Source organism: Rhinichthys klamathensis, unplaced genomic scaffold, assembly GCF_029890125.1.
Source record: "Rhinichthys klamathensis goyatoka isolate OS25496 unplaced genomic scaffold, OSU_Roscu_1.1 h1tg000407l_1, whole genome shotgun sequence".
NCBI lineage: Eukaryota > Metazoa > Chordata > Actinopteri > Cypriniformes > Leuciscidae > Rhinichthys > Rhinichthys klamathensis.
Window position 1 is genome coordinate 912319 of NW_026606908.1, and position 116758 is coordinate 1029076.

Below are 116758 nucleotides of genomic sequence, written 5' to 3' on the forward strand. Positions count from 1 at the left end.
TGTCACCCCCAACCAGTCAGAGAAGCATCCATTGTCACCACCATTCTCCTTGCTTGTAGGAACCCCTTGGTTCAATCTCCCTTTGTTTATCCACTGACGCAGAGCCTGAACACATTTCCATGTGACCTTCAACTTCACTCACCTGTGTAATTTGGGGTGGAGTGGAAATTTGTTGATCCACCACTGCAGTGGTTGTGCATTGAGCAGTACCAGAAGTACTACCTTTATTGCTGCCGATATCATCCCCACAAATTTTTGGAACTGCACCAACACGTGCCTAAGCAGTAAGATTGCGCCAGGGTAGATAACCGTGTTACCCTTCATGGTGCACAGATCAACCAATTGTCCAGATATAGAAGGATCTTTGTACCCACAGCCTGAAGATGGCTGACACTCTTTGAAAAGCAAAAAGATGAACATTTTTGTGATGCCAGAATGGCATCATTGAAGGTAAGACCGTGTGATGACGGTCGAAAAAGATCAGGATGAGAGAATGATTGATCAGAACATAATTTTTTTAATTTAAATAAACTCTTTTTTTGTGATGCTTCCTATTAACAATATATAATTTACGGCCACGTTCACAATAGCAGCTTGTAATGCCGTCCACTGAAGAAGTGCTTTTCTATGGCGAGGAACTTCTATGTCAGGTTTGTTCAGACAGTCCGAAGTCAACGGTCTGAAGAACAAAAAGTCAGTGGAATTGGGTTTATAAAGGCAGAGTATACCAACCGTTATTCACGCACTTTAACGCCATTGAAACAGCTGTTTTCTGTTCTTCTGCTGATCTCCCACACCCTTAACAACCCCACAAGTTACCATTGACTTCCATCGTTTAGAGAAAAACATTAAGACATTTAATACTCAAAATATCTTCTTGTATGTTCCACTGAACAGGTTTGGAACGACAAGAGGAAGAGTAAATAATGACAGAATTTTCATTTTTATGTGAACTAATCTTTTAAAAACCATTATGCAAGTGAATTTATACAATAATAAGCTGCACATTTCTGCTATTAAATCCTTAGAAAATGCTAAATGAATCTAAAAATGTCTGTAACTATGCCATACATGCTCTTCATTGAGCTTAACTTCTATTGAAACCGGAATATTCCAGTTCCGTTTAACACACAAATGTATAAATACTGCCAAGGATTTGTCAGAAGGTGGTGCTGTATATTAAAACTTCTGTCGTGTCTTGTCTCAAACTGGATGTCACATGAAAAACCTATTGTGATATTACTTTTACATACCCATCAAACTGGTTAAACAACCTAGAACGACATATTCAGCTGTCAAGACACTGTTTAAGATTAGATTACAATGACTAGGCAAACATTTTAAATCAGAGTAACCATCCATTTACTGGAAGAATACATAAAAGGGAGTGTCTAACCAAACTCAGCCTTTATTTTTACATTAAGCATCACAATATTTCAGAATAAAACCCAAAACTTATAACAAATGACACTGAAGAGCAACCCTTTGAACTTCATAACTGCTCCACTGAAGCCCCTGATGGGTTAAGCTCGTTGTAAGGACTATATAACAATAGTAACTGGGGTAACAGGGTGAGGATAATTAGGAGTGACAGTAAGAGGGTCAGAGCTTTCCCATTGGTCGATACAAGCGGGCATGTATGCATGAGCCTGAGGGAGGGTCATAATGACACTGTAACGGGGGCAAAAAATAAAGAAGAAATAAAGAAATTTTAAAAGGACAAACACACCCAAGAAAGCAAAGGAACCTGACTGTATAAAAAAGGAAAGGAAAAAAAAATGATCAAAGAAAATGTCATAACTTAATTGTGAATAAAGTGGACAACAAAATCAATTGATATAGCAGATATGCAGCTGAAAGTGTCATCCCATATTTCTTATAAACCAAAACAGACCAGGAATATGACAGAACGCATGATGGTATCCGACCCGTCGAACTTCAAACCCAGGTTTGTTGTGTGCATGGTTGAGAAAGTGTGTGTCTGTCATTTGAGAGGTGCTTGTGGAATGTTGGAGATCAACCCAAGCAAGATGTTCAGCTTTAGCTAATCTTCCTATTCAATTCTCCAGCGGATACTGACATAGTATTGTTTTCCGTCTCCTTAACACACACGTACTCAATCCACTTGGTTTTCCTTCACTCCACCTTTACTTTTGGCTGTTCAGCTACTGGCGCTTCAACTTTTTTTTCCTCAGGCATGGGTTTGTCTGCTGCCGGTTCCTTTGCCTCAGACTTTTTGGGCTCTTCAATTATGTTACACAGTTTCCTTGGAGAAGTAAAGGAGTATTGTTAAGCAACGTTAATGGAATGCTCTTTATCGATTTTCTATTTCAATTACATAAAAAAAAAGAAAGAATCTTTCAATTTTAAGTTTAAATATGTAACAATGTGAAATCCCCATTAAGGCTTCAGGTTAATATGTACATTCTGAACAGAGCACACAATGGCTGTCAATGACCAAACAAGTTCTACACATATTTAACCACAACTAACTTCATGTTTTCTGATAGTTAAATGAGATTGGAGATCCATAACAAATGATTCTGTCATACAAATCCACTCACCTTCCCTCCTCAGAGGTCTTGTCGATGTACTTGCAGAGTGCGCTCTCCTGCTCCAGTTGTTTTTTTAGAGAAGCATCCTCCGTTACCCAATGAGACTTATCCTTGACAAACTCATCTAGGAACAGAAAACAGAAAAATGTCTGAGAGGATATTTTCAATAGCAGGTCAAAGCAAAACAAACAATGACAAAACGAACAATTACGTAGGCTATTGTCAACATCTTTAAAACACAAATAAATCAATTGCACAATTTCAAAACTCAAAGACTGACAATATACATCATTATTTATTTAGCTGGCATTTATCCAGGCACGACTGACTTGCAATTGTTGCCGCCGGGGGGCAGTATTGAGTATTGTCATAGGAATTGACAATCAATGACAAATAGTTAATCTGATATACAATGCAGGGTGAACATAAATAGCTGTTTTTCTACTCCATACTACTTTTGGTCAATATTTTCGACATTTCCATAGCCTACAGTTTTCTTTTAAAACTGAAAATAAACTCACCCTGGATTTGTTTCTTCTCTGACTCTGAAGCAGCAATTTCATCTGTGAGTCGTTTCTGGAGAAGAAAAAATTAAAGAGGTTATTATAATAAACCACAAGTGTCATTAGGCCTACAATTGAGACATTGTATTTGAAGGTATACAGGCAGTTATAATAGTAATACAATGAAGCATTTAAATAAGGTCTAAGATGAATATGAATTGTTGAGCGAATATAAAAATGAAACATTACAAAAATCCCTCCATATTCCACTCACCTGGTCTCCTTTACAGTTATCAGCGTCACTCTTTTTCTGAGCCACTAAGGTCTTAACTTGGGACACGTCTTTGGTTAGAGCATCCACCTCTGTCTTAATCTTTTCAATTTCTGTGTTGGACAGGATCAACTGATCTTCGTATTCCCCCAGAACATCCCTGGTCACTCTGAATTTAATATCTAGAAATGAAGCCTGTTTATTCAGATGCAGTTCCTGCTTCCGTCTGTTATGGATGTAGCCAGCGATGCCCAGACAGCACACCAAGACAAAACCCAACAGCAATGCTGGAAACTTCATGATGGAGGACTCAAGAGGAAGCTGGACCTGTTTCAGATCCTGTCTCTCGCGTGCAGGTGTACAGAGGATCAGAGTTACCTGGCTGGCGCAGATACTAACACCTCCCAGAACACGACGGCTGTTGCATTATTTTGAAGAGCTGACGCTGTGTATTCTCGGTGATATTAACCGAGATAGATAATAAAATATGCAAGTGAAAGATAAATAAATGCTCAAATAGCCTCCTTCCTGGTTAAACGTTTTATTTTAACGCTTGGTATCTGAGCGGTGCTTGAAAGGAGTGGAGCCGACGATACAGGTAACACAGCCCACCTGTTTAAAACCACGCCCACCCCCCGACCGCATTGGTGTACGTTTACAGTGATGTCGAGCAAATAAGACGTAGGACGTTACGCTTGATGGAAAGTCCGACTCATCTCCCCGAATCGGTTCTTTCGAACAGTTCGTTTCAAGGACCGGTTAAACTGATTCAGGAAATAATGTAGCCTACATCATGACCACAGAAGACAAATGAATGATTTCAGGCTCATTGCATGAGAAATAAAAAACAAATTTTGAGAAAATGGCCTGTATTTTGAATGTTTTCCTTCCATCTGACAGAAGAAAAGTTATGTAAATAACCTAAAATCTCCAATTGACCAGTGTATAAAAAAACTTCACTGTAGCCTACTAGGACCTATGTGTTTATAAATCTCTCATTAAAGTCGTATAATTTCCAATAGCCTACACAATACGTTTATTTAACATTCTGCTAAGTAGGCCTAACTTCAGTCAAGTCATCTGTTCACTCACTGGCTCATCAGTTCGCAGCTTATTATGAATTGGACATATTCGTGTCCGACAGAAATGATTCTCCGTTCAATGAGTCGGTTCAGCGAGTCGTGGACGCGAGGACGCTTGTTCCGACGGGTTCTGGTACGACCACGTCGCACGTCCAAGTCGCTTATGAAATAAATAAGTAGGCTATTATCACACATCGAAGAAATTCTATTTAATCACGCCTGAAACTTGCCACTTGAATTGAAATCCAAGTAGGCTACAATGATGGACAAAATAATTTTTACTTCAGTCGAGCCAAACCTTCACAGTAGAGTATTGAAACCCCAACGAACCAGGTGAGCACCTTAAACCTCGCTGGGGGAAAAAAGGGTTTCGAGACACAGAGGACAGTTTGACATGTTGGTTAAGTCATGCAAATAAGACTATCCCGGTTCATCCTGTTTAACCATGTAATGATTTACCAAATTTATAGTGAGTTAATGCCACACCTCAGTTGGGTTGATGTGTGAGATAAGGGCGAACCGTAAATGCGTGTGTGTGTAGGCTATATATATATATATATATATATATATATATATATATATATATATATATATATATATATATATATATATTATTTGATGGGAACAAGAAAACAAAAGTCCTGATAGTTTATGCTATATTGTTTTCCTATTTTTCTTTGATGACACGAAGGTGGGTGGAGAATATGGAAAAGTTGGTCTGGGATCACAGCAACAGCATCAAGGAAGTGTTGAGGTTTTCTCTCTCTCTCTCTCTCTCTCTCTCTCTCTCTCTCTCTCTCTCTCTCTCTCTCTCTCTCTCTCTCTCTCTCTCTCTCTCTCTCTCTCTCTCTCTCTCTCTCTCTCTCTCTCCCACTCTCTCTCTCTCTCTCCCCCACTCTCTCTCTCTCTCTCCCACGCCCACACACACACATTTGTTTATTTAAACCCGGACATCCAGTTGTACAGGTATGACAGGCTTACCTGTCTACGGCTCAGATTGAACTTTTCATGAAGACAAGACAGGTAGTTGTGTCAGTTTCGTTCGACGGCATAGGTGCTGCTGCCATGAGAACCAAGTGACTGTGTCTACAGAGAGAAAGAGAGAGAAAACAAAATCAACGGTCCCCTGAGGAACTCACTTGGTCTTCTCTTCCTCTCTCTTCCTACCTTTATTTCCTCAGGATGAGAGGCATGTCGGTAATGGTTTTCCTGGCCTTATGTGCCCTGCTGATTATAGCCTACCAGGCCGTACAGCAGGAGCTCAACATCCGCAACCTGCAAACACGCATCGTTGTTTCCAGTGAACAGGTGAAGTTTAAGGAGGATGGAATCATGTCAGCCAAGACGAAAGTGGACGAGATCACTAAAAAGCTTAGTGCTCTGACAACACAGAGAGATCAGCTCAAAAAACAGAGGGATGACTTTAAGAAAGACACTGCTGCATCTGAAAAGGAACTCGGCACCTGCAATACAGACAAGGTATTGTAAATAATCTTGAAGCAGTTGAGCTTTACAGTGATTTTCTGATTTAAGGCAAGAGTTGATGGAATTTGATTCATTCACTTTAGATCAATCACAAATTTGGATTAATTCATTTGTGCTGAATTTCTCTCTGCCTTTGCACACAGCAACTCCTTATTGCTCTTTTGTCTGTGATATGAGGCTAGGTGACATTAAATCCTTTTGAGAAGTTGACGTCCTGCGGCGTGGAATGCTATATACATTACTGTTTAATAGTTAGGGGTCGGTAAGATTTTTTTTTTCCTCGCCAATGTTGCATTTATTTGATCAAGAATAACAGGAAACACTGTAATATTCTGAAATGTTATTGCAGTTTAAAAATTCCTGTTTTCTATTTTAATGTTTTAAAATGTAATTTATTCCAGTGATTCAAAGCTGAATTTTCAGCATTATTAACTTCAGTCTTTAGTGTAACACGATCCTTCAGAAATCATTCTAATATTATATATATGCTGATTTGTAGCTCAAGAAACATTTCGTAGTATACTCAATGTTGAAAACCATTGTGCTGCTTGTAATATTTTGTAAACCGTGATACTTTTTTTCAGTATTCTTTGATGAATAGAAAGTTCAAAAGAAGAGCACTCATTTGAAACTGAAATCGTTTGTAACATTATACATGCCTTTAGTGTCACTTTTGATCAATTTTATGAATACAAGTCAGTGTTGGGGGAAAGTTTTAAAAGTATTGTATTATGCTTTACTCACTAAAAAAGTAACTATTTGCATTTCTTACTCACTAATGCTTTACGTTACTTTTGTGTTACTTTTTCCTCACCTGGTCTGGGATTGCTTGTTTGTTTTTTAATATAAAAAAACCCTTATATTTTTGGCAAATGTAAAGGTCCTTTCACACCAAAAGTGAAATGAATAAGCCTCAGGCTGAAATGCACATTCACACCTGTACAGTGAAGGGCGCAGCTCAAACAAACCTTTCAAAGCTGTCATTCTGGATCGCAGAAGAAAATATGGTTGAATTGGATCGGCAATTTTGTAATTTAGGACAGTTAATGCAGGTTTGCATAATATTCTAAGTTTGCATTTCACCGTTTTTATTCATTTTGATGAATACTGAATCTGTTTTTGTGCAAGTGAGATTAGTAAATGCCTGCTCACATTTAGGCCTTGTCCACACGGACACGGGTATTTTTATAACCAGAGTTTTTCCTCCTGCATTTAAAAAAAAAATCCCGTCCACACATATGCTCGGTTTAAAAAAAATCTCTATCTACATGAAAACGCAAAAACACGCTATCAAGAGCCTTCCACACCAGTAGGCGGCGATATAACCCTAACCGTAAAGCCATGTTGGCCAATCAGAAGCCTAACAAAAAGTTATTTTCGGTTCCGGTAGGCAGATAATGGCCATAGACAGTAAAAGAAATGGACACAGCGACCCCATTGATTTCAACGAAGAAGACTTGAAGCCCGATTATTGCACTTCCTGTCTGATGTCTGAGCGACTGCGCAGGCTCAAACTGAGCGTGACGACAGTCTGACAGTTGTACATCTTCTAGTAGCTGTGGCAAAACAAATCTGAATCACCTAATTCCTCAAAAACGTTGTTGAAATATTTTGTCCCGTTGTTTTTATGGACTCTCTATCTATGGGTTTCTCCCTTGACTTTATGCCTCTATGTCCCCCCGATTGCCTCATAGACAGTAAAAGATTGCCTGCGAGCTTCTCCTCCTGTCTATACGGTAATGTCTCTATTGTGCGACATAAAGTCGCGTGGTTATGACGCAATCGTTAGCCTGTTTTTAACTAAAACGGCTTCTACGGGGCCATAACGTAAGGTACAAAGTAGTGTTTATTTAGAAATAAATAATGGACAAATGAAGTCTTTGGACACCTCAGATATAAAGTTATTCGCTGTCAAAGTGTCGCCAAAATGAATGGGAGTCAATGGAATGCTAACAGCAAGTGAAGTTCTGCTACAATGGCGGCTCCCGCAAGGGTTCAAAATCCGGCTGATGGATTACCCCCTTGATAACGGCGCACAATCTGACGTCAAACACAGCGGATAACGGCGCACACTCTGATGTCAGCAAAAAAAGGCAAAACCCCCGGTTTTACTGTATACACGACAACACTGTAACCGGCGTATCTGAAAATCCTCACCCTGGCAGGGGTTTTCAAAAATGTTCAGTTTCAGTGACCTGATACTGCGTTTCCGTGTGGACGATCGGCCGAACCGCGTAAAAAAAAGTTGCGGTTATAAAAATAGGCCTTAGTCTAGAACTACAATAACCATCATGTTCACACACAACGCCTCTGCACTTCACTATCAATTTCTCTCAACATGTGGACAGGAGAGGTGTCAGTCAATACATGGGAAAACAAAGTAAATTGCATTACTTATTTGACAAAGTAACAATATTTAGGTGTACATTTAGAAGTAATGTGTTACTTTACTAGTTACTTGGAAAAGTAATCTGATTACTTATCTTGTGTTACTTGTAAAGCATTACCCCCAACACTGGTACACATATTAATTTATTTTTTCTTTTTTTTACTCTTTCTGACATTACACTTGAATAGTGTAGCTATTCAAAAATATTTGCACTTTAAAATAATTTTTTAGATAAAATGGTGAAAAACTGGATTCATTCTTTTTTTCATACATGTATATACACATTATATGCTTCAAATATTAATCAACGCAAAAGCATAAGCTCTAAATTGTAATGTAGACACATGCATTTTCTGTAAAGCTGCTTTGAAACTAAATGTATTTTGAAAAGCGTTATACAAATAAATATGAATTGAATAAGTAATTAACAGTGAATTATAGAAACACAGGACTTTCCCAAAAGATTTACAGGGGCACAGAATGATTACATTTCCACATTATATGATCATATTTAATATTATGAAACAGTATCCAGGTTTGAGATGTGACTCCTGCCAATAGGGCAAAACAAATGTTTGTATTGTTACTTGTTGAATTGTACATTTGCAAGCTATTTTGGTGTGGTTAAATAAACCACCAGAAGTGATAATGAAGTTTAAATTGGCAAACATTCAATTCAGTTGGAACTCACTGTTTATAGATGGAATGAAAACTATCCAGTTTTGCAACTGTTCAAGATAAGTAAAACAAAGAACCAATAGACAGCTTGCCATTTCTGAATCAAATACATTACTTCTATAATAATGATAATAATATAAACGCAAAGTACGAGGGGAAATTTCAATATGTTAGTTTGATCACACACACATGCACTATAATAGCTGTCAAAAGGTTGGGGTCAGATATATATATTTTTAATTACTTGTATTTAGCAAGAATGTATTAAATTCTATTCTTGCTATTTATCAAAGAAAACACTGTATCACAGTTTCCACACAAAAACAAACTGTTCTTAACATTGATAATAATAATAATACAAAAATTGTAAGCATCAAATCAGCATATTAGAATGATTTCTGAAGGATCGTGTGACACTGAAGACTGTAATGACCCAGTAATGATGCTGAAAATTCAGCTTTGCATCACAGGAATAAATTACATTTTAAAATATATTAAAATAGAAAACAGTCATTTTAAATTGCACAAATATTTCACAATATTAAGGTTTTTACTGTATTTTTGGACAAATAAATGCAGCCTTGGTGAGCATAAGATACTTCTTACAAAAGATCTTACAAACCTGCACAGTATAGTGTTGTCTTTTAGGCGTCTATATTTGCTCTAATTTGAATGGTTCCTAAAATATGAGTCTCTTGAAAGTTGGAATGTGCTTATGTTTTCGGATTCTTTACAGTATTGTATTACATTGCATGGATGTTTTACAGCATTTATGCAAATCAAGTTTGTCGACGGGTCTGTTCTTCTGTTAAACTGAGCCCTGTGTTCCTGTTTTGTCTGACCATAAACCATAAGCTTATACGTGCTCTCACAGTCTTTCTCTGTCTGTCTCTCTCCGTTTCAGGGTACATTAGAGAAGAAGAGCAATGAAGCAAAAGAAGCACTTAACAAACTAAAGGGTAATTATGAGTTACTCTTATTTCTGGGGTTTATTATAGAACTAAAGAACTATAGTGTCAGAAGGTATGTGGATAATATAATGCTCATTGTCAATGTTTCATCTCACATGTTACTCTGCAGGAGACCAAGAAGCTGAAAAAAAGAAAGCTGAGGAAGAGATTCAGGGTCTAAAAAAGAGCATTCTAGAGAGAGATCTAAAGATCTGCAAATTTGTGGATGTTACAATGGAAGAGACAAAGTAAGAGTTGTTGATTTCAATTCATTCCATTGATTATGAACTGTAATGGTTGAATTACAGAATCACCTGAATGTTTTTAACACTGGTCCTTTTGCTTGTCTGTTCATAGGAAGTTGTGCGCAATTGCACTGTGAAGGGATTTCAGAAGTCAGTGTCCAGGGAGTGCTCAGGAAAAAAGTTCTGGATGGGGATTGTGTATATTTTCTTTCTTCTTCACACCTTTTTTAAACTTTGTTTAATATGTTATTTCATAAAATAAGGTATGGATGTGCTTCTTTATGAACAATGCACTAAATAAATGTGTTATAAAGACTGATGTGGGAAAAAAGACTCATTGGTTTTTGTAAAAACTTGGCAGTTGCAAATTTTTTTATTTTTTTTTTAAATGTCAAGCTTTGCACATTTCCTTTTTACGTTAATTATTTATTTTCAGTGTTGGGGAAAGTTACTTTTAAAAGTAATGCCTTACAATATTACGGTACTCCTTAAAAAAAGTATACTAATGGTGTTACTTTATAAAGTAAGTAATGCATGAAGGTGCCTGCGATTTCAAACGAGTGGGACAAGGAACAGGTGAGGGGGGCCCACAGCAACAACCTGCACCGGGACCCCGGATCCCCTGCCTACGGCCCTGAAAGTGAGATAAATACATAAAGTACATTTGCATTATTTAACATATTTAATTATTGCAGGTTTGTGTAATATTCTGAGTTTGCATTTCACTGTTTTTAAGCATTTTGATGAATACTGAATCTTTTTTTGTGCAAGTGAGATTAGTAAATGCCTGCTTACAGTTAGTCTAGAACTACAATAACCATCATGTTCACACACAACGCCTCTGCACTTCATTTTCGATTTCTCTCAACATGTGGGCAGGAGAGGTGTCAGTCAATACATGGGAAAACAAAGTAAATTGCATTACTTATTTGACAAAGTAACTCCGATATTTAGTTGTAAATTTAAAAGTAATGTGTTACTTTACTAGTTACTTGGAAAAGTAATCTGATTACTGATCTCGTGTTACTTGTAATGCGTTTTCCCTGTGGGATTACAAATTTAAGAATCTGTTTATGATCTGCTGATCCTACGTCTTGACCTAACATCAAATGAAAAACTAAAGTGAAGTACATTGAACTAAGCATTAAGTTTATGATGATGATATCAGATGAATAATTCTGTTATTCATCTGCAAGAGATTCCTGCCAGTCCTTTTCTCTTTATTGTAAAAAATAAAACAGGTTGTATTGTATTGTGTCAAATAAAACAGGTTACTGAGACTGGATTAGGACTTGTGAAACCTTAGAAGCTGGGTTGGGTTCCTATACTCGAATACTTCGTTTGCATGCTTTTTAAGGTCGTCGCCTAAGTGCTTTGTCTTAACTTGTAAGGACTGTCCCCTAAAATGTGTATAGAACTACAGTGTATAGCTTCCACAGTTAGAATTGATGCCAACAGCACATGTTCTCAATAAAGAATCCTGCTGAAGATACATCCATGTCTCCTAGTCTTCGCTTCTGAAATTTCTAACACACCCAACATTGCTTCATTTTGCCCCTCCAGTGTATGCTTAAACAAACACTATATTACTCTCTGGTATTGTCTGTTTGCTCATCATACAGTAACTCAACCGCAAGAAGTCTTTTTTTGCATTGCATCATTTCACTTGAGCAATCAGCAGCGGCTTAAACCAAAGATTCTTAGGAAAATTAGGTGTGTAATCTTGGATCCGTGAGGGTTGGAGGATGGGGTGTGTCTGTTCAGGCCATCAAAAAAATATGTGGGAGGATGGACAAGTTTTATTGTCATGTAATATTTTAAAAGCATACAATGCTATTTATGAAGTTTTGCAATCTGATTTAATAAATCTGAAGGGTTTTCTGTACAATGACACTAGCTTTTTAAATTTCCTACACTGTATGTGTCTAGGGTAAATATTTAAACTTGGGTGTGTTAAATTCAGGCGGAATTCCAAAATATGCCTTAGAGTGGAAGAGGTTAATACTGTGCATCGTTACCTGGATGATCCACGACTGTTTTGTGATGGTTGTTCTTGTTTGTCCTGCCCAATGTTCTTCAGAAAAATCCTTCAGGTCCTGCAAATTCTTCAGTTTTACAGCATCTTTTGCATATTTTAACCTATTCCAGCAGGTAATCTTTTCACACTGAGGACAATTGAGGGATTCAAACGGACTATTAACTATTAAAAAAAGGTTTAAACATTCACTGATGTCGAGGTAAATTCAATTGTACTTGATTTGTCTTCCGGGAAACATGTAAGTATCTTCTGTTGCTTCCAAAGGGCAGTAGGCCTATTAAATGAAAAAAAAAAAAAAAAAGATAAAAAAAAAAGATAAAAATAAGAAAAATTTGGACGTCTTCATCCTGTTCAAAGTCCCCCCCCCCCCCCCCCCCCCCCCCCCCCCCGGCTCGAAAATGCATCTTGTTTCCTTCCGGAGCATCAGCGAATGTTTGTACCATTTTTAATACAAGATAATATTTTTTTTTTTAACACAATATGAATCAAGGCGATGTAAACTTTTGAGCACAACTGTACAAATATATAAAAAAGATAGCCTATAGTCTTAGAAACGTTCTAATTTATTTTAACGGTTTAAACGGTTTTAATTTATTCATGAGCAGTGACTTGCATTGTGAGCTTTATCATATGATACAAATGAGTATTAGACAATAGTCCCATTCTTCCAGTTCTGTTAACCTGTTTTTCCACATTCATGGCATTTTACTCAGTCTCTAGTAAGTGTTCGAGTCACTCTTTAAGGTTTTTGAAATTCACCTTTTACTATTATTGGAGAAGTTGCTTAATGCAGGATCTTCAGGGTGGGAACGTACATATTTACCAACGCTATTATTTTTCTTCATGGTAGCTAATTTAAATGCGTGTTGTTAGAAAAGGACACACAGACCTGTGTTTACCCTCCCTTTCTTTCAAAAGAATAGATCTTCCAACAGTAATAACAGGAACCTGTAATTCCTGAACATCAAAAACAGGACTATTTTCAGATTACCATATTTATTCTATATTTATATTTTTAAGTTCATTTTAAGTTTAAGTTAAGTTGTTTGCTCACAACTATCCATAGTTCCAATTTTTTTAGTTTTTTTTTCCATAGTGAATGTTTTCACTTAATAATGGCGTGAATAAATCAGCTCGTAAATCAGCATAATAGAATAATTTCTGAAGGATAATAAAACGTGTAAGTTACTCCAAAGAGTATGTAATTACTGGCTACTAATTACATCTTCAACAGTGTTATTAGATTACTGTAATTACTCCCTCTAAAAAAGTATTACTTATTACTTTCTAAATCCCATATCAACCTCAGTTAAACGATACTGTCATGATTCCTGTCTTGTGTTCTCCTTGTGCCATGTTTTGTAGTCCTTTTGTAGTTTTTCTTGTTTATTAGTCTCTCCAGGTGTTTCTAATTAGCCCCGCCCCCTTGTTATCTTGTTTAGCTTGTTTGCCTAACCTCTGTGCTTCAGTTGTTGTTTGTCGGTCGTTGTTTGCTTGTAGTGGTTTCCTGTTCCTGTCCTGAGTGCCGTTGTTTGCCCTGGATTACCTGTTTGTTTTATTAAAGTAGTGCTTGCATGTGGATTCTCTCTCCGCTTCGTCCTTGCTTCAATGTTACAGATACAAGGAAAGACGTGAAACTGCTCTTTTAATTCTTTCCAATAAATAATATAAAAATGAACACATTATTCTTAAACTGACAAGGGACACATTTTAACATTAGAGGTTACATTTGGAAGTTAAATACACTATTGTTTTATATAGAATAGTTCTATAGTTTATACAGTATTTAATACAAATACATCAGAAGTAACTGTAATTAAATTACAGAGAAATTAAAAGTAATCTGTTACTTAAATTTTTCCAAGGAATAATATGGCAGTAATTAATTAGTAATGCACACTCAACAATGGGATACTATTACTGTTTTACTATATTTTTGTCTATCAAGCCTGTATTTTTTTTCAAATAAATGCAGCCATTGTGAAAATAAAAGACTTATAAAAACATGATATACGGTAATCTTACTGTCCAGACCAAAATGAGCTTGATATAAGATTTTAAGTGATCACAGGAGTGGTTCAATTTAAAGGGAACTTTCATTTGAAGAAAAACTCATTTGAACTGTCATATACAAACATGTATATTAGAAAGCTGTGAATTTGAAGGCTGAACTTGGGCATATGTTTTTAATGGTTTATGGTTTATGTTCTTTGTTGATAAATGGCCAGGTCAATCTTGCTCAGCTCTCTTATGTGCATCTGTCTCTCCTGTTCCAGCAAACTGCGTAACGCTTCTCTCCTTACCTGTAGAAACACATGCTATAATAACCCTTTCCTGCTGCCGTCAATATCAACAACATTTACAAGTCAAAGCTATATTTGCATCTTCCTTTAATGCAAATACCACAAATTGAAACAATGCTGAAAAGGTGGGGTATAATAGAGCTGATTCACAAACATCCCAACAACTGTTAACATTTCCGACATTCTCAAGTTGGCTGTTGGGCAACACCGAAAAAAAAAAATCCTTTATATTATACAATAGACAAATTATTTTAAATTGATTTTATATGCCAAGCATATTATTTAATACAATTATAGTTGCCATAGTAGTATTGTAATACACATAGTATTTCTTAAATAGATGCTATAAATTGCTGTCACTGTTTTTAATATGTAACTATCAATAATTAGTTCTTTTAAAATCCATAGCATGTTTTAAATTGTACTTTTAAATAGTCTAATGTTGATTGTTTATGTTGTTGTACGTTGTTCATGTTGTTCATATTTGTTATTGTGCGCTGTCAATTCAGTCATTTTGGCCAGGTCTCTCTTGGAAAAGAGGTTTTAAATCTCAATGAGATAACCTGGTTAAATAAAGGTTAATAAATAAATAAATTAAAACATGTATTTATTAGAACTATACATCACATGTAGCCTATTCAGTTCAATGTAATGGAAATTTGTCATACATTTGAAATGCACAGGCCTAAATCTTAGACTGAATTTTTTTTTTTTTTTTAACAAACAATGAAATTTGGCACAATTCCAGTTCCTTGGTATTGGTTCATTTGTTCCAACACTTGTCTACTTATACTTGTCAGTTTGCTGTCATATAGGACCGACCAAGATGGGCACAATAAGGATGAGCACTCAAGATAACTGTGTTTGTCCAGTCTGTTACAGGATTAAAAGTGGATAAACAAAGTAAAGTAAAACTAATCATTTGAATCGTTTCCATTTGACACCTGCTGTTTGTCGAATACAACTGTTGACAGAACTCACCGTTTTCGGTGTATGCGTAGCGTAGTCTAGCTGTTATTATGTCTTTCTCAGTAGCTGGGACAAATAAACCTACTAACTGAAAATTGACCAGAGAAACCTTAAGCTGAACAATGTTTGACTAACTTTAGCTTCCGTAAGAAGACCACATTGAATCTCAAATATCTAGGCCTAATGTATTTCCTGATTCAATCTGACTTCGCTCGTGTCTTTATACCACCCCCTACTGATGATATACTGTTATTGCAACTACTCTTTGAAAGGGTTAGTTTTCCCAAACATGATAATATTGTCATCAATTACTCACTCTCACAGTAGATTTTTTCAAGAAAGTCACAGATATCTCTACTGACCAGAGTGAGAGAGGTATTCCACAACTCCGTCTCTCTCTGTGTGGTCCTCTCTATGCGTTTCAGGGCTTTTTCATAAACAGCAAGGCCGAGACACTCAAATTCAGCTTTCAACATCACACTCTTGATTCTGGAACAAGTACATAGTATATCAGTATATATTTACTGATGTATTCAACTCTTAATGTAAGACAGAGTCATTTAAATGATCCATACTGGATTAGAGACATAAAAATAGCCTACTGCAGTATTTCTTATTCATTTTATGTCATAATGTTTCTTTCTTTTAAATTTCTAAAAGACTAAATCTTAAAACGTCACGATTTTTAAATCAACTTAAACACACGTATCCAGCTCAGCAGTCCTGTCCGAGATCTCTTCAGCTTTCTGTAAAAAAGAAAGAAAGCTGTTAAACATAAGCATAAAACTACATGTACTGAGGGTTTGAGAAGATATAAAACACACGACATGTTCAAACATTTAATTAATAATCGGCTAAATTTGAAATTGAAATATTGTTACAATTTAAAATGCATGTTTTCTATTTTAATATATTTTAAAATGTAATTTATTCCTGTGATGGCAAAGCTGAATTTTCAGCACCATCTGGACAGTGTCACATGATCCTTCAGAAATCATTCTAATATGCTGATTTGATACTCAAGAAACATTTCTTGTCTTTATCACAGTTGAAAACAGTTGTGCTGTTTAATATTTTTGTGGAAAAATTCTTTGATGAACAGAAAGTTCAAAAGTACAGCATTATAATTGTCTTTACTGGCACTTTTGATCAGTTTAACGCATCCTTGATGAATAAAAGTATTAGTAGTATTGACACCAAACTTTTGAACGATAGTGTATGTTAATAATTTTATAATATAGTAATTTTAGTTCATGTCATTTAAGTTATTATTATTAATCTTTTCTTATTCTGGGGACCCTGCGACTGTAAAGTTATAAAAGACAAACAGCATTTCTGTAGCCTACCCTTATTCTGTCCCTCTCTCTCTGCACACACTTGTTTGTTGAACGCGCCTCTCGACCAAACATTGTGCATCAGATGCAGGTAAACTAAATGTAAAATGATAAAAACAGTAGATTCCAGCAGTGCGCTGAAAGTACGGGAATCACGGATTGTTGTGGCAACAGACACACAGGATGTTGTAACACTTCAGCCCACCAATCAGACGTATGAATTACTGTCACGTGGTTACAATGACACGCGTTTTCACTCCGCGTGCGTGTATTAGCCAATCACCGATGACGTCCGTGAATGTGAAAGTCACACAGTTCACCGGCAGGTATTTCCCATCCACGTTAAAGTTGGCTGTCGTTTTTATACAATGTTATATCGCTAACTAATTGATAAAGGCTTTCTTTCGTTTTCCAGTTTATTGCTTAAAAAGGACTAAGCGGCTATCGCTTGTTTGCGGGTTCTGTTGACAGAGCGTGTGTGGAAATGCCTTCAGTTAATTAACGTTACATCATGTAAAAGAAAGTCACATTCATTTGAATATTAGATATTTAGGCGTTTATCCTGTCTAGAAGAATAACACATCTGCTGTGTTTGTTCTGGATTGACGGCCACCACATTCCTCTGAAAACAGACTGCTTTACAGTCAGCATGTTGGGGCAGATAGCGAGAAGAAGACTTGGCCTCCTCCTCCACGGACAGCAGCGGATCTCTAATGGACTGAACGGAGTCTCGTTTAATCAGCTGCTCTCTAAAGAGACACACAGGCACACACAGTCCTCATTCAACACCAGCAGTCCTATCTCGGTAAAGTTTTCATTTTCCCATTTGTTTTAAACTGCTGATAATTCATTTTTATTCTGTAGTCATGTTTATGGGCGGGTCTAGTGTTTGTTGTGCTGCCATCAATGGATGGCTACATTTTATACACACACACACACACACACACACACACACACACATACACACACATATACACACACACACACACACACACACATACACACACACACACACACACACACACACACACACACACACACACACACACACACACACACACACACACACACACACACACACACACATATACACACACACACATACACACACATATACACACACACACACACACACACACACACACACACACACACACACACACACACAGTATCGGTCAAAAGTCTCTTATGCTCTTCAAACCTGATCAAAAATACAGAACATTTTATTTTGATCAAAAATACAGGAAAAAAGCAATAATGGTTTCTATCTGAATATACATTAAGATATAATTTATTGAATTTTCATCAGCCATCACTCCAGTCTTCAGTGTCACACGTGAAACAGTTGTGCTACTTAATTTTTTTATGACCTGTTATACTTTTTTCAGGATTCTTTTGATTAATATGCATTTAAAAAAAAGAACAGGATTGATTTAAAATAGAAAGCTTTTGTAACAATATTGTGAAATAATTCAATTTAAAATAATGGTTTTCTATTTTAATATACTTTAAAATACAAGTTATTCCTGTGATGCAAAGCTGAATTTATTATTAGTTATTACCGTGTTGGTGTATGTGGATATATTATATACTCACACAAATTTGTCATCCATTGATGGCAGCACACCAAACACTACAAGACCTGCCCATAAACATGACTACAGAATGAACACTGCTCTGATTTACTTTATTGAAAACTAACTTTAATGTCACTCTTTGTCCTCCAGACGATGTCGCTGTGGCCGTTCTCATTTCAGCCGCGGGACTTCAGCCTGCCCAACTCGTCATGGAGTCCAGAGATGTGCAAGGCTTTCGATCACTATAATGCACTGTGTGACAATGACACTGAAAATGGCGAGGAGAAAAAAAGGGCTCCTTGGAAGAAGTTGCCCAGCTACAACCGCTCCATTAAATATGCTACTGGTAAGTGATTAATATGTATTTGCATGGTTACTTCTAGTCACTGTAATCAGTCAAATAAAATGACATGGTAATGCTATTGAGTGTAAGAGCAAATGTCACATTGTTTCTGTCTGGTAGGCGGCATCCACCTCAGCAAACTCATCCAGGCCAAAGCTCGACTTTTCACAAGAAATGTTAAAGAGCAAGGAGCAACGTTTGAATATGTGGTGTTTGTCAATAAGGAGGAGAAGAGCTGCGTTTGTGTGTTTCAGGCAGGACGTTTACTAGAGGGTGCACCGGGGTAAGGAAGAGCTCTCTTCTACGCTTATTGCCCAAAATTGAATCCCACCCTTTTATTTGTGTGAATGGGAGAACAGGAAATGATGTTACACCTTTTTCCTGTGTCTCAGGCATGTCCATGGTGGAGCCATAGCCACCATGATTGACACAGTGACAGGTTCTCTTGCTGGTTACCTGTCAGGACCCATTATGACTGCCAATCTCAACATTGACTACCGCAGGTGAGCTAATGTTTCAGTACTTCAGTCTTTAAGTTGTAGTTGTAGGCTTATTTTTTCCAGTTTACACTGGCTTTAGGGATTGATTATGTGTGATCTCACCTGTTGAACTCTGTTCTCCTGTACAGTCCAATGCCTCTGGGCAGTGTGGTTTTAATCCACTGCGCTCTGGATCGAATAGAGGGGAGGAAAACATTCATCACTTGCAAAGTGACCAACACTGATGAGTCCAAACTCTACACTGAGGCCACAGGTAGAGTGCAAACACACAAACTTATGCACTTTATGTATGTAAGATAACAAGCTGATTTCAATGTAGCCTGACTACGTCAGACTTCGTACTTCCGCTCAATTTCAGTTCGCTTCTGTACTCAGTCTGAGATAGCGACCTATCTCTCAGTTTTCCTCTGGCCTGAAAACAGCCGGCCAATCAACAAACAGAGGGCGGGCTGAGAGCTGTGACGTAGACGCTAAGCGCCGAGTTTAAGATTGAATTTTAGGTTAGGGAAAAAGAAAACGACCGCGGATATGGAGATACGGGATGCAATTCGCTCCGTTGTGGAGAATATTCCCGTCATTTGCAAACTGAAGCCCGAACAAGAAGAGTGTTTGTTAAACATTTTGAATGGAGGTGATGTTTAAGTTGGAGAGAGAGGTGATTGCGTTATGTGATTGGCTTACGGGTAACCAATGATTTTATACTTCAGACAAGCCCCATCCCCCAACGCGAGAAAGAAAACACTTTTCAATTATGCCATATGCCATCCACACGAAGCAAAGCAAAGTAGCAGAGTTTGGTATTACCAGGCTAATTTCAATGAGCCATCAACTGTGAAACTATGCATAAACACTGATCAAATCTTTAAACCACATCAAAAGCACATCCTTGTAGACTGACTTCACACATTTTACCTACCTTAAGCATGGCAATAACACACAGCTGATATACTAGTTAGACATTGTTTCATGTGTCTGCAGTCACACAATCGTTCCCTTATCACATGTCACAGTCTATTATGGGAAGCAAAGCATTTGCATCTGACATTCCCAGATAATGCACCTAACCTCTTGAAAGCAGATATTTGGACACATTTAGTTTTTCGTGGAAAGAACATGCATGAATGAGAAAATAAAGTGCGGCACATGCTTGATGTTAAAAAGAGTTAAGCGCAATAAGCCACAGAAAAGATCTCGATGCATTACTTGCTCTGACTGACACACCCGAAGCGCACACAGAAAGAGGCCTCTCTACACAATGTGATCCCGAATTCAATTCTTTTTCGCAGCGTATTGCGCTTGAACAGTCAGATACTTATTTCAAAATATCTGCCTTGGTGAGTATTCACGAAAGCATAGTCGGTTATGTCTTAAGTCAGGGCTGCCCAATCCTGTTCCTGGAGCTCTACCTTCCTGCAAAGTTCAGCTCCAACCCTGATCAAACACAACTGAAGCAGCTTATTAAGATCTTCAGGAGCACTTGATAATTAGGTGTGTTGGATCTGAACTTTGCAGGTAGGTAGGGAGGGTAGGGTAGGGAGACCCCTGTCTGATGTCAACGTAAACTGTTGGGGAGAAAATGGATGTGTAACATTAACCCAAACTGAGGTATGAGTACCCTGGGGATACGTGTGGTTACAGAAGGGGGTACATAAAAAAAATGCTGATGTTTGCTGTTCATTCTGAAGAATGTTAAATTCCTCAGGGGATACGCCACTCTAAAAAGTTTAATAATAATCAGTTTATTTGTAGTGAATACATTAATGTCTATGCAATGATTATTTTTTACATTTGATTCAATTTCTTTATTTTTTACTTGAATGCTTCTGTTAAATAGATGTTAATGGGATAGTTCACTCAAAAATAAAAATTCTGTCATCATTTACTCACCCTCATGTCTTTCCAAAACCATAAGACTTTCGTTCATCTTCAGGACACAAATAAAGATCTTTTTGATGGTATCTGAGAGCTTTCGGATCCTTTATTGACAGCTAAACAACTACCACTTTGACGCTTCAAAAAGTTCACAAAGAGATCGTAAAAATAATCCATATGAATTGACTGGTTTAGTCCAAATTTTCTGAAGAGACTCAATCACTTTAAATGATGAACAGATTGAATTTAGGCTTTTATTCATATATAAACATTGATCAGTGAACTTCAACAGAAGCTCATTTGAACCTGCTTGAATCGCCAAAAAAAAACTCTTGCTGAAGCTCAAACGTTCTGCGTAACACAAGAATGAACCTCATTGGTTCATCCTGAAGCTCAAACATGCTGCGTAACGCACGACAATTAACCTCATTGTTTCTTGCACGTCAAGCAAACATGCTTGAGCTTCCATTTACCACAACTGATGTGCGAGTTGATGAATGTAATGTCTAATCTAGTCAGTGACAATTCCATCAACTGTCCCAAGCGTCTTTCACGCTGGCCCTGAGACGGTCCTTTCTGTCAAGCCCTGCAAACTTATATTATGTGCTATCTCTAACCCTTTGTTTTTTAACATTCTCTTTTTCCCCTTCTTTCTTGCCTCACAGCTCTATTTGTTTCAATAAGTGTGGGCCATTTATTTGGAACACGAAATTGACAGCAGCCTGGAATCCAGAGCCACGCACATCTGTGTGCATATCTGTATGCAAATGTGTATGGAAATGTGTGTGTGTGTGCACAATGAACAACTAATCAAGTTGATGTTTTACTTCAGTTTTCAGAATGAGGTATTCAGAAGGGTATGCATGTAACTGTTACATGTGGCTACCTCATTTTTATTGTAAAAACTAAATACTATTAACCATGTTTATTTATTGATATGATATTTAAAAAAAAAAAATGTTTGCATAACAAAAGTTTTGTTACTAACTTTTTATTCATCATGGTGACAATTAGGTTCTTTAGCATCAGAAGTATTTAAAATGAAAAACTCTGTAATATATATTTTAGCAGTGCTATATTTATATTGTGTTAAATAGAATTTACATTTTGTTATAAATCGAAAGATGTGCATTTAAATGATCCTTTTTGTTATTGGTAAGGAATAACACATTCATAACTGCCTTTATTAATCCCATTAAAGCACTATTCAAAAATGTCTGGTTGTGTTTTGAAATTTCCTTTGAAAATGTGCAAAATTGAAACAACCCTTTTTGGATAATTTGAGGTTCCAACCACAGCTGCCTAAAGAATGCCTGTGAGTGGACCAAGAAAGGGATTTCTGGGACTGAAGTGGCCATGACACCAGCCCTGCCTGGACTGAGGCATTTTTGGCTGCTGACTTTGAGCTATGACAGTGACCGGGACCGGAAAGGTCATGAGGTTCACTGACTTTGATTAGGTCCATGAGGAACCTCTGGGCAGTGACAGGAACATCACAGGGCAAGAAGCTCTGCAACCGGTGCAGCTTGAGAAAGGGAGCTCTGAAATTGAGCCATTCTTGGTTACTGGCAGCTCTAAAAGGCAGAGAAAGTACACTGGGGGACCAAGCCATCAATCAATCAGTGTGGAAATTGTTATAAATGGAAATGTGTGCAGTTACCTTATTAGTATTGCTAGGGAAGTTATAACATGCCTTCATTACTACATTATGTTAGACAAAAAAAAAAAGACAAAAAAAAGAGGTCCACCCTATTTCACCACTCACTTGGAGTTCCCTTTCGACTCGGTCTCTCAACACTGCGTCATCGAGGATGGCGTTTCTCCTTCCTGTGCGCTGAGGCGGTGACTAATCTGAAACCAGACTTCATTCACCCCAATGGAAAGCAAATTTATACTGCCTGAAACTATAGATAACGGTAAGGCTATTCATACTAAAAGCCAAAAAACTTCCTGAGGGGGTCTTCCTGCTGCATTTTGTACCAACTCTCCAACAAGAGCTCAATCTCCACAACCTGAACTTTCAGAAAGAGCAGAAAAGGTGATGCTTGAAGTTTTATAAGAGAAAGACAAGGATTCATTCCGTTCATTCCTTCTCTGTTTGGATTAATAAATACTTCGTCATTTATGGTCATCATTAAGACACAAGAATAGACCAAAACGATCTTTAGACCACACCTATAGCACTAATGTCTGTATTGTGTAAATGTGAGTGATGTAGGCTAACCCACACAATGAACATGTATGCTGATTAAAAATGCCTGACTTTCATTCAGTCCTTCAAGGGGTTATGAAGAATCAAATATAATAAAAGGTCATTGTACAATAGAAAATATGTTGTTTCAGATCTAAAAAAAATAATAATAAATAAAAATCGACCTCAGCAAAACTGCAAAAAGTGCATTTGAAGAAACCAAGCTTTCAAACTGACTGTTATGTCACACTGTTGTAGCGTAAATTTTTGCATCTGACCACCTCAAACACACTGAGTGTTTCTAATTTCTGAAAGAGGGTCCTTCAAATGCATTTAAACATTAAAGGGATATATTGTTAACCCAAAAATTAATATTTTTTTGTCATCATTTACTCACCCTCAGGTTGTTCCAAACCTGTAGGCCTATGAGTTTGACCACAAAAGAAGATATATTTTGAAGAATGTTGGTAACCACTGACCAGACAGTTAACGGTAGCCATTGGCTTACCTACTATTTTTTCTCCATATTATGGAAGTCAACGGCGTCCTACCGTCAACTGTTTGGTTACCAACATTCTTTAAAATACCTTCTTTTGTGTTCAGAAGAAAGAAACTCATACAGGTTTGGAACAAACTGAGGATGAGTAGCCTAAATGATGACAGAATTGAATTTTTTGGTGAACTAATTAAGGGAACCTATCTTCAATGTCGCTTTCTATCCAGAAGATGTCGCTGTTTCCGTTCCCAATTAAGCCGCGTGACCTCAGCTGTGAAGTCTGTAGGGATGACGTATTTTTGTAGGCCAAAAACCTGGAAACGAGTTAGCATATTAGCACTTGGTTTTTGGTTAAATGCCAGCTGGTCTGTGGTAAACACAAGCGCAATATATTTTCATCTTTTATTTTACGACATTAAATACATCAGTAATTCCCCATTGTGATTTTTTTAAAAGGTTTTACTTGTCTTAAAAATCAAACAATAAAGACTTGAATATTTTACAATAAAGACTGCAAGGAGCTGTCCTAAACTCTAAGGTAGGCCTAAAGTGATGTTGAAGTCATGCAACTGTGGTGTAGTTTGTTTAGTCTACATTTAGCTTTTTGCTTCTGGCGATTGTATTATAGGTTTCAAAATTCATAAAAGTTCTTATTGAAATTACCATGATGAACAAGGCCTAATAATAATAAACTTCTTGTTGGTCACAGGGCTTATTTTTTTTCATTAATCCAAAAGCCAAAGGAAAAATCTTATTAGATTTTGTTGAGGAAACCAGGGTGATGATGCTAACTTCCGAGGTGGCCTAAAAACTGTCTGCAGCTCTCTAACTTACTCTGTATGACCACTTGTACCGTCTGAGAGTGACAACGGAAATGGCAAGAAAATGAGAGGGGCCATCTGTAACTTTCAGCCAGGCAGCCAAAAAAGCTTTACACACTTAATATTAGAATTAAAGTAAAATAAAAAATCACGATTGTGTCAATCAAAATGTTTGAAATGTTTGGTTGAGGACTTTCCATCAAAGCTAGTGCTTTGAATGCCACCGTTTAAAGGCACAGTGAACTCCATCTAATTTGTAGAAGGACGGGGGAGTCCCTTGTTATGTCTTAAAACAGGAAGTGATGTCAGACAATCTTCCTGTGTGGCAATTATTTACAGGGAGGAATTCTGCACTTAGTATTAGGATAGAAAAACCTTTATCACTTGTAAATGATGAGTCCAAACTCTACACTGAGGTAGTAGGTAGACATGTAAAAAAAAAATTATTTTTCAGTTCATATTTTGTATCTGAAAGAAAACGAGCTGATGTCATTGATGCAATCAGTGTGATAATATGCATACATACGTAACCAAATCATTATGTAATCATTATGTAACCAAACTACCTGAAACCACTTTATACACACCCATGTAGACTCACCACACACCTATTCCCGTGACAGATTTCTGCCAAACAAACACTAATCTTTGTCCTGTGCTCGTCAGTCTGAACATATGCTTGTTATTCTAGACACGTTCACAGTCACACCATACACCCCATTAGCGGATGCATTGCAAAGTTTACCTAGTAAACTGAACTTGTACTTTATCTAGCTACCTATCTCTCTTTTTTTTCTCACACTCTTTACCCCTGTTTCGCTCCTGGCAGATTCTATTTGTGTCAATAAAACTGGGTTATTTATTTGGAGCACGAAGCTGAAAGCAGCCCAAAATCCACCACAGGGCCATGTGCATGTGTGCACATCTCTATACACGTGAGTGAGATTGCAGGTGTGTGTCTGAGGTGTGTGTCTGTGTGTTTGTTTGCGTGTGTGTGTGTGTGTGTGTGTGTGTGTGCGTGTTCATGTTCATGTGCACGCAATGACCAACTGATCTTGTTGATATTCAACCTATGCACATGTAAGCACTAAATCCTCTCTGTCCCATCACTCACTTATATTACGAATAACTGGCTGTGTTTATATATAGACAGCCAGTTATATATATATATATATATATATATATATATATATATAGTATATATTGAAAAGAGAGCGAATAGATGTAATTAAATAAAAATAATTATTACAAATGCAGCTGAAAATAAACATTGCAAAGACTTATTTGTAATACTGTTAATAGTACATAAACCTTTTCCATTTTAACCCCAGAAACCTTTAATGTTTTATAAAAAAAATTATATTAATATAAAATAGGTATAAATAAATAAATATTTGCTAAATACAACCACTTTTCAAAACTCTATGAGGTTTCTGAGGTTAAAAATGGAAAATGGTTTCTGTACTATTAACAATATAAAAAAAATAAAAGTTTTTGCATTATATTTAAATATAATATATATAATATAATATTTAAAGCTGCAGTCCGTAGTTTTTCCTCTCTGTTCGAAATCTGCGGAATTATTAGTTATATGCGGAATTATCAACTTTACGTGGGTTGTGCCTCGGCACGGCACAGCGTGGATGAATCCAATGTTTTGAGGAGAATGTGCGGCTGTCAGTCACCGCGCCGGTGTGGATACTGTCATTCGGAATCACAGATTCTACTTTTTGGAAGTATGACCAACATAAGAATTTTCACTGGAAAATGTCCTCTGAACAAGTAAGAAACATCCACTTTTGTTCTGACCAACTAAGGGAAAAAAGCATTGCAGTAAATCGCGCTGATTAAATCTAACGATAGCTTATCATGTCACGTCAAACCGTGCAAATTATACTTTGTTCTCAAATTGTTAACGTTACAACATCAGCATCGCGTGACTACATTTAATGCCCTTTCGATATTTATCCTTGTTTTCGCATGGAAAGTCTCTTTTTTTCTGTAGCCACTGCAAAGTCTTTTGCATTTTACAGCGGGTGAATCTTTAGTTGTCACTGGTGATTGTCTTTGGAACCTTTCTGGATCCGCTATCGCAAAGACATGCTCGAATCTCCCGCGGAAATCCACCAGTACCACTGGAATTAAAAACATTATTACAAGCTTACTGTTTTGAATCGAGCTAATGCAAGCAGATAGTTTTGAACACTGGTTGGTTATGTACTTGCTCAATTTATTTTGGATAATTTTTAACCCAAAAAAGTTACAGACGGCAGCTTTAAATATAATGCAAAAACGTATTTATTCACTCTCCAATTCTTTTTTTTCAATCAATCAATCAATCACAATTAGCCTCAATATTTTAAATGCATTTGCAATGAAAACAAGTGTTAACATTTAAAAATGAAGCAATTTAATCCTGCTAAGTTTGGGATTGCACCAGTAATCTCTATATGCAATGAATCTTGTTTTTCCTGTTGCAGGAAAGGAGGGAGGATGTATCCACCATATCCATATTGCATGTGCATGAAATCCATTTGATCTAAGTTCCACATTGCTGCATATATTCCAGTAAAGAGAACTGACTGACACCGCAGTGTTACGGTAATGAATGACACATTGTCCACATCAGAGGAGTGTACATTCATATGTGTAGATTTTAAACTCATCTGTGTTAATACTGTTATGCGGTGTAGTGTGACTTCATATGTTGACTACCTCTCATGTAAAGCTGGAGCTTTACACAGACACCTTCCTAGCCTTAGCCTAATGTGCATCACACTTAAAGTGATAGAAAGAAATATTTAAAGCTGCATCTCTGTGGTGGGCCCTGTAGTCTCCCACAGGCCCCTCGCATATGATGTATGTAGGACGCAGTCTGAGGTGGGTTTCTATCTATGGAGAGGTGTCGAGTGTTTGGTCAAGTTGGCTTTGCGTGATGGTTTTTGTGGGAACACTGCAGCGAAACTCTCGGGGAGACATTTTCCATCCATGGTGTTAACAGTCAAACCTGGGTCTGACCAAAATACCATTTCCATCATCCATTTTAGATCCATTTTACAGGCAGTTCATAATTTTAGTCAAAAACGAACCTTTTCATTGATTTTGTCGAGGCATGTTGGCTTTTTATACTGTTAATAATTATAAAAGTAATATAGCAGTAATTATTATTTATTTATTTTTATTATCATTGCAGAAATACATACAAAAACTCTACAAAATACACACATCGACCAAAAAACAACAATAAAAGAACAGATGAGGAGAGCGAGAAGAAGAGAAAAGAAAAGAAAGACCTTATAATTTAAAATATATATATCCTTTGGGGGTGTTGAGTGTTTTAAGGTATTTAACATCTTTTACCCTTTCTCTCGTCCCCCCGCTCTCCTCTCCTCCCAATCCTAATATAGCAGTAATTAATGAATTAACTGAAAGGAAAGTACAACTTATATCAGTAGCAATTTGTTTATAAAAAATTATGAGGGCTGTATCATTCTTTTGCACACATGTTTTTGAATGTCCCCCAACCCCATGAAAAGCCAGTCATTGCAATTGGGATCCACTCGAAAGATTTCCCCATGCGGAATTTCACATCGGGTTCAAGTTGGACACACAAATTCGCTGTGTTGACCAACAGAAAGCTTTTAAAGTGATTTCTGTGTGAGCTGTGCATGCTTCATAAATCACTACACTATTGATAATAGACAACTAAGCTTTTTTTATTTCAAGGAGGTCCAATGCAATAGTCTGGACCCAGAAAATGTAGCGACGCCACTTACTGGGGGCCCTAGTGGTCAACTTTCACTGTTTGCACTGAGGATTCGTATGGTAATCTCAACATTGGAGAACCCTGACAGTCTGAGTCTAGACTTAATATATAATACCATATGTGAGCTCTACATTTTTCTAATGTCTGCTACAGACTGTGCGATTTTGGCAATCGTATAAGATCATTACAAATCACACTGTACGACATGGATCTGATAAACTTGGGTACGACATGCATAGATTGTACGATAATGGCTACGACGCAAGTTAGTATAGAAGAAGAAAACATCATCAGTAAGCTAGGGGTAAACAAATAGAGTAAGATGAATCGCAATGTGGCATTTTTTGTGCTGAAACAAAGAGGAGCTAGGAAAAAGAGGCCAACTTGGCATGCCAATTTTGTAAATGGAGCTTGAGGTGAGTATAGTTGTAACTTTAAGCGCCATGCTGCGTTGATCAATACGCCATTTCATGCTGCATTTTTATTGGCTAGTCAGCAGACGTAGGTCGTAGCAGCAAACACACTTTGAGATGATCATGCTAAATCTCTGACACTGTCAGAAAATTATTACAGGTGATCTTTGGTCCCAATTTAAGACCGTGACAACGGCCGTCTTTGAACCAGGCTACAGCAGGAACACCATTGATTTAGGAGCCACGACCTCAGAAATCACCACGATTGGCCATCTTTCATCAGGGACAGCCTAAAATTGTACTATGTGTAGCCTACCGGGCATAAGACCTAAGATGATAAAATAAGGTTTAGGGATTGTGGAAAAGGATTGGGATGTATATGAAAGTTACTAATAATTATTTCTTGATTAACAGTTGAATAAATGAGTGTATTAACATAGTCGCCTCATGTTATCCAGTGACAGTTCAGTGCTGAATTCACATTACACAACACATCACATCACTGAAGGATTATTGACCATGTGCCCAGAACAAATGAAACTGCTCTCTTTATAAAAATAAATAAAATTGAAACGTCCGAGAGAGATATTGAAAAATTATTAAAATATTTAAACAAAATTATTTAATCCAGTTTATGTAGCCTAGTTTGGTATAGCTATAAATTAAATAGAACAGAATTTCTGTAAGTAAAAAAAAGTGTCTTGTAGTGTGGTGTGATGTTATTATAGCATACAATAAAAAACACAATTATAGTGGACCGGACAAAAATGCTCATAAACTACCCTTCAGTCTCCCGTTAAAAGCAATACTCTCGCGCTTCCAGCGCCTATTACATAATGATTGATGACATAACACCGTACTGGCTCGGGACAGCTCGAGCGCTGCGCGAGCCTGGACAGACAGAGTCATTGCGCGCGCCAGAGGCCACTCGGTCGATTATTTATCCAACAAGTGCCCGTCCGTTTCTCTTCCCCTCTTTCTCTCTCTCTCTCTCCGGGGCTGGTCAACTATTTTTCTTTCCTTTTGAAATGTCTACGCATGTTAGTTATATTCAAACAACTACGAAGCGAAGCGGAGGAGCATTTTGACTTAAACATTGTTTGTTTATTGACCAGACGAGCCAACTTTTAAGGGATTATTGAAAATGGCGATGTGCTTGTTAAAACGTTTGCGGCGTCCCGGTCGTTAAAGTGTCCGCAGTTGTCTTCTCTTCCTTTAAGTGGATTTTTAGTTTATTAAATTAGTTTAGTAATAATAATACACACTAATCACAACTAAACTATAAGGTGTTGGCACGGAGAGTTTTGATAGGAAAGTAATGGAAAATGATGAGCCCGCATCGCCGGACCCGAACCACGACAACACTCAGAGAGGTAAGCGTGTATTTCATTAAACCATAACATACCTGCTGCATTGGTAGGAAATGATCTCAGTTTGCACGTGTGTGTGTATGAGTGTCAAACACTTGTGAAACGTGGAACAAACTCGCACACACATGCAGTGTTAGATATGAGACCAGTGGCACTAAAAATACACACCCCTTATGTGACAGAAGTGCCTGTCTTGTGTGCCAGCAGCAGTCCTACACTAACCCACAGCGCTTGTGCCAAGCGAGCCAGCTACACCACAACTCTCTGACTTCTGTCACTTCTCCCTCTGATCCAGTGTGTATTCAAAATAGTGTTGTGCTGCCTTATCTATTCTTGTTAAACGTGCAGTGTCAATTTGACTGATTTTTGGTCATTCATAGTGCAGGGTGCGTTGCGTTTTCACTTTTGTTGTCATGTTTCTTTTAAAGATCCCCTGTGGTGAAAATCAAGTTTTTAATGTTGTTTAAATGTCTATGTGTTGTTTTTATTATGCTTTAAGACAAAAACCAGGTGCAACCCATTTTCTCCTTAAAAACTGTAAAAACGCTGTTTGAAATCGCTGGTGTTTCTGACGTCACAAAACACCTTGTAACCAATCACGTCAACGTGTGAGCGGGCTTTAGCATATCGTTTACTATGCTGCGAAGCAGGGCAGTCTCAAGAGAAGCCAGGTTATCCCGGTATATTTTTTATGTTGTTATGAAAAGTCGTGTTGGCCCACATTTAGCAATGTGTCTGGTGAATTATGTAGGCTGTATATTACGATGAACTATATGCCTTTCTCCACTGATGTTCAGGGTTGTTCAAAGCGTTTATGGATGCTGACTGTTAGAAGGCAGCTGTCTGACTCTTGAGATGGTGAACGGGAACATAGTTTGTGTAACATTAGCAACAAATTATTAGCTGTTTGATAACGCAGTCAAGCAAAAGGCTTATATTAATCACCGTCATGTGTCCGACGTTGTAAAGAGCACTACATAAAGCACATTACCATTCTGACACGTCGACTTGTAGATGAGCCTGTATAATCATCTGAAATCAGTTTCTGGTTCAAACATATATGGCTGAATTAAACCAGTATTTCCACTTGCAATTTGGCAGCGTTTATTACAGTAGACTATAGTTGATCAAGTGGATCTCATGGGCTGGTGTGGAGGCGGCGGGGCTAATTTGCATATTCATGAATCTACGTAATGAAGAAAGGGTCTAGTAGTTATATTCAAGCGATTTTAAAGGGGTCATCGGATGCAAAATTAACTTTTATATGGTGTTTGCATATAAAAGTGTCTTTGCAGTGTGTGGACAACCACCATCAGTGGCGTCATGCCCATTCAAAGTGAGGGGGCACGTGCCCCCTCAGATTTTTCCTCCCTGATAATTTATTTAAATTACTTGTTATAATCAGATTCAGCACGTTGTTCATCTTCAATCCGCAGCGGCGCCGAGCAGAGCGCACGTCAGAAACAGAGGACACAGGACAGGGTGTGTGTGTGTGTGTGCGCGCGCGTGTGTGTTCATCTGAGCCTCATTGGTCTGTCACTGCTCGTCAATGTCAGAATATTTGAGATGGCCAATGAAATCAAAGGAGGCGGGCTTTATGCTCACAGAAGCTGAGCGCGAATTTTAGACTCACTCGACGCTTCAGTGTACAGTCAATTGCGAGATGTAAGTTGCTAAACTAAACATTTCATATTTGACAGTTTTTTTAGTTCATAAATGTTAAACGAATGACAAAAATAATCAGGCACACGAATATACTTTTGTCTAATTTCGCCATTTTGAACTGAAAATAGGCCTATGTAACGTGACTCGTAATGGCTAATAATTAGTTTACTGTCATTGTGAGGGGAAAAGCCGTTTTCCTTGTCAGGCACAAGATTAATAATGAATGTATACATATTGAGAATTAATATAGTACAATTTGTAGCCTTAAGTAAATTAAAAAAGCTCAGCTTTAGGAGGGGAAGGCAAGATCAGGAGACTGAGAGAAAAAGAAAGAGTGATGGATAAGAAGTGAGAGCAGGTATTGACAAATAATCTACTGTCCACTGACATGGTTTTAAGGCTATTTCTTATCCTTTTTTTGGCCTTCAAACGTCTTGAAATGCACATATCAGAGAAATAAAAATTTGAACACCCTACCCACCTCAAATTTAGAACCTCTTTGATTATAAAGCCCTGTCTACGGCCCTGTATTAGGTATAAGATCAATAATGAATATGTACTGTGAATGAATTTAATAAACTTAGTTAGGCTACCTAGCTTTCCTAGTAGCTTTCAGTAACTCGTCTGAGAAAATGATTCATAAATCAACCTATCAGTTGACCCTATATTTACTTTCTTCACTGACAGACAAAAATGAAAAGCCTATCAGTCAAAGTTCAACTTTAGGAGGGGAAGAGACAGGGCAAGAGAAAAACAAAGAGAAAAAGTGTGATGGAGATGAGGAGAGAAAAATAATCAGCTGCGTGACATGGTTTTAAAGCTGTTTGTATCCAGTTTTTTTGGCCTTCAAAACATCTTATAATGCACAGATACACATACTTTAACTTAGTCCTCAGATAGAGGAGGGTTGCTGCTATAGCTCCGTTAAGGTATTTCTGTCCCTCCCAAACTGCATTGAAATAGTATGTTTCGCAGCCAGAATTAAAAAAATTTCAGGGGGAGAAACCCCCCTGACCCCTCCTAACATGATCCATATCACCCGTCAGAAAACAATTGCAACGTCTCAGATTGTGATCCCCCAGAATTTTGGCTTGCATGACGCCCCTGACCACCATACAATGAAAAATCCATTCACTCCTTTTTTTTTATCCTCTAAACTCTTTCAATAAATAAGCCGTTTGGATTTTCTGAGCAATATGATATCATATTGCTCATGCTCCGCCCACGACCACTGACGGACTGTCTCGTATTAGCATATTTACGCCCTCAGCATTTGTATACTGTCCGCCAAGGCAGCACTTTTGTGTCTTGTGTGACCACCCGTGGAAGAGAGGGGTGGGGTGAGCAGTTGCTCATTATCATTTAAAGAGACATGCACTGAAACGGGTCGCTGTGAACAGAGTTGTTTTTGAGGAGGTAAAAAGAGTGTTGTTTTACACAACCATTGATGAATTTTTACCAAAGTATCTTACAAACTTTACATGAAGACCCTAAAGAATCATATCAACTTGTGGAAAATGGGCATCTGATGACCCCTTTAAAGGGATAGTTCACCCAAAAATGAAAATTCTGTCAGTAATTACTCACCCTCATGTTGTTCCAACCCCGTAAGACTTTCGTTCATCTTCGGAACACAAATTAAGATATTTTTGATTAAATCTGAGAGCTGGATCACTCCTCCATAGGCTTCTTAAAGGTGAACTAAGTAACTTTTTTTACCTTAACCGAACAGCTTTGGAGTCATTGTAATGTTTATATTACTGATTTCGTGTTGAATGGTGGTCGTCTCGCACCCCCCTGGTGCCTGTGAGCCGCAAAACCACCCTTGCAACTTTGGGCCGCCGGGCTGAGTGTTAGGAAGTATCGTGTGATATCAGGTCTCGCGAGGTAACAAATTGCTTTACGGCAAAAAACAGATCTGATAAAATTCTGAAAAAATGAGCATCAAACAGAAATATCCCGGCGCCATATACATGTGGTAGGGCGCGCGCAGCTCTTAAAGGGGCCATACCTTATTTCCACTCGTTACAGCGTCCATTAGGGGTGGAACGGTACACAGAAGTCACGGTTCGGTTCATACCTCGGTTCAGACGTCACGGTTCGGTACGATTTCGGTACAATGGAGTGAATAGCAAAACAAAAATGCAGAAGGCTTTTTTATAAATGTCTTAAGCCTTGTATTTTTTAAAATAAGTTTTATTAATAAAGGCAGAGAACCAGTTTATTTGTAGTGCACTGACAGTAGTTTTATATCATTAGTTTATTAATTAAATTATTAAAAAGACGAAAAGACCTTGAGATATGTTTGGTAATTGTACCTGAATGAATTTAAAATTAATTTGCTATTTCAGATCAATATATTTGTTTTCCATCATTTTAATTAACCCTAACTTTATTCTCATCTGAACTATAAATAATTGATTTCCGTATAAAATAATACTACCATTAAAAACTTTTGTTAACAGTTGTAGGTTACAGTTTGACAAAAGCACAATGTTGTGTTTTATTGTGAGTGTACACAAATAAAAGTAAACAATTTGCCGTTTTAATGATGTCCTCTATGAAAAAAATGACGGAGTATGTTTTTATGTTTCCACTGTTCGATCGCTCTTGCCTCTCTCTCTCTCACACACACACACACACACTGTTCGATCGCGCGATTCGCGGCGCGCCCCTCTCTCTCTCGCACGCGCGCGCACACACACACACACACACACACACACTGTTCGATCGCGCGATTCGCGCCCGCGCCTCTCTCTCTCTCGCACACACACTGTTCATCGCGCCTCTCTCTCTCTCTCGCACACACACGTTCATCGCGCCTCTCTCTCTCTCGCACACACACACACACACACACACACACACACACACACTGTTCATCGCGACTCTCTCTCTCTCGCACACACACACACACTGTTCATCGCGCCTCTCTCTCTCTCGCGCGCACACACACACTCCAGCATTGCAATCTTGATCGCAGCCTGTTCATTGCTGCGTTCACAGTCACACCAAAAGCGAATAGAGCGAAATTTATCGCTAAAGAGGTTTTTTTTTTATTTGTACCGTGTATTCTCCGTGCAAATTCGTGCACCGAACCGTGACGCCCGTACCGTTTCGGTTCAATACGAATACATGTACCGTTCCACCCCTAGCGTCCATCCTACTGAACAGGTACCGGTGTACAGGGGGAGGGGATCCGCCCGTGAGTGCGAGCCATCTCTGCGTGAGTGCTATTCACGACAGTACAAGTACTCCACAGCGACTCTAGGGGTCGCTGTTTGACAAAAATGGAATTCCTACTTAGTGCTGCTTTAAGGGATCGAAACTGGCCGGAGTGACTACAGTGGCACAATCTTAAAGGTTCTCTAAGCGATCCTGGGTGACGTCACTTCTTGTTGACGTTCGAACTATTGTCAAACAAAACGGTGGCTAGCTAGACCCTCCCTCCTCCTCATCCGCACACTAACCCCCAAACCCCGCCCCCAAACCCTTCTTGTCGGTCATTGGCTGGAACAGTTTGTTATGTTTTGGGGAGCGGGTCGCCGCAGTTTGCTTTTGTTGCTGTTTGTGGAGCCTGGGCTGTCTACAGAGATCGCCTATCTTTACAGTGTGTTCAGGGGACAGGCAGCCAACGGTTAGTGAGGAGATGGTGTGATTTGGCCTAAAAAATGCGTGACATCGCTTAGAGCACCTTTAAGTTTATCAAGCGACAAGAATAATTTTTGTGCGCAAAAAAACAAACAAAAATAACGACTTTATTCAACTATTCATTTCCTTCCCTGTGGGCCTCGAGTGAGTTCACGTAGTGTCTACGCAAAGCTTCTAGGTTGTACATCACACGCATCACACACATGACCAGCGCCGGCCAATAGTGAGCCTGGGTGTAACGTGCAACACAGAAGCTTTGCGCAATATCACTACGTGAACTCACTCAAGGCCCACAGGGAAGGAAATGAATAGTTGAATAAAGTCGTTATTTTTGTTTGTTTTTTGCGCACAAAATGTATGCTCGTCGCTTGATAAACTTAAGATTGTGCCACTGTAGTCACTTGGACTATTTTAACGATGTCTTTCATAACTTTTGGGCCGGCCAGTTTCGATCCCTTAAGAAGCCTATGGAGGAGTGATCCAGCTCTCAGATTTAATCAAAAATATCTTAATTTGTGTTCCGAAGATAAACGAAAGTCTTACGGGGTTGGAACAACATGAGGGGGAGTAATTACTGACAGAATTTTCATTTTTGGGTGAACTAACCCTTTAAGGCAAGAAGAATTTTTTTCACAGGAAAAAAACTTTTAAATATATAATTTTGGTGATAAAAGATGAGTTTTAAGGGATAAAATTATTGACTACAGGGGGAGTTTAACTTTGGGAGTTAAACCATGGGTTTGACAAATTAACTGTTGAAAGTATACAAAAATTCTATATACATTCTTAAAAATAAAGGTTCTATAGTGTCAATAGAAATTTTCCGTTGCCCAAAAGGAATTCCAAAATAGCCTAGTTATTTGGCATCGCTGCAAAACCCCCATTTTGGAACCATTTTGTGTAGCCTTTCTGATTGAGTAAAAGAATAATAAAAAAAAGTTTGAAATATTTTTAGATGGAATATAGCTGCTGTCACTGCTTGACATGTCAAATAACAGTGAAAGTGAGAATATTTCACAATTGTAAAGAAAGCAATAACCAATTGGTTGTAGATTTAATTTGTGGAGAGCCTGAAATTCAAACACATATGTACAAAGTGTAAAAAGGGTTTGAATATATAAAAGTGAGCACATTTTTGTAATGATGTCAAATATATGACAGATATTATCAGTTGTGTGATACCAGTACCAGATTCACTTGTTTTTCCAGAGAACAGAGGGATGAAACAAAAAGTCAGGGAAATAAAAGAGGAATAATGGAAAGGAAAGTGATACCTATTGACCAAGTAGCACAGAGATAAGACTATACTTTAGTTACTGAAATGAAATTCCCTCAAGGGTGTCTTACTTGGAACTTGCAACCCAATAGGTCTCTTTAGGGTCTTATTCAACTGAAAGAGTATTGCTTTAATTGGAAACTGGTGTATTGGGTTATCTGAAGTTGAACTACTGGCTATGTCACTCTTACGACATTCTTTTGCCGAGATCAGTTTGTTCAGTGACCTTATTCTGTTTAAACTGGAAGTTAACACAGCAGTGTGGTGTGTTAACCATTAAACCATTTCATGCAATACGAGTTCAGGCAAAACATTACGTGGGAGGTGGATTATTTCATTCAATTTAATTGAAATTTTTATCAAATAATCAATTTGGGACAGTTTCAGTTGTTTGTGTATTATAAATGGTATGAAAGGTTTTTGCACACCTTTAATATATAATGCAATATAGGTTTGCCCAGCATTGTGTTTCATATGACAATATTTTTCTTTTCTTTTTTTAAATCTTCTTAAATTATTTTTAGAAATTTTGAATGTTTTGACAATTGGCTTTGACAGTATTTGTAATATTTTTTCATCACTGATGATGACTTCTCGGACATTGCTTATACATGAATAGGACTTGTTGTACATTTTATAACAAACAAAAATATATATATTCCATATTTTGAGAATACATAAACCCTGTGTCATGCCTCTGTTCTTGTCCTGTCAGCATCCCTCTCTCTATAGCGCTATCTAAAACATGCTATTCATCCACATGTTCTCACACTTCCCTTATCTGACACTCCTTTTCTGCTCCTCTCACTGTATCATCTCTGTTTTGAACTCCTCCACATTTACTTTCTATTCTGTTCTGTCTGCTTCTCTTCTTTGATGAGCTCCCACTTGCTCCGGTGTACTTGCACCTCATATCTCTCTCGTACATCATATAAGCCGAACTTTCCTATTCTGAGTCAACATCTCATCCATATGTTCACCTGTGCACACTCTAGTGGTTCTCAACTTCTTTACATTTTCAGTCAAAAACCTTTACACTCTTAAAGTTCCCCTGTTTTGCTTTTTCGAATATACCTTTCATACAGTAATATAGCTGTTTCTGAATGTAAAAGTTCTGCAAAGTTTTAAAGATCAAAGTGCATGACAAATAAAGTTGTCTCCTAAAAGAAAGAATCGATTCTGAACTGCTGAAATGAGTCTTCAGTAATTCTAGTCTCACTTTGTCTAGTCTCACTCCATAACATATCTATGTAGGTTTGTAACATACAGTATGCATAATGCCAGCCTGTGGCCTGTGCTGCCCGTGAGCAACGTCTATTTTGACCCGCCCTCAAACGCTGTAGTTGTAGCTGAAAGGATCATGTTGTACTGAATCATATATCAAGTTTTTTCAGACACTGTGAGAAAAGATCTGATGTGCAATGTATATTATAAAAAGAACCTTGACCTTGGATATGTATGTAGGAGACCTCCAAAACAAAATTAGGAACATTTTAAAAAAGCATAATAGGGCACTTTAAAAAATAAAAGGCATTTTCAGACCAACCAATCTATAGATATTGTCCATTAACAGGGAATAAGTTAAGATCTGCGTCTGTGGTTAAGACAATATTTTAAACTCTTCCCTCAGTTGGAATAACCCTTGTAATGCTCTTACAATGGAAGTATATTGGGGAGTTTTTTGGATTAACATTAATACACGTTGATTCAAAGGTTTTAACATGAGACTATTATGATAGAATCACTTATCCACCTTTTTTGTGCTGAATTATACCCAATTTTTAAACTCCTGCTATTTAAAGCAGTAAGCACAATAACTAAAATTTATTGTTGAAATTATTGTCTGTGGTAACTTCATATCACAGACATTCCTTTAAAAAACCCAAGAGGGTTTAACTTTTCCCCTGTTAATGGATGATACATAGAATCAATAAATTGGTCTGAAGATGCTACAAAGTCAAGAATTTAGGCTACGTCTACATTAATAGATGAAGACACTGAGTTGGATAATAACTCTTGCATAATCCAACGTTTTTCTCTGGGTAAAATAATTAAATACGTGCTAAAACAAAATCTGAACAAAATACAGCAGGGCTTGACAATAAGGACACTGCCCTGCGTGGCCGCGTGAATGACACCAGGCCTGGGACATAATGTTGATTTTTTTTCCTTATATGCCTCCGAAGCTTATATTTAGACAGCTTTTGAACCCTGTTTTGTTTTTAGGCAGTTGAATATAAAAAGTCCAGCACAAACATTACTGCCGCTCGTCAACGGCAGTTGTCACAGTTGCTTGGCGACAAGAACAGTCCTGTAGGCCAGACTGTCCCATCTAACAACTCTCAGTCAAAGGCTTGGCCATTGTACCCTGAGTCTGTCGAAGAATGCAGCCTTTGAATTAAGACTCAGCTTGCTTTAGATCCGTGCAGCTATTAAAGTGACAGCAGCCTAATATTCCTGCTGCTTTACCCTCTGTCTTTTAATTTTAATCAAACAACAAAAAACAACAGAATCACTCATTACTCTTGACTAAATAACTGGTGGTTTTCAGCCTCTGCAGTCTCACTATATAAGAACATTGTAACGGGGTTCAGATGTTATGGGAAGAAGGAGGCGGGAACCGGCCAACGTTCAACAATATTTAATAACATAAAATAAAATAAATACAAAACGAAAGTAAAAGACAGCAGCCCCTCACGGACGACTGCTGTCACATATAATAAAACAAAACACAGCACAAAATCAGGCCTGTTCCTCTCTCGATCTTCACTGCCGTCGCTCCTCCTTCATGCTTCCGCTCCTCCGTGAGAGATGCGAGACCGGTGCGTCTCACAGGTGTCATTCATTATCACTCACGCCACCGGCCTCACGGCGTTCCCTCACGTCCCTCGGCCTCGTCCTGCTCGCCACAAACATGAATGCATTTCCAGAGCCGCTCTGAGAGTCACTGAAGTTCATCAGCATTTTACAGTTTCATTTAAGAAAAACTATTGTTATATAACAATTATATAATTAACACACGGAAACTCAAAGGTCTTCACCACAACCCGTTAAAATAAAAGTTTGGTTTAACTTGATAATACAGTATATTACTGCTGTACAGTTGAATTTAGATATCTAAATGTAATAACTATCACTAATAATAATAAATTATCAAAACTTAAATTTTTTAAGGAATAATAACACTTTTTCTTCTATGTTGTAATTTTAACAGTATAAAGCTCAGTTGTGCCGCATGTTGTTTGACAAAGTTTCATTTCATATAAAAGATCAATTAAATGAATTTGATAACTAGAAAATTCACAACACAGAATTTGTGGAAAACAAAACATTTCATAGAAATTATTTTTTTTTATTACTAAAATGGTTGTTTTTTATTAATATTCAAGTATCACAGACAATGGCAGACAGTGACCAAGGCAGCTCTGGCATAATGTTAATAACACCTCTACAAATGACTTGGTTTCTTTACAGTTATTGAGGTAAACATGCTTAAATTACCAAAAAAAGGTACTGTTGGGTACCGGCACCGAATTTCAGGTAGCGGTTAAAATGTGAACGGTACCCAACCTTTACCTGAAAAGCACTGTTTATTTCATATGCACCTTTGTTCTGTTGTATTGTTGTATTTATGTTGGCCTGTTGAATGTTAAATGGATTCAATCCTTGTTCAATAGAAATTATTTTATGATGCAGCAATAAACTAGCTAGTATTACTTAAATGCATGCGTTTTTGAACTTTGCTGATTTAAAACATGGTCAAAACACCGAGTAAAGAAGAATAATTGATGACGCTCCGTTGAATTATTAGAAAATAATCATTTCATTTTTGCTTTGCGTTGTGGCCGCATTACAACCTTGGGTCAATTATTCCGCTTATACTACGGTTACCACACCTCAAGACATTGTTCAGATGTATTTCAATGCATTTGTCAGGTTTTTGTCCTTAAAACTTGTGTCTAGGACTAATTTCTTATGTATCTAATCTCAAGCCTCCATCGCTAATTCCAAAACGTTATTTTAGAACTATTAATGGAGGCTTTAGCCACTGATAGCAGACTAATGCAGTTATTAGAGAGAGAGAGAGAGAGAGAGAGATTAAGAGTGTGTGAATTACCTGAATTTGTGCATCTCTCAACAGTTTTTGGCAGCAGCATCTCTATTACCGAATCTCTAAGTTTATCTTTTTCAAGACCAGCGGCATTATTACATCGCTAGTGAGAATTGTCATGTAGCTTTTATGTTGCTAAACATTTTTACTGAAAAAATCGTCAGAGCAGCACTGACAACATGTTTCTGTGCGTGTGTGTGTCCATACTGTATGTGTGTGTGTTCATCAACCAATCAGATTCAAGCATTCAAAAGCCCTGTAGTGTAATCTATTTTAATGACAAAAGCTCAAATAAGAGAGCAAGTGACAAATATCGAAATTGGCCAATAGTTGTTCATTAAAATCGGTATTGGTATCGACCAAAAAAAACGGTGCATCCCTACTCCAAACATTCCTTTAGTTCTCAACATGTACATGATTTTATAAAGAACAAGTGAATAAATAGTTCTAAATGGCTTTTAAACGTTCTAAAGCACAGATGTAAATGGTTTTTGGTTCTAATTGAAATTTTTATATATTTAAGATTGTAGACCCTACTGATAACTTTTTTTGTATCTCGTTGCCTTCATGATTTTTGAATCTACCCTCTATACACAGTAGAGTCTTCAAATAAATTTTTTTTGATCCTCTGACATTTTCTTTGTGAATGTTTTAATAACTGCCAAGTCTGATGAGAAAGCAAAGCACTCCGCTTTCATCAGAAGAATTAGGCCATGTGTGTAAACGTTATTACTGAGGGTTTAACCACCCAGAGTCCTCATCTTAATTTGAATGTTCATGTCCACAATTTTCCGCTCCTGATTGCAAAAATCTCATTCAAACTCTTCTGATGTTTAGATGGCTTTGATGGCTCTGTGATACTAACGCTAAGACTCATTTCTCATTCAATGTTTTTTCAGTTTATCTCTTTCAGTCCCTCTTTTTGACTGTCTCTTTTTCTCTAACTTTCCCTCACATAACCTTGCCAGAAATACTGTAAATACCTCTGTGTGTGGTAAGAATGGACATAATCTGGATTAAAGGAAAGATTAGTGTTTAATGAGTGTCTTTGGATTCCTGATCTATTTCCAGAAGCCGATTGGCTAATTTGAGATCCAGAAGCTTACATCCACTACCCCACTACACAGATTACCTGCTTTCACATACATTGCAACACTCTTTCGCAGTTTCTTCCCAAGCAAATATTTGAATACGACGATTACGTAGGCAGAGTGTGACATTTGACTAAACATAGGGGAGATTTTATACAGGTGGGAGGGAGAAAGAACTTTAAAGACTGAACAGAGGAAGAGATGGGTGCGAGACAAAAGGAAACCACAAAGTAATGACACTCAACGACAATATGGCATGTGTTACCTTATAGCGGTTTATGAATTTACAGATGAGGCAAATCTTGAGACTCATGATAATGTCAATGGTTGTGAACTGAAAACTGAAATAACTTTGATGGCCTGTGATGTTTCTTTACAGTTATCCATACATTAATTTTCATTCGCAGCCAGTTGAGTTCAAAGAACTTTTTAGAAGCAAGTTTCTCAGGAAGGGTTAGTTTTTCCTTTTTATAGGATGTTGTTGTTTGTTGATTTCTCTTGTATAGCAGCAGGTTAGAGGTGTTAGAGAAGTCATCAGGTGCCCTGTGGCCTGCGTGGGTCCTAATGCCCCAGTATAGTAATGGGGACACTGTGGCTGTTCCTGAACTCTATGGGTGCCATTACATCATCCAGGTGGTTGAAGAGATTCCCACAACTTGTGCTTTGAGTGGAAGTAGAAGAAAAGCTAATTATAAATGCATAGACATACATCACATGCTCAATGTAGCCAAGAGTGATTGACCATTTACTGTATTTCTTTGTTTCCAGCCCATGACTCTAGGCAAGTCTTGAGAGGCTCACACTGGATGCTGACACAGAAATTTCTTAGCCATTTTAAAGTTGGATGGGGAGCTTTTGCCTGGGCTAGTGTTGTTAAAAGTACCGGTACTTCGGCACCAAATCGATACTGAACAAAATACCAAAAGTGCAGTTCGGTACCCGCTGATAGGTGCTGCTTTCAAATGCTCCTGTGCGTATTGTCATCATGCGCTCTGTGAAGAGCGGCAAAAGTATATTTACAACATGCTTTGGTAATAGCCAATCACAGACATGTCTGTTGGCTGCATGAACACAATGGCCAATCATACACGTTTAAGTCAGAATCCATCCATACGATGCAGGTGTTTTTGTTCAGCGTGTCTTCATAGCTTTTTTGGTGAAATCACGTGAAAAATGCTGGACTACAATGATAAAATGTGACATGAGGATAGTTGGTCCAAGCAAGGGTTTGCGAAAAACCAATGTTTTAAAAAAATGAAATACAGTTGACGAGTGAACAAACATCTCGGTTAAATTCATTTTTGTTCCATTTTGTAGCCCCATTAATTGTGTTTGAAGAGGAGATACTTATACTATAGCTGTCACCTGACAAGTGTTGTTCAGTGCAAGCATGACTGGTGTGATGAGACGTTTATATCAGGCACTAATAACAGAGGCCCAAATGTCAGTTTTCTCTATCTGTATGCTTTTCAGTTTGTCCAGACTTGTTATTTTTTGTTATAATGATTTGTTTAATTGACATTTGATAATTTGTAGATACACGTGCATACATTTTAAAATGCTATTTTAATGATCATGGTAATAGGTGATAGTTCTGAATAAGTGTGATTTTAAACAATTGTTTTTAATTCATTTTAACTGTGGCAAACAGTCTCAAAGGACATTACCTCAAGCCGTCAAAATCTCTCTCTTTCTTTCTCTCTCTGGTCCTGGAATAGGGGTGTGATCAAGTAACTAGTTGCTAGTTGGCCAGAATTGAGCGGTAAGCAGTGTAATCAGGACTTGGCTGTGTTATCCAACTGCATTTAGATCTGTTACCTTGGTGCCTTATATCACACTGTTGGTACAGAGAATCCTTTAATCTGTGATCAAACGATAAACTTGCTGCTACACACTTGAAAACACATACATTCTTGTTGAATTTGAGAAAATCAGCAGAATTGAGCACCCTATATTGACCAAAAACTCAGACCGAAAACAGCACTGGTCATTTTTTTGCTATTAGGCAAACCGTGAGACGGAGTTGTGAAATATCTGTTTTGAGAGTCTTTGTTTCCGAGTACGTCTGCAAGTCGCCACGCACCTATTTGTGTGTGTTCCGCTACATAAGCAAAAGTGACTTTTTCAAAAAGCCACAAAGCCCTTCAAAGAGGGAGAGAGAGTGAGAGAGACAGTCGGAGTAAGAGACAGACAGAGAGAGAGAGGCCAAGTGTTCTTCCCTGCGATGCTTATCGTACCTGCCCTGTGTCTTCAGACAGACACACTGCTAAAAATACCCATCGGAAACGGCCAACACAGCATCAAATCTGAACTTTCTCAAAGTGTGGTCAAACGTCAGACAACGGAGATTGCTGTTTGTGCTCGTGTGTGGGCAGGGATGGGGGTTGAGTGGGCTTTTCATGTGAATGATTAACGTGTGCTTGTGCTTTTTATTCCAATAAAAGCATACATTTGTGTTTGTGTGCATGTGTTAGTGTACACACACACACACACACACACACACACGTGTTTTAGTTGTTTAGTGTGTGTAGGTGTGGGAATAACACTGCATTTTTCATGAATAGGGTCCTCAACAAATGTTTAGTGAAAAGAGGTGCTTAAAATGGTGATTAACTTCTTTAACTTTAAGCTAAAAATTAATTAAACTAAATACATCTGTTTTATTTTCTATTCATTTTTCAATCGGGTTTTCATTTATTGCAATCCCGTTAACAGTTTAAAACCCTGATTTGTGTTATTTGTTATTTTCTAGCAATAAACATTAAATAAACAAAAACATGACAATTTATGCTAAATAGATTATACTAAATTAAATTAAAAGGAAAAAAACAGAATGGGTATTTTTACAGTAATTAAGCTGTCACTCAGTCTAGCTAGTTTGTGATTAAATGTAGGTTCATAGTTATTGATAAACTTTTATTTAGTTTAAATTAAAGAAAAATATTTGCTTGATAATTTTTCTTTCAATAACTTTAACAGAGTTGAAGGCTGATCTTGACAAATGCAACAACTTAAAAAATAAGGACACGGGTCAATATATATATATATATTTTTAATTAATTGAATTTACAACAAATCAATTAAACAGGTGGTCAAAATGTTTACATTGTGGTATAATTTCAATTTGTCTGAGGGAGCACAGACATTTGATGTTTACAACTAGTTACTTTTCATGCAACTTTACTATTATGTTGGATTTTATATTTAACATATTTACAACAACATACATATTTATTTCCTCTGTTTAAAAAAGTGTGCCCTGTTTGTGGAAAGTGACCACTAACTAGCTATTTTTTGTGTCACCTCTTTAGGAAATCCAGTGCACAAGAAATCCCATCTGAGTAAGTACAAGAATCTCAAGCATTCATCAGTTATACACTTGTCTGTTCACTCTTTATGTATGTTCACTCTGCTAGTATGTTGTTTAGTACAACACAATAGTAGTTTCTTTTCATGTGTGTGTGCGTCAGTGCGTGCTTTGAGAAGTGGCATGTTTCACCCCCTGTGCATGTTGTTTTTTGCATATCAGAGAACCCCTCGATTGTGGTGTTATAGGGAGGGGGCCATGTATCAGTGTAGCAAAGCGGTGCATAATTACACCTGTTAAAAACACAAACACACACACACACACACACACACACACACACACACACACACACACACACACACAATGCACCTGTATCCACATATATTTTTACTTCAGCCACAAAAGCTGTATGTTTAAATATGAGCAAAGCTACCGTAGACAAGCACAGGTGTGTGTGGCGCAGCTATGGGCGTGTGCACCATCTGAATCGAGATAAGATCTCAGAGTATTTTAGTGAATAGATGCTGTTTAAAACTCTTCCCGCCTTTGTGTTTGATTACAAGCATTGTGTAAGTATCTCATCTTTTTGTCTTTCGCTCTTTTTTTTTTTCCTTCCCTCTGTCCTTGAAAGTTTTGTTTTTACATTCAAATATGACCTTTATGGAATCCACTGAACTTCCATAACATTTTATCAAAGTCTTTTTAGTTAATTTGACTGTATAAAAATGTTTGAAAACCCTAAAAGGAAAAACTGAGTGTTTCATATCATATTAGTGTTCTGGGATTATAAGAGCGTGACTGTAGGAAGATTAGAAAACACTCATAGCATGATTCATAATGACAAGCAATAACAACACTCTGTCGTACGCTGCGGCAACAATATCACATGACGATCTTAACCAGGTTGTTTACACAATACCATCTACCACCTATCAAACCAGCCTCACATCCTCTCTGAACAGTTCCTCATCAAATATAATAGCAAAAGAAAAGTCAACACTTTGCAATTCAAATTCTGCGTGTGCATTTTAACACTCTCTTTCAAAAGATACTAATATGCAACTTTAAGGGGCAAATAAGGGACCGAAGTGTACGTTTTGAAAGGGTATCCCAGTGGAAGCTTTTGTACCTTTTTTCTAAAGAATGAAACACAAACCAAAATAAAAAAGGAAATTTATTCAGGACAGTTTGAAAACTGGGAGTTTGTAGTTGTGTGTCTACAAAAATATTTTTTAATTTTAGTAAACTAAACTTAATTTACTGTATTTGTCCAGTTGATTTTTCCAGTGTATTTGAGTTGACAAAATTAAAGTCGGCATGAAACGGAAGTTGTGATAGTCTTTTCCTCCCTATTGTGATGTATATCCTAGTGAAACTGTCTGGAAACAAGAAAAACTATAGAGCAGGACTTGATTTTGTCCGTCGGGAATTGATTGGATGGTTGTGGTTTGCTATTGGTGGATCACTGAGAGAAGGATTAGGAGGGGACTTGAATTAAAAAAAATTGTGCACCGATAAATCATTTATAACAAATACTGCAATATAAAAAAAAAATCCATTTTGATTTCATGGTCACTAAAAACAAAAGTTATCTCAACTTTTGGGAAATAAGTAAAACTAAAAAAACAATGCAAAAAAGAAGCAAAATATAATGAGTTGAGTGTTTTTACAGTGGCGTGGAAGATGAGAGGGATAGGGTGAGGAATTCATGATTTCAGGAAGAATGATGCTCTGCAGAAAAGCTTAGAGATGTGAACTGCTCAACACTGAATTAGAAAGAGAAAGAGAAAGTAGAGTCCACCTATAGACGGACAGAGAAACAGCACATAAAGTTCTTAAGTAGACACATCATACGCGATCGAGAGAGAGAGAGAGAGAGAGAGAGAGAGAGAGAGGTGTACCTATCTACGGTTTGAAAGGGACAGGCCCTCTCCCTCTTTGTCACTCTCAGATAGAAACACACACAAATGATCTCCCTCTCTGTCAACTACCGACAGAAAACCACCTAATCTCTCTGTCATCTCCCACAGCGCGACAGAATCACCTGTTCAGAAGTTTGATTAACAGTGTCAGACAGAGCTGTCAACCATATTGAGTGATTTAGACGCATCTTCACGAGAAAAAGACAGCAGTTCACACATGCTGTGAAGATGATGCGAGGTAGGCATTTGTGTTTTGTGTCTGGCCTAGTAAGTATGTATTTTTGCTAATGTTTGTGTGGGTGTGTGACAATTGCTTGTTTACATCACATTCGACTTATCCTCATGTCTTTGTGCGCAAAGGTTTTCATTTTTGTTTGTGCAGCTTATATCGCTTCGAGCTTTGCGTTCATATTGCTCTTTCGTTTCGCTCATCATACCCTAGTTTAGGGCAAAGTGATTATATATATCCTTTGCTTTCAGCTGAGATTGACCTTTTTAGGAGTTTCGCTCTGTTGTTTGTAGTTGTATGAGACTCGCTCCGCCATATTAGCAGGTAGATGAAAAGTCCAAGACTTTGGTTTGCTCTTGAACCACTTGAGTCGGAGATGGATGGTCCATCTTGAAGGATGGAGTGGGATGATATGCAGGATTTTGCTGGAATACAGAAAGCAGTGTAGGTCTGATGTGCTTTGATTTTGAGACCAGGATTTTGATTTGTAATTCAAAATGTCTTTAGTGTTGAAGTAGGACCTGATAAAAATTAAAGATATATAATCAGTGTTTTTTTTTAAGTGTGTGTGCCTAAAATGTGTTTAAAGTAATCTGATTGACCTGATATAATGCGTGTGCAGGAAAACTTGTCAGAAAGTTTCATTCACCTTTTACTAATTAATAGAAATTTGCCATGCAGCCTCTTTCGTTCTTGAAAGTTGCTTTTTGTTTGCTTTATCTTATGTAATTTATTAATGGCTTTAACAGTACCTTGTAGACTGTGTGTGTGTGTGTGTGTGTGTGTGTGTGTGTGTGTGTGTGTGTGTGTGTGTGTGTGTGTGTGTGTGTGTGTGTGTGTGTGTGTGTGTGTGTGTGTGTGTGTGTGCGTGTGTGTGCGTGTGTGTGTGTGTGAAGTAGTCCAGCGTGGGTGTGTGACTCTACACTTTCTCACTGATTTTAGTAATAGGGATTTTCACACCTTCAACATCAAGTATGCCACACCATTTCCACAAAGCACAACATTTTAGTCTAAATTCAGTTTATTCTTAATTCTGGTTTGACACGAAAACTGAATTACAATATTGGAAATTGATGTAGTACCCTTTTTAAAACAGATTTAATTCTGTGTTGTAATGTGAACGAAGTCCTAAATGATTGTGGCGTTTGAAGTAACAGAACCTTTCTATGTACTCGTGCTCAAGCATATGAAACCGAATGATGTTCGTAACTCTTGCAGTTCGCTGAATTGAGAGAAACTGTCCTGAATTAATCATGAATTTATCAATTCTTTTGTACAGTGCTTTTGAACAAAGATACAAATTCCTTTTAAATTATTTTGGACAAATATGAACTTTAATATTTATGTAGATAGATCCAAGAAATTGATGATAGTGGCAGTTACTTATTCTTGATGGGTAATAATCAGTTAGTCAAGGACCTAGCTGAAGAAACCACAATATAGATTAATGGCCAGATCATATGATTATTAGTTTATCTTGTGCTTTGTGGCTGTTATGATTAGAACCACAGCTGTAGATACAGCCTAGCCTACAGATAAAGGGTTTAATGTGCAGATTATCCCCTTAATGAAATGAACACTGCAAGATAAGATCTGGCTTTCAGAAACTGTCTGAATACAACATCCTCTCTCAGTCGTCTTTGTTACAAGCCCCTCAAAATAAACGAGAAGTAACAGCTTAAAGAATAAAGACGATTGTTAATTCTGCCTCTATTTTTGTTTACTTTATCCTGAAACCCAAAGGGACAAAATGGAGGACCCCAAAAGTGTCAGATGACGTTCGTTTGCGAGGCTTGTGGTTGTGGACATCGTTCAGAAATGACTCTCAAGCAAGCATTTTTGTACAGTCCCCTAAAACTGAATTTTCCGTAGCAGCTCACATCACGTATGTGGTTAAATTTCTCCTCTTAAAAATTGCTACAATTCAAATGGCACATGCTGAAGTCAGCTGCGCTGTATCTTATCAACTTGCATTATCTGACGCAGGACTGCACGAAGCTCTCGCTGTTGTCCAGAACCCTGCTGAAAGCTGTTTTTGTGTGATTGACAATGTTGTGAAGACACCGTAAAAGAATTCAAGATTCCAACCACAACTGAGAGTGGTTTATAACTCACCTCTTACATTGATTTATTTCAAAATTAATTGATGGACAAATACACTCAAGAAAAAAAGCTACAAAAGCTGTCACTGGGCCGGTGCCCTTTCTAAAGATACTATGTACCATACAGGTACTATGTCTCTTTAAGGTACTAATATTTACTTTTTAGGGGTAAATAAGATCCAAAGGTGTACCTTTTGAAACGGTACTGCCCCAGTGACAGCTGTTGGTTGCACTTTAATAACAGTACGTGCACTTGCATGTACTTACAGTGCACTTAGCTTAGAAACTACTGGTTAATAAAAGGTAACATGGGTTAAGGTTAGGTTTAAGGGAAGGTTCAGGGTTAGTAGTTATTACATGGGGAACAAGACTGAAAAATAAAGTGCTACCCAGCTTTTTTTCTGAGAGTCTATAGACAGATTAAAATGCTTATCAATTTCTTTAAAATAGGATTTTCTCATTTTAATAGCAGAACAAATACTGTTGTAAAAAAAAACATCCCAGGATGCACCTCATAAAGTTAGCGCAAAAAAACAGTGCGAAGCTAATCTAGGCATGAAACTCAAATAAAATATAGTTTTGTTTTGCTTAATATTTTAGTCACTGCATAATTTCCATATATTTGATCAGAATTTTAAGGACTTTACTATTATTTTAAAATGTGCAAAGTAGTAACTCTAAGAAATAAGTGTGCTTGTCCAAACTGCTAGCGCATGTGTTTTTTCTTTTGTTTGTTTTTGTGTAGCAAAAATTTCCTTCCGATACAGTAAAACATCTTAAAGGTCAGTTAAAACTGCACTGAGCGACGGCAGACACTTCATAGGGTTTTGTCGGATCAGTGTGTCACCCCTGTCGTTGTCTGTTGGCGTCTGTCGGAGCTTGTTTTTGCAGATTGAATTGTTGAATTGCCGCATGTCGGGTCAGGGAATGTCTGAGAAGTGACGTACTGTTAACTGGTGATTGTCTGCATTGGTCGGTCATCAATTACTGACCCTCAAGTTGTTCCAAACCTGTGTGAATTTCTTTCTTCTGCTGAACACAAAAGAAGATATTTTGAAGAATATTGGTTACCAAACTTTGACTTTATAACTTCCATAGTGTGAAAAAAAAATCAATGGGGTCCATCAAATGTTTGGTTACCCATATTCTTTAAAATATCCTTTTTTGTCTTGTGAAGACTGTCCTTAGTAGTAATTTTTATCCATTTATTTTATTTTATTAAAAACTAATGTTAAACGATTTTAAAGTCATTCAAATTGGCATTATTTAAGAACGGAATCAGAGGTTATCTGTACTTAATGCGGACAGTTTACTGTTGTTCTGCTGCATTAAAAGGCCTAAAAGTTCCTGGTTTTTATTCCGTATTAGACAGAGAGAGGCAGCGCTTCAGTCACATTGAGTCAGAAAGGAAGCTAGAAAGACCTTCAGGGATAGCTGTTCTGCACTACATCCGATATACGGAACCGGAAAGAAAATTTGTGGATTTTATCGAATGCACTTTATGGTTTTATACACACATTAGGAAAACATGCACTGTGAGGCATTTTGCAACATTGCACTAGATTTTCACTGCATACACGCGCACTTTTTGAATATACTGCCAATGAACGCTTCACCAGCTGCAAGACTTTTCTGCGCTGTGGTCACCCGTTCAGTCCCTGTGTGTGTGTGTGTGTATCGGCACACACATTGGTGTGTGTGTGTGTGCACAGGTGTGCGTGCAGAGCTTTTGTTTGAATGCTATTTTCCATCACCTACATTTTGTGTTGTTTTCCCCCTTTGTTACCAAGTAAAACGGTGCATCAGTCAAATCAATAAAGAAATTTAAGAGTTGACTTGTTTCTGTTTTAGAAATCATAAATTAAAAATAAAAATCTGTTCTGATCTGTTTTCATATAGACCAAACGCTTATGAAACTGAATGTTATAAAACGAAAGTTGATATATGAGCACATCCGCACATTGATATACGAAAAATTTACCGTTTTTAATGTGTCTGTGTGTGTGGGGGGAGTTTCACACCTTTTTTCACTCTTGTTCTTAAATGTCTTTAAATCTTCAAAGACACTGAAATCATGACTTGTACATTCAGGTACCAAAAACTTGAAAATCAAAGAGATATTCTCTCCCCCTGAATTCACAAAGCTTTTCCATTCAGACTGATTTAAAAAAATAATCCAGTGCCTTTGGGTCCTAAGATCTATAGAGAAGACTTATTATTAATTTATAGAATGAAACGAAAATATAAATATGTGTGAGGATGTGTGTGCGCGTGAGTGTGCGTGCGCGTGTGTGTGCGTGACTAAATCACAATGATAAGTGCAAAAGTGTCTTATCTAACTCTGCTTATAGCATCTTATCTTTTGCCACTTTCCTGTGACAGAAAGAATATGTGTTTGTTGCTGTGCTGCTTTGTGAATTTGTTTTATACAGCTAATCCTTTCATTACTAATTAATTTTATTTTAGAAACAAAAACGATATTTATTTTATATTACCTTAATTGTTGACATCTTTTATTATAATTCATTTATAGTGGAAAACTACTAATCCAAATAAAAAAAAAACGTCAGTGATTATTTAAACAATTTTTTGTTTGTCACATCACTCTGTTAGCAAGCACTAACATTAGATATGATTCAATTAGCTATTCAAAACTCCTCAGTTTGTCTCATGCATGTCTGTATATTGTGTTTCTTTGAAAGCTATTGGCTCTTGATGTTTCCAGGTTCTCTCTTTCATTCTCTTTCTTTCTCTTGGTGACTCTTTTTTTTTTTTTTTGTCCTGTCACAGCACTCTTGTGTTCAACTCGAGGATTTCCGTTAGTGGAACCTTGAGGTTTTTCACTAGTTTACAGTGCAGAATGCTGTGATGGAGGTTTCAAGAGAAGCACAGACAGAACCGCTACATAAACTAGGGGGACTTAAATTGACCGAATATCTTTAAGATGGGTTTTTGGGGATACGTTTCTTCTCCTCATTAATTATTTCGTTAAACTTTTGTTTGCATACAGCTATTGCATTTATTAAAACAGTAAAATAACATGTGCAATCATCATTTGTTGGCTATAAAATGGAGCATCCAGTTTCCTTCATACACAGAGCGGTCACCGACAGGTGGGAAAAAAGGCGCCTTTGGGGCGTTATAGTGTTTTCCTGACAACTACAGACAGTTTGGAAGAATAAGTCCAAATACACTTGATTTCAAATCTGCAATTCTGTTGTGGTGCAAATATATAAATGTTACAGCGCAAAATGGTGCACACTAATAAAAAATAGTTTTAGCTGTTCATACAGACATCCGACTGGTTAGGATTTGTGTTTTCAGCAATAGTGTGCACCATTACTTTACAGAGAAAAGAAAGACGGAAAAATCTCCATAAGTGCCTTTTGTGCATTTGCAACTATGTTTTATAGTTACTTTGCACTTTTCTTTTTTTTTAGAAAATGTTTATTTTCCTATTGATTTAAGTTTTTTTATTTAGGATATTGAATTTTTTGACACTTCATTTCCATGATCTAAAGAATTAAAAGGTTGTTGTCATTTGAAAGTGTGTAGGCCTACTTGCATTATTATGCTTTTTTATTATGATTATATATTCAGTGGCATAAAATAGTCTTAAAATGGCAATAATATCGTTTATCGCAATTATTTCTGGGACAATATATATATCGCACAATAAAAAGTAGTTATCGTGACAGACCTAAATTATAAACAGAACTTTCATTTTCTTTCTATATTTGCACATCCTTTTTTTGCTTGATCTTGAGATTATTCTGTGAAAAAAAAAGTTAAATAGATCTTTCTCTCTTCTCTTGCTCTTTCTCTAGTTTATCCTTCTCACTGTCAAAAAAGAGATCTCATATACCTCGTTTCCACCAAAAAAGAACTGGTTCGGAACTGGTGCTGGTTCAAAGTTGGTTAAACTTGCGAACCTTCTCAGAACCTGTTTGTTTTTCCACTGACTAGAGAGCCCAGCGAACGACGTCGTTACGTCACTGTGTATGTCGCCATACGTCTTAGCTTTCCCATTCCGGTCGTGTTGTTGTTCACAGTAACACGACGTAAGCATGACGTGGTAAAAGAACGGTTCTAGTCCAGCAAAGAGTTGGTGCCGCTTTGGAACCAATTTTCCTGGCCGAGAACCAGAGATTCCAAAACGTGCATGTTAAAAAATATAGAGAAATTATTATGTTTATGTATTTAGTGTACGTTGTCATTTTTTAAATGAGCAATTTTGCATGGAACTTTTTAATATATATTTTTTTTTTACTCACTACAACATTTTTCAAAGTAAAAAAAAAAAAAAAATCATATAACTGCAGTAGACCTGCACCATTTCCAGTGGCATTTCAGACCTAAATACTGAAGTTGCGGTATAGTTTTATGTAATGTTCCTCTATCAGTGGTACATCAAAGATAATCATTTACGACATATCACAGCTTACATCTTGCTTACAGTCATATATATATAGGTGAGATAGTATCTTCATTTTTGGAAAGATGTATGATCGGAGAGATGCAATCACAAGTGCAAGTCTCTCACAGGCATTGTGTAATAGGTACATTTCAACAGGTAAATTTACTTTGTTCAGTTTTAGTTCTGCTGTTTTGAAATTAGTTGAATATGTATGGATAAGGCAATGCTTTATGCTGATCTTCAGCTGTGGTAAGTACCAGTGGGGTTTATGACTGCTAATAGTTTGTAATGTGTGCTAATTCTTATTTTAATTCACTTTAAGAAATATATGATTTCTATCTAAAATGTGTAAGTGTTTTTAGAGTCTTAATAATGTTCAACTCTTTAGATTGGGAGTTCGATTTTACTATATTTGTCATCAGTTTCTCTGAGCAGAGATGAGAAACATGAAGGCTTTTTTTTTGTTTGTATCAGCATGTGGTTTAGGTGAACAGATAGCGCAGAAGAGAAAAGGAGAAAATTTTTCTCTTTATCAGCATGTGGTTTGTTTCAGAGAGATATAATGAGAATGAGAAGCTTTTTGTCTATATGGAGATATTTCTCTTTATTTGGATATTGTGTGTGCAAGTGAACATATAGGTATTGGAGTAATTTTAAACACAAAAGGATAGAAAACATGCAAGGAACCCAGAAAAATGTTTTTTTTTTAGATTACAGGCCTTGAGTTTGAGAATGCGATGTGCAATTCAAAATACAGTTAAAACACCTGTGAAAAAACTTCATATTAACAGTACATTGTTCCCATTTTTATGGACTTAAGAAAGAAAGAAAGAAAACAGGGCAGGAGATATAAGTCTATTGTTATTGGCTTTATTTCAATACGTAATAACAGGAAATTCACTTAGTCCATTAATACCAAATTAACGGCCCGCCAGCATCTAATCTTTTTCCAACAATGGCTTTTTAAAAGTAGCTTTATATTCTAACATTATTTGCAAGAAACATACAATTAAGTAACATTGTAAGCACGGAATTATAGTTAATCAAAACTAAAACCATAAAAAAAACATTTGTCACTTGAAATAAAATAAATTTGAACTGAAATAAAATAAAATGTAAAAAAATGTTTTTATATTTCAACTTGCCAAGGCAACGTTTCTCATTTTTATTTAGAGTTGATGTACAAAAATAACTAAATCTAAATACAAATTTATACAAATATAGACATAAAAAAACTAATAACAATTACAAAAACACAAAGAAATCAACCATTTACCAATAACCAAGCATAAACCATTTCAAGATATTAATAAAAAAAATTATAGTATCTAAATGATACTAAAATAGTAAGTCTTTATATTTTATAAAGTGTCTGTTTTTAGGGCTTATAAAAGCCTGAAGTGCACTATTGGAACATTGGAAATCCAATATTGTCTGCTTCCTTTCACCTCACAGCTCAGGTTAATCAATAGTGAAAAGGACTTTGCATGCGAGTTTCTGTGGTGCCATCAGCCAATCAGCATTGCGATTATGTCATTAAATGGCTTCAGATTTATTAGGCAGATGGCATTTAAGTTAAAGTGAGTGGCTCAAAAACCTGGCTATTTTAAAATTGCATCCAGGAACGTTGCAATGCACAGGACGTCAACCTACATTCACACCTTCCCTCATAGACACACACTCTGGCACGAGACCCACACTCTTGCAAAAACAGTTGCAAGGAGTTTCCTTCTGTGCCCCAAATCATGACATACCTTGACACAGTGACATAAACACACACTGACACAGAAACATGCACATGCTAATTACTGTATGCACACACATTCTTGATTATCCATACATCATTCGAAAATCATGTTAAAATGTAACTATCAAATATGATACATCGGGCTTTTGAGGAAGGTTTATTTGCATCTCTCAATCATCATTGTATTGCATATTGCATTATACAGTTGTGGTCAGAATTAATGGCACCCTTGGTAAATATGATCAAAAATGGCTGTAAAAAATAAATCTGCATTGTTTATCTTTTTGATCTTTAATTGAAAAAATTCTGAAAAATCGAACCTTTCTTTGAAGTAAAAGAATTGAAAGTGGGGGGTAAATCACATTATGAAATAAATGCTTTTCTCCAAAACACGCTGGCCATAATTATTGGCTCCCTGTTATTAAATACTTTTTGCAACCTCCTTTTGCCAAGATAACAGCTCTGAGTTTTCTCCTATAATGCCTGGTGAGTTTGGAGAACAACTGACAAGAGATCAGAGACCATTCCTCCATGCAGAATCTCTCCAGATCCTTCAGATTCACAAGTTCATGTTGGTGCTTCTTCTCTTCAGTTCATCCCACTCATTTTCGGGTTCAGTTTAGGGGACTGGGACGGTCATGGCAGAAGCTTCATTTTGTGCTCAGTTACCCATTTTTGTGTTGATTTTAATGTTTGTTTTGGATCATTGTCCGCCTGGAAGATCCAACCACGGCCCATTATAAGATTTCTAGCCGAGGCAGTCAGGTTTTGATTTTTTTATCTGTTGGTATGTGCTAGAAACCATAATACCATGTATCTGAACAAGATGTCCAGGACCTCCAGCAAAAAAAAATAGGCCCACAACATATAAGATCCAGGATCCATGGATATTTAACCGTGGGCATGGGGTACTTTTTATCCCTGTTCGCACCAAACACATCTGGTGGGTTTGCTACCAAAAAGCCTTTTTTTTGTTTCATCTGACCATACAATCCGGTCCCTTTTGAAGATCCAGTCGTGTCTGACAACTGGATTTGCTGGAGTTTATTTTTGGAGGAGCGTGGAGGATTTTTCTTGAAACCCTCCTAAACAACATGTGGGGATGTAGGGGTTGTTTGAAATTTTTTTTTTAGGCTTTCTGACCCCCCGAGACTCAAGTAATCTCTGCAGTTCTCCATCTGTGATCCTTGGAGACTCTTTGGCCACTCAAACTTTCCTCCTCTCCGTGCATTAAGACAATATAGACACGTCCTCTTCCTGCAGATTCGTAACATCTTTAGTTGATTGGAACTTCCTAATTATTGCCCTGATGGTCAAAATGAGGATTTTCAATTCTTTAGCTATTTTCTTACAGCAACTTTCTATTTTGTGATGCTCAACAATCTTTTGATGCACATCAGAACTATATTCTTTGGTTTAACTCATTGTGATTGATGATTAAGGGAATTTGGCCTTTGTGTTTCCTCATTTTTAAACTCCTGTGAAACAAAAAGTCATAGCTAGACAATTTCATGTTCCTAGTCACCCTGGTGTGCTAAAAAAAGGTAAATATTATTGGGAATATACTTCAGAGATATTTTACTCGTAAAAAATTCTAGGGGTGCCAATAATTGTGGCCAACGTGTTTTGGAGAAAACATTTATTTCATAATGTAATTTTCCCCCTCACTTTCAATTCTTTTACTTCAATGATTTGTTTACTTCAAATTTGTTTAATGAAAGATCAAAAGGATAAACAATGCAGATTTAGTTTTTCCAGCCGTTTTTGATCATATTTACAGGGTGCCATTAATTCTGACCACAACTGTATGTTTTGCTCCCACAATAAAAACCACAGAGTTTTGATCATAAATCTAATCATTTAAATATCTTAAGACATATTATTACAAAATATAGAGTTACAACTGATATTTATGTGTTTTATGGAAGTAGTGTGCTATACTGTTATAAAGATCTTAATGATTTACATTACAACCTATCAGAAATTCATCTTACATTTTGGCCATATAAAAATCAGCAACTGCAGCAAATTGCATTTTCTTGCTCAGCTTGGGCCTCTGAATAAAATTTAGCATTTTTTCCTCTGAGTATAAGTGCCATAATATCACTTTATCATACTATATGAGTCTTAAAAGCCTGATGTATCAAATATGATACCCCCCAAAAAAATCAATAAACTTTTAAACAGGATTAATTAAATCTAGTTGCATGACATTGCATGACAAATGTTGCATTCAGTTGCACTCTTACAATGCACCAATAAGACAATAAATATGAGATGTTTTGATCTCTGATATAGTTTTTTTAAGAGTGTTGTATCAGATTAATATTTCCACCAAAGTTTCTTTGGGAGATGGTAGGATTGGGAGAAGAGAGGATGAGAACAAAAGGGGCGGGGGGGGGGGAAGGGGGGACATTCCTGGCAGTAAAAACACAGATGAAAGAGTGTATTACTGGCAGTCACATCCTTTGTGAGCGAGACAGAGAGAGGGAAATAAAGAGCAAGATAATGCATGAAAGAGGGAAAGTCAGAGCGAAAGAGAAGCCAGTAAACCACTTAAAAAGACTCTGAGGTTGACACCTTCACGTCCACCTCTTCACACTCAATATACCCCCAGTCTCAGTCAGTCTCGGTGAATCTCCCTGTTTATTCATGACGTGTTATTTGATTTTTTTGTTTTTGTGAAAAAATGCCCTTCTTTGATTCACCCACTGTAAGAGCTTTGATGGACCAGGTGGGAAAACTCGTCAAATGAAGCTTAAATTTCTGACATGAAAAGGTCAGACTGACATGACACACTCAGATTCCACTTTACCTCGAATCACCTTTTTTATGAATTTAAATATGATCATTCTAGCATTATAAGTCATTAGCATTAGATGTCATTCACTACCCTCCTCCTCATCCAAGTTAGACATCAACCTTCTTAGTATTCCTCAATCAATTTATTATAAACACTATAACAAGAAAAAAATTTTTTATAAAAGAATTCCTGTTTTCCCTTTCTATTTTTAAAAAAATTGTATAGGGTCGCTAACAACCCGAGGTGTGTAACCGTGTAAGTATATATTTTTTCTGCAAAACAAAAATTAAAATCTGATGACTGAATGACTTTATTCCTTATTTTATATTATTGCGACTAGGGGTGTGTAACAATATATCGCAATACAAAAATACATCAATATGTTTCGTGGATAGTGACAATATGTATCGTGGATAGTGACAATATGTATCGTGAATAGTTCACCCAAAATAAAAATGACTGTGTGAGGAAAAAATAGTTTTCAGAGTTTTAGTGTACTACATTAAACTACCTCATAAATTGTTGAATATAATGTATAATAATGCAATGGGGGAATATTTGTGGGTCCTGATAAAGCCAAATGTCTTATGTTACCAGTGAAAAGTGGCCTATATTATTTTAAATATATCTAGTGAGTGACCGAGTGCAAGCATATTCGTCTAAAATAAATCTGTATTTTCAACTTCAGAACCATGAATATTTTTATTCTGGTGTCTCTATTGTCCGGTGCATTGGGTTATCAGCACCAAGTCCAAGCCTATTCATTTACACCCACAATGTAATATCAAATTTAGCATTTTAATCAACAGTACATTTTTTGTTAACCTTTTACCATATGTCGCAATAATATCGTATTGTGAGTTCAGTGTCGTGATATGTATGTATAGATGATATGTTAGAAATAGATCCGGGTTGCTAAAGACCAGAATATGTAATAATGATTGCCGAAACATTAATGCAGCATTTAATGGTTAAATAATTTTAAGTCATCTTGAGGCCCCTTTAGAATATTGCTGAGGTCCCCTAGCGGGGCCCATTGGTTGAGAACCACTGATTTGCACTGTTCCTGGCACTGAAAGTGAACTTTGGTCTCCTTTAGGTCAACTTCCATTATGGTTTCAGTGAACTTTCCATTCACACTTTTGTTTTTTGGGCTGACGTTGTTTTTTCGGAGCTGCACCAAATGTTGATGAGTACTGACAATTCACTTGACACCTATAACCACAATGTTGTCGTGCTACATTGACAACTATTTAAAATTGCGCAATATCAAAGTGAATCTAGAAGAATTTGTGTTCATAATTACATTATAAGCAGTGCACAAAATACACAGTGAACCAGAATCAATTCACATTAGAGAGAATTGTTGCTGTTTTAAGACACCGCTGACACAACGAATGTGCACGTGAACGGCAGAGCACAATCTGACCTGCACTGGCATGTTCCTTTCATCAAGATGTTAATGTATTGAAGTGTGTTGTTGCTTCTATATCTTGCCAAATGTAGTTCGATATACAGGTTGCTCACCAGAGTGGTTGGTATTTGTGCAAAATGAAATTACCCACTGCTGCACAAAATTTACTCGCAGCTTTACATTAAGCTAGGATTAAAAATGACCCTTGGTTAACAATGTCAAGTATAAGCCCATTAGTTAAAACCTTTTTACAACTTTTTTATTATTTGTTTTTTAATGTTTTAATATGCCTCAGTGGAGTGTATCCGCTATGAACTATAACCTTGTATCATTCTCCCACTCACTTCCTCCTGTACACCTGTGTGTGTGTGTGTGTGTGTGTGTGTGTGTGTGTGTGTGTGTGTGTGTGTGTGTGTGTGTGTGTGTGTGTGTGTGTGTGTGTGTGTGTGTGTGTGTGTGTGTGTGTGTGTGTGTGTGCATGCTTTTTGATGGAGGGGACTCATGTTCCTTGGTACTGGACGATGTGACCACATTACTTAGCCACACACACATTGCTGGATTCCAAGAAATAAGTGGTTAGATTTACTGTCATTTTGACTGAAAACACACACACACACACACGCGTACATAAACCTTTTTTACTTACAGCTTAAAGACCTGCAAACATGCAACAAAATCTGTCTTCTGAGACAAAACTCCAGAGCAGAACAGTAAAGATGGCATGAAATAAAAATAAGAACATCTGAAAGAAATCTATTTTCTACATGAATATTATTGATCTTATTGTGAACGATTCATCAATGCATATGTTGTTATTAAATCTTGGGGAAAGAAAATATCATTAGCTTAGTATGCTAACTAAAGACGCCATTATACACCATTTCCCAACATTAAACAAATGTGTAGGCTACATGTGCATGTGTGTGTACCACTCTTAAAAATAAAGGTTCTTTATTGACATCAAGAAGAACTTTTAAGCTTCATGGAACCTTTCCATTCCACAAAAAGAAGAAAATGGTTACATTCTTTAAAAGAAGAACTTTTAAGAACTGTTCACTGAAAGGTTATTTTGGGAACCCAGAAAAGTTCTTCTATGGCATCACTGCAAAATCACCCTTTTTGGATTCTTTATTTTTAAGAGAGTACATTGTACACTCTCTCTCTCTCTCTCTCTCTCTCTCTCTCTCTCTCTCTCTCTCTCTCTCTCTCTCTCTCTCTCTCTCTCTCTCTCTCTCTCTCTCTCTCTCTCTCTCTCTCTCTCTCTCTCTCTCTCTCTCTCTCTCTCTCTCTCTCTGTTCATTAGATTAGGATTTCTTAATGTGGCTTTCAGGGATTATCTTTAGTCTGTTACAAAACCAGTGTGTATTTGTGTTTCAGGAGGTTTGTGTATTTATACCCGTGTATGTGAATGTATACATTTAACTGCAAATACACTTAAGGGCATCTACTACAAAAGAACCAATCATCCACTGTTTCATTAGTTCATTTTAATCAGTCTATCCATTCATCACAGAATACCAATTCAGAAATTGTACCAATGTATTTTGTATTTTCTGGCCGTTTTAACATCTGAAAGCATCAACGCACGTCTTCAACCACTCACAAAAGTGTGTGTGTGGTCCTGGTAAACCCTATGTTATGGGGGCAAAATGTCGAAATCCTTGTGGGGACATTTTTTGGTCCCCATGAGGAAAACTGCTTATAAATCATAAATCAGTGATATTTTTTGAAAATGTAAGAATGCAGAAAGTTTTCTGTGATGGGTAGAGGATAGAATATACAGTTTGTACAGTATAAAAATCTCTTGTACCACAGTAGCAATTCATTCATACTTCTCCCTTTATAAACTTTATTTTATTTTAATATACTGTAACATGTAATTTATTCCTGTGATGGCAAAGCTGAATTTTTTGTATCATTACTCCATACCGGTATGCTGATTTGGTGCTCAAGAAACACTTTTTATTGTGTTGATGTTAATGTTGAAAACAGTCTACATTTTTAAAAACCATGATACCATTTTTTTTTTTTTTTGGATTCTTTAATGAATATATAGAGCAGCATGTATTTTAAATATAAATATTTTGCAACATTATACACTACCGTTCAAAAGTTTGGGGTCGGTACGATTTTAAATACTTTTAAAAGAATTCTCTTCTGCTAACCATGGCTGCGCTTATTTGATTAAAAATACAACAAAAATCAGTTATAGTATTAAATATTATTCCAGTGTAAATCAGCTGTTTTCTGTGTGAATATATATAGTAAAGTGTAATTTATTCCTGTGATCAAAGCTGAATTTTCAGCATCACCAGTGTCAGTGTCTTCAGTGTCAAATGATCCTTCACAAATCAGTATAATATGAGGATTTGATGCTCAAGAAACATTTATTATTATTATCAATGTTGAAACAGTTGTTGGTCTGTCAGTTGTACAGTTTTTTTTTTTTTTTTTTTTAGGATTCTTTGATGAATAGGAAGTTCAAAAGGCTTTTGTAACATTATAAATGTCTTTACTGTCACTTTCGATCAAATTAATTATTCCTTGATAAATAAAAGTATTGATTTCTTTCCTCCAAAAAATAAAAATAAAATTCTCACTGACCCCAAACTTTTGAACGGTAGTGTACATGTCTTTACTGTCATTGTTGATCAATTTAATGCATCCTTGCTGAATAAAAAGTATTAATTAAAAAAAAAAAAGTTAAAAAAAAAAAAATCTTACCCCAAACTGGAACTTTTGAACAGATTTTTTTTAGTGGGCTGTATATCTTCTGGCTAGGATTGTAATCTAATGAATAGCATCAGGAATGATTTAAATCAACTGTGACAGTTCTACATATTTGTGTTAAAGCACATGATCACGGCTTTAATCTCAGTTTTGATGTTGTGTTGTTTGTGTCTTTAGCTCAGATTGAGGTGATCCCATGTAAGATCTGTGGAGACAAGTCTTCAGGGGTTCATTATGGAGTGATCACTTGTGAGGGCTGCAAGGTAAGAAAAAGAAAATTACTAATGTCAAATATTTCTTTAGCACATTCCGCCTAATTGTTCCACACCTCACCCACCTCTTTCTCTCTCTCTCTCTCTCTCTCTCTCTCTCTCTCTCTCTCTCTCTCTCTCTCTCTCTCTCTCTCTCTCTCTCTCTCTCTCTCTCTCTGCCTCTACAGGGCTTCTTCCGCAGAAGTCAGTCCTCCAGCGTGCAGTACTCGTGCTCCAGGCAGAGCAACTGCCCCATCGACCGCGCCAGCCGTAACCGCTGCCAGAGCTGCCGCCTCAAAAAATGTGTCGCTCAGGGGATGAGCCGCGATGGTCAGAAAGGATGGATGGATGGATGGATGGAAGAATGGATGGATGGATGAATTCAGTTTTGATACTCATTTTATGCATGAATGCAATAATTAATTGTAGTGATGTTTTCTCGTCTCCCTCAGCGGTGAAGTTTGGCCGCATGTCCAAGCGTCAGAGAGACTCGCTGTTTGCAGAAGTCGAGAGACATCGACAACAGCAGCGTCTTCAGGCCAACTCAGTCCAAGAGCCTCAGTCTCTCCCAGCCTACCGATCCGGCAAAGAGCCCAGAGAACAGACATCACATCTCATCCCGCCTCTACCTCAAGCCTACCCTTATTCTGTTGAGCCTGAACTGCCAGGCTGCCCACCAGAGGTACATCCATACCTGGAGTGTCGCATAGGCGAGGCCCAGGCTCAGAGTCTGGCCTACAGGGTTTCCCACAGGAGAGGTGAGAGCAACAGCTTGTCAGCAGGTAGAGGTGAGAAATTCTCCAAAAATAATTGTATTTAACACTGATGGAATTACTTTTTCGGTCACACTTTATATTAGGTGGCCTTAACTACTATGTACTTAACCATTTGATACAATATACTTAAATATGAACGATATGATGTCGTTGCATCGTAATTACATTTAAAGTACTTGCATTTAATTAACATTTGTTAATTTTACCCTAACTGTAACCCAAACCCTTACTCCAAAATCTAACTCTAAAGGCCAATTCACACTACACCGGCAGACGCAGACCAACGATGACAGTCAACAGATTACAGTATGTCACTTCACAGACAAGAGCTGACAAACGGCAACAGACACCAACAGGGGTAACACAATGATCCGACAAAACCAAACGAAGTGTCTGTTCCCATTGGTTTTTGTTTGTTGGTGCAGTGTGAATTGGCCTAATCCACTATTCCTAACCCTAAAGCCTGCGACGGTCCACTCACTGTCATCAGGAGGGTCCGCAGAAGTTTTAATCATTCTTTCTTTCTTTCTTTTTTATTTATAGAGCATATTTAAAAACGGCCATTGGCCGACCAAAGTGCTGTACACAGAGAAAATAGAGCTAATAGAAATTAGTAACACAAGTAATACTAAACACAATTTAAAACAGAACAATCATTATAAGCTAAAAGCAACAGCTTGTCATCAGGAGGGTCCACAGACATCCACTCACACTGTCTGCGTACAGCCCAATTCTTGTGTCCGCACAGATGGTGTGTGTACAACAGTGCATGTGTGAGTGACTTGAGCGCTTGTAAACAAAGTCCACTAGATAGTGCACACGCGCCAAACGCATCTTTCCACACTCACGGCCAAAGGAGTGTATTTTGAAAGGCAACGGAACGGAACATGGAAAGTAGACCCGGCCCTTAATCCTACACTATTAATCCTAAGTTCACACAAAACGCGTTTTTCCATTCCACTGCACTACTTTTCCATAGTTTTTTTATGTAAACGTGCTAGCCGGACATGTTTGACCGTTGCGCTCGCACCATTATTTCGAAAAGCAACCATACCTCAAACTCACTAGCAATAATTGTGTGAATTTCCCAAGGTAAAATTTAAATACACAGTGCATAGTCTTTTAGGTACATAGTAGTTAAGGCTACCCTAATTTCAATTGTGACCTCATTTTCATCTAGAAATCTCATAAGATATTGTGTTTTATCATTTTCTCTTTTCTATCTTTCAGGATTTGACTCTACAAGGTCTACACCAGAGACTATTCTGAACATGAGCGGCAGTGAAATGGGGTTTCGTCCTTTTGACCCTGAGAGCTCGTTCTTTTCCTATCCGACCTCTCTGCACATAGGTGAGAACCGCAAGCAGTTTAGCACATTTTTAAAATGTCATGTGTGCTATGTGGTGGAATGAAGTGGTTTAATAGGGTTAGGAGTTGAACTATGTTGTGTCGGAATGTCGTGCATTCAGATTAACGTGTCTCTTTTTGTGTGATTTTTGACAGAGGAGCTCTCTGCAAGTATCGTACGTTCTCACAGAGAGACGACTCAGTATCGACCGGAGGAACTGCAGGCTCTCAGATGGAAGGTCTTCAGCAGGGAGGAGATCCATGCTTACCAGAGCAAAGTATATGTCCTCTACTCTTCTATAACTAGCAAAACTGTAAATCCCAAAGTATACATCTGTTTTTTTACATGCGCGCTAAATGCCAATTCGCACCAACAGACACTTCATCGGGTTTTGTCGGATCAGTGTGTTACCCCGGTCGGTGTCTGTTGCTGCTGGTCAGCTCTTTTTTCGCCCATTAAACACGTTGAATCTGAATTTTTTGGCTTGGGGAATGTCTGAGAAGTGAAGTACTGTAATCTGGTGATTGTCCACATTGGTTGGCGTCTGTCAGTGCAGTGTGAATTGGACTCAAGCGTCCAGTATCTGTGCTATTTCTCTCCAGTCATGACCAATAAAATATCTTTGTACTCATTTAAAATTGAGTTGTATCTCTTAACCACAGTTAAATGTGGCTGTCCATCGTTGTTGCTGTCTCATCAGTTTTTTTTCAGCTGTGGAACAATGAGCTGTGTACACGTGACAACTAACGAACACATAAAACTGAATTATACTTTGGGCTTTACTGTGATGACCATGTGAAACACTGTAGCATTAGTCACACATTCCTCTTTCTGATCTAAGATAGAAGAAAAAATTACCAATTGTGAAAAATTATCAATCTCGCAATTACGAGAAATAAAATGGCAGTTGTAAAATATAAAGTCACAATAACAAGAAAAAAAGTTACAATGAAGATACATAATTTCACAATTGTGAAAAATAGTTGCACATCTTTTTTAACATTAAGGCCCCGATATACTTCAAGCTAAATCGAAGAATGAATGAGTGTGATGCCATTTCAAACAAAATCTGGTCAAACTACGTGTTTTGAGTTTGTTTAGAAACTTGCAAACTTTTTATTAAACTTCAAGCCGACTGTAACACTTATTGGCATTGCAATTGGTCTATGACGATTATGCAATATGTGGGTATGCTCTGAGGCTATGAAATGTTTTTCATTTAATTTCTTCGCTCAGTGTCCAGATCAGACAAGAGTAAAAACATGAATACACTGGAGTGCCGAATTGCAAACACATCCACATCTCTGTGATCGCTCATGCACAGCCTTTACAGATTTGGAGATGGCCTGGAATTCCTGGAAATTTCTGCCATTTTGTTGTGTGTTTTTTGTTTTATTAAGAAAATAGCATGCATCACATATTTAAATACTAATACCAACAGCATTGACATCGGGATGTTTGCAAACAGTGTAACATTTTAAATTCTTTTTAACCCCTGGGTAAAGAATGAAGAACTCTGCAGTGAGAATATCAGGCCTTATGACTTCATTCAAAAACACCAGCCAAACTTTTGACTTGTATTGTGTGCAACACAGTCCCTCCCTTCTCACTCTATCTCTCTGTCCTCTGTCTGTAGTCGGTGGATGAGATGTGGCAGCACTGTGCGGTGAGGTTGACCGATGCCGTTCAGTATGTGGTGGAATTTGCTAAACGTATCCCAGGATTCCGTCAGCTTTGTCAGAATGATCAAATTGCTCTCCTCAAGAGTGGTGAGATATATCTTTCTTAAAAACATAATAGTTAATTGATTAAGACTGGTAAGGTTTACAGCAGCTCAATTCTCATCTCTCTCTCATGTTTTCATCTCTCAAAAACTACATTCATTCTCTCTTTCTTATTAGGGTCAATGGAAGTGGTTCTGGTTCGGATGAGTCGGATGTTTAACACAGAAAACAACACAGTATTTTTTGACGGCAAATTTGCAGGAACAGAACTTTTCAAATCTCTCGGTGAGTTAAAGGAATATTTTGGTCTACAGCGATCACCCTTAGACTTCCAGTCTAAGAGCATGATTTGTCGGCATGTTTTTACAAACCTGTATTTAATCATATTTGTCTAATCCCTAAAATATGTACATTTAAGGATACATAAAAATAAAAAAAAGACTACAAGAATATCCTTAAGTTTGAATTGAATGTAATGTTTTTGGACATTTGATTGCATGTTAATTGCAATTAAATGGAACATGTTGTTTTTATATATATATATATATATTTATATTAAATGCAACTACCTTAACTTTAGAGTGCTATTTTGACCCAATTACGAACGCCATTCATACAGTTCAGAAGTTCACTGAACATCATACAGTTCAGCTCACTTAGCACGTCGTTCGTGGTTTGATTAGTCGAGACTGTTTTCCAAGGATGGCTCCTGTCTGTTTACACGAAGTGGACTATCTTTATCTTTATCTTCTTATTAAACGGTCTGTACACTTACAAAGTTCTCAATGCTTCGTTTTGCATGTAGGGACCCTCATGAAAAGTGTGCCATGAAAGTGTGCTCTGTTTAAGTACACTTATTTGGCCTTTTATTTCATTCATATCATATTATACGCAAGTATGGCTTTTTAAAAATATACTTTTAAGATGTTATACACTACAAGTGCACATTCAATACAATTGAGTGCATTTCTCTTACAAAAAGGATATTATTCAGTTTTTTTAATCTATTATCAATCATTTTACACCTTTGCTTTTGTGTCCGTTTGTTCTTCAGCGTGTAGCGATCTAATAGCTGCTGTATTTGACTTTGCTCACAATCTGTGTGCGCTGAGACTGACTGAACAGCAGATGGCAGTGTTCACTGCACTGGTCCTCATCAATGCAGGTGAGCACAGTAAAACTGCAGAAATTCTGACTTTAAAGTACAATTGGCTTAATTTCTCGTTCTTTCTCTACATTTTTGAGTAGATCGACCATGTCTGGAAGACAGAGAAAGAGTGCAGAAAGTAAGGAGAGATGTGGAGCTTGCCCTTAGTCACATCATGCACAGAGACAATCAGGAGAGTCTGCTGCATAAGGTAAAAGAGATGGAGAAAAAGACAGGATTTCAAGGCAGAAAGTGCGGAATTATATTGGCTGGAATGGATTTTAACTGGTAATGTTGTGTTTTTGTATGATTCCAGCTGTATCAAAGAGTGCCGGTGTTGAAGTCTCTGTGTACGCTGCATATTGAGAAACTGCGATGGTTTCGGCAGCTTTACCCTCTCACGGTGCATTCCCTCTTCCCTCCGCTATACAAAGAGCTGTTCGGCTCTGACACGGATATACAGTCCTTGACTACTCACTAAACACACACAGACACACGAACAACGTTACTTATAAAAGTGTATGCAATCAAGATCTAAATATATTTACCAGCTAAAGAAGTTAAATATATTTTTGTAACAGGAAATAATTTTAACAGAAGCATGTAGTATTTTGTGCAAATTCTCTTCTGTAGGCCGAAGCAAAATATTACTACGAATGCTATTCAGTTTGAGTATTCTTAAACTCGTTTATGTCTGAGGATATATTTTAATGTTTTTGAAGTTTTTGATGACCTCGGTGGTCTTGATCCTAGCTGGTATAAAGGAGCATTAGCTCTGATCATTAGAATGTAATTTTTTATAGAGATTTTGATACTAGCAAATGCCAGATTACAAATGTTGAGCATCATTGTTCTTTGTCAAAATACTTTCCCTGAGCTGACTTGATATTTGAACTGATGGCATCAGGCGGTCATTTAGAAACTATGGATGATTTTCAAGTTTCATCTACAACATTAGAATCCCATTATCTCCTCTCGTTTGATTTCTCGGGCAGTACAGAGACATGCCACTTAAAAAATAGCCTATTACATTATTGCATTAATTTAAATATGATCATCTATTATGTGTTAGCTTTTTTGTACTTCCTGTTAAAGCTTGTTTTAGTGCTTGTGATTCTCATCTTTCATTCATTTCACGTGGATTTGAGAAGAACTTGTTGATTTTGTTCTTGAACTCACCATTCCCTTCAAATAGACCATCTTAAGTTGCGTTATTCAGTCTTTGGTCATAGATGATTTTCTCTGTTTATTCAGTCAGCTGAATAATTATTATACAGCACTTGTAGATTTGACAGTGTTTATGCTCAAGGGTCTAAAAATGTATAGAGTTCTTCTATGAAATAAATCAAATATAATGCGCTTATTCATTATGCTTGTGTAGAAAATATATTGATCACAATTCTATTGTGTTTCAATTGCACAGTTTCTGTTCTTGTTGTATTTTTATGTCAGCTTTAACTTATCACTCACACAGTTAATGAAACCTGCATTGTTTGGGGTTTTGTTTTGTTTAAAGCATAAATCCTTGCTTGCTATTGTGTTGTGCTGCTTTGCGGAGAAGACCTCAAATAAACCTCTGAAAAAGTGTAAAGGGTGGGAATGTATTCAGGAAAAATATGCACTGGTTTTCCATTCCTGACTTTGAATTTCATGATTGTGGGCAAAGTTGCTCTGAAATCGTCTTATTTACTCATCTGACTGGCACAGATGTTATACAACCCTTTGCTGTTGTTGTTTTCTTGCATGTTTATGGAGCCCATGAAAATGTTGTTTGTTAGAATTACTCCAGCCCAGCCCAACAATACAAATGTTGCAACAATTCTCATAAAAAGAAAACTAAGTTCATCTGGTTTTCATCGGGTTTACATGCAGGATCATCTGAGTCACAGCAGACCAGAAAGGCTTTGTCATACACAAAAACACACTGGGGTGAAATTATTTCCACTTACAATGACCTCAGGGGAACTGAGAAAAGTTATTTTCAGTTTCTGGAAAAATTATGTTAATTTTTTATTGGCACAAATCGGATCCCTTATTAATGGTTTATCTGAGAATACCTGAGATTAAAGCAAATAGCAGATTGCAAATCTCAAAGCATATTTTCTTAGCAGAGTGTGTTCGGGAGGGGGAAACGGCATCCTTGAAATGACGGCATCAGGCATTAACTTAATTTTAATTAACTTGACGATTTTTCAACTTCCTTTAAAACATTAGCATCCTTCTGTTTTCCTTGTATTTAGAAAAACCTCCCTAATATGTTCCTCTCAAGTTTTCTTCCTCTTTCTAACAGTGACTCAGCCGGGGGAGTCAAGCTCCGGGATGCAGAATATATATATATATATTATATATATATATATATATAATTCTTGTCTAAAAGCTAAACAGTAACTAATAATATATAGTGTGTTTCTACTTTATTTTTCCTGCAATCCCATTAAAGCTTGTCTAGGCACATGTAATCCTCCTTGACAATACAAATGGGTTTGACTAGAATGCGTTGCTCCCTGACTGTGTAATGTATCATTGAACTCCCATTATATGTAGACAGATTAGGGTCAGGGTAAAATATTTGTTGTATAATCACCGTCTTATTCAGTCTTGAGTCACGGGTGAATTGCACTATGAATTTAATCAGTTATGGTAGGTTTTTGATTTTCTATTGTTTCTAATATTTGTAACCCTCAGCATTTTTTTATTATGTTCAATTGACATTTTAATTTGTAAATTAATTTTACTGTACATTAATAACTGTATTCACCAAAAGTAATGTGCATTTCCCTTCAGAGACCGAAAGTTTCAATCTTTTACTTCTGTTTTTAACTGACTCATCTTGCTGACACAGAGTTTTGCTTCATACAGCCCTTTGTTTATTTTAATTTGTGTCATATCTATCTATCTATCTATCTATCTATCTATCTATCTATCTATCTATCTATCTATCTATCTATCTATCTATCTATCTATCTATCTGTCTGTCTGTCTGTTCGTCCGTCTGTCTATCTATCTGTCTGTCTGTCTGTTAGTCCGTCTGTCTATCTGTCTGTCTGTCTGTCCGTCTGTCTATCTTTCTGTCTGTCTATCTATCTGTCTCTGTCTGTCTATCCGTCCGTCCGTCCATCTGTCTGTCTGTCCGTCCATCTGTCTGTCCGTCCGTCCGTCCATCTGTCAGTCAGTCCGTCTGTCTATCTATCTGTCTTTCTGTCCATCTGTGCCTATCTATATGTCTGTCCGTCTGTCCATCTGTCTGTCCATCTGTCTGCCTATCTGTCTGTCTGTCTGTCCATCTGTCTGCCTATCTGTCTGTCTGTCTGTCCATCTGTCTGCCCATCTATCTATCTGTCTGTCCATCTGTCTGCCTATCTATCTGTCTGTCTGTCCATCTGTCTGCCTATCTGTCTGTCTGTCCATCTGTCTGTCTGTCCATCTGTCTGCCTATCTATCTATCTGTCTGTCTGTCTGTCTGTTCTTCAGATTATTCAAATATTATTCATACTAAGAAAGTGGTTCTATTAAGAACTGTTCAATAAGGTTATTTGGGGAAACATTCAATTGCCAATTCTATTGCATCGTTTTGATCGGTCTATCTAGCTGTCTGTCTGTCTGTTTGTTGATCTAATAAAATATGTTATATGTACCGCATGTAAAATGCATCAAATATGGAGCAGACCGAAACTGGATTTATTTCCCAGGCCCTCAGTGTTGCATATAATTCTCATGGCTGTGTTTATATTGATATTATGTGTCCAAGGGAAACAAAGCAGTGGCTGACTCACAGAAAGACACAACAACATAAGAAATACCAGCACAGACTGGCAATCACTGCTGGAACAAGGTTGTTACCATCAGCAATGTCGTGTTAGGTAATGTTAGACTGAATCTGGGCCAGCTCTGAGGTTTATGAGAATCCAATGTTTCTTTTGCACATTTCCACATCTGAGACATCCCTGTCAGCCAAAACATAATAAAATGACTTTTATTATTATTATTATTTCTTATTCAGACCTCGTTATAGAGTAGCCTAAACTGTACAGACTGGTACTTAAAACACAACTACTCAAAAAACTGTTAAATAACATATAATTACTTGAATAAGAGTAACAAAGTATTCAGTTAATATAATACTAGCTTGTTGACCAAGTGGATATGATGCTTACAATTCAATGACCATAGACTGACTCAATTATTAACATGTATTCATTTTATAATCATTAACCCCGTAAACCCTGACATGAAATATTTAATCTAGTTTTTTTTAAATGGAACAGTTTAAAGAACCTTACACAAAATCTTAATAAAAAGATTACATATGTGTTTTTGTTGAGGCCGCGTGACGTGAGAGCGGCGCGAGGCCGGTGGCGTGAGTGGTAATGAGCGACACCTGTGAGACGCACCGGTCTCGCATCTCTCACGGAGGAGCGGAAGCATAAAGGAGGAGCGACGACCGTGAAGATGGAGAGAGGAACAGGCCTTATTTTATGTTGTGTTTTGTTTCTGTGGCCAGCAGTCGTCCGTGAGGGGCTGCTGGCTTTACTTTCATTTTGTATTTGTTTATTTTATTATTAAAGTGTTGAATGTTCACCGGTTCCCGCCTCCTTCTTCCCATAACATCTGAACCCCGTTACAAAAATACGCCTACATTTTATTCAGAGGCCCAACCTGGGCAAAAATATGCAATTTGGTGCAGTTGCTGGTATTTATATGGCCAAAAAGAAAGATAAAATTCTGACAACTTTCATTGTAAATCAAAGAGATTATAGCAGACATTTTAAAATGCATTTTTTTAATATCGATTGTCACTCTATATCTCCCAATAATATGTCTTAGTAAGATGATATTTAAATGCTTAGTTTTATGAAATCTAGTTTGTAATGGAAAACATATTGTAAATGTAATGCAATTCATGGATGATTGAGAAATGTACAAATAATCATAATCAATAAACATTCCTCCAAACTTGATGTACCATATTTGATACAATGTAACATGATTTTTCAACAAACAAAAAAATAAGAATGGATAATCAATCTTCAACGCAGTACATGTTTATCTTAAAATATTACTAACAATAAAAAATGTATTCTCACATTTACTTAAAAATCATTAAAGATTTCACAGCAAAAAGGCATGTATACCAAGACCTGAAAGTGGACAGTTTTAGAATTATACTAAAAGGCATATATATATATATAAATATATATCATTTTTTATATATATCATAAACTATCAATCAGATTAATGTGGAAGATTGTGTACAACAGGTTTTTCAGCAACGTTTTTTTTTTTTCATGTTGATAATTTAAAGGCCTTATAAATGTGTATCAAACATAGACCTTATAGGGTCACTTAAGAGATTCATTGATTTTGATTGTTTTGTTTATACTGTTGGCAAATCTCTTTAAAGATTGAATTTTAAAACAGAATATCTGATATTAAACCAGTTATAACGTATCTATACAAATATACTGCATAAATATATACAATAAAAAATGATTTCACAATGTTTAGAAGTTCGGTTAAAATAAGAATGACAAACTTGTTAGACAGGATTTCAAGGAATTAGAGACTTAACCCATCACATCTCACACCACCCAGAATGCATTCAAGATATGACAACCCAACCCTGGTACGGGAAAAGGCTTGTGTCTGTGAACTAGAATATATCAACAAATGGATTTTTCACCTGCTGATTGTGATACAGTAAGTGTGAGGTGGATGATGACCAATAGGGAGAGCAGGGCTAGATGTACACAGGGTAGTTGTCTATGTTGGGTTGGGGGTATAGGGGGGTGAGTGCGTCCGAAACTTACTGTAAAACCTAACAGTAATATGTACTAAATAGAATTGAGTTCACTGTACTCAAATATTACTGAAACTTGAATGACTGAAACAGAACTCAAACTGAATGAGTTATAGAACATTTCTAGGTCCCAGAAAGATAATTGAATAATACTTGTATAATTAAGTGATGATTGATGCATTAGTGATGCATTAGTGACTGCTGTTAACAAGCAGAATCACTGAAGAAAAGAGACAAACAAGAACTACAACTGACTTTCAGCCACAGCCTTAGATGGAATCAACTGAAGATGTTACATCTCTGAAGATCTCAGGAGGATTAAACAACTCCACAAACAGCATTACCAGCTTCACTTTTTATTAACCAGTTTGACTTTATTACTGCCATTCGTCTACAGAAGTTCTTATTAGAATTAACAGAGGTTTAGAAGTTGATGATTTGAGTTTTGTTTAAGGTCACCATGATGGAGATCAGCGTTTGCTTTAGTTGTGCTCTTGTCCCTTGACTTTTGCATACAAGTTTTTCTTTGGTTGCTGTAACTGAGTGTTTATAAAACAAATATGTTATGGCACAAAGGTCAAGGAAAAGTATGAATGGGTGTTGATTGTTAGAGAATCGTGATGACAATCATCATTTAGTGACTTGATTCACTGATCTCATTCAGAGACTAATCTCTGAATAAAAGGGCAACATTACATTTGTTTTATTCAAAACTGTGATTCTACAAGTGTCAGCACTGTTGTGAGCATCAGATATTATGAAAGACTTTACAAAGAGTTTGTGCAGAAAAAGTTTCACAGAAAATGTATTGAATTACCAAGACTCACACAGACATCAAGAATCATCATATAAATCTCAACAATGGTGACCATAAAAAAAAACGACTCATGCTGCAATGCATGCTGGGTACTAGCATTATACAAAACTTATCCATGGCTCCTAGTATGAATCATTTTTTAATGGTCACCATTGTTGAGATTCATATGATGATTCTTGATGTCTGTAAGTAAGCATGATACCATAGAGATTTTTAAAATCTGATTGTCACAACAATGGATCTTACAGTAGAATCGCAGTTCTATTATAATGTGTAATACATCACCTGTTTTTTCAGAGATTAGGCTCTGAAAAGATCAGGGAATCAAGTCACTAATTGATGATTTTCATCATCAAAACACAACCATCGACACATGATCATATTTCCTTTTGGCTTTTGTGCTACAACAAATGTGTTTTATAAACACTCAGTTTCAGCAGCCAGAGAAAATCTGGTGTTATAAAGTCAAGGGTCAAGAGCCCAACTAAAGCAAACACTGACCACTATCATGGTGTCTTTAAATGAAACAATACATCATCATCATCTAAGCCTCTGTTCATTCTCAATAACAAGTTCTGTAGATGTCTGACAGAAATAAAGTCAATCTGGTCAGTAATAAATTAAGCTGGTAATGCTGTTTGTGGAGTTGTTTAATCCTCCTCTGCTGAGATCTTCAGAGATTTAATGTCGTCTTTTATCTTCATTTGATTTCATCTAAGGCTGTGGCTGATGACAGTTGTAGTTCTTGTGTTTCTCTTTCCTTCTGTGATTCTGCTTGTTAACAGCAGGTGTTCATCACTAATGCTCAATAATCACTTAATTAATCACTTAAAGGTGCCATATGTAAAAATTGAGGTAAAAATATCCAACAAATGAGCTCCACGTATCAAAAGAATGAGAAGAAATAAATGCAATGATGTCATTAAAAAAATGACAAGTTATAGTGCTGCCGAGATATAAACCTGAATTAGCATGCTAAATTACTAGCCCCAGCCCGGCCGGTGTCATAATACCAGTTTCGGCCATGGGAGGCGGTATGCGGGCAACATACATAACCACCAGCCAAACTCCAATACACGAATAACTCGCACGGCTTGTGGGCGTACTTGAACCTGATGTCAATCGCGTCTATATGAGACCGGCCTTTATAATTTAGTGTTGAGATGTTGTTCATTGAGTCTCTAATCTCTAAAAATCTCCAAATGAACTGCGGTCTTACGATCGTGTCAATTGATTTGATTAATATGCGCGAGGGAGAGAGAGAGCAGGAGGACAGCGCTCGTGTTGTTTGAAGACGTGAGAGTGCGCGCGCGCGCGCGGCCGGGGCGCTCTCTCTCTCTCTCTGCTCGTTATGCGCCCTGTCAAGCGCAGCTGCAGCAGTCATTCTATTCGGTTGTTAAGTCTGACGTCACGCGTGACGTTTAGCCTCTTCCGGGCCCAAGCGCTCCGCTCGTCCACTCCAGATCCTAGACTAAATAAACCCTTTTCTTAAGGGCTTTTTTTGCTTCAGTGCCAGTGGGTGTTACTAGGGATTAAGGGATAGCACCCACTGGCGCCAAAGTTTCTTCATTCGTTTAAGATTTGTAACTTACCTTATCAACTGCAGCCATTTTCTCTTATCTTTCTCGTCACAGGGAAAGCGGTAGAATGACAGTTGAATGTCACTTGTTTTTTAACTCCGATCTATTTAAACAACACGGGAACACGTTAAAACTCGGGCGAAAGCGGTAGGTAGGTAGAGAGGACCCGGCCTTTGGACCCGGAAACAGTATTATCGGAGAGTGGTTACGTCACGACTTAACAACCGGATAGGCTATGTGCACAAGCGTAATTTCGAACTTCCGCTATTGTCAGAAGTCGGCATGTCAGTTTCCGGTTTACGGCTGTTCATCCGCATCCGCTATAAACGAGCAAGATGAGTGCTGCTGTTGTACGAAAAAAAGAGTTGTTAAACACATCTAAGTTTCTAAGAACTGTAGGTGGATCTATCATCTAACGCCCGTTTCACACGCGCGCTATAGTGCTTTCACATATGATGCGTTTGCAGTGAATAACTGATCCGCGGCTGTACCACAAACACATACTTACTTTTTTTTTTTTTCGCGTCGTCCAAAATGTCTATTTTGTGCAGCCACTGCGCACGAAGGTTGGTGTTTTTCGGGAAGCGGTGGAAGCTCAAATGGCTGTTAGCGACTTGAAGCAGAGCAAATAAGTGGCACACAGCAGTGCTCCTAACGCATCATGTTAACAGGTTAGGGCTTTCACTTTTCACACCGTTCCAGATGCGGCACGTATAACAGCAGTGATCGTTTCTGCACCGAATCTATTTCTGCTGTGCTGCATTAAAGTGACACCGCATGTTTCGTGGTCAAAATGCACAAAGATTGACCTGAAAATGTAGTAATTTCCCCATAAATGCGTTTCATTAAATAAAATGTAGTAATCTCACCATAAATGCATTTAATATACCGGTACTACTATCATCTGAAGACTGTGAAGACCGGGGTAAATCAAGGAAAACTACAATTAAGGCGACATAATGAACAACACTCGTCTCATTCGTGGAGGTGGAAAAACAAGTTCTTTGTGACATGCAAGATCTATTGTAGGCTATTACAATTTAAATGCAAAAGAAAAGGCATGTGAGTCGGCTGTTTTTGCCAATTTTAAGTTTTAATTTAAAATATTTGCCATTTTAATATAGTAAATTTGACCACTTGCTTGAGCAACTTAATATAAGTAATGCATGGAATAATAGCCCTAACTTGCGTTGTTTAAATTGTGTTTAAACGTGCATACGTCCATTAAAGAGTGTGTACAAAGAGAATCGCAATGCTGACAACTTTTTTTGAAATAAAAGTTGCAGCACAACTTCTGGATTTTAAATAAAAATAGTAAGTATGTGTTTGTGGTACAGCCGCGGATCAGTTATTCACTGCAAACGCATCATATGTGAAAGCACTATAGCGCGCGTGTGAAACGGGCGTTAGATGATAGATCCACCTACAGTTCTTAGAAACTTAGATGTGTTTAACAACTCTTTTTTTCGTACAACAGCAGCACTCATCTTGTTCGTTTATAGCGGATGCGGATGAACAGCCGTAAACCGGAAACTGACATGCCGACTTCTGACAATAGCGGAAGTTCGAAATTACGCTTGTGCACATAGCCTATTCTACATCACTCACCGATCAAAATAGGCTTTGGTGGGACAAAGCGGACGATTTGACGGTTTTAGAAGATTAACAACCCGAAACTAAAAAACAGACTAGAGTAGGCCAACTTTCTGGAGGTATACTGCCCCCATCTGGTTTGGAATATGTGGATTTTGAATTGATTTTTTTACACAAGGCACCTTTAATTCTTGACTGCAATGTATATCTACTTTTAGTGAACTCAACTGAAATAATTTCAGAGTACTCATAACTATTGGTTTCTAAAATTAAAATAATTAAGGCAATCAGTGTCCTCAAATGTAATGAGTTATCTTAACTTATTGTATTTGACTTTGTGTGTGATATTCTGAGCTAGCAGTAACTGCAAGTGCTCTGAGTTCATTTAAAGTTTGTGATTTCACTGTTTTTACTCAATATAGTGAAGTTTCAGCTATATAAAGTATTTAAATGCAGTGTAAAGTTTAATTGTGTAATTTTAATTATTAAGAAATATCATTGTTTTAGTGGACTCGATTAAAATAAGTTCAATGTACTCATAACTATTGTCTTTATAAACTTAATTGAATTGAGGCAATCGGTTTCCTCAAATGAAATGAGTTAGCTTAACTTGTTGGGTTTTACAGTGTGCCTCACTGGCAATGACTTTGCAGGCAGCGTTTGCACACAAAGGTTCCTCACGAAACTGATTTCAGAAGGACTTCTGAGGCAGTGTGACGGTTTAATGACCACTGAAAGAAAATAGAGAACACTTTGGTGAAAACTAAGCGAATATTTAATTATTACAACAATCGCTATAAAATGACATTAAAAGTGGAAAAAGTTGATAAAAAAAGTTTACATTTACACACAAACTGACCACCAACCCGACTTGCAGATGCCATTTTTGCTTTTAAACTTAACTGTCACTGCATGCAACGCACAGGATTGTAGGATATCGTTGGCAGCAAAGGATACGTTGCCTTAAAAATAAATGAAGTTATCTCAGTAGACAGGATGTGACACAAACATTGGAAAGTTACATTAAAAAGTAATGCGTTACAATATTGTGTTACTCCTTAAAAAAGAAACCAATTGCATTAAGTTACTTTTTATGGAAATTAATGTTCCGTTACTTTTGTGTTACTTTTTCTCACTTGGGCTGGGCTTGCTGGTTTGTTTTTTAATAACACAAAAAACCCTAAAGTTATATTTCTGCCCAATGTAAAGGCCCTTGCACCAAAAGTGAAATGCACCTTATTTTAAATATAACAGAAGTAATGTGTTACTTTAATTACTTGGAACAAGTATTCTGATTACACATTACTCCCAAATACTGGATGTGCCTTGTTGTCTTCTTACCTCTATGCATTTTCATCTTTCGGATGCAGCTGGACTGTTGGCGGTGTGTATAAGGAGAGGGTCAGTGGGAGTTAGATCGGGGAGAGAGGTTAAAAAGCCGACTCCAGAACCTGTTGCAGCGAGAGAGGAGATCAGACAAGCTGTGACAGATGTGAAAAGGTCCAAGCTGAAGAGCGCTGTTGTTTACTTTGCTTTATTTTTGGAAGAATAAATTTTTGTTAATAAAAACACTGTTAACTCTTAACTCCTTCTTCCCTGCCTGAACACTCAAGGGCTTCCTCTAACTAAAGTTATGATTCCAATTAAACAGATGTGTTTTCTCTAGTTTTGAATTCTGTTTAAAACAGCTACTTTTGGCCAATTCTGTTATCCAAACAATAGAATTCCATTAGGCTATATTTACTTTTTTTTCTAAAGCTGCTTAAGTTACAGTTACAAGTTAGGCTACAGTTAACACAATAAAATTAAGTAGCCCATAATGAAGGTAGGCCTACATTTTAATGTTTCATATTCGATTATATCGGTCTAAAAAAGAAAATGAAGAAACGTTGAACTATAGACTACGCATTTTAGGCTTAATAGACAATTATTTCTAGAAAATCAACTCGTGTTTTAATGTGTTGTTCAGAAGTGTTAGCCCATTTTCAGATTTTGGGAAAGGAAATTACATGGACATGAGTGTATTATGACGGTAAACACTGCCATCCCTTCCGTCCTCATGTGATTTCTTTTTCTGGGTTAGGCTAGAGACGGGCACGTAAGCTACCACTGACGAACTTATGTGAAGGCAGCTGAAGTGTGTCAGCAAGTCTGCGAAAGCAGAAGATGGTCCTCCTCCTGACCTTGACTCGTCTTGGCTCCTGTAAGGAAGTTTGCCTTTAAAAGCGCAGGAGCGGAACGGGACAACACGGAGTCAGCGCAGCGGGATTCACGACTGCACCAAACATGAGCTCTTCACGCGGCGTGGGACTTTATTTGACGCTTTTACTCGCTCTTCTGTGCGAAGCATCGGAAGGTAAATGCAACTTTTTAGGCCTGGGCTAATTTATATAGTGTTTTTATGTTGTTTGCTCTGAATATAAAGGTCAGACATATCACTCTTGCATATTAGCTAGCCGATATAATATGACCAGGATTTAAGTGGGGCGTTCACGATAGTAAACATTTAGTTGTTTATATCATGTTTTGTATGGCAATGTTTGTTTTTCAGGTCTGTTCCATGGATACCAGCGTTATATAACATGTAGCCTAATGCGTGCAGATGTTGGTTCTTGTGCAAGTTTATTTTTTATTTTTTATGTCTAATACCAATGTGTCCTACTTTTCCAGACCCTACCCTGCCGGTCCAAAGGGAAGTTACTGATATTGTGGTTGATGAAGGTCTGTTTAGATTATAATTTTGGCTTTAGACCACCATAAGGTACAAAAGCTGCCACTGGGCTGGTACTTTATTGTGCAATACCTAATGGTAGAAGCTTTTGTACCATTTATATAGTCTCAGAAAAAAAAAAAATATATATATATATATATACTCTCAGAAAAAAATGGTACAAAAGCTGTCACTGGGGTGGTACTTGTGTACGTAGTGTACATATTAATACCTAATGGTAGAACCTTTTTAAAGGGTACCGTCCCAGTGACAGCTTTTGTACCATTTTTTTCTGAGAGTACGGTATATATATATATATATGCTACAGATAGATAATAACACTAGAGTGCGTTGTTATAAATATAAGCATGTTAGTGAATTGGCCAATTGGCCAATGATTGTATATTATTGATTTATACAACTGTAAACAGCAATATCACAGTTAATATTGAGCAAATTATAGAAGTAATTAACTGGTAATTAATATTCAGTAACTTACCAATCAGACCAAAATTGCTCAATTGGTTCGTACATTTACTTCCAAAAAAGCCAAAGAGTCAAATTTTTCGCACCACTTGCACAATGCACAGATTGAAAGCTGGTCTGTTAAGGTGCGGTGCGGCCACATCGTTGTTCTGCAAATATTCGTGGGCGAAAACCAGTCAGTTCATAGGAATCCACACAATTGGGAATTTCGTAAGGGCGAACGATTTCCCCCTGCAGATTGCGCAGCACGTTCAAGTTGGTCACGTGGGTCCGTCGTGTTGACCAACAGAAATTTGTCTAAATCTACTGTTTCAAATCTACTGAAAATGGTCTATTATTAGGAGTGTACCATCCATGTATGAACAGTGACGTGTTTACACAGAAATCATTAGGTGTGTTCGACTTGAAGCGGCGCTGCGCAGACCCATCGGTGAATGACATCAAAGTCTGCTCTCTAATCTCTAATGGCCCAGAAAATTTTCGCCAATGTGGCTGCACCTTTAATACACATAGATCGATGCACTAGAGATTTTGCCGTCTCCTCTTTGTTTGAGTCTGTGTTACAAGCAGAGAAATGTCCTAGCGCTTGTCCAATCAAATTTGAAGACCGGAAGTAACTGTTGTATAAAATGTATTTTAACCAAAAACATCATTATATCACCTACTGTATATTGTTAAATCAAAATGCACAACTGTCAGATTTTTCATTGATATTCCCCAATATTTTTTTTATTCACTAATGATTAGCCATGGTTGTGTCAGGAGCCTGACCTGATTATTATTTCTTTCCCCGTTTGTTAGCAGATTTCCTTCAGAAAGAGTTGCCGCTTTCCCCTGAGGGTAAGGCCATGATCAGTATTAACTTGCCATGTTGTCGATCGACTGGTTTGTTTTTCTCATGGTTATGTTTAATTTCAATACTGAGTCATTTATCAATTTAAAAAAAAACACGTTCTGTTTCTTATTTCAGAACTGGACTTTTTGATGATGCAGAGACCGATCATCCCTGACCTTTCCAAAGTGATGGGTGAGTGATTGCTGGCCTATCTCCATTTTCTTGAATGGAAAGTCAATTAATTTGTACTTTACTTTATGGTGTTTTCCACATCCTTTCATGTGTTTCTTTGTATGTATTTAGTTGCAGACTCTTTAGACGTGACCCAGAGAGAAGCCACAAACTTTCACCCTGAGAATGTCCCAATAGGTACAGTTGAATGCAAACTTATTATGTGTTTCGGTTTAGGAGCTGAGATTCAGTTCACCAATGTGTCAGAAGAAACAAGAGAGGTCTTAAGTTGACCATGTTTATATAAAGTGCTGTTCGACGGTGTTTCATTTGAAAGAAGCTCTAAACTGGATCAATATAGCTCTTGTTGAATAGCAAAATGTTATGTGTTTTGCGTTTCAAAATCTTTCATCTGCCTCTTCAGGTCACCAAGTGTTTCGCCCTCGCTCCATGGGTCCCTTGGACGGACCAGATGTTGATTTCCCCCCATCCTTTCCAAATGCAGGCAACCTGAAAGATATCTGTCAGTTTAGTAAAGCTCCGGTCAGGTACCAAAAGGACATGCTTCCTTCAACTGGCTTTGGCTATGCGGTTCGACAGGCTGAAGCTGTCAATCAACTCCAGTCGTGGTACAGCGTCTGCTGTGGCATTAATGGATCACAGGAAGTGAAAACCTGTTGTGCTGAACAAGCGGTGAGAGTCTCAACATTATTACACCTTCTAATGTTTGCTGTAGCTGTGAATAAAGGCACTGAGACAATTAGGGTGCTTTCATACTGGCAGTTTAGTTCGAATTGGGGCACGGGTCGCATGAAAAATTGGTAATGTGAAAGCTGAAGAGCTTCCTGAAGAGACTGATCAGCGAACATAAAAAGAAGCTCATTGGTTCTCGCAGAAGCTCAAACGTGCCGGGTAACACGAGAATGAACCTCATTGGTCAAGCGAACATGCTACTGTTTACCACAACTGATGTGTGTGTTGATGAATATTTATATGTGAATAAAAGTCTAAATTCAATCTGTTCATCATATAAAGCGATCGTGTCTCTTTAGAAAATTTGGACTAAACCGTTCAATTCATATGGATTAGTTTTACGATCTCTTTATGAACTTTTTGAAGCGTCGAAGTGGTAGTTGTGTAGCTGTCAATGGAGGAAGAGAAAGCTCTCAGATTTCATTCTGAAGATGAACGAAAGTCTTACGGGTTTGGAACGACATGAGGGTGAGATCGTCTTTTTGGACTATTTTGGTATAAACAAACTCTTTCAGACTTTAAATAACATTTTCCCTCAAAGTTTTAGTTAGAATAGTTTGAAAGATTGTGATTATAGATGTAATGTCGTTGATCCAGCACCAAACTTCTGCCATTGGTTGAGGCATGATTTTGCAATATCGCCCCTTCTCGAACAAACAAAACAAACAGCAATGTTTTAGTGCCACAGAGTCACAGTGTTTGTTTACACTCACATCTGTTTTTAACAGCTTTCAGATTCCTCACATTACTAAAGTATGCTCCAGATCGAGGGAGACGAACATTTCTTACAGAATTCATATTAAAGGGATAGTTCACCCAAAAATGAAAATGTTGTCATTACTCACCCTCATGTTGTTCCAAACCTGTACGAGTTTCTTTCTTCTGTTGAACACAAATTAAGATATTTTAAACAATCTTGGTAACCAGACAGTTGACGGTAGCCATTTACTTCCATAGTATTTTTTCCCTACTATGAAAGTCAGTGGCTACCGTCGACTGTTTGGTGACCAAGATTCTTTAAAATATCTTCATTTGTGTTCATACTGGTTTGGAACAACATGAGGGTAAGTAAATGATGATAACATTTTCATTTTTGGATGAACAATCCCTGTAAAGACTTATTTTCTTCTCCCTTTCTAATTTACTGCATCTACATTGTCTTTAAAAAAAAATATATATATATATATGTGACTCGGTTTGTTCTCTTATCAACTAAAAGTGTTTATATGAACATTGTGCACCACCAGGGAAATATCTGCTCTCATGTACGATTTAGTGTGTCTTTAGATAAAATCTCTCCTCGTTTTCCTCTTACTATTTAGTCTTTGGTGAGAAAGTATCCAAAACATCTGGCACCCTTGAAATGGGCCAATGCCAAAGAAAAGCTTTGAGTTTGATTCTCTCATGACTGTTGCACTCTCTCTCTTTTTCTCTGTGTTGTTGTAAATGTAACTAATTGTATTTATACTAAAGCTGTTTCTTTATTTCTGACTACAGTGGAAGAAGAGTCTGTCTGCCTACTGTACTCAGGAATTCTCCATTAAGACCAGTCACTACTTCTGCTGCAAGAAGAACGGGAAGGCCAGATGGAGCTGTTTTGATAAGGAGGCGTCAGATTCTTCATATCACGTCTCGTCCGAGGTCTCAAATGTCAAAACTCCTCAAAAGATCAGAGGCTTCAAATTTAACTCCCGCACTTGCAAAGGGTAGGTTTCTACTGGAGTATATAGAGAATGCTTTTGGTTTAAGGGACAGATGATGGTTTTAAAGGGCATTTAACAAATAAATAAATAAATCTTTGGTAATTGTTCACATGATTGTAATGTTACCTGAGTGAATCAAGTTTAGACAAACTGGGTACAACAGTGATTTTTATTAATTACTTTTTTCTGTATTTCTTTTATTTTATTTTGAGGTTTTAGTGTCAGTATTACATTAAGATGTTTAGAAAACATTTCTGGCATTTGTTTTCTGGCATATTTTGGTAAGCCATGTTGTTTTTAAAAAATTTATTTTGAATTTAATACAGTTATGGAAATAAGTGGAATGTTGGTGTGGTGTGTTCCATTTTATTCTGTGCTTACTTTTTTTCTATAACACAATGATCAATGTAACAGCCTGAGTTTGCTTGATGTTTATGTCATACTTGGAACCCTTGACATCTGGGATAAGGCCTTTAGAGGCCATATATGGTAATGTCCATGCATATTCTTGCATATCGACTGGGAAAGTATGGTTACAGATTATGTAACACAGATAATGTATTACACAAACTCCTAGTGAAGAGTATGAAAGATGCCTGAAGAAAGCGGAGGTGTTCCTCGTCTTCTCTTTTCTTCCTTCGCTATCACCCTATGTAAATGAACTATATTTTAGTAAATACTCAGTATTACACCTCTGACTCCTGACTAGTCATTCTTCAAATCCTGATGAGACAACATTGGTTACACCACATGATATATGGTCACATCAAATGATGAAAAGACACAGTACAAAATAAATTCTATACAACATTGAAAATAAACGCTTTTTTTTCTATTAGTGTAGAAATAGTATTCGTTCTCTTCTGCGCTATCTATAATTACAAAATGTAAGGTGGCACACAGTCAATTTTTGATTTAGTAATAAAAAGGTTGAATATATATAGCTTATAATTATTTCTAAACAGAAAGATAGACAGCTCTTTCTGGTCATATTTGGCACATTGTTTTTTTTTATTGGCTTTCAAATGACAACAAAACACTTAATTGGTCTAAACATTGAATAAATGTATAATTTACTATTTGTTTTCATGCCATAAGCTGTTTTTTTAGTTTTATCCCCCAGTATCTTATGAAATTGTACAAAAAAACATTATTTCAATACAATAATAATGGAAAACAATAATACAATAATAATGTACAAAAACAATTCAGTAAAGTTCACTCTCATTTATGAACAGATTGGAATATACAATGTTGTTTTTATAGTCAATCCACATGACATTCGAATGAGCCACAAAGTTCACGTTTAACAAAATGAAATTGTTATATGAGTCTTACAAACCTATTTCCAACAATATATAATATGCTAATGTATGATGCTACTTTAGGTTTCTTTATCTTACGACGAGATTAATTCATATATTGTGCAAGTAATTAGCAAAATACAAAACAACACTAACTTATTTTCAAAAGTATTGTATTTAAAAAAATAATTTCAATAAGTTTGACAAATACTGTACCAGTCATAACTGGGCCATTGCACCAATTGATTCTTTGACATATTAAATAAGAGAAAATATAAATTAACGAAACTGTAATATTATAATATATTTGAACAAAAGGAAGAAGATAAATACATGGGAGTTTTTTTTTGTTTTGTAATTTGGACAGAAAAAAGTGTCTTGTCTCAACCCTTAAAAAAGAAATAAATGAGTCATTCTCAGCGACAATTAGCCACCACCTATACAGCTAATTTGCTAGTTGTAGGTGGTGATGTAACAAATACCAGTACTCATTCGTCCCACCATGAAAACTTAGGTTTGCAAATGAGACAGAGGAAAAGGGAAAATGAATATAGAAAGTATTAATACTTCCACTGTCTTTAATCACCCAGCTCATTGGTGGCTTCTCCGAGAGCGCCTAGGAAGCAGCCTAAAGTTCTAGACTTCAACTTTCCACCTGGCCGTCCCGACTCCTCCAACATAGAACAAATCTGCACTCATCACAAGATCCGACCACGATACTTCACCAAGTGTCTCCCTTGCACTGGCTATGGCTGGCTGGTCCGTCAGTCGAAGGCCATCAATCTCCTGGAGAGAGAATATAACCAATGCTGTCAGGAGAAAAAGGGCGAACGACACTGTGCTGAAAAGAAGGTGAAGAAGATAAATAATTCAAAAATAGCAGTTTAATTCCCAATTTCTGAACTCATGAAAACAATTGCAGATAATGGTTCAATTCAAAGGTAAGTTATATATATATATATAAACGTTTTATGTTCATTTTCCCTTTTCCTCATTTGCAAACCCAAATTTCCATGGTGTGATACTCATGGAGCACATATAAGTACACCCAGTACAATTCAGCATTTACTCTTTATGTAGAAGACATATTAGGGTACATATAGAGTGTGTATATCCTTGAGTGTGTAATGGAATTAAAATACAAATATATCCATCAAAAAAACAAACTGAACTTTTCCCACTGTATCTTATCTTTAAACTGCATTTATCAAGAACTATAAGCACATAACTTGGTAACATTATTAATGAGCTCTTTTTTTTATCTACTTCAGTGGAAGAAGATGGTGGACAAGTTTTGTAAAGATGAGAAAAAAACCAAAGGACCAAAGTTTGAGTGTTGTGGAGAGAAGAAGGGAGAAGAGCAGTACAGCTGTTTTGCATCTGCTGCTCCAGATCCGGGATACAACTCCACTGATCGAGACCTCGACACTGCTGTGGCTCCAGCAACTCTCCATGACTTATGTGATACACATACAGCCATCAAGAGCATGTAAGACCCAACTACATGTTTAACAAATAAACTTCACAAAACCTATGAGGTCGGTAACGCTGTCTGAAGAATGTTTTTGAAAGAAGTATTTTATGTTCACCAAGGCTGCAATTATTTGATCAAAAATACAGTAAAAACTAGTTAAAAAGCAGTTTATTCCTGTGATGGTAAAGCTGAATTTTCAGCATCATTACTCAGTGTCACACGATCCTTCAGAAATCATTCTAATATGCTGATTTGCTGCTCAAGAAATATTTCTTATTATTATCAGTGTTGAAAACAGTTGTGTTGCTTAATATTTTTGTGAATTTTTTGTTTTGTTTGGATAGTCTTTTTACGATTACCTTTGGTCAATTGAATGCAGCCTTGCTAAATAAAAGTATTAATTTAATAATAATAATAATGATAATAAACTGGATAAGCTCTGAAATTCTCTTTGTACTTAAATAGTGTTTTATACTGTGAAAATAACATACATTTAGGTTTTGTTAAGTAACATGCCATTGTTTTCTTAATATAAAAGATATGATACTGTTGTTTTTGTGCTTTTATTATCTATGTTTATGTTTATCTATTTCCTTTCATACATCTGTGACCATGAATGCTGGTCAAAACAAGGACAGCTGGAAAATAATCTCAGCGTGTGATTAGTGATTACACTGTTAACCACAGCAAAACAATGGTTCAAGGACAAAGAAAATACAAATCCAAAGATATATCCAACTAAAAGTCTGGATTTAATTGTAGAAAGTTTTTGATTCCGTCCTAAAACAGCTCAATTTTGGTTTTACCAACATGCAGCAAACTGTTGGCATTGGAAAATTAAGATATTTATCTTAAAATATTTCAAGAATTAATAACTCAAATCTAATTTATCACCCACAGGAAGGGTTTCCCGTTCTCAGTAGATGAAATGGTTGAACGGTGCTGTCCTCTAGTGTTACAGGAGAGACCTGCATGCATAGAGGCCGAGGTAAGGGAAAGCTTTTGGGTTGATTTTCTCAGTGTATTTGTGTGTGATAAAAAATCAAATCTGTTAGATAAATCAATTGTAAACAGCCAATTTTGACGCAAACGAATGGCTAAAAGAGTAATCTCAGCAATAATGCTATTTATTCTTTATCCTTGGCTCGTTGCCTTTAAAACTGTCTATTCTCTTGCAGCTTGACAGCCAAATGAATGATATGTGTAAAACGGAGGAGCTGGTGAAGCCTCATTGTTGTGAAGCCACGATCAAAGACCGTGCCAAATGTGCCACAAAACTGCTCCTGCGATATATTGGCAAGGCAAATCAAGTCAAATATAGTGGGAGGAAGAAATGCCCCCTCATCATACAGTTTCAACCGTACGGAGCCCCTAAAGGGACGTGGTGGTGGAATTTTTTTTAGGATGGGAGATTTTTTTTTTTTTTCAATCTTTTGCGTTCCCTCGCAAAACTTTTGCGTTCCCCCGAGAAACTTTGCGTTCCCTCGCAAAACTTTTGCGTTCCCTCGCAAAGATATTTGCGTTCCCACGCAAAATGTTTGCGTTCCCTCGCAAAGTTATTTGCGTTCCCACGCAAAAGTTTTGCGTTCCCTCGCAAAGATATTTGCGTTCCCACGCAAAACCTGTTGGCAGCTCGGACAGACACTTCCTGTTTAATGTCCCGCTGGCAGTGTTTCAGAGCTCCGACGTTAATGGAGCGTTTCATAGTGTTTGAACTTGGACTCAAATATAAAGAAATGCGGTCAGTGCTTAACTCAATGTGTTCAGTGAAGTTGGCAATATATTCACATGCTATTCGAACTTCCCGGATCAATATTCTTGAGCTAAACGTTGTTAAAACACAAACGACACCTATTTACAATCACAGTAACCTAGACAACGAGATACAACCCAATTCTCCTCAAAACGAGCTTTATAATATATAAATGGATCTCTATGAGCACGCAGGCGGCTGAGTCCGAAGGGACCATCTGCAAAGTGCAATATAACCCCAAAAACGACTACAGCGTCAACTCATAGTCAAAAATATAAAAATAGTCATTAACTTCAATGTTACAAACCACCCAATTCAGTTTACACATCAATGGTAAACTCACTGGTCATACTGCACTGCTTCTGCACATTTTATATTATATATAAAAAAAAAATTAATAACTTCACTGTAACACAACAAATTTAGTTCACACATCAGTGCTCTAATGTTGGTTATACAACACTTAGTTTGGGAAGTAATTGCACATAAAAAAATAAGTAGGCCTATTCTTTACACAAATTATATTGGTAGGCTACTGTACGCAGCTAACATAATAGTTACAACCATAGCATTTGCATTATATTTGCTTACTGAATTTGATGGCATTACACTGTAGCCTATAACAGTGTGAAGTTACTGAATATTTTTTCTAAAAAGGGTAAAGTTATTGGAACTGAATTTGGTGACAGTAGCCTACATTGTATCACAGTGAAGCTATTGAATATGTTAAATCATATAAAATGTGCAGAAGGGTTTTGGGATTTGCACTTTGCAGACGGTCCCTTATTCGGACTTGTCTCGCCGGTTAAAGACATTTATATTATAAAGCTCGTTTTGAGGAGAATTGGGTTGTATCTCGTTGTCTAGGTTACTGTGATTGTAAATAGGTGTCGTTTGTGTTTTAACAACGTTTAGCTCAAGAATATTGATCCGGGAAGTTCGAATAGCATGTGAATATATTGCCAACTTCACTGAACACATTGAGTTAAGCACTGACCGCATTTCTTTATATTAGAGTCCAAGTTCAAACACTATGAAACGCTCCATTAACGTCGGAGCTCTGAAACACTGCCAGCGGGACATGCAGGAAGTGTCTGTCCGAGCTGCCAACAGGTTTTGCGTGGGAACGCAAATATCTTTGCGAGGGAACGCAAAACTTTTGCGTGGGAACGCAAATAACTTTGCGAGGGAACGCAAACATTTTGCGTGGGAACGCAAATATCTTTGCGAGGGAACGCAAAAGTTTTGCGAGGGAACGCAAAGTTTCTCGGGGGAACGCAAAAGTTTTGCGAGGGAACGCAAAAGATTGAAAAAAAAAAATCTCCCATCCTAAAAAGATTTCCACCACCACGTCCCTTTAGGGGCTCCGTACAACCGTGTGAAAGACCCACAGCCAAACAGAATCCCTGATGTGAAAGTGAATCAGTTTAACACAGAGTCCACACATTTCATTATATGTAAACTTGAGTTGAACCAAACCTGTTCCATTTTTTGTTTATTTCTTTTAATAGAAATACTGTGATATTGTGAAAGTGGATCAGTTTAATACAGAGTGCACACATTTCAATATAACTTGAGTTGAACCAAACCTGTTCCATTTTTTTGTTTATTTCTTTTAATATGCATATTCTATTTCTAATCCAGTTTTCTTGCAGAAAGTTTTGATTATTGAGAGAAATTTTTCAGCCGTTATCATAAAAGAAGAACTGCTTGGATAGTATAACATTTTGAAACAGTTTCCTCTCTGTTCCCAATAATATTAAAAATTGTATGTAGCCTACTATACAAACAAAATGTCTGTTGTTATTTTTTCAATCTTCTGCAGGCAACATAATTTAGCCTATGTTTCCAGCATGAACACAGGCAAAAAACAAACACTATATGGTTCATATCTTTGTTTGTTTATAGGCCTGTGTGTGCATTATACATTTTGTATTTTTTGGGAGGGTAATATACACTGACGTACAGAGACACATTCAGGCAAGGGTCAACAATGCCTAGCTAATGAAGGTAAACTTTAACTGAACGGCATTCTTAACTTTTAAGCATGCTAGTTGGCACAAAAGGTTCAGTAGGCCTATCTGATACATTTTAACATGTGTTTTTATATTTTTTTCACATTTAAACTATTATTTATTTCCCAATGTGAAATGACTTTTAAAATGTCCTGTATGCTTTGCCTGTCCTAGATGTTATCCACTTTCTGATCGGTTTTGTTATTTTTAGCACTGTACATAAAGGCTTGACTCGTTTGTTTCACAAACTAATGGGACGTTGACACGGCAAGACTGTCGTCGGCAGTATTTACAACTGTGGATATTAGCCTAAATTCTATTATTTGGATTATGTAATATAGTGTAACCTAAGTATATAATTTATGTATAGGTAGTGGTCCGAATCTCTGTTAGTAGTAGTCTCAAGTTAGGTCAGTGACAGTAAAGGGTGCCAGAGAGAGTCAGTCAGTCCGGGCGGAACCGGACACTAGTCTGTCTGATTCCGGTCATGGAGCGGGTCCAGTAAACCCGAATCAAAATGGCGTCCGCCGGTCCACCCGACACGGGCTTATCTGCCCCTCCAGGTAAATTAAATCATTATGTTTTTATACTTATTTTGGCATGTGCGTTTAGTGTTTATGCTGTCTGTTGCCATGGATCAACTATTGTTTACCAGCACTGGATATATTATCTGTGTTTACTGGCTTCAATCAAGCCTTTTGTTCAACAACAACAAAATAAATGTAATCTATTACAGTCGCTAGTGAGTAGTTCTAATATATCAGCAATTTATCAGATTTGTGTATGTGGGATTTATTGAGTTTAGTTGATCTATGATCTGAAGGTTTTCCTGAAATAATCCAGATCGATGATGTGGATCTATGGCTAACATGCTATGCTAACTATAGCCCTGTTATAACAAACATATAACAAAGCTAATATTAAAATAAATAACCTACATGAATGAATGCAGTTCAGTTACGATGATCTTTTTGGTTATTGTTCTATTACATTGGGTTGTTTTGGATTTTTTGCTAATGAACGAGCCACCCCCTATGAATTTCTCTCTATAACGTTAAATGTTGTCGAGCGTTATCAACAAAACACACATTTCTTACTTTATTTCCTTTTTATTTTGAGAGAGAGAGTGAGAGAAAATGATTTATTTCGTTTAAAAAAAGAGATGTTAGAGTTTGGTCAAATATGCACATTGCCTAAAGATATTAAGTTTTTAAGCAGGCTACTTCCAGTTGGTAACATTCAGTTTTTCGTAGTGTATTGGGTATTGTAGCCTAAATCATGATAAATGACATTTAGGATACATTTTCTCCAATAAGACATCATGACACAACGACTTGTTAATATTTAAAACTAGCTCAATGCTATTATGTTAAAAACGGTCAGGTTTAAGTTTACGTCGTTTGCTTGTTCCTTCCACTGGCACACCCATACTTACTAAATCATATATATATATATATATATATATATATATATATATATATATATATATATATATATATATATATATATATATATAAACAAGTAAAATAGTTTTCTCATTTAAAGTCATAATATGTGGTGCGCTTAATAAGCCAAATTAAATTTAGACGAACAGGTTTTTTTTAACAGTGGTGTTGAGGAGCATTTTATCAGGAGCCAGACCAAGAGTTAAGGAGTGTGTTTAAAGGTGTTTAATTTAACTTTGTCCTTCATGAATGTTTGCAGGAATTTAGACTTTTGTTGGAGTTTACACTTATTTTGTCTCTCAGTGCGGATTAAACCATGGCAAACATGAAATCCTATCCTAATATTTATTTCACTGACTGTGTATGAGAATGCTATAATCAACTATAAGTTTAACAAAATTGTCATAATCCATTCTTCACATTGACACTAATTAGCTCATTGGTTACTGGGATGTAATGGCATTAACAGTACATGTCCTGTGAGTGTTTATTCTCTTTAACTCCCTGTCTGTCTTCATTGACTTCTGAGTAAAAATAGCATCCCATGGGAAATGAAGTGGAGATTGACCCCAGTAGTCTGAGATACTGAAGTTGATCAGGTGTTCATTACTTGGGTGGTTTTGTCTGTTAGCTCACAACATAGGCTAATGGCATTTTGTGTGGGTAACCCACATTAGGACATAGTTAGCACTCTGAAAGAAGTATTTTTAGTGCTCTCAGACACACGCACACAGTCTTGATGGTTGCAGAGGCTGCTCTCTTGCTCTAATTATAAATGTGAAAATGGGACAGAAACCAGCTCACTCGCCCAGATAAAATGGGACAGACTGCTGAAAATCTAAACCTCAAGTCTTATCTCACACAGGACATCCTGCCACAATTCATGACCTCAAATGCGTGATTGTTTCTGTGTGCATGAGGTAAAATATTTGTTCCCTACCACTCTTAAAAGAGAGTGTGTGTCTTAAGCTTGGACTAAATATAGGCTAGCTCAATAGACGAGCCATGTGTTCTCTTAGTGGTCATTTCACTTGCTCTGCAGTTTAAGGATGTGGTGCAAACAAAACTGGAATTTGTTAAGACAAATATTTTAGTGATAAATTATACATTTGTAATATGTTTTAATCATTGGTTATGGTGTAGTGTCTGTTTGCTGTTGGTCTTTCTTTTTTTTTTCTTTTTTTTGGTCTCTCTGCCCATTCATCTATCCATCCATCCAAACAAACAAATATCCATCCAAACAAACAAATATCCATCCATCCAAACAAACCAACACCCATCCATCCAAAGCAACAAATCATATACAAACCAACACCCTCCCATCCAAACAAATACATACCTGTCCATCCAAACCAACAACAAACACACCCATCCTAACAAGCAACAAACACCCACCTGTCCCAACAACAAATAGCCACACATTCAACCAAACCAACACCCGCCCAAACAAACAAACACCCACCCACCCATCCAAACAAATACCCGTCCATCCAAACAGACAAACAAACCCACCCATCCAAACAAGCAACAAACACCCACCCGTCCAAAGTCCAAACAGACAAACAAACAAATACCCTCACATTCAAACAAACCAACACCCACCCACCCAAACAAATACCCGTTGATCCATCCAAACAAACAACAAAACTCACCCATCTAAACAGACAAACAAACTAACACCCACCCATCCAAACAAACAAGAAACTCAACCATCCATTCAAACAAACAAACCAACACCAACCTGTCTAAACGGATAAACAAACACATCCAAACAAACAATCACACTTCCAAACAAACACAGACGCAGTTTCTTGACCACTCTGAGAGATCATTTTAGGACACACTGGTTTAAAGGTCGGGTAAACTATATTTGAAAAACCCTGTTTGGAAGTTAGTCGGACCGACACACGAACAAACAACAACAAACGTGTGTAGCCAATCAGCATTGGGGGTCTATGGCGGTGGAGGAGAGAGAATGAGCAAGAGGGAGATTTGAAGAAAGACTGCAGAAATAGAGATGAGAGACAATAAAAAAGAGAAAAGCTCATAAGAATATCACTGGAAAATGAAGGGTTATGTTCAGGAAAGAGCTTTAGGACCCGCGTTAATATTATAAAAGCTTTCCAGCGCTGGAGAGAGCTAAGCGGGAAGGCCTGAAAACAGACACGAAGATTGCTTTGATTCGCTCCACACGTGAGTAACACTGCCATTGTTTGTCTGGAGCTGCTGTGCTGTTGGCAACTAACAACATACTCTTGTTTTACTATTGTGTACTGTATGTAAATTTTTTTGTGCTTCCTTGTCATTCATTCATCATCTGCGCTTTATTTTTCGTGAAGCATTATTTTGTTGCGCTTCTGCTATGATGTGCGTAACGAAGGCAGTGAAGAATGCAGAATTTAGCGTCATTGTTAGTGCACTCGCCTCGCATGCCGGCAATCGGGGTTCGAGACCGACTCGGAGCAGGGCTGTTAGGATTGAGGATTGGTGAGTTTTGGAGGCGGAGCAATGAAGAGAGGGGTGTCTTTGTTTGGGTTGATTTCAAATATCAACAATGTCCAACAGCGTTTTTTTAATATCGCTTACCCCACCTTTAAGTGCTGACAATTTTGTTTTACCCTTTACAGATCTGAGGACTCCATTTTGGAGGCTGTTGGCCTCTCGGAGAGGTAGTATGCATGGCTCAGATGTGCTGTGTGATTTAGAGACTCTGAATGCCAATTAACTAAAATGGCTTGTCTCTTGCATGGTCTCGTTTGCAGTGGTGATTTGAGCTTGATGACTGGGGGATGGGTGGAATGAAATGAAAGTGGAAGCTGTAACTGACTCATCTGTTTGTGCAATTATGGGAGATGGAAAAAGGAATTGATTTTTCAGACTGATGATGAAAGGGTCCAGAAATCTGTGGGAACAAGTAGATATACATCACAGTTCCTGGAAATTGTGCCATTGGGTCAAGCTTTACATTTTGTTCATACTAGTGTTTGTGCGTATAGGCCTGCGTTTTGGTGAGATGGGCAGTTGAATGCTGTCTCTTTTCATCATCACACATATTGTTCAAACTCCATTGTTCAAAATTGTTGGTTGTTCTCAGACTTGTGTGACTACACAAGTCATTTCACATATATCTGCTGGGCATTGAAATATCCGTTATCTGTTCTCACTTAAAATAGCCGTTGCTATTAGTTACTGCAAGAATTTTCAGTAGTTGTCTGGGGAATCGTGTGAGAATGGTTGAGTTACTTTCCATGAGTTCTTTATGCAGTTACGTAGACTTGGTTGTCAGCCATGCCAAATTATGTGTCATTTGCACCAAAGAGATCGATATCACAATGTTTTTTCTTCCATGATGGAAAGGATTGTGGGTAGTCAAGAGGTAAAGTACATGTGCTTTAAGAGTTTTACTGATATTTTAAAACAATTATAACTTTTTTTCATGGTGAAACCTGTTTTTTTTATCTTAATTTTAATAATAGGTCAATGAAACCGCTAACTTTTTGTCCTACCTATTAATTTAAGATGTTAATTTGGGTAAAATAAAAAATATCAGGGTGAACTATCTTGATATCATAATAAAAAATCCTTAAAAAATAAATAAAAGTAACAAATAACTTTTGGGTTATTTGGTGCAACCAACATGCAGAGAAAAACAAAACAAAACAGGAAATGGTATCATAGAGAGGACCTACAGACCCTCATTACCACTCTTTTCTCAGACCTCACCTCATTATAAAATATATGATAATTTGACCTGTTTATGAAAAGGCAAGGTTAATTCAAGGTAATGTGGTGCAACTCCCTGTAAAGTAATCATATTTATGGGGTCCGATTTAGTGGTCGACTGATGTTGTTTTTTTGATGGCCAAGCCGGGTGGCCGATATATATTTATAGATTATATTTAATTCATATTTTATAAATTAGAAGTAAATAACTTGAAAATGAATTAAAAATAAATAAATCTCTAAATTAGAGACTTACTTTAGATGGCAACTTCTTGATATTGTAATGCTATTACAGTATTTTTCACAAATAAAGAAATTGTTGGAAAAAATATGTATAAAAAGCAAGTAAACAATGTAACCAGCAGGGCAGTTACTAGGCTAGTCTGTTAAGTTAGTGCGGACTGGGAATCATATTTTTAAAAATAAAGACAAGGTAACACTAATTTTACTTGCAGCAGAGTGAAAATGACATGAATATGACATAGTGGGCAACTGAATAAAGCGCAGCATAGTTTGAGCGTTCTCAGTGCCGTCAAAATAAAAGTCTTCTTTTCCAACACATCGGCCAAACGGGGGAAAAAGAGGCAAATATCGGCCGATAGGCTATATCGGCCTTGGTGACATATATCGGTCAACCACTAGGGTCAGAATTACTAACAGCTTGCGCCAGCGCAAACCTACTTTTAGTGTTAAAAAACTACTGTCAGGATTTGCTAACAACACACAGTGAAAATTAGCGCTAAAAAGGCGTCAACAAGGTTATTTTTGCGTCTGACCTTAATGCATACGCATTTGTAGGAGTTTCCCTTTCAGACGCAAAATTTATGGGGGGTGAGTGTTAAAATGAATCATGCAAGGTGATTTACTAAGGTTAGCTCTTGTCAATTTACTGGTATTTGCGCCATTATAACGGCCCAAAAAAGAATGTCATAAACCAGACGCTAATTTGCTCTGCTCTTGGTAGATTGCGTTGGTCATTATGGAAATGATCCGGCTGCGTCTGTGTTCTTTAATTTTCAGTAGATCACACGCTAGGCTTGGGCGGTAATACGGTAATATCGTATACCGCGGGATCTAAAAATAGCAACGGTATCAGTTTCAATATCGTCATACCGTCATAAAAAAATCCAATGCACTTATATAGGAGAAAAGGATTAAATATTAAATATAATTTATTTAATGGCTAAAAATGCTTATGTGTGGTTGTCATCACGTGACAGTGTGGAGGAAAAAGAGTGGGGGAGAGAGGGGGAAAGATGGCAAGTTGCGCAACGAGTGACCTGGTCTCGAAGAAGAACACGACTTCTGCAGTTTGGCAGGGATGGGCATTTCAAGCAAAAATAATATTTGAAGATCGCCTGGTATTATTTAATTATTATTCGAAAATAGCACCCCTCCACCATATGCACGCACACATGTAGGCTACACAGCTATACAGCGGAGCGGTGTGACACTTAAATAGGCTATAAGTAAAAAAAAAAAAAAGAAACTCATTTCTTTTCATATTTATGTTTAATAATATAATGTTGTTATTTTTTTTTTTTTTCATCTATGTTGATTATATGAAAAGGAAACTGCATGAGATGAATAAGATAGGATCATAAGATGCCCAATATCGGAAAACATTTGGAATGGGTCAGACATGATTTTTGACCACTTATTACGTTTTGTTTTGTAGAAAGCCTTTCTTTAAAGTGAATTTCGTTTCGCATAAATTGTATCCTCATTTTAATCAATGTTTCATCAACGAATTGCCTGGATTAATAAATAAGAAGGATATATATTAGACAATATAAGCCGGCGCGTGAACTGGAGCGCGTCTCCTAAAATAAACGAAACTCAGCCTATAAGATAGATGCCTTAAATATCTGAGAAGTGTATATATATATAGAAAGCTTGAAATGTCTACTTTAAACAAAACAATTAAAAACTAAAAGAAATGGCCTGCTCTCTGTAGGCTAATTCATATGAAGTGTGCATTTCTCTCTATGCGCGTTCACTACTGCGAAGATGCGAGTCTGCATCGTAAACTTTATCTGTGCAGCCACTGACATAGAAAGTTTTTTATTAATAAACAATTCAAATGTTTCATGCATAATAATTACTTTTGCCGGTTCTTTGTGGCAAGCTTTATGTGTGCTTTGAGATGCAGAATAGGCAATATATTACGAAAACGCTCATTATGGTTTAGCATTCTCTCCTATATATATTTAAGTAATTTAATCAAAAAATATGTGATTAGACTAATGGCTTAAATCAACTACTACTAGTCAACTAGAAAAAAAAATTTGTTTAAGTCATGCACGGGCAGCCCTACTTCACATGTTTTCTAACCAGCATGTCACTGCGGGCATTCTGAGCGCGCGACGCTGAGTGGACTGAGCACGCGGCGCGTGATCTTCAGAAATGCGCTCTCTGCTCTGGAGGAAATATTACCACTCCGCTCACATGCTCTGGTGTGAGACAATGTGCATCTTCTCCTGTTGTCTGAGAGTTGATTGACAGCTTTTAGATGCATTATTGGCATCGCCACCCTCTGGTTGAACGTGTCACCACCGCATCAGAACGGAAAACATGGGGATTTTTTATAGACAATAATCCCACAACCTATTCCATATTCTATAATAAAATCAAATAATTGAATATTCGAAAATTGTGACTCATCCCTGCACAAACCAACAGTTTGGTGATGCCTTCTGAGCCTTATGTCATAATTTTTAATTAGTCACGCGGTAATACCGTATACCGCGGTAAAATAGGGAGGAGGTTTGACGGTATCAAAATTTGGATACCGCCCAAGCCTATCACACGCAGATCTTTCCACTCCTAAAGGGGCTGTTTTGGAATTGCAATCTCATGCTAATTTGCCTATTTAGTATATCTGGACCATGACATTTTATTTTCTACTGAAAATATTACAAAGGTTTTTCAAAACCACATGAAACCAACATAAATAACATCTGTCTCTTTATCATTGCTCCATGTATACTGAATGATATATCAGATCTGGTGTGTGCTCACAGAGAAAACTGTTACTATTTCTGTAGATTGGATTCTAATCTTGATTGTGTGTAATAATATCAAGCTCTTGGCAGGATTGAAGTTGCTAGGCTATTGCATCTCATTCTGTTTGTTTTGACTACGAGCAGACAAGCTTTGTTGTATAACTTCTGTCTCGCCTGAAGACATGCGATCATCCTGAATCAATGCAAACAAGCTAGACCCATCACATAGCATGCTTTGCTGTTATAAAAATATCCATTCGAAGCCTCAGAGTATTTTAGATCCTGTGTTGTTTATTGAGTGAACATCCGCTAAGCATCTGCTGTGACAGTCTGCTGAATGTCTGGCACCCCTGGTGTCATGACAGATTTTGCCCCCCGTGACATTGCCAGGTGGAGGATAGTTGAAAGAACTTAAGTTTGTTTTTCGGGTGGATTAGAGATGACAAACAAATTTTGTAATTGAGATGTTTTCTATACTAAGGGATATACAAAATTACATACACCCCTATCCAAATGTTTGGGGTTGGTAAGATTTTTAAATGCTTTTGCAAAGAAGCCTCTTATGCTCACCAAGGCTGCGTTTATAATATTGTGAAATATTTAGGATAGGGCTGTCAAGATTCTTCGATTAAATTTGAGTACTCTATGTATAAAATCCTCTATTGCAATTGACCTGTGTCGATTTAACCAGCAAAATACCGGAAGTGGTGCCTTCAAAGAACGAGAATCCATGGACCACATTATTAGACCATTTTGCACGATATATTAAAACCATTTAAAAATTATATACTATAGCATAGTGCTATTTTGAAATCATAAAGTCTGCGATTCAATTAAATAAATATGCACTGGGGGTTTCAGAGTAAAGCACGGCGCTTTAATTATTTACATGTGCAGGCTACATGTTACTCAGAGCTGCTCCGTTCACAGTAAATGCTCTTCACATGAACTCAGTCTCTCCATGCGATGTTTACTTGGGTTTCCATTTCCAATAAAGTGCATTTAGGAACGCATATAAAGTCTTTAATAGCGAATTGCTGTTATTTACATGCGCGGAGTGCGTCTCTGCAGCTCGGTTAACAAACTCCATCAATTGTGCACAATTTCACCAGATTTGTAACGTAAATCATAAACCTACGCCAACATCAATGTTTCTAAATATGTGAATTGTTGTTCATCGCAATTTCAAAATAAAAGTTTAAACCTTTGCTGTAGCATAAACAATCATAAACAAGTGGTCAAATATGAAAGATTAAGTGGATATTTTAATTAATGTTATTTGGCCAATATTAAACAAGGATTTGATCATGCTGTAAAGTGTAACAACAACCACCACCACGTTGGCTCCCTATTGCAGGCATTTGTTATATGTAATGTACATATAAGTTGGTTATGGTTATATTATGTATATGACATTATGTATTCTAACAGTGTTTATTACAACCATGTGATTACTTGCTTGTGATACTTTATTTCAACCAATTATTATTGCCTCAGTGTTATTATACATGTATTTTAAAGGGGACTTATTATGCAAAATTCACCTTTACATGGTGTTTGAACATAAATGTGTGTCGGCAGTGTGTGTGCATGCATGGTAAAAATCCACAGACTCCTCTTTTTGAATCCCCATAAATCAAGCAGTGTCTCAGAACAAGCCGTTTACATTGAACAGGCCCCGCCCACGACTGCTGATGGACTCCGCTCTATTAGCATAAACCCGTCTGATAAAACCTGAGTGAGCTGTACACAGTCTGCCATGTTTATCTCCTCGCCAAAGCATTTAACACCAGAATTCAAGAAAGAAATGTATTCTTATTAAAGCTGCTAGTTATTCAATCAAGAGCAGTGAGTGATTTTCTGATTTTCTTTTGTTGTTTGATTCATATTAACAGCATATATAGCAGTACTGTATATTACGCAGCTTTCACTTTAATACAAATATATAATATAGGCTACACATGCAATTTCTTTACTTGCGGTTTATGTTCACAGACATAACTGACTGTTTATGTGAACTTTGTGTGTTTTTGATGTAGTCTTGTGTGTATTTGACAGTTTAAGCGCAATAACCCGTGAAAGAGAACTTAGTTTAATACTCACGTGACGCTCCGTCTAACATCCGGCTCTCTCTGTGCGCATGCTTCGGATGTGTGCGCTCAGAAAACCATATATCAGAAGTTAAAGTCCCTGTAAAGTCAAAATTAAGTATGTGTTCTGAGGTTGTCACACCACAGAAAAATGTGTTATTAGCCACCCAGCCAAATTTGAATGATAAAAAAAGCCGGCAAGTACATAAAATAAGCTATCAAAATCTTGAAAAAATGAGCAGTATTCTCTGCTCTCAAACGCTGGGGGCGTGTCCGCTCGCTGCGCTGAAACCACGCCCACTCGCGGGAAAGCAGCCGACGCTGATATTAGCTGATACTGCTTTCGGGACGGGGAGATGAAGGCCGAGGCGGGAGATAGTCGGTTCGGCCCCATTCACCAGTAACAGCGGATTATCAGTGAATCCCAGTTGTCTCAGACGAAAGTTTATAAAACTATCCCGTGTAAAATGATCACTACAGAGGCGGGTGTTGGCGGTGATCCTCAGCTCTCCATCAAGGTTGGCTCTTCACAAAATTAATCCACCTTGATGTGTGGATGTGATGTGATCGTTTTTAGGAAATTTAAATAAAGACTCCGATCTGTTTTGTACATGATCGCATCCAGGTAGTAGCCTATGCATTTCCGTGTCGAAGGCATAGCTAGCTAGAAAACTGTAGGCTGTAGTAACTAATAGTACTGACAGTAACTCGCGATTGAGCAGTGAACTGATGCGAATGTGCTCTATTGTTAGGGGAGGGGCCAGCCTCAGTGGCCTCAGTGCGTCATCAAGTAGGGGCGTGTCCAGGAGCTCAGGGGCTCCAGTGCGTCATCAAGCCCCGTTTTAGCCCCCGCCCAAAAAATCCGGAAAATAGCAATGGTGAAAAACTGTTTAACGGTCTAACTCCACAATTCAGTACTTCACAGTTCACAGTCTTTGTAATATGTTTTAGCAATACATTTCTAACATTTATAATGGGTTTAGATTTTTTTTTTAGAATTGCCTTTACAGGGACTTTAAGACTGATATGGCTTAAACTTTCATGATGAAGAACTACAACGTCACGTGAGCGTGACCTCGATAGAGATGATAATCAAAACCAAACACGTTTTAGTTTTTGGCAGAGTATAGAAGGCAGGAGCTGTACAGGCTCCGCCCTCTTCTGGAAAGCAAGGTGGGGAGCAGCAGCTCATTTGCATTTAAAGAAACAGCGTGTTTTTTTCTGCCATTTACAACATGGTATAATACATGATCTCTGGTAGCCTGACTTCGTCATACTCATATTCTAGTCAGAATGTGAGTCTGATACTGCTCCATAGGGCTTTGATTATGAGGCGTGTCTTAACCGAACCAGGAAAAAAAAAAATCTGCACTCAATTGGATAGACTTACAACCAATCAGAGCAACGCAGTAAGTGTTTTTTTTATGAGCTACGCAAATTGTCAACAGAACTCAAAAGAACTACACCCACGCTGGAAGAAGTAGTAAAATGATGAGTGTTGCTTCTTTTACTTGGTCCTCCATGAGTGCGACCAAAGGAGAAACCACAACGACCACTGGGTTTTCATTGCGTCCCATCTTCTTAGCGACCATCGGAGCCAGCTGATAAAATAAACTTTTGCTGAATCCCGTAGTAAGGACGGCAAACACATCTTTCCGATCGACAAATGCCTTGATTGCAGTTCTCTGTTCGTCTTTTAAAATGAATGCGCTGTCGATTTCTTTTACAACAGACGCGAAAGCGGAATCTACCTTTCAGTTCTCCTGCTGCAGTCATCTTTGAGGGAAACCAGTTCAACCCAAGCGCTCTTTGATAACGTGATGATTACGTAACTGCAGATCATCTGTCCATCATCGTATAAAGCCCGCCCTGGCAATTTGATTGGCCTGACTAATTCTGAACCGATCATAATTACTCCTCAATAGATCGAGTCCAGACCGAACTTCCCGACCAAAAAATGTTGTGGGCGGGGTTCGGCCTGGCATCCAGGCTAGATCTCTGGGGTATTTTGAGCTGAAACTTCAGACACATTCTGGGGACACCTGAGACTTATATTACATCTTGTAAAAAGGGGCATAGTAGGTCCCCTTTAAGTCATTTTAAAAGCTATTTTTCACTTGGGTCTATTTTTATTACCACAAAACAATTGATTACTCGATTACCAAAATAATTGTTAGTGACACAGCCCTGATTTAGTTTTAGTTCATAGGAGAGAAACCACAGGAAGTGGTGTGAAGTTAATATTGTTTTGTTTTTTTTCGTCGCTCTAACACATATTAATGTTCTTGTCATGCTTCTTTCTCTCTTTAAAGGGTCCAGCGGAGTTCGAAAGATGACTATTACGGAGGTAAGCTTGTTCTCATGTTGATGACTGTGTAGTTTCGTTTATCATTTCATCACTCAAATTTTGCATCAGTCAAATCATGTTCCTGTTTAATGAGAATTTACATTCTTTCTAGATTGACTGACATTTCATCTCTTTGTCAGAATAATTTAACTAGAAGTGGAACACATACTCAAATGCATACACCATAAGGGCAAGGATCATACCTTAAGTTGACAAGTCTTCCCAGTGCGTAGTGGGATATGTAATGTTTGATCATTATAAAGGTTCCATTCCTGAAAGCTGATTGGTCAGTACAAAATGCAGAATATAATGGAGGTCATGCTATAAGGTGTTTTCCAACAAAACAAACAAATAAATAAATTGGCCAGTAGTAAAAAATAAAATTCATGTATTAAATAAAAACGTTGGGATAATTAACATTTAATGTTTGCTAGCTGGTTCCTTATTCCTGGTTCATGAGAGTCACAGTTTTGGAGCACAGTTGGAGTTAAACTGTAAATGTGTAACTTCAGCTAGGCCTACGTTTGTGATACGAACAGCCAGTTAGTAAAAATACAGATTTAATTATCACAAATTCTCAAATTTCATCATTTTCTCTTTAGAAGGTTAAGTTATCATTTTTTTCTGAGAACAGTTTTTAGTTTGTTTCTAGTCAGATATAAATGAAAGTCGAGACACATCGATCGACCGGCCAGGGCCCATTTTCCACATGATTGGCTCGGACCGGTGACCGACCGGCCTGTCAGTCTCACATCTTTCTGATTCCTGGCCGGTCAATATACAGAGCTACTGCAACAAACGGAAGTTTAAAGACAATATTGTAAAGATGGCTGCGCGCTTGTTTCTCTGGTCTATAGCAGCAAAAAGGAGCTCAAGGTCGTGCTGTATGGTAAATATGGGTTTAACTTTGCCCTTTAGTCATGACTGTATTCACAATATAGCACAGCTTCTTGATTTATCGCTAAATAGATGTCAGATCCTGCCTCGCTGGTTTTTGTACTCAGTGCATCATGCAAACATTTTCACCTTCCCTTGTTTTCTCAGTTTCTCTTCAGTCAGCCATGTACTTGTAAAATCTCAGATCAGTATCCACAGTTTCATCCAAGTCTGAGTGTTTTTTAGTTTTTTTTTTAGTTGCTGGACATTGGTAGAGGAATGTGAACACATGAGCCCTGTAGCCTGAAGTAAGGTTGACTTACTGTTACTGTGTGTTGATCAAACAGTCATGTGAGAAGGATCTTGAACAGGACAAATATTGACACAGTTGGATCCACACACACACACTGCTCCCATTGTCAATTGAAGATTCACATGTATCATGACAGTGAGAGGATGAACAGACTGACAGGAATTTGCGTGTCTGTGTTTGACTCGAAGAAACACCTGACAGACAGGAAGTCAAACTTGGACAGATTTGAGGGCTCTTGAATCCCATCTATTGACATGAAACCAGTTGACTTTTTCAGTTCCACTTTTATCTCGGTCACTCTTTTGTGTCTCTGTCTCTCCAACCTAGGGGCCAGGATCATCTCAGAGTATGAAGAAGACCATTGGTCACCGAGGAGTTGACCCCACAGGAGAAACGACTTACAAAAAGGTCAGCTGGCAGCCAAATGTGTCACCTGATAACAGAAGAAGGGCAAGAGAGAGAAACTGGGCTAGAAAAGAGGAACAGACCAAAGGGAGGAGTTGGAAATGAAAGAGAGGTTATCATGAGAGACATGCTGAAATTATGATGATGTAAAATGAAGCAGAATTGTGAATATCACAGTGAATTTAATATGGTTTTATTTGTCTATTAAGACTCCTAAAAAGTGTTTTATTAAACTAGTTTCAAGATCCTTCCTTATACTGGTCAAAATTGTCAATCACTACAAAAGTCTCATTCAGTGATAGATTTGCATCATCCTTCAATGTTCTCCGCATGTTTTTTTTTCTTTCTTTAATTTTAAATATTTATTTTATTTGATCTTATTAGGAAATGAATAGTAAAATCAGTGTTCCCCCCAAAGATGATATAGATGAAGGGAACAAGGTTTATTAGACACTTGACTTGTAAAATTACAGATTTCAACAGGATTTAATTTTGTTTAGTTGAAATGATAATTATATAAGCAAATACATCAATTTATAAATGCATATTGTGAGTTGTCAAGAGTGGAAAAATATCAACAAACTTCTTTTTTTAACTGCATCTCCCACTTCTAATAATGACACATTCCAGCATTTGTTTCACTGGAAATGACTGTTTTTTTTATTTTTTTTTATAAATGCATTATGTTCCCACGCCACCCACGTAACAGCTCATTTATAGGTTATTTAAAATAACCATTGTGATATTTATCTAGTGTTTTCTTTCTGTTTGCACTTCTTTCTCACGCATTCTTCTCACACACGCTCTCATTCTCTGTCTGTAGACGACCTCCTCCGCCCTCAAAGGTGCCATCCAGCTGGGTATCGCACACACGGTGGGCAGCCTCAGTCAGAAAGCTGAGAGAGATGTTCTCATGCAGGACTTTTATGTAGTAGAGAGCATCTTCTTCCCCAGGTGTGTGTACAAAAAGACCACCACTTGTATGTTAAATCATGCACTTTAGGTTTTTAAATATCTATGGCTATTTAAATAGATTTAAATCGGTGTTGTGGGTGCTGACTGTTGTTAAGTTTGTGTGTCTAGAAAACTAAGTGAAATGCCATTGTAGAGTCTTTGGGCATCATATGCTTGTTCAAACCTCTGAATCGAACAGTGGGCAGCTCGCCAGGTTATATGTGTAATCAAACAGAAACTCCATAACCCTGTCTCTGCTTTGCTCTCCGTGTCTTCTCTCCTACAGTGAAGGAAGTAATTTGACTCCAGCACATCACCACGGTGACTTCAGGTTTAAGACTTACGCCCCAATCGCCTTCCGTTATTTCAGAGAACTCTTCGGCATTCGACCTGATGACTATCTGGTAAGCTGAACCTATATATATATTTAAAATAAATTATAAATCATATTTATTTTATTATTTATTGTTTACATTAATATTAAAGGTGCAGTAAGAGGTTCTTGAGAAACGCTGCTGATATTTGAAATCACCAAAACAAATGTGCACCTTCCGTATCACGCCCCTATCTTGGTAGCTCCGCCCCCAAATTCATGAACACGCCATGCAACACAGACACCTCCCCCCTCATGAGCTGATTGGCTACAAGTGTGTTGTAGTGCTCTGTCCGATCCACTTTCAACATTGTTTATCAGAAATCTCTTACTGCACCTTTAATTATTAAGGATGAACTCTTCACCTACACACACACACACACACACACACTACCGGTCAGAAGTTTAGACTCAATAAGATTTTTTTTTTTTTAAAGAAATTAAAAGGTTAGTACACCCAAAAATGAAATTTCTGTGATTAATTACTCATGTTGTTCCAAAACCGTTCCAGACCTTCGTTCATCTTCTGAACACAAGCTCCCGGATTTCATCAAAAATATCTTAATTTGTGTTCCAAAAATGAACGAAGGTCTTACAGGTAATTAATGACAGAATGTTCATTTTTGGGTGAACTAACCCTTTAATACTTTAAGGTTATACTAATTCAGCAAGGAAACAATAAATAGATCAGTAAAGACATTTATTATGGCACATAATATTTCTCTATTTCAAAGAAATGCTGTTCTACAAGGAATTAAGCAGCAAAATTGTATTGAACATTGATAATAATAATAAATGTTTCTTGAGCACTAAATCAGCATATTAGAATGATTTCTGACACTAAACACTGCGGTAATGATGCTGAAAATTCAGCTTTGCCATCACAGAATAAACTACTACATTTTAAATTGTAATAAATAGAAAACCGTTATTAAAATAGAAAACAGTAATACTATTTCGTAATATTACTGTTTTACTGTATTTTTGATCAAATAAATGCAGCCTTCGTGAGCTTAAGAGACTTCTTTTTAAAAAACATTAAAAAAAATCTTACCCTCCCCAAATTTTTGAACAGTATATGTATATTTACACATTTATATAACAGTCATTCAGTCTCATTCATGAAACACGAGCAGAACGAATTTTTGTGTAAATCGTGTGTTAAGTGGTTCTGGTGTAAAATTTCGGATTCATTAAAATGTTCCTATTTTCCAAATGTTAGTTGGTACACAAGAAATCTACACCTACTCCCAGCCACGCGTAAATAGTGCGCTTAACACCCGAACGTTTTGCTCATTAATAAGGCTGCATTTTAATTCACCTTAATCGGGTACATATTTGCACAGCATTTTGAAAAAATAATATATATAGTAATTACATACGGTTTTTATTATTATGAGAGCCAGTAATAGCATCTGCGATGGTGGTCCTTCTCCAGTTTGAATACTATTTTTCCGAAGTGAACTAATTTGTTTTTTGCTCTCAAGCTTAATGTCGAACCATTTTCTTCTCACTTCTGGGAATGTTCGATTAACAGATGAAACTCCATTAACTGCATCTAATATGCTGCCAAGCTTCCTTTTTTTTTAGGACCCGATACGCCACTATGTACGCTTGAAAATAAAATGTGGTGTTTTGAATGAACTTCTGATAATAAAACTTCAATTTCTGCATCTGAGAATTTTTTTTTTCATTCGCATTCATGTCATAATATGATGCCCATATATAGTTGTCAGTCGGATTTAATGGGCGGGATTTATGGTAATTGAGAATGAACATGCACGCGCATCCCATTTACGACTGATTGGAATTCATTAACACACACACACACATTTCACTATCACATCTGACGTTTACGAAGTATTTGTGAATCAGGAGAAGAGTTTTCGGGAAGGTCTCTTTACGCGCAAATCACTTGCATATTTACTCGTTTATTTACGAATGTTTCATGAATGAGACCCATTGTCCTTAGGAACATCCCTGATGTGTTTTTGTGATTTGTTTCTGTCTCCAGTATTCTCTATGTAATGATCCTTTGATCGAACTGTCCAACCCTGGAGCGAGTGGATCCATATTTTATGTGACAAGCGATGATGAGTTCATTATTAAAACAGTGCAGCACAAGGAAGCAGAGTTTCTGCAGAAACTACTGCCCGGGTACTTCATGGTGAGCATTACACACATGTGTTCCTGTACTTCAGATACACAGTACATGGTACAAGTCAAATTGTAGCATTCATCTATGTCCAAATTGTGATATTACAGCATTTTTCACAACTTTCTATTCTCCGCTCCTCCTCCTTCAGAATCTGAATCAGAACAAGAGAACGCTGCTCCCGAAGTTTTATGGCTTGTATTGCGTGCAGGCGGGTGGAAAGAACATCCGTATCGTCGTAATGAATAACCTGTTGCCCCGCAGTGTGCCTATGCACCACAAATATGACCTGAAGGGCTCCACGTACAAGCGCCGTGCCTCCCCTAAAGAGAGAGAGAAAAGAGTCCCTACTTACAAAGACCTGGATTTCATCCAGGAGATGCCTGAGGGCATCCAACTAGAACCGGACAACTACAGCGCCCTCTGCAAAACCATCCAGCGGGACTGCCTGGTGAGCATAGTTTAAACATTGAATCCAGGATTATGAAGATGTTGATAATGAGTATTTATTATAATGAGTAAGGTGCCAATTCATGTGTGAAAATGACTCTTCATGCTCCCTCCCAACCATTCTTTCACAATTTGAGCCTAATGAATCTTGACATTGTCTTCCTGGAATATGGCCACGATGTGTATTCCTACATGCTTGTTTAAGAAATGAAAAGCTACACACTCCATCAGTTAGTGCTAGAAGAACTGTTGCCAAACATATAACATGCTAGAAACAAAATAATCACTGCAATAATGATCCAATCATAGACTCTTAAGCATTTGCCTATTTAAATCCAAACAGCGAAATTTTTTTTGGCTGGGCTGCTGTGTATATTGTTGCATATATATGAAAATGATTTTGCACTGTATTTTTTTTCATGCATTAAACATTTTGAGTCTCTTTGGCTACAATAGTTTGGTTGAAAAGATACTTTCTGTGTCAAAAAAATCAATGAAAAAAGAAAAAAGTGAAGAAAAAAAAAGAAAAAAATGATTCACCATTTTGGTGCAAATAAGTAAATATCCAGATATACATATTGAATATTGTCAAAAACAAGATTTGTTTAGTTAATCTATCTCTGTATTTGACAGCTGCTACAGAGCTTTAAGATCATGGACTACAGTCTGTTGGTGGGGATCCACAACACGGATCAGGCATGTCGTGAGCGAGCGGGGGCAGTAGAGGGCGGGGGGTCCGAGGGGGCCGTGACACCAGACCACAGGAGGCCGCAGACTCAGAAAGCTCTGTACAGCACCGCGATGGAGTCCATACAGGGAGAGGCCAAAGGGAAAGGAACCCTGGAAACAGAGGACCAGTTAGTCACCATCTTATTATTCTACTCGCTTATGTTCTCCGTTTGATTTTCTTCCCATCTATGCAGTTAATTCACCCATCCACCCATTCTATGTGCTTTTTCTAAGTCTTTTTCCTATGTCTTCTGTCCTCTTCAACTTTTCTAATTGTTCCATCTTTCTCCCACACTATTATCCCTTTCTTCATTTGACTTAAAGGAGTAGTTCAGTTTAAAATGAAAATTAGCCCATGATTTACTCACCATCAAGCCATCCTAGGTGTATGTGACTTTCTTCTTTCAGACGAATACAATCGGAGTTATATTAATAAACACCCTGATGCTTACGAGCTTTATAATGGCAACAAGAAACCACCATGTGCTCCACACACCTTCTTTACATTTTCTCCCATTTTTCTTTTCAAGACAAGTCATGATCAAAATTAACGCTAGAGATTGTTTTTGTTTTCTAGCCAGCATTTCTATCCCGCATGTAAATGCTGCTCACAGTCTCCGAACGTGTCACGGATTGATGTAAAACTCCAGAAGACTCTTCTTGAATGTGTCTGTTTTTAATGTGTCTTGACTGCCATACAATGACAGTCTGACATTAATGAAAGCTCAGATCCTACAGTGTGACATGGCTAACTGCGGGGATCATGTTCTTACAGTCTGACAAGCAACATTTGTAAAGGACTATTATAAATTTAAAAAATGAAATTATGAATGTCATTTAATGCATGCAATTTCCTGTTTTGTCCGTAGATGGGGAGGAATCCCAGCACGCAGCAGTAAAGGAGACAGAATACTGGTTTATATTGGGATCATCGACATATTACAGTCATACAGGTGACTAGTCACAGAAAAAGAGTTGTGTGTGCATGTTTACATGTTTGTGACCATCATTAATATCTCTCCTTTTGTTTCTTCGGTCAGATTTATTAAAAAAATAGAGCATTCCTGGAAGGCCTTGGTTCACGATGGGGTAAGTCATCTGTTCCTTATGGTTCCTAACCGTATGGTTATTTTGCACTTAGTTGTTTGCAACCATTGTGAGATAAATAGCACTCTAAACATTCACGTTGTAGGACACGGTCTCTGTACATCGGCCCGGATTCTACGCCGAGCGATTCCAGCGTTTCATGTGCAGCACAGTTTTTAAGAAAACACGTAAGTAAAAAAAAAAAACATCTACTTTTCCAGCGAGTCTTTAAAGGGTTAGTTCACCCAAAATTTTTAATTCATTTATCATTTACTCACCGTCATGTTGTTCCAATCCATAAGACATTCATTCATTTTCAAAACACTGGGGTATTTTTTTTATGAAACCTGAAAGATTTCTGTCCCTCCATTGAATGTCCATAAATGCATTGTAAAAGTAATCCATATGAACCGAGCAGTTTAGTCTTGTGAAGAGACACGGTAGAATTATTTACGTGAAAAATTTATCAAACCACATTCAAACAGCAAATCAAAAGCCTAAACTTAAATATTCATCATATAAAGTGTCAGCAGACTTGGATTAAAACTCTCAATCCAAATGGATTATCTTTACAATATCTTTATAACTTTTTGAAGCTTGAAAGTTTTGGCGTGATAGACTATATTTCAATGGAGGGACAGAAATCTTTCAGGTTTCATTAAAAATATCTTGGGGACAGAAATCTATCAGGTTTTGTGTTTCAAAGATGAATAAAAGTCTTATGGTTTTGAAATGACGTGAGGGTGAGTAAATTATGATAATTTTAATTTTTGATGATAATTAACTTTAAACGTGAAGTGTTTATGATAAGTAGATTTTTAATGTTAAAATTCATTCTCTTTACCAAGTTTATTGTTCATTTACTACTATAAGTATGCCATTCATGGGGTTTCTCCCCTATAAGTGTAAACATTGAAGCTCCCAGGCACCATCTAAACATTGAGAGTAGTTCACTCAGATCTGTCAATCACTTTCCACCTCGACCAATAGCGTAAGTTTGGGGGCGTGGCTACTGTAGCAGGCGAAGCCAGAGGGTGTTTAGCTGGTGTGAGACCATGGCTGACATGTTACATGGGAAAAGACATTCAGTTTTGGTTACAAAAGTCCCAAGCCAAAATTCACTGCATTTAGACCTTTCAAAGATGAAATCAGTCATGAACGCATCAAAGTGAATGGGGCATTGTGATGCAACACTCTACTTTGGACTCATCAATACCATACACATACAGCATCATTATGCACCCATTCAGAAAGACAAATGTACCAGTTTATAATGTTTACTTTGTGTCCAGAAAGGTTCAAACAGTTGTGGCACATCATGTCAAAAAAAATGCTGTCAATCACTCCAGGCAGAGTGTTAAGGCCCGTTCACACCAAGCACGATAACGATAAAGATATAATTCTAAAAATCGTTCTCCATATTAAAGAATAACAGAGTTCACACCACAACTATAACGATAAAGATATGAGGAACGATATCTTTGGGATCACTTTCAGAACGATTTATTTCCAGCTGTCGAACGATAAAACACTGACAGCCAATCAGAATCCATTCTAATTTAAAGGTCTCGCGCATTTAAAATGGCAGATGACATTGCAGAGAAGTTAATTGTCGAGGTACACAAAAATCCTTTTTTCTTATTATTTTGCTAAAATTACTAACATTTTGCACATTCTGAAAGGTGTATGTAAACTATATGAACTTCATAGCCTACTTCTGCTTTTAATATAAGGCTGCTATTATTATTATTATTATTAATACTATTATTATCATCCTTTAAACTACTATGTGCAAATAGCATTACTGTAATAGCACACATGTTGCTCCTTTGTCTCATCTTTCTTTCTTTTTTTTGTAGCCTAACTTATAAAATGTATCCAAAAGTTTGTTAGCATTTCCTAATTAGTCAGTGGCTGTATACTACAGAGCAGGCTATATACCTAAGAAGACATACTGCCAAACGGTCTCTGGCGCTGATCGGATTTCTGAAATTTGTTTGGCTCTTGCTGATGTCCTCTTTCACGATGTCCAGGATGTCTTGAAACTGTTGTTGATTCATTCGAAAATATGAATAAAATTTGTCTTCAAAAGACGACAACTCTCTAATCAGAGTGACGGATTCTCCCAACTCCTCTCGTCTTTTAAGGATATCGTGTACCCAAAAGCGCCTGTTTTTCTTTTGATATTTTTTTGTAACGTAAAGCAGCAGCAGGTCATCCATTTTCGCTACTTTGAAACCGGAGCGCGGGCGCGCGCGGGCTTAGAATAAAAAGACCGTTATCGGTCGTTGGTGTGGACGCATATATAGTTATCTTTATCGTTATCGTGCTTGGTGTGAACGGGCCTTTAGTCTACTTAATTGCTTCTGATTATGTGTCATTTCTATGTGTCATTGATTCATGACACATAGCAACACAGCTAAAAGTATTCCTAAAATGTTGGAGCCTTTATTGAAAGCAGACTACTTTTACCTGTAAAGATTTGGCTTCACAAGCACATGTAAAGCTGTATTTGTGATGTTTGAGTTGGGGAGGCTTGACATGTGAAGGGGCGTTTGCAAGGTTGTTTGAAGATATGTATTATTTTTGAAGTTCCGCTATGTGCCACTAGTGTTGCAAAAACTACATGCTTCACCTTTAAGTTACATCTTTATTTTGGTCGTTGAACTTTTAGTGTTTTTGTGATGCAATCATCCTGTGCCTCTCTCTCGGTTCCCAGTAAAATCTTCCCCCTCAAAGAAGAGTCGAAGTGGCTGTTCGAGTGTTGTGAGACGGCTTCCTATGGGAAGCTCTGCTCCCGCCCCTGGCGGACAGACCGTTGCTGACGCCAGACTCGTGTACCGTTCTCACCTTAACCAGTCCGATACAGAAGGAGAGAGCGGTGAGTGCCATGTCTGTTACAGAATTGACTACTTTCTTTAAACAAAAGTTGGGATACGGCAGTGAATCATCATAGCCATTGAATGCAAAGCAGTAGGCGTGTCACTGTGCATTGTTTTAAAATATTTTTGTGCATGCTTTTCAGCCGAGTCAGATTTAGTGAGAATAGGCCTTCAATAGTCTTTGGAACATAAATCAAATCATAACTCCCTGTGATTGTCATTCTCAGGCATGCAGTCGGGCAGACCGGACCTGCTCCAACAAACCGATCCCTTGGCAGGAAGCTCTAGTGCGTTTGCAGCATCAAATATGTCCAACTCCTCACAAGGCAGCACAGGAATGGCATCATCATCATCACCTCCTCAAAGGTACCTCCACACTACCTCTCTTTACCTTTTTTTCAGTTCTAATCTGTCTCTCTTTTTTTATTTTTGTGTAGTTTCTTGCAGTCTTTTTTTGTCTGTTATATTTCTTCTTCATCATCATCATATCTTTCATTTAAATCTCTCTGGCACATTTTACCTTCGTTTGTATAACTATGGCTGCTCACTTACAGGTCAGTAGGGGTGGAGGTGCACAAATCTGCAGTCACTGAGCCTGACAACAGCGCCCCCCACAGGTAAAACCAAACGCACACACACATTTCTCATCTCATCACCTCTAACGCTTGAACATTGGGGAAGACCAATTTTTTAGAGGGGTTTTATTTATAGGAATTAAAAAATTAAAAGGGATTTAAGTGATAAAAGAAAATAAGTTATACGTCTAATTCTAGTTTTAAATGAACACATTTAAACTACCGGTATTTGCAAAAAAATATATTTTTTTAAATATGTACACATTCACTCTGAATTGTTGATTTGATTTGTCGAAATTTGAGTAAAAATTCAGCCTTACCATTACAGGAATAAATCACATTTTAAAATATATTGAAATAGAAAACAGTTATTTTAAATTGTAATAATATTTCACACTGTTTTTCTACTGTATTTTTGATCAAATAAATGCAGCCTTTGTGAGCTTAAGAGACTTATTTTAAAAACATTCAAAAGTCTTACCAACCTCAAACTTTGTGAATGTGTTTCGAACAATAGGGTGGTATATAATGACAAAATTCTAGTATTTGTATAATAAATGTATAAAGAGAGACCAATCCTTCATCTTTCGCTCTCTTCTTTAGCTCTGGAGCCGAATGCTTAGATGAGCAGTTAAGCAACGAAGATGCCATTTCGCTCAAAGACATCATCCCAGAGACTGACATTTGTTTTGTAAGTTGTATATAAACTCCAAATAATTTCATTGAGCCAGAAATATGATTTTATTAAAGACCATATTGCTTGTTTCCAGTAAGAGCAGAGCGATGACTGAAGACACAGGAGCAGAGCATTTAAGCGAGAGATGGACACACAGAAACTCAAGAGAGACGAAGGGCTATGCTATGAGCACTGCTATGATGGCAGTTTTCTCTCAGTGGGAGCTTGGGAAAGAACTCAACATCCTCGGCACAATGAAGTGTGTTTTAAAAGTGAGTGAGAAACAGGGAATGAAGAAAAGCCATTGAGCGAGGAGCTTTGATGGCTTTTTCTCTTTCTCTTGCACAGGGAAATGCTGCTAAAACCAGTTTTAACCACAAACTTTACACAAAGTTATTGGAAAAGGGATGTTACGATCTCAGTCACATTCTTTACTGCCTCTCTCTCTTAAACTTTTAAAACAGGGCAAGCAGGATGCACAAACCAATTTTAGTTCTCTTTGCCTGGCTAGTGCTGGGAGAAAAAAACGTGTTACACAGTTGGCACCACTTTATATTATCCTATGTTGCATAAATCTTTATTTATATAGGTCTGTAAACCTTTTTGATTCTCTCTGAACTGGTGTGACTTGGAGTAACGGCTGCTAGCGCTCCAGTGTGTTTATCTCAGAAGGCGTTCTGTTGGAGATAAGCAGGCAACTTCTATTTCTCAGTGGCGTTCTGTGAATACATTATGAAGGTTCATTTTTATGACTATTCTTTTTGAGTAAACCTGATGAGAGCATCGTTTTTCTAGCTCTTTCTGTGTCGAGACAGCATGTGCCCTTAGAGCGACAAAAAAAAAAAGAAAATAGGGGAAAACCGACCAAAAATGATTCCCACTTTTAAAAAAATAAATGCGTTTGAGTGTCACAGATAAAATAGCTTTGTATCTTCTAATTACGCCGCATTCAGGCTTAGTATTTCATGGTTAGTTGCTTTACAATTGCCTTCTTTGAGGTGCCACTAAGTAGATTTAGATATTTTGTTTGGCAAATATAATTGTCTCTATGCATCTGTCTTTTGCATTCGCCCATTGCAAGTTGCCCCTCCACATTGGACCAATCAACCGTCAAGGTTGAGAAATGGACGGATCCGCATGCATGTCATATTCTAGTTTTAATGCACATATTGCTGCCTTGCCAAGGGCCCCGTAATATTAGTGTACTGTATTCCTGTATATAGTTCTGTAAATAATTATTCATTCTGTGTTCCTGTACATGTATAAAACGCTACGAATGTGCTCTTCCAGCACAGCAGCTCTTGTCTTTTAACAAACATGTTAATGAATAGACTGACTGATTGATCGATGTGCCATGACGTCTTCCGATCATCCGCCTTAATGCGGCTTTTGAAAGCAGCGCGTTGGTATGAAAACACTCATTTCTGCTGGTTACAGAAATCCCTCGGACCAACATGGATCTGCTTAAGTCATTTCAGATCTCCCTGTTACAGATGTTTTCGTTACACAGTGCATGCTTTCTGGCCTTTTCATACAAACCTATTTGTTTTCTAGCATTATACACAGTCCTATAATGTGTAGACAGGACTGAAAAGCCTTTCAGCTATTTGAATATCAGGAATGTAGACTCAATTTACATTCTAACGTCATATTGTCGGTATATAAGAAGTCTTGAGAATATTCACAGCTGATTTCTAGTTGAGGGGATGTTAAATCTGTTCAACAGTTGTAGTTAGACTCGCCCTGAGAATAAATAATAATTTAAACTGAGCAAAGAAAAAAAATGGACTTTACCAGGGCACATGTGAACACTTTAGAGGAGCT

The 116758-nt window shown here is 37.3% G+C and overlaps 6 protein-coding genes across 10 annotated transcripts; 5 read left to right on the top strand and 1 right to left on the bottom strand.

Annotated features, from left to right (window-relative positions):
• Positions 1-1865: 1865 nt before the first annotated feature.
• Positions 1866-3929, bottom strand: zgc:174935 (uncharacterized protein LOC796019 homolog). The gene is made up of 4 exons (XM_056234867.1): positions 3333-3929; positions 3077-3131; positions 2565-2679; positions 1866-2266 (listed from the first exon to the last, which is right to left on the bottom strand). Exons 1-4 carry the CDS (start codon positions 3627-3629, stop codon positions 2137-2139), a joined length of 597 nt encoding a protein of 198 aa, XP_056090842.1. The 5' UTR covers positions 3630-3929; the 3' UTR covers positions 1866-2136.
• Positions 3930-5367: 1438 nt separating this feature from the next.
• si:dkey-87o1.2 (uncharacterized protein LOC796684 homolog) lies at positions 5368-10477 on the top strand. The gene is made up of 4 exons (XM_056234872.1): positions 5368-5890; positions 9868-9922; positions 10044-10161; positions 10271-10477. Exons 1-4 carry the CDS (start codon positions 5594-5596, stop codon positions 10293-10295), a joined length of 495 nt encoding a protein of 164 aa, XP_056090847.1. The 5' UTR covers positions 5368-5593; the 3' UTR covers positions 10296-10477.
• A 6604-nt stretch (positions 10478-17081) lies between these two features.
• them4 (thioesterase superfamily member 4) lies at positions 17082-21863 on the top strand. 2 transcript variants are annotated; one of them, XM_056234915.1, is made up of 7 exons: positions 17082-17128; positions 17348-17607; positions 18530-18725; positions 18843-19005; positions 19115-19225; positions 19351-19475; positions 21760-21863. In XM_056234915.1, exons 2-7 carry the CDS (start codon positions 17452-17454, stop codon positions 21807-21809), a joined length of 801 nt encoding a protein of 266 aa, XP_056090890.1. In that variant the 5' UTR covers positions 17082-17128; positions 17348-17451; the 3' UTR covers positions 21810-21863. The 2 variants fall into 2 exon arrangements, with proteins under 2 accessions (XP_056090890.1, XP_056090889.1); XM_056234914.1 differs by lacking the exon at positions 17082-17128 and having other exon boundaries at positions 17145-17607.
• Positions 21864-29675: 7812 nt separating this feature from the next.
• On the top strand, positions 29676-69493 carry rorc (RAR-related orphan receptor C). 3 transcript variants are annotated; one of them, XM_056234873.1, is made up of 12 exons: positions 29676-30154; positions 45254-45283; positions 62791-62876; positions 63053-63194; positions 63317-63652; positions 64871-64990; positions 65144-65265; positions 66625-66757; positions 66890-66997; positions 67767-67877; positions 67961-68070; positions 68176-69493. In XM_056234873.1, exons 1-12 carry the CDS (start codon positions 30100-30102, stop codon positions 68338-68340), a joined length of 1518 nt encoding a protein of 505 aa, XP_056090848.1. In that variant the 5' UTR covers positions 29676-30099; the 3' UTR covers positions 68341-69493. The 3 variants fall into 3 exon arrangements, with proteins under 3 accessions (XP_056090848.1, XP_056090849.1, XP_056090850.1); XM_056234874.1 differs by having other exon boundaries at positions 63317-63622; XM_056234875.1 differs by lacking the exons at positions 29676-30154; positions 45254-45283 and adding an exon at positions 47246-47409.
• Positions 69494-79791: 10298 nt separating this feature from the next.
• Positions 79792-89712, top strand: ecm1b (extracellular matrix protein 1b). The gene is made up of 12 exons (XM_056234921.1): positions 79792-80002; positions 80317-80367; positions 81644-81682; positions 81813-81869; positions 81981-82046; positions 82273-82541; positions 84099-84307; positions 86199-86460; positions 86880-87097; positions 87983-88070; positions 88261-88442; positions 89703-89712. Exons 1-12 carry the CDS (start codon positions 79933-79935, stop codon positions 89710-89712), a joined length of 1521 nt encoding a protein of 506 aa, XP_056090896.1. The 5' UTR covers positions 79792-79932.
• Positions 89713-91265: 1553 nt separating this feature from the next.
• On the top strand, positions 91266-115763 carry pip5k1ab (phosphatidylinositol-4-phosphate 5-kinase, type I, alpha, b). 2 transcript variants are annotated; one of them, XM_056234870.1, is made up of 17 exons: positions 91274-91413; positions 94923-94964; positions 103426-103460; positions 104977-105057; positions 105878-106008; positions 106295-106412; positions 108396-108548; positions 108688-108987; positions 109620-109843; positions 110585-110668; positions 110756-110804; positions 110908-110989; positions 113521-113682; positions 113911-114049; positions 114238-114300; positions 114862-114949; positions 115029-115763. In XM_056234870.1, exons 1-17 carry the CDS (start codon positions 91368-91370, stop codon positions 115029-115031), a joined length of 1800 nt encoding a protein of 599 aa, XP_056090845.1. In that variant the 5' UTR covers positions 91274-91367; the 3' UTR covers positions 115032-115763. The 2 variants fall into 2 exon arrangements, with proteins under 2 accessions (XP_056090846.1, XP_056090845.1); XM_056234871.1 differs by lacking the exon at positions 94923-94964 and having other exon boundaries at positions 91266-91413.
• The last annotated feature ends 995 nt before the right edge of the window (positions 115764-116758 follow it).

What these genes read in the sequence shown, in the direction of transcription:
- zgc:174935 (XM_056234867.1), bottom strand. Translation starts at nt 3,629, where the DNA reads ATGAAGTTTCCAGCATTGCTGTTGGGTTTTGTCTTGGTGTGCTGTCTG. An exon ending in AGAGAAGAAACAAATCCAGG is followed by an intron (nt 2,680 to 3,076) that starts GTGAGTTTATTT and finishes TTCTGTTCCTAG; the next exon opens with ATGAGTTTGTCAAGGATAAG. An exon ending in AAGACCTCTGAGGAGGGAAG is followed by an intron (nt 2,267 to 2,564) that starts GTGAGTGGATTT and finishes TACTTCTCCAAG; the next exon opens with GAAACTGTGTAACATAATTG.
- si:dkey-87o1.2 (XM_056234872.1), top strand. Translation starts at nt 5,594, where the DNA reads ATGAGAGGCATGTCGGTAATGGTTTTCCTGGCCTTATGTGCCCTGCTG. An exon ending in GCACCTGCAATACAGACAAG is followed by an intron (nt 5,891 to 9,867) that starts GTATTGTAAATA and finishes TCTCCGTTTCAG; the next exon opens with GGTACATTAGAGAAGAAGAG. An exon ending in GTTACAATGGAAGAGACAAA is followed by an intron (nt 10,162 to 10,270) that starts GTAAGAGTTGTT and finishes GTCTGTTCATAG; the next exon opens with GAAGTTGTGCGCAATTGCAC.
- them4 (XM_056234915.1), top strand. Translation starts at nt 17,452, where the DNA reads ATGTTGGGGCAGATAGCGAGAAGAAGACTTGGCCTCCTCCTCCACGGA. An exon ending in CTCCATTAAATATGCTACTG is followed by an intron (nt 18,726 to 18,842) that starts GTAAGTGATTAA and finishes TCTGTCTGGTAG; the next exon opens with GCGGCATCCACCTCAGCAAA. An exon ending in ACTCTACACTGAGGCCACAG is followed by an intron (nt 19,476 to 21,759) that starts GTAGAGTGCAAA and finishes CTTGCCTCACAG; the next exon opens with CTCTATTTGTTTCAATAAGT.
- rorc (XM_056234873.1), top strand. Translation starts at nt 30,100, where the DNA reads ATGGAAAATGATGAGCCCGCATCGCCGGACCCGAACCACGACAACACT. An exon ending in TCACTTGTGAGGGCTGCAAG is followed by an intron (nt 62,877 to 63,052) that starts GTAAGAAAAAGA and finishes CTGCCTCTACAG; the next exon opens with GGCTTCTTCCGCAGAAGTCA. An exon ending in TCCGACCTCTCTGCACATAG is followed by an intron (nt 64,991 to 65,143) that starts GTGAGAACCGCA and finishes GATTTTTGACAG; the next exon opens with AGGAGCTCTCTGCAAGTATC.
- ecm1b (XM_056234921.1), top strand. Translation starts at nt 79,933, where the DNA reads ATGAGCTCTTCACGCGGCGTGGGACTTTATTTGACGCTTTTACTCGCT. An exon ending in TGACCTTTCCAAAGTGATGG is followed by an intron (nt 81,870 to 81,980) that starts GTGAGTGATTGC and finishes GTATGTATTTAG; the next exon opens with TTGCAGACTCTTTAGACGTG. An exon ending in CATACAGCCATCAAGAGCAT is followed by an intron (nt 87,098 to 87,982) that starts GTAAGACCCAAC and finishes TATCACCCACAG; the next exon opens with GAAGGGTTTCCCGTTCTCAG.
- pip5k1ab (XM_056234870.1), top strand. Translation starts at nt 91,368, where the DNA reads ATGGCGTCCGCCGGTCCACCCGACACGGGCTTATCTGCCCCTCCAG. An exon ending in GGGCTTATCTGCCCCTCCAG is followed by an intron (nt 91,414 to 94,922) that starts GTAAATTAAATC and finishes TACCCTTTACAG; the next exon opens with ATCTGAGGACTCCATTTTGG. An exon ending in CACAGTTTTTAAGAAAACAC is followed by an intron (nt 110,990 to 113,520) that starts GTAAGTAAAAAA and finishes CTCGGTTCCCAG; the next exon opens with TAAAATCTTCCCCCTCAAAG.